The 116,043-nt window shown below is 40.8% G+C and overlaps 4 protein-coding genes and 1 long non-coding RNA gene across 9 annotated transcripts; 3 read left to right on the top strand and 2 right to left on the bottom strand.

Moving 5' to 3' along the window:
* Nucleotides 1–51,120: 51,120 nt before the first annotated feature.
* Nucleotides 51,121–56,689, top strand: NUBP1 (NUBP iron-sulfur cluster assembly factor 1, cytosolic). Its single transcript, XM_088174455.1, has 11 exons — nucleotides 51,121–51,179; nucleotides 51,259–51,360; nucleotides 51,518–51,654; nucleotides 51,859–51,927; nucleotides 52,437–52,469; nucleotides 53,353–53,443; nucleotides 53,605–53,759; nucleotides 54,835–54,945; nucleotides 55,068–55,170; nucleotides 55,844–55,927; nucleotides 56,494–56,689. Exons 1-11 carry the CDS (start codon nucleotides 51,152–51,154, stop codon nucleotides 56,544–56,546), a joined length of 966 nt encoding a protein of 321 aa, XP_088030581.1. The 5' UTR covers nucleotides 51,121–51,151; the 3' UTR covers nucleotides 56,547–56,689.
* A 562-nt stretch (nucleotides 56,690–57,251) lies between these two features.
* Nucleotides 57,252–67,004, bottom strand: TVP23A (trans-golgi network vesicle protein 23 homolog A). Of its 2 annotated transcripts, XM_088174457.1 has the most exons (6): nucleotides 66,756–66,927; nucleotides 66,604–66,683; nucleotides 62,594–62,738; nucleotides 61,546–61,635; nucleotides 59,785–59,910; nucleotides 57,252–58,190 (listed from the first exon to the last, which is right to left on the bottom strand). In XM_088174457.1, exons 1-6 carry the CDS (start codon nucleotides 66,762–66,764, stop codon nucleotides 58,050–58,052), a joined length of 591 nt encoding a protein of 196 aa, XP_088030583.1. In that variant the 5' UTR covers nucleotides 66,765–66,927; the 3' UTR covers nucleotides 57,252–58,049. The 2 variants fall into 2 exon arrangements, with proteins under 2 accessions (XP_088030583.1, XP_088030582.1); XM_088174456.1 differs by having other exon boundaries at nucleotides 66,604–67,004.
* A 618-nt stretch (nucleotides 67,005–67,622) lies between these two features.
* On the top strand, nucleotides 67,623–72,564 carry LOC148221918 (uncharacterized). The gene is made up of 3 exons (XR_015807225.1): nucleotides 67,623–68,074; nucleotides 71,294–71,394; nucleotides 72,384–72,564. It is a non-coding gene; the product is annotated as an uncharacterized LOC148221918 (long non-coding RNA).
* A 5,100-nt stretch (nucleotides 72,565–77,664) lies between these two features.
* Nucleotides 77,665–105,113, top strand: CIITA (class II major histocompatibility complex transactivator). Of its 4 annotated transcripts, XM_014894640.2 has the most exons (21): nucleotides 77,665–77,769; nucleotides 82,604–82,745; nucleotides 84,401–84,514; nucleotides 84,941–85,000; nucleotides 86,306–86,389; nucleotides 86,961–87,023; nucleotides 89,694–89,843; nucleotides 91,007–91,147; nucleotides 91,282–91,338; nucleotides 92,105–92,164; nucleotides 93,278–93,343; nucleotides 93,790–95,491; nucleotides 95,605–95,778; nucleotides 96,630–96,701; nucleotides 98,017–98,097; nucleotides 99,065–99,157; nucleotides 99,491–99,574; nucleotides 100,295–100,378; nucleotides 100,835–100,918; nucleotides 101,587–101,678; nucleotides 103,035–105,113. In XM_014894640.2, exons 2-20 carry the CDS (start codon nucleotides 82,619–82,621, stop codon nucleotides 101,657–101,659), a joined length of 3,369 nt encoding a protein of 1,122 aa, XP_014750126.2. In that variant the 5' UTR covers nucleotides 77,665–77,769; nucleotides 82,604–82,618; the 3' UTR covers nucleotides 101,660–101,678; nucleotides 103,035–105,113. The 4 variants fall into 4 exon arrangements, with proteins under 4 accessions (XP_014750126.2, XP_014750173.2, XP_088030580.1 ...); XM_014894687.2 differs by lacking the exon at nucleotides 92,105–92,164; XM_088174454.1 differs by lacking the exon at nucleotides 98,017–98,097.
* Nucleotides 105,114–106,907: 1,794 nt separating this feature from the next.
* Nucleotides 106,908–115,701, bottom strand: DEXI (Dexi homolog). The gene is made up of 2 exons (XM_088174453.1): nucleotides 114,467–115,701; nucleotides 106,908–107,541 (listed from the first exon to the last, which is right to left on the bottom strand). Exon 1 carries the CDS (start codon nucleotides 114,995–114,997, stop codon nucleotides 114,716–114,718), a length of 282 nt encoding a protein of 93 aa, XP_088030579.1. The 5' UTR covers nucleotides 114,998–115,701; the 3' UTR covers nucleotides 106,908–107,541; nucleotides 114,467–114,715.
* Nucleotides 115,702–116,043: the final 342 nt, after the last annotated feature.

Raw genomic sequence — 116,043 nt, 5'->3', positions numbered from 1 at the left:
TGCAACAAAAAAACAAAAAAAATGCAGGGCCTCTGAAGTACCGTGCAGTATGTCAAGGGCTTAATCATTACAAATAAACCTGTGTGTTGCTTACCATCCTGCCAAAACAATTGCAATAGCAACCCAACCCTCCAAACAGAGCTTTACAAATCAAATACCATAGAAAAGAACTTCTAATCCATCACTCTGCTAGAGATAGGAATACAGGAGACTAAATTGTACTATTACAGAGGGGTAATAAGGCCTTGGTCACAGAAAATTTGCTGTTGTTTGAAGTCTGCAGGAGTGTGCAGTTGGAGTGGCAGGACTAAGATTTCATTGTATAAATAAAATCCAAAAGAAGGTCAAAGTACCCTACAAGAAGGCACTATTTTGAAAAGCAGACACTTGAACTGCTTAGAGGAAGAATGTATTTTGTCACTTTGGCTGTTGACCTTGTGATCCAAAAAAAGCACAAATCTTTAAATCATTTTAAATTATTTAGAATTAATTAGAAAATATGGTGTTTGCTTCTCCAAGAGAACTACTCGCTCTCAATACACTCCAAACAACATCACATATTTAGAATTCAAGGACCTAATAGATTTTCATCTGATCTGTAAAGTAAAATAAGCTACTTAGCATTTTTATTTCCTAGAAGTGGCCAAACAAGAAGACTTACCCATTTGCAGCCAAAGCTGAATGACAAGCAGCTCTACCAGTGAGGACACTGTTTCTGTATGGGTCTGTTCTGCAGAGCACACAGGTAAATTAAATAAACAGAGACTCTGAGCCATGTGGGGGATGGATCTGCTTCCCTCCCCATGGAGCAAACCACAGCAGAATTCTCACTCAAATAGCAAGCCTGATGTGCACATGCACTTCTCTCCCTATAAATGTGTGCATGTGTACATTGTACACTATCAAATATGAACACATAGAAATTCAAATCCAGGAACTGGATAATCTGAAAAGAATTTTTGGGTTAGCATATTTTCTGAGGACTGGCCTACACTGCAAAGATTCTAATTCTATATATAATTTGGAAATCCATCTTTCTTTATTATTACTATGTCTCCATGCATGTGTTAGCTCCTTCTAAGTGTCTATTAGAAAAACACAATATTGTTACTCCTGCTGAATTCTTATGTAATTTTAAGTATTTGAATGGCCACTTAACTAAATCCCACAGGAAAGCAGTACAGAAAAGGGAGAAAACAGACTTGCTGAAGTCAGTGGAATATGCATTTAACTCTTCATGAGAGCATTGGGGTGCTGTATGAGACATGGACATGGCAGTGGACCAGATTCTGCCTGCAGCTATGCATTCTTTAATCTCATTTACTTAAGTGGATGTTGCCACAGGCAAAATTTGGACCTGTGTACTCTTAAGTGATTGCAAGTATTAATACTAAATGTGCACAGCATGAGCCCTATCATTACTAAGATCTAAGCTTTTAGTGCACTAAAATTTTAATAAAAACCATAAATTTGAAGTAGTAATGATTCTTACAAATTTTGCATTTTAAATCCTGGTAAGTAAACAGTGCATAAGGGTATCAGGAAGCAGCAGTGTGTTGTAACTCTTGCAACATTATTATGAGTCTCGGGCATTTACTGTTTTCTCAAAGCCAGTCATAGAAATATGAGAAAGCCTTTTACTCTCATATTAAAAAAAAATCTTTTAAAAAGGGAAGAAAATTTGTCATCTAAAGGAAGCTCAAAATTTATTTTTTGAAACCTATATTTTTTAATCTTATCATAAAATATATTGTAGCCTAACACAATATTTTTGAACGTAGGCACTTGCCAATACTAAGATATTATCATAAGAGTCTTCATAAAAAAGAATTAATTTCACAAAGCAGCTGAATCTGTATTATAATAACTGGGATTTGTGTATGTATTCTGGTTTGGGGACTTTGGGAAAGAAGCAAAGACTAGAGCACTGCAGCAGCCTGTAAAGATCTGGTTGATATAAAGGCAGTGAACAAGAGATACTGATTAGTGTGAACAAAGGGTGTTCCAGTCACTACTGGAAGATTTGAAGCTGAGGAGAGGACTCTGGAAAGTCAGATCAATCATCAATCTGTACTGGGCTTGTGGAGCTGGGTGTGTGCAGCCCTCCTCCCTTTTCCCTCTGGCCCAATTCCTGCTTCCACAGGAAGGAAACACACACAAGTCAGTCAAAAGGAAATCTGAGTGTGTTCCTCCAGGCTGGCCAGTTGTCCAGAATTGACATCTGCTCTTCATTACAGCAATGGATTAGCTGGGCAGTTTGAACAGTGTTGCTGGGAGTGATCTTGACAATGTTAGAATTTAGATCAAGGAGCAGGATTTTGTTAAAGGAAGGAGCAGCATTCTCAAGTAAAAATTATTAAAGTTGTATTTTTTTTTTTACTTTTAATTTATAAGAAAGTATCATTAGGATGTTCAGGAAGTGAGATGGGATCTGTCGAAATAAATTTTAGATAACTGAAGGTTCATCAAGTACTCTCCTACAAAAGCTGGGGGGAGCAATATTTATAAGGGCATAATCTCAACAGTTTCTTCATTTCTCAGATTGTAAGTTATAAAAAAAGTTAAATTATCATATTATCAATATATGGGGCATAATCTCCTGCTAATGGGAGTCGAATTCTCCTCTTGAAGCAAGTGTTTTTCTGGGAAAATTGTCCTGCAAATAGGACAAATCAGCTCCTCCCTCACTTCCACAATCTTGTGGGCATCCTTCAGTTTCACTGCAGTGCTGCTCTGCAGGAGGTGGTGGAAGGTAAAGGTCTTGTCCTTAGCAGCCTTTTATGTATGTGGACACTGTTGTAGTTACCAGATCAAACAGCCTTTAGCTGTTGGGAAAATACAGACCTGACAACACTTTGTAGGTGCAAATGGTTGTGGTTTTGGTGGGATTTAGCAACATTCTGTCATCAGCGCTGAATTGCTTGAGTTCAAAAGCTGTACAGGACTTCTGAATTGTTCCTGAAAGAATATGTGAGAGCTGTTGGAATGAGTCATTTATCCAGTGTGTGTTCTCATCTGAGCTTCCCATTAGTCTTATCCATTGATGTTTTTTATTTTGAGTTTCTTCATTCGGGTTGGGATGGTGTTGTCCTGTGATTGTTACCACATCATAGGAAGCATTGCATTGACTCTTCAGTTTGCAAGCTTCTGGTTTTAGGTATATTTTTTTATTTTAGCAAGCTTTGTCTGTTTGAACACCGTATGTATGCACTGGAGTTTTTCTGTGTCAGTTCCTCCCAGTGGAACTGCTCAGTACCTAATGCTGCAGTTCCTGTTCTGCCTGAGAGGCTGCTGTCACAGTGGGGCACCTCCAGTCATCATCCCAAAGAGGGTTGTTTCCTCTCCCTTTTCACCCACGTGTCCCGATTTCTTAGCCAGCCACCATTCAAGCTCTGTTAGTGGGGTTAGGAAGAAGCTAATGCTGCCCATTCAATTTAAAGAAGCTGTGCTGTTTTGATTTTTTTAAATAATTATCTATTTAGAATTAAGTGCAACTGGTATTCTGCCATCACTATGAGCAGGTTTGACTCAACCTGGTAAGTGAAGCTTTCCATTTAATCCCCAAAAGGGTACATATATGCAAGATCCTAGAGCAGCATTAAGTTTTTCCTCCTATGTTAGAAGATAGGCCATTTTCCTTACATGAGAAGAACAGAATTTTTTCTAATCATGCATTACAAAGACATTACCGAGGTTCAAAAAGATAAGGAGTATTTGAGAACTTTGAGCCTTCTTTGTAGCTGAATTCTTCTGAATGAACCATAGCAAGCTGTTTATTCTCCTTTAATCGAAAGCCTATTCCATAGGCTCTTAAATTCTAGTTGAAAAAAAATGTTTCTGTATCTTTTCTCAGATTCCTTTATTATGCACATGCTGCCACCATAGTGGTTTATTGCCCCAATTTATAATACTTTCCCAAAACAACATGTAACAATCCTCATTTCATTTCAAGAGTATATATTCATTTCTTCTTGTGTTAAATCTGGATCTCTGTCCAACTCTCCTTCCTCTCTGGCTGCTGACTGATTGTCACAGTAACAGGAGAGGAGCAAAGTGAGTTAAAGCTGCTGAGGCAGCTCAGATGAACATCCTGGCACTGGCTCTGGGGCTGCCCAACATCTCCCTGCCTTGCTGGCTCAACCAGGTGCTGAGTTGGTCCTCACAGCAGGATAAACAAGGGGTGAAAAGGAATTGTAGCCCTGGAACAGGAGACACTGAGGCCACTGAAGGCACACAACACTACTCATGTTCTCCAGTAAGGCTGTACTCTAAGCAAGGAGATTGTACTTATTAGGACAGCCATCAGCATTTTAAAAATCAGCTTCACCTTTGGAGTTAGCCACACTCAGTGTTTGCTTCAGGTGAAGACTTAATCCAAACATGCACAGCAAGAACTCCTATCCCTTTTTTGCAAACCACAATGCCCTGTACAGTGCCCAGTTAATGTCTTCAGCCCAAAGCAGGCTGCTTGTGTGCTAACAAACACCTGAGAACAAAAATTACTTCGGTTCCCCCACTAAGTTAAAAGTACAACACTGATATTAAAAATTAAAAAAAAAAAAATAAAAAGCTTTAAATTAAACACTTTTTTACCCATAAATAAGAGTCCAGCTTTGAGTGAGGGTGTTGTGCAGATCTGAACCCATATTCATGTGCATGTTGAATTCCATAAACTGCTCATTGCATTCTGTGCAGGATGATTCACTTTTTCCAGCTACTTCAGTGTTACACATATGGAATCTGTGGTATATTGTCAGCCAGTGCTGCACTATGCTTCATCCCCTTGTGTATATAAGCCATTCTGAGTAGTTCAGTCATCCCTGTAATATCTTTATTTCTTCACTGTGCCTCTCAGAAGAGAGAAGGCAAAGCTTTTTGATACATTATTTTGCAATCTAATTATGGGATCTAATATATTTAACTTTATCATAACAACTGCTCCAAGAACACGGGACATTATTTGATGCTATGTTAAATTGGACAGTTTGACTTCAAAGTACTTAGCTTGTGATCCTAAAATTGTTCCCTCTTGAGATTGTGTGTTCTGCTTTGGGTTTTCTTAGATATGACAAGATCATCTTTGAGCTCTTTAATCCCTGCAAGTTCTGACCATCACATTTGTAGAAGCATCTTCCTGTGGCATAAGGTATTCTCATCTGCCTTAACCTTTCAGTATTTGGCAAATGGGATGAAAGCTTTTATTTGCATCCAAACAAAAGTTTAAAGCAATCAACTGTCAATAAAGCTGCTGGCAGCTGTTCCAAAATCCTTGGGACAGTTTATAGGTAGCCAATGCTGATTGGCACGGCTGCTGAATTCCTGAGGAGGGTGGAATTGCAACCAGATCCAGTGGGTGTGTTGTGAGGAACGAGGGGGCCACGTAGATCTTCTCATTTCTTCTGACGTCTAACCCAGGGCTACAGCAAGGTCTCATTTTTTATTCAAACCTTTGGATGTTGCAGGTTTTAGGATTTTTTTTTTTTTTTTATTTTATTTACCTTTTTTTCGGTCTATACTGGAAGCAATAGCAGCATCACCTCTCAGATTAAGCCTAGTTTTAAAACTCTGTGTGAATAGGTTTTGCAACCTCCTTCCTTTGGTTATGTTTGTGACAGACAAAACACTCCCAACTTCTTGTAGCTGTGTCCAAACAGGGAATTCACAAATATTTGCCATAAATTAAGGCATAGCATAATGAAACAACTCTTAAAATGTTGAATCACTTGTGCTGAAAGCATTGAAGACCAGGGCTGGAGAGTCATTCCCTCACTCTCCTCCCTCACATGACCTAAAACCAGCCTGACAGGTGAGGAACAGGCTTTCTGGTGTGGTTTTTTTGCCTGCTTTGATAGTGCCTGCAGCTCTGCCAGGTGCAGGGTGTGGCTGCATGGGAGCTGAACTGCCTTGTGTTGAGTTGTTTATCTTTGCTGGGAAACCTGCCTTTACCAACCTGTGGTAAGGAACTTTGGGCTTAGACACTGCTCAAAGAAGACCACCTGTGGTGAAAGGAATCCCATCTTCTGCAGTGGAGGTGTATCAGTTGATAAAGAATAATTAAACCCCTAATGTCAAAATAAGGATCTGTCCCTTTGGAATATACCTTTTTTTTTGTTCTCTGCTAATGGCTAAGTGTAAGTATTATGGGTTCCAGTAGCATCTGAGTGAAAAATGATCTTCCAAAAGCAGAATTGTAACTTTGTGAACTTCCTATACTTCCTACTGTTTCCTGTGTTTTTAGAATAAGTAGTGATGTGGGGTTTGGAGGGTTTTTTGTATATATCTAAAAAATCCCACAGTGCTAAGACTAGCCTTGAAGGCCACATTTACCAGGCCCATGACCAGCAGTACAGCCAGCTGAAAAACATTGCCACTCTATTAAACCCTGTACTAAAGTACTGCAGGACCTTTATGTTAAACAGGATATTTGTGTGTCAGTAGATGTTGGGATGCAAAATTTTTATTTCATAAACAAAAGACGTTTTAATATAAACAGACTTCCAGGTTTTGTTGTGTTAATGGGATTAAGGATATTGATAGCAGCCCTGAGGAAGAAGATGTGGGGATGTTGGTGGAAGAGGAGCTCAACCTGACCCAGCAATGTGTGATCACGGCCCAGAAAGACAAACGTGTCCTGGGCTGCAGCAGGAGGAGGGGACTGTGCCCTCTGCTCCTCTCTCCTCAGACCCCACCTGCAGAGCTGCCTCCAGCTCTGGGCACTCAACACAAGCAGGATGTGGAGCTGTGGAAGCAGTTCCAGAGGAGGCCATGAAGATGCTCAGAGGGCTGGAGCACCTCTGCTCTGGAGACAGGCTGGAAGAGCTGGGGCTGTTCAGTCTGAAGCAGAGAAGATTCTGAGACCTTAGAACCCTTCCAGTGCCTAAAGGGGCTCCAAGAGGCTGGAGAGGGACTTTTGGCAACGGCATGCAGTGATAGGACAAAGGGTAATGGCTTTAAACTTTCAGAGGGAAGAGTTGGATTTAAATATAAGGAAAAAATTCTTCCCTGTGAAGGTGGTGAGGCACTGACTGGCACAGGTTGCCCAGAGAAGTTATGGCTGTCCCATCCCTGGAACTGTGCTTGTTGCAACCTGGTCTAATGGAAGGTGTTGTAACTCGATGATCTTTAAGGTGTCTCCCAACCCAAACCATCTTCTCTGTGTTATTTGTGTCCCATCTCCCTCTCAGTGTCTTATTTCATCTCTCATGGAAAGTTAGGAATATATTAGGATGAAATTTTTCATTTCAGAAAAGATAAATAATTCATTTTTCTTTTCAGAAACATGGGGAAAGCAGCCTTATAAGTTCATCCAAAGACATAAAATACTCTTGTAAATTGCTTTATATAGTGTGAAGAACTGCAGGAGCCTGTTTCTTTTGAAATCTTGCAAAATGCAGTATTGCCTTTCAGATCTTGATCTTGCAGTGGAATACTAATGTGAACTCTTCTGGGGAATTTTCCTAATGGCTTTACCTAAAATGACTGCTTTACATAGAATACATAAGGGAAAATACTGACTTGTCAAAATTCAAATCATTTTTTGGGAACAAATAATTTTCTTGAGGTTTTTGACAGGGAAGCAGCTTCTCAGTTGAATGAGAAATCCACTGCATGTGCCCCTGTCCACTGAATCTGGCTGTCTTTGAGTCTCTGCTTGCAGTCCTGCTGGCAGCCTTGGTAACTAATGTGTGTCAGGTTTTTATTCTCACCTACTGAGGTTGTTTCATTTCTTATCTGTGCTAGCAATGCTTCAGGACAGAACTGAGATGGAGTGTTTGTAGTCTGCTTAAGCAACTCCACTGCTTCAGACTGCTGCCCTGCTGTTCCCAGCCTCTGCCAGGTATCTGTCCTGGGAAGGGTTTGCCAATCATCTGGGAGTTGGATAGAGATGGGATGAGGTTAAGGCTCCTGCTCTGAACTGATCCACCCAATTCTCATTGCATCCCTCCTCTGAGCAGCCTGTCTCTGAGGATGTTTTTCCTCCAGGCTGGATCAGCATATACATGTTTTGTTTTCTTTCCTGTCTTCCATTAAAAAAAAAAAAAAAAGCAGAGGAAAAAAAAGCTTAGTGGCACCTGTTTCATCTGCATGGAGAACAGGGCAATCAAATCGTGTGTGTGAGACAGTTGTCCTCACTGCAAGGAGCCTGATGCCACCACCTCTCCAGTCTCAGGCAGTTTAGTAAGATGCTGTAGCAGGATGCTTTCAGGATGCTGTCAGTTTATTTCTGTCCTTTGCACTCCATCCCAGCATCAGAGGCTTGAATATTCAAACCTTTTCATACAGTGCTAGTTTTCAAGTTCACAAAGGTAGTAGCTAATACTGTTTTAATTGAAGTCCCATGGTAGAATATGTTCAATAATTTGGGACTGCCTGATACTTTCTGGCCTTTCAAGAAAGATTCAATCTCTTGGAACCATTTGCCTTGCTGTCAGGAAGACCTTGCCAGTAAGCTGGTTTATACATTTCAACATTTCCATTTTGCAGTTTTTCCAGAAGATGCTGATTTTTTCTCCCTTTCTTAGATGAATAGAAGTCAGACACTTGAAATGAAACCAAAGCAAAGGAATTTTAAAAGCTGACTGGAGCAGGAATGTTTGCTTTCAGTTTGTTGCTTCCTGTTCTGATCATGAAATGTGATTAAAACTTGGTTTAAAGATAACAGCAACCCCACAAATCAATGTATGGTGTAGTAATATCTGCTAACACTTCTTTTGAAGACAAGATGATTATGAACTCGGTCTTTCAGGGTTTTTTAGTACAGAGGAGACATTTCAGTTGCCAAGATCATAGTTCTTGTTCTACTTTTTCTCTTTTCCTGTTTTGGATCAAGCAAAGAATGAGTCTGTATCGTGTAGTTCTCACTAAAATTCACAGACTAGGGGTTCTTTTTTTTCTGGGGAAAAGATGGTGAAGGTATTAGACTGAAATAAAAAGAAAATATTCTTCTGTACTGAGACTGATTATACTGAAAAAATAGCTCTGAGTAAAAAGACCTATTTTATTATTATTTGAAATATAAAACTCCATTGATGATTTAGAAAGATTACCCTATGCACAACTTTGTAATCAGAGAAGACTTGTGAGGAGACTTTAAAGAAATCCCAATGTTTGTCACAGAAGAGTGAGAATTCTACAAAATGGTTGGTTTGGGTTGGGCTTTTCCCCCCGTAAGTCATAGGAATCTTTCTTGTAGGATTTTTTTTTTTTAATGTATTTTTGTTTTGTGATGCTCAGCAAGGCATTAATATAACCCCCCTAAAGGCATGTGAACAGGATTAAACCCAACACTTGCTGTTCTCTAGGTGTATGAGTCAATAGGGATCAATAATTCTTCTGTCTTAGTACTTTCTTTGGCAGTGGATTTTAAAATTCTGAAACTTACAATGAAAGATTAATTTGGCCATAACAGATTCCGCTTTCAGAAATTTTGTATTTTTGCAGGGTATGTTCACACTTCTGTCTAAAATTCAGTTGGCCTTGCTTGCTTTGGGAAAAATCCCCACAGCTTTGCCCATCTTTAATCACTGATTAGGAGAAGTTCAGTTCAGAGTCTTGAATTGTTGCATTTTAATACCTACTGGCTGCAAATCAAACGTTTTATAGTGATAACCACCAACAACTCTTTATCAAGCTTTATGCATGTAGTGAAACACTACTTTGTTGTTGTTGGTTGGTTGGTTGGGGGTTTTTAGGTGAAAGAGAACAGGGCTGGGCTCCTGTTTGTGTTGCAAAGGCAAAGTGTGGCTTTGTGTGTGTGACTGTTGAAGGACTGGCTTGGACAGCAGGTGTGCAGTTCTGCAGGCAGGAACAGCATTAGCATTAACACTCCTACTGGTCGGTTTCTAGATAATAATTACATAGCAAAAGTTGTCTGTGGTTGCAGGAGAACAAAGAATGCTTCCTTGCTCTTTGCCAAAGCTCCCCCAAAATACCTCCCTCAAACTTAATACAGATATTTGTTCAAAAATTAGAATTAATTTGAACCCACAGCAAAGAAACTTAAGCCATATGTAGCAGTGCCACCTAGTGTAGACTATTACTCCTTGGTTTTCCAGAATTGTACTGTTCTTGTATCCTGAGTCTATAATATTCATGAAAATAAACATTACCTCTGCCTTGTAGAAAATGTTTTAAACGTGAGTCTTTTGAAATGTGGGCCACAATATCTTCTTACATTAAACAGCTCTTACCTGATGGCTGTTTCACTTCTCTTTGCTGACTTAATGACAAAAATAATTTGAAGCTATCCATGCACAACAAATTATTTTCTTTATGTCATTTTTAGATTTTAAAATGAGATGGACAGGTATGATAGAGCAGCAACTGGAAACTCTTGCTCAGGAAATACCAGCTTGACATTGTGGATTTTTCACTGAGGATTGATAATACTGTAAAAATATTCATGGAATAAAGTAGCATTTATTATGACAAAAATTGGTAAAATATGTCTGTCAAACTACATGACAGACTTGATTTGGGAAGTGTAGGAGTAGAAATTCGGATTAGATTACAGATTCAAGCAGTAAATGGTTTATGCTGTGTGAGAATAATGAAAAGAAATGGGCTTAAACTTGCTGTGGGTCTTAGCAAATTGTTGTCATGTATAATTCACAGCCTAATGAGTGTTCTTCCTGTTGAGTTTTGCCTCCTGACTGGCAAAGAATAGTCCTCACAAGTCTGACCCTTGGTTATGACAAATAAACAAAGCCATGGAATGGATTTTTATTTTCATTATAATCCCTCTAAAGATAGACTAATGAAATCTAAAGAAGTTTTTCTGGATTTTCACTGGGATTAGAAAAACAGACATTTAGTTCTGTGCAACTCTAACCTAGAGGAAGTTCATCACTGCAGCTGGAGCTGCTGGGAATTGCATGTTTTTTCTAGATTCCCAAAGGAAACACTGTCAGCCAAAGTTAGAAATGGCAGGAGGACAGAAAGCAAAAGGCACAAGGGCTGGATTGATACTGACATAGTATTTGTTCTGCTTGGCCTTCCAAATCAACTGCTGAAGCTCTTTTCCAGTTAAGAATTGTTTATCTAGCACTGTCTAGCTTAATACACAGAGGCACTTCTGAGGCCATCCAGGGAATGTGAAAAGGCCTGTCTTGAGTTCAGGTGTGCACATGTGCCCTCTTTGACTGCTGATTCCAGACATGGGATGTGGAGAAGGCCAGCAGGATCTTTGAAGGAATGATTTCTATGAAAGGCTGTTACTGAGAGGATAATTTATAGTGTATTGATACTCAGTGTCTTGGGGTGTTGTGCTGTACAAACAGCACACTACACAAAGATCTCTTCAGATAATGCTGCCTTGGAGTCCTTTCTTTGAGAGGAAAATGAGATTGTGACTACTCCAGTGCCAAGGTCTGATATCACTGACAGGGTATGGTGCAAATTAAGTAAGCAGTTATAATCAATATGCCTGGGCACATCTCATGTTTCTCGAGAAAATCAGATTATGAGTTGAAAATTTGGGCACCCACTAGACTGTTTTTATTCCCAGTGGATATGAGGCAAATCTCTTCACAGTACTTCACTACCAACAAGGATTTTCTATTGTTTTAGTTAGTTGGATCAACGTGCTGTAGAAACAAAGCTCCAAATTATATCAAGAACATTCTGTCTCCAGAACTTTGAGCTGCATAACTCTCAAAGGGGATTAATGTTTTGGCTGATACCACTGAATGGCATGGACAGTGTTTCTGACTGAGATGAGCTTGGTATTTCACTCACAGCATTGTAGGGGGTTTATATTATTAGCTATAATTCAGTCTCTTACTCTATAATTTTGGAAGTCCTGGAGTGGAAGGGCATTCAGGTAGCTCTAAGTTTATGGTAGCCTAAGTTGTATTTAAAGTACATAAGATATATTAAGGCATCCATGGCTGGGGATTCTGAGAAAATGTTGTCAACATTTCAGAGTGTTTGCTGGCACTGATTGACAACTGATGGCTTTGAAAACCAAGGTTGAAAGCATTTTGGAAGAAGCAACACCTTTGCTCCTAATAACTGTGAGTTATTTCACTCTGATTTTATTTACTAATCTAGTGGGGAGTCATGGCTTGTACAGAAAAGCAGGTGATCTGATCTATTCCTCCCATTCTTCTCTGTTAATATGCTTCTGTCATCTGTGGTTTCTATCACCAAGTGGTAGAGGAACATTTCAGGGGACTCCTTGTTAAAATGTTAGCATTGCATCACAGATACCTTTTCTGTTTTTCTCCCTTGGTTTATGCAATATCAAGTTTTGGAAGTGCAGCAGAGGTGGAGATACTGATGGCAATGCCTTCCCAGCTCTATATTAGCCAACCTGGTTTGTTTTGGTGCTGCAGTCTGCATTAGGTCCTTCAGCAGAGCCCTCCAGGACAGGCTTCTGCCACAGCCAGCAAAGCCAGTGAGCTTTGGGAGGGGGTTGCTTGAAACCCCATCTCAGAGCTTTGCTTTAATGCTCAAGAAGCAATCTCTTCAAATGGCAAACATACATATTTGGTTTAGATCCAGGGCAGATCTGTGGATGCCACAATGACAAACACAATCAGAGGTAGGTGTTTTGGCCCAGGGAGAATCAAAACAAAACTAAACTGCAAGGACAAGGTAGGCAGCATTCCAAGGGAGTCCAGGATAATGACTGGTGTGTCCTGTATCTCACTAGCCTTGCATTAGCAGCAGCAGATCAGACAAGCTACTCTGAGATGGCCTTGTGCTGAGGGCTGCAGCAAGGATTTCACCTGATGGGGTATAACTGCAATGTGTATTTTATTATTTTGCAATATTAAAAACCTTCGTGGGAACTTAGCAGGAACCCTGTGATTTGAAAAGTCACCATTGTTGTCATGCATACTTGAAAGCTGGAAAAGAGGTTTTTCATTTTCATCCTTTCAGATGAAACCTCTGACCATTTAATTCCTGATGGTGTGCTGGGCTTTGTGGCCTTTTCCCTTTGGTTCTGCTGTTTTAAGTGAAAGCAAAACACTGATGTAATCTTAGCAGCAGTAGGACTGTTTTTAAGGATTTTAAAGGGAAAGTTCAGATAATGTGCAAACATGAAGGTGGTAGAGCTAAATTGGAGTGGAGCTGAATCTTTAAGGCATTAAACAAGGAACCTGTGCGGAGCTGGAACTTTGCCACAAGCAGTTTGAGCAGCAGTGTCTGAAAAGACAGACCATCCTTCCCAAGGAAGGGAACAGTTTAATTCTGACTGCAAATGAAATAAAGCCGTAGGAAAATTAATTGCCTATGTCTGTTAACAACTGTACTTGAATCATTGTTGTTCAGTCCCTGCCATGTCTTATTCTGTTGTAGTATAAAAATCCAAAGCTTCCCTAGTTGTTAATAAATTAGTATAGACACAAAACCCCTTGTATTTTACAAAGAATCTAAGGTATCATATCAAATAAGGCTGGAAAATATTTTAAGGTGAAAACTAGATTTCTGCTCTCCCACTTGTGAACAGAAGAAATACAATTGAAAAACTAGATTAACATGTTCAACAAAAGACAAATATTCCTTGCCTATCACAGCAGAATTGGGCATAAACAAAAGGAGGGAGTGCCAATACCTAGAATGCACCTCTTTCCTCTGACCACATTTGGTTTTTTCCTCTGGCTGATGCTCTGATAAAAACGGTTATAATAAGACCTCATGCTGACTTCAGAAGGAGCTGCCACAATCCATGTCCTTGGCTGATCTCCTGTTGCCCCAGCTGGGCTGTGACCTGAACAATTTGACAGTTTAATTTTTTCAAGTGAGCCCAGCTATGGCATTGATGTTAGAACTTAACTTTATTAGCTTTGTGTATTGGCTCGAGCATCAGTATTGCCTCAACATCAACATAAAAGAGCAGAATAAGGTGCAGTGGGTAATTCTTCCCTCTGAGTTGGCATTACTTGCTTTCTATGATATCACACTCAACTTTACACTGCCTAACTTGGGCACAACTGTGCTTTGATTTTTTTTTTTTTTTCTTTATGGCATTACCATATCCTTAGTCACAGCATCTTAATTTGAGATGCTGCTATGCATTCCAGTTGGGTGGAATTTAACATTTAGATTTTTAGCTAAACTTGACATCCCTAGAGGCTTTAGAGTTTGAAGGCTTCTTTTTTTTTTAGTTAAAGAATTGCAATGCCAGTCAAGCAATATTTTCCCAGGCTGTCTGCTGCTGATGCAAAGTGAAATACTCAGTTTGTTGATAGCATAGAGCAGAGCCCTGCTCAAGGAATTGCCCAATTCAATGGCAGAATCTGAAGAGCACCTTGATTATTAGTCAGCTATGTTATGGGAACTATTTGAAATCTTGGCTGCTACTCTAAGGAACTACTTAATAAAAATAAGTATGAATCAAACAACAACACCCCTGCCAAACGCCCACCACTCCCACCCAGAGAAACCCAGTTGTGATACTGAGAGTGTGGACAGGGTGAATGTGTTTTGACTGCTCTGTCCTGAATGGGTCACAGAACTGCACTTCCACTTCTTTTTAGTTAGACAAGCACAGTTGTGTTTATTATTCTGGGTACAGAAGTCAACACACTTCACATTTCTGGAAAACATTCAAGGATTTGTATTTCGTGCAAAAGAGTTTAAAACAGAATGTGCTGCTTGTTAAAAACAGCCTATCCCAGTTCCCTCTCCAGCCAGCACTCCAGAGCAGGGGAAGCCAAGCCAGAATTGCTGAGAAGGAAAAAAAGACGGGGAGAAATCTAAATAACAGAAATGCATCTGCACAATTGTCACATGATACCACTGAGAAACATCTGTGAATAAAGCAGAGTTCACCAGACAGTCTTAATGATTAGAAATCAAGCCATCTGTGAAGGAGGTTATTTTCCAGTGTGTCAGGTAACGATACAGAGTCCAGGCACTGAATAGTACAGCAGGGTGGGAAGTAACTCCCACTGTTTATTCTGATATTTTAGCCATAAGTGCAGCCTTCTGTCAGTTGAAGTTTTTCTGAAAAAGTACAACTTTGTCCAAACGATTATAAGTGGAGTAAAAAGAGACAAATGGCAAATAATGAGAGAAGTCACATCATCACATAATACCACACAAGAATTTGGTGTGTTTCACATGCCTTAACAGTATTTATGCTACTAGAGGTGGGTAAATGCAGCTGAGTTTTATGATACCCTCCATGGTTGGTGGGAAGCTGTGGCAGTTCTCCTCAGGCTTTAACCCAGCTGCTTGCTTGCCTCTCCTCTTACAGATAGAGAGTATTTCTGTGGGAAGTTAATTTTAATTTTGACAACTTTCTACCACAGTGCCAGTGAGTCATGAAATCAATGTCATTAGCATGTACAGGAAACATGAGCACGTACAGAGATAGAAGTATACTCGAGCATTGATGGAGCCAGCGCTTTTCATGCCGTTTGGGTTTTTATCTTGCATTGTCAAAAACACTGGCAAGATGTGCAGGGTGGGGGAGTTCTCTTTATAACATGTCAGAAATCTTACAACAAGTGAAACTAAGTTTGCAAAAGCAGGCAAACCTGTGTAGAAATGTGTGTTATAAATGAGATTTCCATAAATCTCAAATAAGACGTGTATGCTTGTTAATGATGAAAATTAATCAAGTAAAGGTGACTAATCTGGCAGCATGCTTTCCCAAGGTACTGAATGCTCTCATTTGCCTTTTTGAGTGTCTTGTGGAGAGCAGCAGGAAGATCTGAATGTTAGGTAAATCTAGAATGAACTTGAGCAGAAAAGTAACTTAAGGGGTTTCTAATTCTTTTACCATGCAATACATCTGGACAATGTGCCTAGGTAAGTTTGGGAATTTTCACATTTCTTACGTTCTGAATTTTTTAGTTAGTAAAGTTCCTATAACAAAAGTATCTTCAAGCTCTGTGGTTTAAAATGCAAGTAGCTTGTGGCTTTTAAGAACACATACGAAATACTGTATTAAAATCGGTCTGTCATCATGTGTACTTAAGGAAATAAGAGCAAAGTAACTGAGGTTTTGAACTTGGATTCCTGTTTCTGTTTATTGTTGTAAGTTGACCAGCCAGTGAATAGTTTAAGATCATTATGCTGATGTATGGGATGTGTTGAGAAACTCCTGATGTTGTATTTCAAACCACGGTCTGAGTAATGCTAAAATTTCATCATCCTTTTCAAGAGGGGATCAGTGGCAAAGAGCTATAAAAAATTATTGGTAACCTATTGTAGAACCTGAATGCATGTTCCAACAGCACTGCTAATGCTGGATCTCAAATCCATATTTCTGTTTTATGGCAATGCTGCAACCTGGGCTGGTTATTCAGAGTGCTCCAACTGGGCCAGTTGAGATTATTAACACATTTCAGTTATTTTACATGAAACCAATGAGCAGTGTTCAGTATGTTCTAAGAAATTGAGGGAAATAAAAGATAAATTAGCAGTAACTAGTCTCCATTGCAGAGCAGCCTTGAAAATCAAACTAGAATTTGGCTGAGGGGACTGGTTTGTTGTTGCTGTTTGTCACAGTGAGGTGGCTGTGACAAACCTCTAAGGTTCCCTGACTTCAGGGTGAGGGTGGCAAATATAAAGGAGCAGGAACATTGGAGTTGCCTGGAAAAGAAACACTTTAATTGAAAACAAAACAGGGACAGTGCCCAGAAACCAAGTGCAGTACAGGGACAAGCTCCAGAGAGCTGGAAATGGGGTAGGCACAACAATGTATAAGGTAGGTCTGGGGAGGGGCTGGGGGTAAGGACCCAGTCACAAACAGGGATTAGGAATATGCAAAATAATGTGGCAAATAACAAGCAATCAGAGGAGAGAACTGGGACTACTTAGCATAACAACCTCAAAGACTTCTGGGAGGAAATCTCCGGCTCACCCTGACTGATGTTTCCCAGGGCTTGAAGTAATGCCTGGTTTGGTACAGGTGAAGTCTGGCTGACTCTGAGTCCCAGCCAGGCCAACTCCCATGGTTGTTTGGTTGTTTGTTTAGTTTTGGTGGTTCTTTTAGGGGGTGGTTACATGGAAATACAGTGGATGTGCTGTGACCCAGCAGTTGTCTAACCAGGCATCCCCACTGTAGAGGTTTCAGACAGGTCTTTCTTGCTTTCCAACCTGATGGAAGACGTTTTGGCTTTTAGCATAATCTCCTGTTTGGACAGCCCCCACTTTCCCGCATAAGCAGAAATACGGAAGCTTATAATACTCCCCATGGGAAATGGCTCCAGAAGTGCCACGGTTGCTAACAAAACATTAACCTTTTTTATCTGACTTAAACAGGAAATTTAAATATAAATAATTTTATATTCTTCAGTAAAAAGAGATTGTGATGGAACTAAATGTTGTTTAAAATAAATGCAGCTGCACCCAAAAATTACACAGATATTGTATTGTCTGTGCAAATGCACAGTCCAGGTGCTGTGACAGCATCTTAGAATATATTGCTTCTGTCACACCTGCCATGCTTTCTTCTTATATTAAAAAAAGATTTCTAAATTTCCCAAACTGCTTCCATATGTTTTTTTTTTTTACTTTTAATCACTCAAATTAAAAATTTGATTTTAACACAACACTTAAATCTAGGAGCTGAAAGGAATGGGAGGGTTTGCTTTTATCAACATAGTAAATTACTTTTTAATTTCTGTATTTCTTATCTTGCAAATGTTATCATTCAAGTAGAATTTTATTATTTGATTAGTGGAATCAAGTAAACATATTTAATATACACTAACTTCTTCATATAATATGTGATTTAATGAACTACTTAATGGTGACTCATTTCTCTGTCATATTACTTTGCCACTGATTCTCTGTTGCTGAGAAATAAAAAAGAAGGCAGCAGTGGTTTGGATAGCAAAGCCGTTAGGGAATAGCGAGTGGAGGATGTGCAAGGGTATCCAAGTAGGAACTGAGAGTGGAGGCCAGAGAAAAAGCTCCAAAAGCAACTGAACTTGTAATTGAGAACATAATAAACCCTTAAATAAATCACTGTGGCCTTGGTACTTAAATAGGACTCTGAACTGTAATTATAAAAATCGTACTTTTTTAGACATAGATGTATCAATCTTTGTTATTGCATTGACAAAATAACTGAGACATTCATAAGCTGCATGTTGTAAAGGAAAAGTCAACCAATTGCCAATGAAAATAAATTGCAGTGCAATGAGATAAAACCCCTAAAGTCAGCACTCTCTCTCATGAAGATTACTTAGTTGCCATCAAAAAAATCAGAGAACAATGTGCATGGGCTCACTTAGGTCTTCAGGGCATGTGGGAGGATTAGTGGCATACATTAAGTGTAATCATTTTCATTGAGCAAGCAAGAATGTTCCTTTCCTTATCAGAACAGTGATCCAGCCCTTTCTTTACATGCTCTCCCCCCATGGACTCTTCAGCTGTTTCTTCCATTAGTCCTGTTCCACCTCCACTGAGGAAAGGATGAGTCTTGCTGCTGTCTGTCTCCTAGCATGGAGTTGGAGCAGACAATTCTCATATTACAGCTAGTAGCTAAATAGCTTCTCAAATATAACGTTAAAATCCACCCACTAGTGTGCATCCAGTGCATTTGGACTATTCAAGGTGGAAACTGCTATGTATCCACAAGAACCTGGTTAGATTTTTAGTATGTAACTAAAGATTTTTTTAATGGTTAAAAGATCAGTAGATCAAATTATTAATTAGTCTTTCTACCTCTTGACAGGTTCATTCAGTATAAAACTGCTCTATTGAACCTGTTCATGGAGATACTTAGGTAAGGAAATAGAAAAGATAAATACTTTAAAACTTCAGATTTATGTTATCCTTATGTTATTAACAAACTAATAAATAGCTTTAGATTTCTCTTCTGCCAAGTGATATGACTCCTACCAAAGATTTATGGTTTTTCTGCACTCTACATCTGTATGGATACAAAAACAAGTTTTCATCATCAAATGGAAGCACTGTGAACACTTAGGTAAAATTTGCCTTCCATGAACTCATGATTCCAAGGAAGACTTGGATGGTGGTTCATATTCTCTTTGTTGGCTCCCCTTGAACACAAATCCATCCCGAGCCAAAGGCCTACATGATAATCTGCCACAGGGCTGGTCTAAGTGCTTCAGTGTTCAAAGATCCAGTGGTGGCTGCATTCTGCTGGAATTAGGGAACTGCCAGCCATCGTGGGGAATGCTAACACAAGGAGGGAAGTGACTTTTCCAGGTAAAGAATTAACCTGTGAATAAGGAAAAAGCAACTGATTGTGTAGCTCTCAATGACAAATCAAAATTTATTTCTATCACTTTCAAATCAAAGATTTATTGTAGATGCTAATTTAAAACAAGCAGACCTATCTCCATATTCTAATAAAAGTTGAGAGTGTCAACTGTCTTAACTTCAGTTCATTTAATATAAGATGGACCTTGAAGAACAGAATAGAACAATACACTTCAAAATTATTTAGTGTTAGCAGGGAATAATAAATATTGTGGCTGTGTATACTGTGTTGTTGAATTCTAAATCGCTTCACTTCCTTTTGTAATTTTGATTTGTTCATGTTTTTCTTGATTTAGCTACTCTTATCTTTGTTCAGTAAAACAGTCCCTTATTATGAAAACATTAGTAATGGCTTTTAGATGAATGGGTGGAAAAAACAGATGTACATAATATTACCAAAGAGCTGTAAATATTTCATGAAAGGAAGACAAGGTTCAAGTGGAGTAGTTAATGAACCAAGCCACGATAGCATTAAAAATTCAGAGCTGTGAATGTTCCAGTGTGACAGCAGCCAAAACGTTGGGCTGGTGGCAGTGCCAGTAGAAGATGCAGAACTGCAAAGTGGGAGTGAAACCAATGGCATAAGGCACTCGACAGCAGTGATCTTTGACTTGCTGGATGGGGGGACTTTTTGATCAAGAGAAAAATAAAAATATTTCATTGAATGAAGTACACTCATAATTATGGGATTAGAGATATGGATGGAAAGTACTTCTGGCCGAACCTCTAATGTGAAGTAGGACTATTGCTGGCATTAGATCAGATCAGCCACAGCTGAGTCCTGAAATTTCCAGAGATGGAGATGTTTCTCCTTTCCCTCCAGAGGAGAAGAGATGGCCCTGCTGGAGCAGAGTTTGGACCAGATAAACCAGATCTCCCTCAGCCATTCTGTGTTAGGGGAAGTGGGACACACCTTATTTGAAGGCTCCTTCCCTTAAATGTTAGAGAGGGAGCACACATTCACATCCAAGTATATAATCTGTATGATTTATGTTGTATAGTGACCCTCTGAAGACAAAATTGCATGCTAAAGTATGTTCAGTTTAAAGAGCAGGTATAGAGATGCAACCTCAAGTGCTGTATGAGCCTGGAAGAGTATTATCCCTCTTGAAGATTGGTTAAGCTAAAAGAATGTATTAGAATACTCTATACAGTCACAAAATCACCCAGGCAGAGAAAATGTTAATGCCATTCAAGATGGGACCAAAAATGAGGGGAGGAAATGGATATTGTATGAAGTGAAGAGAGTGGTATCTTCAGCTCTCAGCCACCTCAGCCATCTCAAACTTGAGTTCCTGTTTCCACAATACTGGCAAGTTATTTCTAAAAGTCAAAATCTGTAATGTAGTTGTACTAATTCCCATCTTCTCCCATATCTGCTCCAGGGACATGACCCAGAGAAGTCTTGAGATAGCTTGGACAATTGAACTGTTTCAAATATGTTCTGAGTCTTGTTGTTTTGGTTTTGATAACTTTTAATTTCCTACTTTGTAATCAAGAATGTAACCCTCTGCCTTGCTAGACTAAACTCAATTGCCTTTTTGGATTTGTCTAGAACTAATGACAGCCTCATGCAATAGTGCCAAGTATAAAGCATCTTGTCTTTTTCCCAAAATAGCTCTATTTATTATCATGTTGTGGAGAATTTGAAATCCAGAAAATGTCCAGGAAGGTAATTCAGGGTGACTTTCCCACTGAGCTGAGAGTTTGATTTGGTAGTTAATAAAACCCAGGTTTGAATCTGAGGGAGAAATACCAACCAGTAATCATTCTCTAATGAGGCCAGGCAGAATACAATTCCTCTGGCTGCCACTTCATGGATCTCACACAGCCCAATTTGTCCTACACTGTAAACCCCAGGCAAGGATGTGCAGAAGGAGAGAAGTTGTTTCTATTTCCTGTTTCCAAAGACTTTCCAACACCTTTGCCTGATCTTTTACAACAATGTAGACATGTGAATTTCATACATTTAAGACTAAATTAAGCAGAATACTCAGGTAAAGCCTTGTTGGGAAGTCTAGAGGAGCAAGAGGTCCTGAATGATCCGATCACTGAGTGAAGCAGCCCGGGAAATATTCCTGCTTTTCCATCAGAGCTGTATGTGTGGGAACAAGTGTTTATACCCCTGTGTGTTTATATACGATGTTCTTCCATGTAACATCTACCTCAAGGCAAGATTAAACAGGAACAGTCTGGAGAGTGACAAAGAGGATGGTTCAAGAAAGTTGTTTTCATCTCCCTTCCTTTCCTTCCCTTCCCTCTTATTAAGTTTTTTGCTTACCCTTTAATTTCAAGCCATGTTTCAGTGGACAGAACCTGTTGTGGGAAATAAGCAAACATGCTTAGAGTTTGCCTGCAGTTGTACATTCAGTGGTGCTTATCAGATCAGTCTAGGCACCCAGGGGTTTTATCACCCATTAAAATGACAGCTTATGTCTAAAAATAAACATAGGCATTGAGCAGGAATGCAAATTTCTGCTACGGATGGGAGCTGAGGGAGGGATATCCCTATAGAGGGAACCAGCTAGATAAGACTGCACTGAGTTTTAAAGAATAGAGGAGCACATAAGAGTCTGGCGTGTTTAGATGCAATGAATCTTAATTTTTTTTTCTGGAACCTAACCCTTCTATAAAAGAGTACTGAGTAAAATACATCAACAGATACAGGAATCGATTCCTGGCTTTCTGGATAAGACTGTTGTTACTTTCTGTTGTCCCTTTAACCTGATGTTAAAGGTGACAGATTTACAGGGATCAAAGAAAAGCCTATGGGCTACAGATTAAAACCCTGAAAGACAACCAGTCAAAAAGGTTATGTAAAAAAAAAAACCCAGTGATTTTTTTTCTGTGTTGCACTTCTGTGGGGACGTTTACAGCTGGAAAAGAGCTCATACTTGTGGTATCCTGCAGCATCACAAAATATATTGAAATACTGTTCTCTGTAACATCTTGTGTGCATTAGTGCTGCTAATGCAAATTAAGGTTCCTGCTCTTTCCTTTTAAGAAGAAATTTAACCCATTGGATTGAACGAGAACCCCTGGATCAGGTTAGCCTTGCAGCTACAGGTAACAGTGCAGAAGTAGTCAGGTCAGAGGGTATTAAGGAGTTAACAATATAGGCCCCTGGACTGCAACACTGCTTTTCAAAACTATAAAACAAAGCCTACATCAATTTAAAAAAAATGGCAAAACTACAGACAGCACAAGAGGATGTCATTTCTCACAAGTTCTTGGACCATTGCAATAATTGTGAAATTTGCTAAATAAAAATTTGGAATCTTCCCAATTTCCTCTCCCAGAAAAGGCATCTGTATGTCTGTCTCAAATCTCATCCTTAACTTCCAGATTTGTAACTACAAAGCAACTTCAGGATTTTGTTGCAACTCCTGTGGCTTTTCTTTTAATTATTACATAGGTAATTTATTGACTTACAAGTGACCTGCTGTATGTCAGGGGTCTGTATATATTTTGACTGCTCTTTCTCTTTTCATCTGAGGAGAAGGAATTCAATCCATAATATTTCTCTCACAGCACCTCAGTTTGTGTCCTGGACTCTGCATGGATTTCCTGCCAACTCATGCAACTATAACATCACAGCAATCAGCAGCAATACTTCTGTTGTTTGAAGCATGAGGTTTTCAGACTGTTAGAAGTGCCAGTGGTGCTGCTTCTTTTATTTATTTAAGTTTTTCTAAAGTCAAGAAACAATTGATATCTAGAGTATACTAAAAAGGCAGCTGAATCGTGATCTTCCTCTCCAGTTTGAATATTGTCTTAGTTTGTGATTGTCTTTTGAGTTTACAAAGACAGTAGTGTCTCTCTGGAAAGAAAAAAAAATAAGTATTTTAAATTTGCTCTTCATTGGATCACTGAGTGACACGTGTGTGTCATTTCATAGTTTTTTCTCAAGTACTGCATTTGTGATTTGGTAAGTGCTTTTGTTTTGGGCGGGCAGAGCCTCTTTATGAGCAGGGAAATACAGGATATAGCAGGCAGCTGGAGTCAGGCCCTGCTTCTCTGGGTGCCTCTTTAGATGTCTTTGGAGGTCCTGGCTCAATATTTATGTGTTTGCTCTTTTCTATTAAAACCAGTTGTCCCTACACTTTGTCTACCAAATCCTGCTGTACAGGGAGCAGCAATCTGTAATTTAGTGGACCCAGAGGGAGAAGTTAAGATTCTAGAAACATTCGGTTATAGGATTTGTCAATCTAAGAAGTAGGCCAGTCATCACAGCCTGTCAGTACAGACTGCCCCAGGGCTTTTATTTGATTATCTAATGTGTGTATGCATAATTGTACCACTGACCGTGCTAATTTTGATGTAAGGTTCTTCCAGTTGAAAAATAAAAGATCTAAGAGGTTGCTTTGCTTGACAGACTATGGTTAAGTGATGTGCTGTTAGGATTTGCATAGGAATATATAGGTAATATGCCAATGGAGGTTGCTGTGCCTGAAACCATCCAGTCATCCAAACATACCAGTATGGTATGTACTGACTCACTGTGTCACCATGCTCTTAGCAAAACTGTGCAAGAATTGTAAGGATATGCCACATTTCTCACCTCATTATTTCATATCGAGCAGCTGGTAAGCAGTTCTATCAAAGGGAACATAGGTAGGAGTAAGGTTCTACTTACAGGAAGACAGGAAAGAGAAAACCCTTGCTTAGGAAAGGATAACTTCAGGTATGTTGAGATCTGTGAGGTGTCAGATCTGGAAGACACAAGTAGACCCCAAATAGTACAAGGGGTTGGATTCATTGTGGAGTTTGTGGGTAAAAATCAGATTTTTAGCCCAATAGATATCACTATAGATAGTGATGCTTTGAAACACTGGATGCCTCATTTTACAGTTAGCAAAAGCAAAAACCAATTTAGCTTAAAGCATATCCAGACTCAGTGTCATTGCTGTTCTGCAGAGTGATGATAGCCAAGAGGCACAGATACCCCCTGTCCCTTTGCATTCTCGGAGAGGTGGCAAAGCCCCGGCAGGTGCAGACAGCTCTGTCAGCAAGGGGCTGCTGTGGGAGCACAGAATGGCCGGGTCCTGAGCAGGCTCCTGTCGCCAGTGCTGTGGGCAGGGCTGCAGGGCAGGCACAGCAGCCTGGGGAGGGGTGGAACGATGCCAGGGTCTCACTGCTGCTCACTCAGCCCTGACCTCGGGCTGGCCACGCTGCGAGCTCTGCTTTGGTCTGAGGGCAGCCCCGAGCAAAGAATCACTTTAAGGGCAATGAGTACAGATTTTATTTTCTTTTCCTTTTTGTAAGATTTTAATGCCCTGCGTATTTCCTTTTTATTTTCAGTTCTAGTTTCCATGGTGTAAGTAAAATAGTTGTTCTTTCTGCTTTTCTTTTCATGTATTAAGCATCATATTAAACTAGATATTAATTTAACAAAATTAATATCTAGTTTCATTTAAGATGATATTTGGGTAACAGTTAACAGGAGGAGCTCTCTTAGAATCATAGGATCATACAATCATCAAGGTTGGAAGAGACCTTTTCTTTCAGAAATGAATAAAATTTCAGGAGGGTTTGGGGTTTTTTAGGTGTAGAACAAAATCCTAGTTAGTGGGATGTATAAAATACATAATTTGGTTAACTAATCTTCGTTATATTTTCTAGATATAAACAATTGTAATACTGGACAAAAAGGTAATGGTATACATGGTGTAATAGTCATGAACTTGAGTCTAACCTCAAGATCCTGTCTGGATAAGAATTATGAGATACTCTTCTTGTAACCTTTGCCATTAATACTTTGAGCTTTGTGGGTTAATATCAACAGAGCCCGATCAGGTTTAGGACCGACAAAAACATTCCAAAATAAATAGAATGTAGACAGTGTGAACCAGGAAGGGGAAGGACAAGCTTCAGTTCTGTATGAAATGCTGACTGTATTAACTGCCACAAGATATAAGGCACTATGATTTTTAATAAAATAGCACGAGTAGTAATCAGTTAGATGTGAAATGGTCTGGCTTGTATTTTGTCAGAGGAATGCAATTTTAAAAAGAACAATAAAAGGTGTTAAATAGCAAAGTCTAGGTTTAATTTTTACTTTTGCTGGAAAGGTTTTGCCTCAAGAGGCTGCAATCCAATCTTTGGACTAACAGTACTAGAGCTTGCTTGTTGTTTTCTGAATTAACCATATAAAATACCTTCTGTTTAGAAGATTCTCATACACTTTATAGATGAACCTTGGCCAGTGATTCTTTTGAACAGTGTATTTTGAATTATAATTATAGCATAGAGTCAGATCACCTTTTCTTTGGCTTAAAATTCTGGAAGACTGCTATAAAAATCCAGTGGGATAATATGATTTTACTGGTGTATATGTAGTGGGCTGACTTCTGTCTCCATAGTCTTAGACAGAATTAAGTGGCAGAAATAATAAAACCTTTAAAATCCTCAGTGAAATACACTTCATACAATATTTCCTGGGAGTATTGTAATTATTAAAAGTTATATAAGCTTAATAAAGAATGAGTGAGGATTGACAGGAATAATATTGCATTGTATGTTAGCTCAGTCTAAATCCTATAAATCTAATTTTTTTCTACTGAAAGAGATTTTTTTTTTAATGTGTCTGGTGGTTGTCTGTTCCGCTAGCCAACAGATGACAAACAGGTCTTGGAATTTCTCTGTGCAATGTTAGATATCTTTCTGTCACTAAAGTTTTTGTCCAGTTTACTTAACTTGAAAAAGGACCCGAATCCCACCATGCGAAAGTAATCTGGTAGCAATGCTGTTGTCCATTTGAAGCTAAGCTCTAATCAGAACAGAATGCAAAGATGGGGAGATAAAATAGGCAGTGAGCAGAAGGAAATCAAAGGAAGTGAAAGAACACGGCACCCTTCTGTGTCTAACTGTGATTGTTGGAGATACTTCTGCTGTGTGAGAGTCACTTGGAAATTCAGAAGCAATAGCCTGGCACTACAATGGCAACTCAGTCTCACCTAATTACTACTGCTAGCAAGAGATGAGTAGTCAGCCATTCAGGAAAAGGAGAACTGATTTCTATTTGTAATTTCTTTTGTTTATAACTGATGGGAGCTGCTAACATCTGTATCCTCAGGCTCTGATAGTCCATTAGAGAGCTCGGAGGAATGGCTAAAATGGAATTGCAGCTGGGAGGAGCATGTGGCAAGACAGGAGCACTGCCAGGCATCCTGTAATGTCATCAGCACAGCAGCCTCCGCAGATCTGCACTGCATTCCAAAATAGATCCTTCAAAACAAACGTTAGCCCTTATTATAGATCAGAAATAAAAATGTGAACAAATCAGCCCAGACATTCCGTGGCTCACAGAATTTCGAGGACTGTTTTGTTTTCTTCAGTAGTGTGACCTTTCCTCTCAGTGAATACACTGCTTGCTGCACAGCTGAGCCACCCAAGTTCCCAAGACATGAGGAGACAGCATGGCAGCCTATGGAATCCAGTTTGATAGTGCTAAAGACATGAAACTACCTGCAAAAAAGCCCCCTAATGCTTTCTCCCCCATCTCTTCTTAGTTCTGGATTGCAAGACAGCCAAGAAAGCATTCCCAAGAGCTCTGCTCAGTCTGAGTCATTTGCAAATCTGTTTTAACTTCTTTAACAGATTTAAAATAATGTTTGAGACTATTAATCTGCCAAAGACTATCGTGCAATGGTTCCTATAATATTTTCTAAGAAAGACTTTTTTTTTTTCGTATGTTGCATATACATCTTACATATTTGAGGAAGGAGTGAGAAAGCAATACTGTGGTCACTTTGGGGGAAATGGCATTGGAGCCCTTGTATTTTTCATTGCAGGAAGCTGCATGAATCCAAATACTAAAAAGAGTAAAAATAGAAAATTGGGATTTTGATATATACACCATAGTAATTAGTAATTTATACTGGTTTAGGTTAAGTTTTCATTCTGAGGGGAATTAAATTCCTGAGGATACCTGTAACACAGAAGGGAATTAGGTCCTCAGAAGTTCACTGAATGCTCAAATTCTAATAAACAGCCGGCTTCCAACTTTACAATGGTCAGCTATTTGAAAAATAATCTTTTCCTAGCAAGGGACTGTCCTAAATGCTTCCCGCTTAAACTGTTATATAAATATTTGCATTTCTTCGATGATGCATGTTCAAATTTGCATGCTGCTGGTTTGATTATTTAGTGTATTCATAGCATTTACATAAATATGCATGAAAGGCACCAGCATTTCCTCCCCTGTGTCTCACATGCTTTAGATTTATGTACCAGGGGAGAGATATACACTGTGCAATTTTGCTTAAGGAGGGTAAGTTGCCTGCTCTGGGATCACTTACAGTAGGGAGGCAGGATTTATATGTGCCCTTGGACAACTCACTGTTAACGTAGCTGGCCCTCCCTCCTGCAAGTTTTACTAACTTGAGCTTCTTGCAGCCTTACCAGAGAAGACTTTTTCTTTTCTTATGTGTTTTGTGTGCTGTATTCTCGTCTTTTCAAAGTGGCAATAGTACAAAGAGGATGTGCAATTAGTTCAGAATGTGTATGTTCTCCAGTTTCCTTTTAAGAGTGTGAGGACAGATAAAAGACTTTTCTAAACTATCAATGGATTTGTTTGCCAGATGCTTTCCAGATGAGTACAGTGAGGGTGGAGAAAGCATGACTTTTGGCTCAACACAATTCCTTTGGTTCCTTTCACATTTCTTTCAAAACAAGCTTTTGTTTGTTTTTTAAGAAACAGAAAAAAAATATTGGCAAGTACAAGGCATTTTAGAGGGAAGATTAGTTTGCATAGTATTGTATTGAAAAATTGAGCATCTTTAGTTCTAGAGAGATGGAGGAAATTGCTCAAGGCTTTTTCAGACTCTATGAAGGATTTTATTTTTTTAATAAATGGGTTATAGCTTTGCTAATGTTGCAAGAATGTTCTATATGTGAGAAGTCTGAAAACAATAGAAGTGTCCTTTCTATTACTTGTATCACTTTTTTCTCCTGTCCCCAGTATGTAAGAGGGCACTTATTCAGTGCACTCTGGGAAGCAAAAATGGAAACAAGCTACCACTTTGTTTTCTGTTTACACCCTGACATTTCTAAACAAGAGAAGAATGCAGAACACTTGTAGAAGAGATTATTTTCTTCTAATTTTGCAAGAAATAACAAATAGGAGTTTGATGATTTTGATTTGGTAATGATGTGTTATATGAGAAATATGCAGAGCAATTAGAAATGCCAAGAGAGTCAAGCATTTTAAACCTCCCTACCTGGTATAAATGGCTCACTGTGCTTTTTTCTGAAGAAAGAATTGTCACATTTTCTGCGTGTGACAAACTTCTTCAGCATTTGGATTACTGATAACTATAGCACATAAATCACAAAGACTGAAGGCTCCAGTGGGTAAAGGAGCAATTAGAGAAGGAATCGACTGATCATCACTGTCACTAGTGAAAGTGGAGGACAATTAAACAAACCAACCAAGCAAAAAACCCACCTCGTTCCTGTCTAGCTTGCTCACAGATTTGGTGCTGAAGGCCTGTAACAATACTAGAACAGTATTTTTCCATGACAAAAATGTGTCCCCATCATGGTATTCCAGCCTATTGCAGCCAGAATGAATATTCAGCAGCCAGGAAGAGGGGCTTCAATAAGCCTGTGTGTGATTCTTACTGATGAGCTATTAGTGCCATCTCCTTCTGCCCACAAAGGAAGGATATATGGACCTTTGTAAAATTTGTACTTCATATGCTTGATCCAGTATATTATTCAGATCTTCAGCTTCAGCATGCCTTGGAAGTGCTTTAAATTCAGACAAACTGAACATAAAGGTTTGGTACAGCTTGATTGCTTTGCTGTGAACAAGTTTGCAAAACCAAATCAAATGTTGGTTCCTCCCTCAACATATTTTTCATAAATCTTTCCAAAGGACAGATTAGTTCTTTTGTAGTGGCCTGGGAAAGAACTGTGCAGCACCTCAAGACAAAAATCATGGGCTAAGGCCATGGTCTGCTGTTCACTGTACAGGAGCAGGCAAGGGAGGTATCAGGGTGGACATAATAAAGCACATATGGGTTTGCAATGAGCATGGTTAACATGTCTCTATACCACAGAGTGAACTGCCAGTCTGGAATATTTCACTGTCAGTGCCTAAGACTGAAAAATCAGTATATTTATGCTTGACATAAATAATGCAGGCTAACTAATGCTGTTCACTGTCACTCTTTCACTTCATTACTGAGACAAGTTGAAAAGCAAAGGTCACAGTTTGCTTCAGCTGCCATTGCTGAGTTCATCAGGCAGGAAGGAAATGCCTTCTGCAAGAAAGTATTTGGATGGTAACTATTGCATGACAAGGTTGGAACAGATGATCCTTGATGTTCCCTTCCAAACTGGTATCCTATGATTCTCTGTTTCTCTCGTGTATATGATAAAATGATGCTGATTCCTGTATCTCCTCTGAGCTTCTTTCCCTGTCCCTGCTCTGCCACTGCTCTTCCCACCCCACCCCCATCTTGTGCAACTTGTTCCAAATTACTCTTCCCTCTTGGTGTGACTCTGTTTCTTTCCTACCACTTGTCCTTCAAAGGTAGCAGTGCACCCATTTCCTTCTCTCCTAAAAGCCTTCTCAACACTTCCTATATTCTGGCTGGCAGTCACTGCTGGCTTTGGCAGGTCCATGTGCCAGGGCACAGCAAAGTCAATGTATGGCTGCAAGTCAGTGATGGAGAAGAAGTGTGTTTTCATTGAGTGGTGAAACCATTTGATCCATGACTCCAAATATACTATCCCACTGTTAAATGAGTAGGTCCCAGTAGTCTGTCCTAGCACCAGAGGTAAAGGGAGTTTGCAGAAAGAAGCTGTGGAAAGCTGTGGATGGGCAGTTCAGCGTTTGAGTCCATTTTAATGTCAGTAAGAAAATTGCAATTACTGAAACTATGGGAGGCAGATACAAAGGCAGACTTGGCCCTCTCTCAGGCTACTCCAGACTCCATGCTACTTAATGAAAAACTTCCAGGTTCTGTTCTTCTAAATCAAAGAATCTGTCCCCAGAAAAAACAAAGCTGTAAGGAAAATGTTTACAGCAGTTTTAGGAAAGTTCCAGCATGTACTGAGGTGGCAGCTGGCGCTGTGGGAAAGAGGATAAAAGGGGGGAAGTTTCCTCTAAAGCCCTGTACATTGCACAGCTCACAAAAACAAGTCTGTCACTATCTTGTCAGTTGCTCTCCCTTCACTGCACCTTGAATGTTCCCTTGAATGAGAGAAAGAGTCCTGCCTCTGCTTTGCTCAAGGTATCAAATATCCTTGACATCATTGAGCAGGCTCAATGCCTCGTGCCAGAGGACTCAGCATGGCTGCAACAGCTTTAAATATAAAGAGAGGGCCTTAAGTAGGCAAATCTGGCAGCATAAACTCTCCTGTAAATGTTGTCATATTGAGAATAGTTCTTCTGCTCTTGAAATATGGAAATGAACATTAACATGCTGGAGCTATCTACAACTAATAAATCACAGTGCCTAAATGTTTATCTATGGAACTTGTGCTCACCAATGCACAGCTCTGATTTATCTGCCCCTGGGGAGAACCAGGTAGCAGTTCTTTTGCCTAAGTGTTTCCAGTTTGGGTACAGAAAAAAATATATCATTTAGGGCTGTCTGCTTAGCAAGACTGTCAACTTCCCTGTACAAACTGCAGATGAGTAATAAACTAATATTTTTCCACCTGTGTCTGGATGACCTGTTTAGCAGTAAAGCTTTGTACTTTACTTGCAGGTTAACAAACAAGCTGAACCGACTCAGCAGTCTCCCCCTGACACAACTTCTCTGCTAGGCCACATTATTCCCAGGTTTTTATTTTGTATAGAGTTGTGCCTTTAGTAAAGTGCCATTGTTTGCTTAGGCACTTCTTGTCTGTGCAGTGTTCAGAACACAGGAAACCTCAGCTATGCCAAAAATCTTTAATGAAGTATTCAGAGTACATTTTTAAAAGGCATTCCTCTATATAGCTGTAAACTGTAGTCTCTCTGCTCAGACTAACAGGCATGAGGACAAATACATATACTGGTAATTTTATTATGCAAATCAATTCATTTGCTCGCAGTCCAAGGCACAAAACTAATTCTGCAGTAAGTACTTGTACTTGAACTCTTCTCTCTTTTCCAGTAGACTCAAAGAATAAGCTCAGCTTTAAGGATCTGTAAGAGGGAGAAATATTTCATAATTTTGGTACAGAGCATCCATTAGTAGTTAGTTATAAACTCGCTTATTTTGAACATGAGTTTTGTTACAATTAACTTCTGTAGCATCCCTGAGCCCACATAGCTTGGGGTGACACTTTCTAGTTACAAATTTCAGCTGGAAAGGCAAACACTCCTTGGGACTTTTCACAGACGTAGGTCTGTGCAAGCCTTGAGAGACCGTGTTGTGCAGACAGTATTTGTGACACTGGCATGGAACAGCTTTCCCCCAAGTCTGTTTGGGGTGTGTCTTTTCCTACCTGAAACAGAGGCATGGGACTGCCCTTTCTTTTTCGTCTGGGATGTCAGGAGGGAGGGGCCTGGCAAGGGTTGTGCTCAGCCTTAAATGAGAAAGGTGAAGCGGGGACACAGAGCCTGAGCAAGCAGAAAGGAGGAACTGCGGGATGAGAAGCGTTCCCAAGGAGAGAGGGCAGAGCAGGGTGCATGGAGAGTGGCACGGAGCAGAGCTTGCCAGAGACGTGTCAGGACAAGCAATTGCCATTTCAACAGCCAGTTCAGCAACTGACGGAGGTAACGCAGCAACCACAGCAGCACGGAGCTCAGTTCTGGCTGTAAAACATGTACAGAATCCTTGGTTAACACTTAAGCCGCTCAGTCCAGGGGCTGAAGTCGCCGCAGCATCTGCAGTGCAGGAGCATCTCCAAGTGCCTGGCCAGAGGGCTGGCTCAGCTCCCAGGGCTGGGAGCAGCACGGTCCTTCCCGAGAGCCCGGGGGCACAGCGTGGTTGGATCCCTGCACCTCTGCAGTGCCCCCAAACGAGCACGGTGGATGCAAATCTCTCTCCCGAGCCCGTTTTCATGTTTACCTTGTTTTCCTGCATGGCGTGTTTGCAAATACTTGCGAGTTAAACACGGCTGGGACTGCGTAGGAACACGAGGGGATCACGTACACAGCCCTGGCAGCGTGTCAGGCTCCGGGAGAGCCAGGGCTGAGACAGTTCTAGGTGGAGCTGTCTGAGATAGCTGCAAGTACGAGTTTCACAGACTCCTCTCAGAACATTGCCCGCAGGGCACAGATGTGATAGGGGGGGATGAATACACTCCTGTCTTTGTTACATGTTTGTTTTTGAAGCTGAGCTTTTAAAACAACGTCACTATTCCTCCTACGGTGCTTTAACTACACGACAGAACACCAGAACCTGAGCCTTGCCACATCAACTGCCTGTTCAATCAATCTTTTCCTTCTTGCCTGCTAAAGCAAGGGACCAAAGCAGGATGCACAGGCCACGAGCAGCATGTGCAGAGGCTCTTGCGGGGTGCCTGTGCTCTTGGGGCCATAAGTGTGCTCCTTGTGTTGGACTGTGCTGCTCAGGGCCCCCCAGTAGCACTGCAGCTCCCTGCTCCTGCTGTCCCAACTCCTCTGCTTGTGAAAACTGTGATGGTCTTTTAGACCCTGCAGAGTAGGGACCAACTGACACTCATGGTCCCACCACCATCCTGACCACGCTTTGCCTGTTGTCCTCTGTGGAGATTATTTTTCACCACCATCTTTTGTTGGTGTAAAGCCTGGTTTTCTTGAGCTGAGTTCTCTAATGAATATTTGTTTCACAACACTAAGAAATTTCTCACAAGAAGACAACCTCTATCTTGTTTATTTAGACATATTTCCCTTCCATCTTTTCCACTTTAAAATTCCATTTGATTTTTGAGGGTTTGGTGATAGTCCTACACTAGCATATGCCTTTAAAAATTAAAAGTACCACTCAACAAAAACCCTACAAACAACTGATAGGAAGTCTCTCTTGTACACCATAGGTCTGCCTTATATTAAATACACCACATCAGCATGGGTATTTTGTATAAGTTTGAATTTCTTTGCATCGGCAGCCAATGATGGATTGCCTTGGTGTTTATAAATACTGAGAGAAAATCCAAACAACGGTTCAGATCACTGTATCATCTCCTTTAGTTATTTGTCCAATATAGCTATAGGAATGTTATCTGTGTTTTCAAAAATAAAAACCCCTAAGAGATCAAAGGACATCACAGGAAGACTGGATAAACATTTATGGATTCCAGCTGAAAAAAAACTAGAGCTATAAAGTCTAAATACTTAGGAGGGTCTTTCCTTCATCAAATAATACTTGGACCAGTCTGACTTGTATCTTACTCTCCTGAATAACTTTTAATAGAAGGTTTGGTTTACAGCATGGTTTCCAGCAGCCCTGAGGCCAGGGAACAGATCTGAACTAGTAGTGCCAGCAGTTATTTTATGGCTTGAGCAGGCATGTTCTTACACGATGTGGGATCATAATGCAGTGATACTGAAATTTCTCCTATTCTTTAATACTTCAAAGCAATTTGCATCAGAAAAAAAGATGTTCTGTTTTATATCCCCTATAAATTCAAATTCTTTATTGTATAGTAAAGCATTGGTTATTTGTTATTGGTTATTTGTTTTTCATTGTTGGAATTGGCTGTGCCTTTGCTTTAATCCCTTTGTTTGAAAAAGAAGCCTGTAATCCACTTGGGATGGGTCTCCTTCTTAAAAGAATTTGGAGGTGCAGAACTAAGCTGAAAATGTCATAGTAATTTTTAAACTACTGCTTTGGTGTCATAATCCAGGTCCAGAGTCATCTGATTTGCTGTGTTTGTCACTGATGCATCCACCTTTACTGTGTTGCAATTCTTCTGAGCCTCTTCTGCAGAATGGGTTGCCTGTGCACTTCCCCTTGCAATGAGGAACAAAAATGTGCCAAAACCCTTGTGTGCAGTGAGGAGAAGATATCAGAGCTGGTTTGGTAAAAAACTCAATCATCAGACACAGGTCTCCTGTTCCAGGGTACAGGGATTTGAAATCTCATCTCTGCTGAGTGTGGTTTAGATGCACTTTGTCATTGTTTCTAAGAGCTGCCAGGAGTTCTGTTGTATTAGGAAATGCATAATCATGATGCTTTGAATTCATGCATGTGATGTTATGGGTGGGTGGAAAAACACAGAAAATCCTTTTTGGATCAGTGGCTGTTGTATTAACCATCCTACCCCTGGGCTCACCCTGCGTGCAGTCACTGACTGCTCCAGGGGCTAGCTGATACTGTCCATTTTGAAGAGGGACAGTATGTTCTGATTCATGATAGTGACATTATGTCCATGTAGAGTGTGGATCTCATTGGGCTTTTTGTGTGTTTCTACTGCACAAAAATAAGCTTTGCTCATATTCTGAGACAAAGGTAGTGTCATGGATTGGGGATGTGTAAGAGTTCAGATTATCTCTAGATTCAGTTCAAATTTAAAACGCCCAAGAACATAGATTTGAAAAGGTTGGACTCAATTTGGTATCAGAAATGGGTCTTCTGAGAGATTATTATCTTTCCAGGTAGCTAATACTTAGGTTTTTATACTAGGGAATGGGCAATATTTCGGGTTAAAATCTTCCAAGCTGACACATGGGAGGAGGAAGGTCTTTGAAATGTCCTGTCAGACAAGCACCCTCACATATATTGATTGACTGGGCACACACCCTGTACAAATTCTGCTGCTTTGCTGCTATTTTAAATTTTTTAAATAAGTGCTGCTAGCAGAGTTGGGTAAAATAAATTGCCTCGCTGCAATCAGTCATGTTATTGCACCCAACTCCTGTTATCATTAATGAAGATACTGAGAGCCATTGTTTTCTTACTCTATTTGGAATTTGAGTCCATAAACTTTTATGAGCTATAGTTTAGATAATGTTAGGAAATGGCTTGTCTGGAACTAAAATTATCTCATTGTTTCAAACAGGCAGGGACAGGTTTCAGTCTTTTCTACATTACTTTATTTGCTATAAAACAGATCTTATCTTTCAAGTATTATGGAATTGCACATTAAATTTCTGGGTTAATACATGGAAATGCAGTAGATCTGGCTTCTTGATGTCTGTAGCTCCATATGAGTACAATAATTAATGATCTAGTTCCTAAGGAGAGATATCTATGGAAAAACAAGTGTTATATTCTCTTGGGGAGTTTTAAGAGATTCTCAGGTTTATCTGTGTGAGTATCTTTATGATTGCTAGAAACGTGTTTCCTTTGACATATTCCCATCACAGCTGGGATTAACTGCATTCTGGAGGCTGAGTGTAAATTTGTTTACTCAGTAAATCAGTGGCAGAACAAGATTTTTCTGTATTATCCATCTATCTTGGCTTCTAAGGAGCAAATAGTAAATTATTTGTAATCTTTTGGGATTTATATAGCTTTATAACCAAAGTCCATGAAAGTTTCCTTTTTTTGATAGCCTAAAGAGAGCCATTTACTTTTTAAAAAAGGATTTATGCTATCAACAAACTGAAATGTGCTGCATGTGTGGATACCACTTAAAAAAGACAAGAGCACTTTTTCCACTGAAGGTTTGTTTTCACTGGGATAATGCACTTCATATCTTCTGCTCAGTTATATTTAGGGAAAAAGATGATTTGTAGAATGTTGTTTTTGCAGATCTCATTGAAGTTCTTGCTGTTCTTGCTGCTGGTAGATGAATCTCAGGGAATTGCTGTATCCAAGTGATGCTCTCCAAGAACAGCACAAGCTGTCGTGGCTCCCTGGGTTTAGGCAGCCACTCTGAGTAGGAATTCACACTGTGAGCAAACACTTCAGTGTTTGCACTGAACAATGTACCAAGTGAGGTCTCCACCCAAGAGCAGTCAAGATCTTGGAGAGAACATTGTTGAACAAAGGCACAGTCAGGAAGGAGCTGGAATTTTTAATGTTCAGAATTATTGTTCAGCCTTACAATCTCCATCCCAAAGTCCCCAGATTTTTAAATTCAGGCTGGCTCTTCACTGATGTTGATTGCTTTCAGAGAAAGATTTTTTTCTCTTCTTTTTTCTTCTGTTAAGAATGGAAAAAAAACAGTGAGGTCCCTTAGAAGTGCCTCCCTTCTGCTATATATTTCTTAATTGAGTTCTTGGCATGAGGAAGGGAGAAAATATGTCTAGCTATTAGAGTAGCTGTGTGAACTGGGAAAGCCTCCAACTTCCAGAAATATATTTAAAGGCTTCAAGAAGATCCAAATTTCCAAATAATTTTTACTCCTTTGCTTGGTCAGCTGTCAGTATTTGATAAATAAGGTGGGACTATTGTCAATATTTAACAGCTCAACACAAATATTATTCTTCATACACTGTAAAAATAGTATATGAAATGCAAATAAAGTACTTTATTCCACAGTTTGGTAGTAACATAAGCAAGTGATAAAATCTCCCTTGCCTCCATACAAAGGCATAGAGAGGGAGAAAAATGTTACTAGTGGAAACAATCTTCTCACTGGGAAACAAAACAGTGAGATTCCTCACTCCTCCCTAAGTCACATCCCAAGGGGTGTTCTGTGATAGAAGTTTGTTGTGAAGTGTTTCTGAGCAAGAAACAACAAGGTAGGACTGGTAATTCAAACCAGATTTCTGTGAAGTCTGCAGAAACAGAGCTCCTCCTGGATCCAGCAACATATCACCAGGACCCCTTGAATTGCTCTGCAGTCAAATATTGCAATACAAAACTCAGTTACTTCTGGAACTTTCCCTACATTCAGAAAACTTCCTCCCAGAAAGCCACCACTTATCATTACATTGCTGGATGGAGCAGCCTGCCCTCTCCATAGCCACCTGCAACCTGACTGTGGCATCATCCTGGGCAAAATCAACATGCAGCATGGTCTGTGGGACATGGGTTTAATGAGTACCAGAAGGAAGCCTGGATGTCACTTTCCAATTTTGTGTTCCAAAATGGTTTCCTGTTATTTAAAATCTTTAGAAACTTTGTTGCTGCGTGGATGGTTTGACACAATAGCCTGGAGATGCTGATTTTTTAGCTGCGTGTCAGGCACGCTGTGACAAGCTGGGCTGGCCGCAGGGACATTCCACACGGTGCAGCCCAGCTGCCCCTGCAAGGGCACTTGTGTTGGTAGCCTGATTAAGCCACCACCCACAGAAAACAAAGGATAAGGAACAGAGCCAGTTTATTCGAGAGACTTTCAAATCTGTCATTGTTTTGGATTTGGCTTCTGTCCAATGCAAAATGCATGTTGGTCTTTCTACAGCTGCCACATAGACTGGACCCTGAGATAGTAGGAAACTGCTCAATTACTAGAACTGTAGTGTGCCACTTATTTTGTAGATGAGTGAGTAAATCCAGGAAGAAATACAAATAAAAGTAAAACTTTATTATTCTATTTTGTCCAAAACAGCCAGGATGCTTTACCAACTAGTTCTTCCTCTAATCCTTTACTATGATTACTGCACTGTTAATGTTTCAGCTGCCATCCAGAAAAGCCACATCCCAAAGCCAATTCCGTCCTTCTCCTGTCCCTTCCACAAGGTAGAGCTCCACTGAAAACCGGAATGCTGGGCAGTCTTGACTGACCAATGGAAGGACAATTTCAGGGCACTTTAAGACCATCTCTTCCTGTATTTTGTCATGGTCTTAAAATAAAGAGAATAAGCGGCCTTCCTGAGCCCTGCATCCGAGCCCGCCCAGCCTGGCTCGGCTCAGCCCAGCCCAGCCCGGTTCAGCCCAGCCCAGCCCAGCCCAGCCCAGCCCAGCCCAGCCCAGCTAGGCCCGGCCTAGCTAGGCCCAGCGCCACTAAGCCCGCAGGCTGTGTGAGGCCTGGCCCAGGAGACTAGGCCTGGTTATATTCTGAGAGGCCAGGAATAAAAGAGAGCTTCCAGGGGTTTGTTCGTTTTAAAATGTGAATTTCTCAGTGGTGCTCCATCTCTTTCAGTGGTTTAACCAGTTGTCAGTTTTCAAAACAAATCACTGATTGTTTTTATGTCAGACATGGAGGAAGCTCTAGCTGCTCCTCTCAGAAAAAAATCACTTCCATGGGTTGTCTTTAGCGCCAAATCAGCACATAGGTCACACTTTTAGGCAGGGTTTGTACAGCTGGCTTGGGCTGAGTCAATATGAAACCCTGGCCAAGTTTTCAGAGCACCTGTGAGATGTGAGGACTTCTCGCTGTGCTGCCTTCAAGAGTGGATTAAGTGGATCTGCTGTGACAGATCTCCTTGCTGTTTGCACTTGCAGCCTCTCACTTGTGCAGCTCTGTAGGAGCATCTTTGGCTGGTTTGAACACCTGTAGAATGCATTTGGTATGGATGGTACCAGCCAGTGTTGGTGTGGTTAATGATGGCTCACACTTGTGGGGCAGGATGTGCTGAAGAGTGTAGATTTAGCACTGAAACATGGTAATGAGGACTTGTCAGAAAAGCCCCTGAATATGGAACTCTAAAATCGAGAGCAGATATTGGCCACTGTGCTCCAGCAGTTTATCAGTGGAGATGTGGCAGATCCTCTTGCATAGTCCCTGAGCTGGTAAACTCTTCATACTGACAGGACTGTGCTTCTGTTAATTTCCTCATGCACTGTGGACTGTAAGAAAGATTGATTTTTCCAGAAACCACTTTTAACTGATTTTGGGACAGTCACAGTTGTTTAACTACAGAAAAGTAGACTTTATTAATTTGTTTTCTGTCTAAGCCCTTCTACTATAAAGCTGGCAGCACACCCAGGGAACGAGTGCCAACATCAGCACTTCCTTTAAAATAAACAGCAACTCAGATAACATTTACATGTTACAAAGAAATGGTTCATTTGGTATTTTCTTTCTCTGTTGCAGCCACGCTATAAGGCTGAATTCTTCTTCCTTTAAACCACGAGAGAAATAAATTATTTAAAAGTAAAAAATCTCTAGAAAGTGACATAGCAAATGCTGTTACTTTCTCAGAATTTTGTCTTTAAGAAAATGCATTTTAAACTGTGAGCTCAACCAAAAATTCTGATAGGAAAAAAGTGTCCAAATTTCAAATACCCTGTCAGGATTACAATTTCCAATTTGAGATCTGATGAATATAGCATGCAAGGATTTGGATCAGCTAAAGCATCCAACAGAACCTGGTGTGGATCAGGGACCTGTAGTAGAGTAAAATTCATATGCATTTCAGGAAAGACAGGATATGCTATTATCTCTCAATATAACTACTTCTAGTAAACACTGTACTTACATAAACATTTGGGTTAGAATATCAGAAATCATATTAAACTCATAGAAAACTTGCATATATGTTAAGCCTAAAATACTTCTAAGTATCTGGGGGACATTTTATGAAGCTTACATAACCTAGGAGCTGGCAGGAGTTAGACTGACTCAGAACCCCCAGGTACTTCTGGGTTTTAAGTATGTCATACTAATATTCTTTCACTCCACTTGAAGGAAAAATTCAGAAACATTCTAATGTTCCAGTGACTTCAAATGAAGTTTCTTTTTTTTTTTTCTAGACAGGACCCTTTAGAACATCAACAACATGACTGGCAGATGTGGGAAGAAGGGATAAGTAACACTCTGCCTTTTTATCTCAATTAAAACATGGTTGGTATTTTGGATATATGAAATCCTGATGACCAGACTCATATCAATCCTAATGCTGCTGACAGTTTTGTGGAGGAGATCTTCAGGGAGGACATGGAAAACAAAACTCAGAGTATAAAACTGGAGTTGTGTATTCATATTTAAGGCCATCTTGTTTTGTTCAGTTTGTTGGAGGTTTTTAATAAAACTATTATACTGGCTAACTTGCCTATCTAATTGATTGTGTGGTGGTACCAGAATTGACAAATGATCTGCTTCCACAGTAAATGTAGCTGCTAAGTGAATGCTCCAGAAGAAGGGGAAACGTTTATTTCCCAGCCTGTAGATTATTATGTTACCCTCACTGATCAGGATGCATTACAGCCAGTGTGGTGAACCCATTCAAGCTTTCCTGTAGGTAGCTTTAGAGTGGAAGAGGTCAAATGGAACTAATGTAGTTTCTAAGCCAGTCTACTAAAATCAATGCAACTTGAATTTCAACAACTACTAAAAGTGGCATAACGTGATTTAAATTAGGCTGCTATTTAGATCTTGTCTACACACTAAGTTGTACCAAATTTGCTAATGATGTGTATGGTTTGAAAATTGAATTAGTTCCTGCTGCTGAAAGATTATTTATAGACAAAACCCAAAGAGTTAAGAATGCCAGGAGCCTGCATCCCAGTCAAAATTTTTATGGGCTTGTTGACACTGTATATTGGAGCAGGGAAAGATCTCCTGGCTGGGACTGTCCAAGCCCACTCAGCCCTTAGAGCAAAGCAGTTTTGCAGTACATGAATCACCTTGGACCCTGGAGTGGCAGTCTGTGAACATGACTGAACATCTGAGGCCACATTTCCACATTGTACTGAGCCCTTTATGTCCAGGGTAGGTTCTCACAGAGATGCTTGAGAGAGCCTTCACCCAAAAAGAAACCTTTACTTATTATAGACTGCAAGGAAATAAATCTGGTTTTGTATAGAGAAAACACAGAATGGAAGAAAGTGAGTATAATGGCATATAATTTAATTTAATTTAATTCTGCAGTGGTTCATTCTTAATCAGATAATCACTGTAAGCTAGCTGTGATTTAGAGGAAATATTTATGTTGGTAATTCAGTGCAGTTTGGTAGCTACTTGCTTTGCAGAGGAACTGCTTATGATAAAAGACTATTGTTGGAAACATTGTTTTATTTTTTTGTCTACAATTTTACTTCTTACAGAAAGAGACTTAATGACATTAAATATTAATTATATACCAAGCCCACATCCTTCCTTTTCCCTGAGAACACCAAGGATTTGGGTCTTCTGCGGCTCAGAAGCAGAGTTTGAGTAACCTGTGCTGTTATCAGGACTTGATTATTTTATGTGTTCACCTGTCCATTGCAAAGGTGAGGTCCAGCTCCCAGACAGCACCGGTGAGTGGAAGTGTGTCAGGGAGAGGTTTACAAGCCTGTCCGTCCTGCCCATTGCTCCCACTGTCCCCCTTCATTGCTGAGCAGAGCCAGCAGCCTGTGGGGATGTACCAAGGCTGGGAGGCAAAGAATCTCCAGTGCTCTCAGAGGTCACACACGGCTCAGCAGGCTCCTCCTTTCCTGTGTTTATGTTACACCCCCTGGCAGCACAGCCGTGTTTCCCATGCTACGCCTTGGTGCCTGCAAAGGAGCCAAAGTCTGCTCTGCTGTGGATCTGCTGTGGGGACTTGTGAGGATGTTGGCCTCTTACATTAATGCTACTTAAAACTAGGAGCACATTGTAAATACATTTATTTCTTTTCAACAAAAAAGTATAATTCAAAGTAAAAACAATGAAACAAAACAGCACATTTGTCAGCCAAGTAAGAACTGGGCACAGTTATGTCTCAGTTTCAGAAAGTATTGAATGGGTTATTTATTTTCTACTTCTAAAGGAACAGAAGACCTCTCGTGGTTCAGATTCTGGGTAGGACCTTTGTGGTTGAGCCTTTGGTCTATATTGGTAGTAACACTTTCTTTCTTGGGCAACAGCTGGAAATGGTGACTCATCTTCACGAAGCAAATCTAACAATTAAACAGTATAATTAAAACAGTCCAGAGCACGTGGTTAGCAATGAACCAGGACACTGAAACCAACCCCCAGAGCGATGCCACAAGTCACACACATGCTCGTGTTATGGTGTGTAATGCAGTCACCATGCTGATACTGCCTGGCCTGTGATCATGAATCTATGAATTCAATTGATTTGGTGAATGGGGATAGGTTACAGGCTCTCATTCACTGAATTATTTCTAATGAAATTAGAGAAGAGGATGAAATTAATGTTTTCTGTAAGAAAATGTCTGCAAGCATATTATACACAACCAAGGAAACTGGTTAGTGCTACAGAGCAAACTCCTTGTTCATTCATTCACTCATTCACTAAAAAAATATTGTTTAAGCCAGGCTGTGAACTCAAAATTGAAACATGTAAAGATGCACCCATCTTTAAGCCTTGCCTGGCTGCAGGAAAGTGGATGTGGGTTAGGTTCATTGTGCATTCTTGAATTTTTTTATTTTTTTTTAAGCACTGACATTTAAGACATACAAAGAAAAATGGCCTCAGGGGAACCACCTCCAATGCATCACAGAAGCTTTGTTCAAACAATTTTCGATTACTCACTCTGACCACACATTGGCTGAAGTGGTTTAGATAATCTGCTGTACAGGAGCGGATTGGTGGGGAGGATCACCAGACAGCATTGCCCCAGCCCACGTCATTCCTGGATGACCTCCAAAGGCAGGATGCAAACACAACAACTGCCGAGCAGCGTGCTCCTGCGAGAACGTGGGGAGGCACTGGCCCAGCAGCTGCCCCGCAGGAAACTTTCCCTTCCAAGACACGAGGAAAGTTTTGTGCTGCAGCATTCTTGGGAGCATGGACAAAACTGCTCCTGCTGCTCTCGCTCCACCAGGCTGTGTGAGTTAGACTGAGAGCAGTCACTCAGGTCCCATCATGTACTCGGGGTAGGCTTACCTACAACATAAGCACTTCTAAAATGCTGCAGCCTGGCTTTGCTTCTGTGTTGGTTCTGAGGTCAGCTCACTGTTTATTATCTGAATGCAAAAAGCAGCAGAGAGGTAATGTGGTGGGAGGACCATACTTGTGCCTTCACATTTTTAAATGCCTTTAATATTTTGCTTCTCAGTCAGATTTACTAAATAATTCCCACCCACGTTTCCATTTTTTGCCTAAATTGTTTTGTAAAACTTAACATTTGTTGATATTATACTTGACTGAATAAATAGTGTATTCATGACTGATTTCACAATTAATTTTAGGATATATGCCACATTATTTCAAAGTACTATGATAACTGCAAGCTTAATCCAGATCTGGAATCTGAAATTCATTTTAACCTGACTAGTTTTATTGTCATGTCATAGACACATTCTGAGGAGTAAGCTACTAAAACAAAACCCTGTAGGCTCTTCTGGTAGAGAGTAAAAATATAGGCAAAAAAGAAAGTGAGAGTCAAATTCCCTCATATATTGATACAATAAATTGCCTTTTCACACCCCAGGGATAAACAATCCCCAACACAATGAAGCTGTTTCTAAAAGCATTCTCAGTGAGCTGAGTGGAAATACTCAGAATCCTGATGACTTGTTTATTGGAGTGGGTGGTTATTTTTTCATTATTTTATTTAATAGGCACATGTTTTTCTAGCATCTTTCTGATCCCTGTGCTCTCAGCCTTGGAACAGCAGAGCCTGCAGGAAGGGTGGTGCTGGGCGTGGGAACACCCCTGAGCACTGGACAGGTGTTGGAGCTGGAGGGGATAATCTTCTGCTTAGACATGGCACCAGTACTGGACTAGGTAAACATGTCACTTGCTGCCTGCTCTGACTGATTCCCAGAGCTCCTGTCCATAAACATCGTGGCCTATTGCTACTTCCAGGAGACTGAAGCCAAGATAACTATTTATCCTAATATTAACTTTGTGGAAAGCAGATGCAAACATATCAATGAGGGCTGACATAATGATGAAAGGTTTTCCTTCTTTTCCTAAAGATCTGTGTACTTTTACACCAAATCTAAGAAACATTTACCACAACATCTTTTGGCATAAACTGAGATTTTCTTGGGACATGTTGATGGCCATGTACCACCACTTTAATCACTTTCCAGTGGAAGAAGAGAACTGTAGTAGAATTTAAGAACTAAGCCAATGGCTGTCCTATTGAAGCAATCCTAGCAATGCTTTTTTCCTCCAATTATTATAGACTGGAGAAAGAAGAAAGGATACTCCATGATGCTTGCTGATGGATACCTGTTAAATGGGCATTCATCCACACTCACTTCTGCCCTCACTTGCCTTCTGCTTCATCTTGTTCCTCTGATATATAGTCAGGAGCAAGAGAATTACCAGGATTTCTACCGTGTAACCACCCAGAGCTTAACTAGCAAAGTTTTTGCTCAGTGTACCTATTGTATTTTCCTTTTTTTTTTGACAACGCTGACCAGCTTGAATTCCTCCTCACCAGCATAAGCTGTTTGCTTCCACTGTAGCCTTTGGTAATTCTGGTGTAATTCTCCACTACTGTGGAGTTTCTGATGAGTAAAGTGTCTTTGCTACGTATGTGCTAACCAATAACTCAGTAGAAACTGCAATAGATTTCATTCTTCTCTGGTGTTTTTGATCCACATATCCTATACAAACAAATTATTCTTTACACAAATACAAATACTCAAGTTTCTCCAGGTAGTTTATTATTGCTGTTTAATGGTGTAACACTATAGGGATATAGATACTGGTTTTTCCAATACAATCCAGTTATCAGCAGTTATGACATAGTGTCAGCTGGACTCCATGACAAAATTCCTGCTTGTGTGTCAGTATCTCACAATGCACTTGTGCTCTCTCCTGCCAGAAATTATTTTATAAAGCGGCAATTAGAAACAATAGAAAACACCAATTGAAAATGTGATGCAAATGTTCATACATTTAAATCCATGAGAAACTTAGATGGATAGATAAATGCTGCAGCTGGCCAGACCATGTACAAGCTAAAGTACACAAAAAACTACATCTTTTGTGCTTTGTAGACTGAGGAGGGAAAGAAAAAGAAAATGTATTTATTTGCTGTGAGCTTACACATACTTAGCTGGTTAGTCTGAACTTTCCTAAGAGTTCCTAAAAATAAACTGACAACATCTTAAACTACTTATGGCAAACAGAATTGCAGGAAAATTCTATTGTTTCCAAATGTGCATTAAAAAGATTGAGTGAACATGAGGCTGCTCTGTAAGAGAAAGAATCTTAATGGAAAAACTTCTAGAACGCTGAGTGGAGATGTATGAAAGTAGTAGATGAGTCTTGCTGCTTAACAAAATTTTATCTGTTGGTAACATCAGGTTAACTTCAAAATATATGTTTCAAAATTCAATTAATATACTTCCAACACATGACTTATTTTAGTAAAAACTGCAGAGGCAATGCAAACAGAGATTAATACAGGTCTGTCTTCTTCTGTGCCATTTTTGCTTTGTATAATAGGAAGACAAGGGCAGAACAAATGTTTGAAAAGTTCACTGTGACCCACTTTGAAATATCAGACTGTTTCTGACCAGAACCAGGCCAACATTCAGGCTAAAGATATGGAAATGTATTTATCAAAAGGCAGGGAAAACTTGGAACTTATGAGTCAGGATAGACTAATGACATTCTGTATATAAATACTTCTAAATTTTAGGTGATTTAGGGCTCTTCCCCAGCTGCTGCAAAATAAAAGTGCAAAAGCTTAGTCATCTTCTTCCTCTAAAACAGATAAATGTGCTGTTTGTGGGCCTTCTTATTTGCACACTTTTCGAAGTTTGTTCACTGTTTAAGAAAAAAAAATTACTATTTCTAAATCAGGAAATGGCCAGGGAGTATCATCAATTAATGTAAAATAGAATAAAATACCTTCTAAGATATCTTCCCCCACTTTAAACATGTAAGTTGCAAATGAGCAATCAGTGTGTGATTCTGGGCAGATGCTGTGAGGTTCCTTGTAAAACCCTGACATCTGTGTGTGAGCAAGCTCCTCTCAGGCTGGGTGTGAGGCACACGCAGTTCCAGGGAAGGGAATACAGATGTATCTTGTGAGGAGGTGCTTTGTCAGGAAGATGTAAGTGCTACAGGACATTTCTATGCCTTTTGGGTGTAAATTTCAGTGAATCTTACCTCAGTTGTCTTTGGAGTTAGTCCTTTGTATCTGCTACTTCGGAAACGTGATTATTAAAGCTCAAGTTAATACAGATTAAATGATTCCACCTCTCCTAAGCTGTGCATTCCAGTCCAAGTCTGCATGCTTTCAAAACGTGCCAGAGTTGGCCCCTGCATGTTGAGAGCACCTGATATTGTCTCCACTGAATTTAGTCTGTGATGCAGGAGCTGAAGCACTCATCAGGGATTTCAAATAACTTGCAGCCTGAGACCCTGGCTTCAAAACTGCTGGTGTGGTGTAAGCTACTGTCTTTGGACTTAAATTCACCATTTCTTTAATGGCCTGCTTTGCCTGCTAGATCACTCCTTTCTTCACTCAAGTGTTTAATGTATTCTATGAAAAGTACATGTATTTTACTCACCGAATTGAAAGGCTGAGACAAATATCATTTAGTCTTCATTTAGTCTGCATTTAGTCTTCTTTCTCCACACAAAATTTCATGCTAAGAATTAAGCCTGCACATTAAACTTTGCAGGGATAAGTCACTATTTTTGAGTTTCACATTTATTCTAGATTTTAATTGAATACTGAGAGTAAATATTAAAGGATGCAAAAAGAAAATGTTTATTTTGGTTTTGTCAAAGATGTTTCCTCAGTAGCCTTTTTTTTCAGTTATCTACAGGGTATTTCTGTCTCCAAACTGAAGAACTGACCTTCCTAAATGATTTGGAATTCCTTAGTTCTGCACACTTATTTAGGCAGCTGCCCTGAAAAGCTTCAGGTAACCAGCCTGATACAATGGTAAAGTGTATAAATCAGTGTACTGAACCCGAGCTAGCACTGCTCACAGCTATTGAGCCAGACATTTTCTGCAGGATATTTGGGGTTGGGGTTATTTCCCCTTCTCTATGATCTAATGGATTATATTCATTTTCTCATCAGAAAATTAAATTTCTAAGTAGGTTTCCATCTCGACAATCTGAAATACTTAGTACTTAATCTGTTCTTTAACATTGCTTTTTCAGACTGTAATTTATCTGTCTGGGTCTGTTGAAGCAGAAAGCACTTGCTCTGCTCCTGAATGCTGCAGGTATGTCTCAGACTGCCAAATAGTTTCAGGGAAACTTTAATGAAAAATGTCTTTTTTTGGATAATGGATGGTGAAAAAGGAAAAGGTCTGCAAAACGTATCCACATGAATCTGCTTTTTACTAGAGCTGACAAGAATAATTTTATTCATTGCTAACCCTAAAAGTAGGTAGTGGTACTAGAGTCAGCAGAATGCTTGCCAAGTTTCCTTTGGATATGCCCTCATTTCAGTAGTGAATGAGGTGATCTTTTAATGAAAAACAGAACATAAATAAACAAATAATACCGATTATTTTTTCCTCCTTCCAACAAGACAGAGTCGTTATCATTTGAGATTATGAGGTACATTCAGCACTGGAGTCCTGCTGTGTTAGTGATAAGGGAACTGACAAGGCATTCGCACAGAGATACTGCCCTCTATTGCAAACTGCTCTGCTGCTGCTACTGCTCTTGCATTGAGACCAATGCTAATCTGCAGTTTTAAAACTGCTTACAAATGGGGCTTTTTAGTTCAGTCATTTTCTGCCAGTCTGTAACATTAAGGCTGTGCCAAATGCATTAAGATCCCAACAACCCAAGCTCTTTTACAGACAGCACATGAAGTCTCTGGCAGACACTGGTGTGCTGTTTGCTTCATTGCCCTTATCCGCACCTCAGCTGGGTTTTGATTTGATTTCATGTGGGTTTGTAACCTGAAAGGCACAGAACAGAGTAAATGAAAACCAGAGGGGACACTGGCAGTGGAGCTGGAGGGTGAGGAGCTGCTCAGCACAACTAACTCTGAGAAACCCAGCTCAGTGCACAGCCCGGCTCAGGCGCCACTGCTGCTCTCCACCCACAGCCACTGGGAGCAGGCAGGGAATAACTGATGGGGGAGGATCTCACACCGAGACAGGCCCCTGGGATAGAGAAGCCACTTCTCCCTACATCATTCTGAGATGTAAGGGGAGGGCCTGTGCTCAGGCAGGCTCCTACTACGGCAGGGAGGACGCAAAGGGAAGGCTACAGTCATACTACTCATACTCAGTCTCAGCTGCTTTTTCCACTCCATTGATGCTGTCCAGTGTGTTCCTCAGGTTAAAGCACTTCTCATTAATAAAATGGGCCTTAGTTTTCTCAGAAAGACCCTGGTCTAGGTCATCTCTGCATCTCTTTTGATGCTGAGAAGGGGAAAGACCTTAATCTAAACCACATTTAATGCTATTGTGCTAAATAACAAATTGTTTTTGTTAGCTTCCTATAATGCTTCATGTTAGAGTTTGCTTGCATTTACAGTGGCTTGAGAATGCTCAGTGCTATAATTTTGGCTAGAGGGAGCTGCTCTACCATCCTTCTCCACTGGCCTCTAGTGTGAGTTCACTGAAGAAAAGTATTTAACATAAAGCTTCTAATAATGTTTGTCATTTTAATGATAGACAACCACAAGGGTGAAAAACCCCCGGTAGTTGTGTGGCATGAGGGAAAGCCTCAATGCAAAAAGGAGGAGGCGTTCAGGGGGAACCTTCGTGCAAGCACTGCTGTAAGTGAGAAAGAAAAGAGCAGACCAGAGTTGTGGTTTCCCATCTCTCCTGTTTTGGGGGACAGATTCACTTAGCATAATTCAAATTGTACATCACTGCAAAATATGTTGAAGCATTTCTGCTCACCTTGATCATAAGGCAGGAAATATGTTGCTGCATCTCTGCTTTCTTACTCTCAAGGAATCTTGATGTAATTTTATCTCCTTTGGCTCTTCCAAAAGCAGGGAAGGCCTGGAAGGCCTTGGGCTAGAATCAGAATAATAGGAATTAAGAAAGACAAAGCCTTGCTTTCCAAAGCTTCAGGAAGACAGCAGACTTATTGACATTTTTGGTAAATATTGCCATATAGAGTTGTCAATTGGTATTACCTCAGTCTGCCTGATGTGGAGATAGAACTGGGTCAAAGGTGACCAGAAATGCCACCCTGAAACACTAAAGCCTGTTGTTCACCCAGAGAGCCCTGCACAAGGAGTCCTCACTGGCTCAGAGGAAGAGGGGTGCTGAAAAAGGAATTCACTTTTCCTTTTTGGTGCTTTTTGTGGGGAACATCCTATATAACCTTGGGAACAGAGAATGATCTGTTGGACCCGAAAGAAAAATATTTGGACGTGTACCTCAGTTTAAAATGTGGAAAGTCTTGCTGACATCAGTGAATCTAATTCATATGTTGGACAGGAAGCACAGACCCAGAGTGCTGTACTGGGCTGTGGTCTCACACCAAGACACTTTTTTCAAGGCCAAGCTACAGTATAAACTTCTCAGATATGTCTTACTGGCCAGTTCCTCCTGCCACAAACATTTGAATTTGCTTAAACATTTGACTCCAGTTCCAAACAGCATTTTGTTCATTAGTTTCCCATGGAAGGTAATTACAGGGCAGTAAGTGCAGGAGCTGTACAATATCCAGTGGTGTTGTATGGCTGCTGCAGGTGGTCACAACAGAACAGAGCCAGCCGGGGAATCGTTGGCATAATGTATAGAGAGACAGGAATAATGGAGTTACTGAAAAACAAAGAACTTTTAATGTAAAAATAACAAATGTAGAAACCACATGGTACAAGGGACAACTTCCAAAGACCCCAAAACCCAGAAAGCATAGAGGTGTAGAGATGGGATAGAGGGAACAGGATCAATCAATAACGGGGATAAGGAACAGAACCATAGATGTAGCTGGCAATTAGACAACCAAATATCCAAACCTCATTTGTAACAAACTGGTTAACATGTTAGTTCCCATGAGACAACTCCTCTCTATTCTCTCACCACGATGTAAAGGATGTCCTTTCTCCTAGCTGGGTATCTCCCAGGGTTTGAAGCTGAAGCTCTCTGCATCTGCAAGTGAAGCCTGTTCTCTGTACACCTCGATTTCTACCATCTTGGGCTTTTATTGAGATAAATATGCTTGGAAGCTCCTGAAAGACCTTAACTAAAAGTATTTTCATACTTTTTCTAAGTTTGTTTGGTTGTTTGGAGGGATTTGTTTGGTTTTTGCTTTGTTTTGGGGGTTTAGTTTGGGTTTTTTTGGTAGGTGGACAGCTACTGTTTTTATGTTTGGTTTGGTTTTTTGGTTTTTTGGTTTTTTTTAATTACTAGAGTGTTCTTTTTAAAAAGCTTGCAGTTGTTGAAGTGCTGTGTCACAAACAAGATAACTTTGCAGTATAATTCTCTCAAAAATACAGATTAAACACCAAATATTACCAGATACTCTTTTCTATTTCCAGGGTGACATCACCTCAAATAATAACTTACACACTTGAATGTTAAAACAAGCAAGTTTGGAGACTAATCGGTCAGAAATGGGAGTACTTGAGCCTCTGAACTGTGCTCAGATCAGGAAAATATCCTTTTTACAGCACCTAGGCTGTGATGTTAGAGCGGAAGAGAGGATAAGGCTGTGCTCAGGCGGCTATGGGAGAGAGGGAGGGAGCAGTGACTGGGATGAGGCAGCCAGGAATAGGGTCCAGATCGCATCACCAGCATTAATATACTCAGAATTACCATGAGATACCGCAACAGCACGATTGTACTGGAATGATACATAATCTGGGCATGAAACTTGTGAAGCACAACAGTGAAGCGTATTCCTGTGTGATGCCTGCTACGGCAGCGGGACAGCGCCGTGCCCGGAGCTGCCGCGTCTCCTTCCAGAGGCCGAGCTGGGTACGGGGCACAGCCCCGGGCCGGGCCGGCTCCGAACACACAGCCTGCGGTACCGGCACGGCTCCGCGCCGTTCCTTGTCAATCGCTTCTGCCTAAAGCAGTTCCAGTGGAGAATGTCCATCCTGGCTTTAAAATCACATCGCTGCCATAAGAAAAAGCATCTGCCGGAGCTCACGGACAGGCCGGGCCCCGGGGGGGGTGCGCGGGCTGTCCGCAGGGCCGGGTGACCCGGAGCAGAGCCCGCCGGGGGATCAGCAGAGCTCCCCGCGACAGAGTTCCAGGGACTGTCACGGGGGCTTTCGCTGGTGTCACCGCGTCCCTCGTTGGTGCCACCAGGGCTCTCATGGCATCACCGCATCCCTCGTTGGTGCCCCCGGTCACCCGAGTCCTCAGCGGCAGCGCCCCCTGGCGGCAGCGGTTGGGCACCGCGGGCCCGAGGTCCCGACCCTGGCTGCGGCGGAAGTGACGAACACTATGGCGGAAGTGACGCAGCGCTATGGCGGAGGCGCCGGGTGCACCGGAGGGTGAGCGGTGGGGCCGGACGGGGCGGGACGGGCCCCCCGCCCGCGGCACTCGCGGCCCATTTCTCGCTGTCCCTTGCAGAGTGCCCCGGGACCGGCAGCGCCCAGGCGGGCAGAGCGGCCGCCTGCCAGGGATGTCCCAACCAGGGGCTGTGCGCGGCCGGCGCGGCCGGGCCGGACCCGGGTGAGTGCCGCAGCCGTGAGGGGAGCGGCTCGGGAGGCGCGGTGCTGGCTCGAGGAGTGGGGTGCGGGCTCGGTGCCGGCTCGGGGGGCGCGGTGTGGGCTCGGTGCGGGCTCGGGGGGCGCGGTGCCGGTTCACTGAGGGCGCGGTGTCTCCGCAGCGGAGGCGGCGGAGCTGCGGGAGCGGCTGCGGGCGGTGCGGCACAAGGTGCTGGTGCTGTCCGGCAAGGGCGGCGTGGGCAAGAGCACCTTCAGTGCCCTCCTGGCGCACGGGCTGGCGGCGGACGAGAACAAGCAGGTGGGCAGAGGGCAGGGACAGGACGGGCGGCCGGGTCCAGCGCCGGGCACCTGCGGGCAGGTACCGATTCTGTGCCCGTGCTCGTTAAAGTTTGACTTTGTTGGATGAACCTTGCTGGAGTGATTTCATTGCATGAGGTCACCTTTAGAGACAGCTCTGTGCTGCCTTGTTTCCAGTGGGGCAGTCGGCTGGTTTGTTTTCCAGGTTGCTCTGTTGGACATAGATATCTGCGGGCCATCGATTCCTAAAATAATGGGTCTAGAAGGAGAACAGGTAAGTGAATACTCAAACATCTTGTTTAAGGGGTTTTTCATTAGCATATTCAGGCTTTTTGGATGTAGAGCTTCTAAAGGGAGTGCATAATGGGAAATGTGGGACAGTGGGTAGGGAAATGAGGTGAGATGAAGAAGTTCAGCATAATATATCTTTCAAAAGAGTCATCTGCTTTCAGGATGAGCAGCTCTGCAAACCAACTTTCATTGTATATCAGCCACATAATGCTGATAACTTGAAACTTGAGTAGTATTAGCATGATGCACTTTATCAGCCCTTGAATATTTCTTACAAATACATAAAGTAATGAGTAGACTCACATAAGGTTTGAGCAGTTATAATTCACTTTTTAATGGAGATCTGCTGCTCCTGCATTTTTACCTCAGCTGCCCCACTAAAGCATGATTGTACCTGCAGGCAGGAGAGCTCTTTGCCCAGGTTTGATTTATGTTCATGTTTTATGTAATGCCTAATCTATTGCAACTTTCGTGTGTCGCTTCAATTTTCAGGTTCACCAGAGTGGATCTGGGTGGTCTCCAGTGGTGAGTTGGTGCAGCTGTTTCAAAAAGTTCATTGGGTGTGTTTGGGTCGGGCACCGTCTTCTACAGTGAAACATAAATGAGGGAGGAGCAGGGGGTATTCTTGTTAATTCTTCTATTGACTTAAATATGCAGATTGTATAGAATCTACAGATACAGTATGTAGATTCTACAGTCTTTATGTCTGGATTCTGTAGATTTATATAACCTATATCCGTGTTCTATAGAATATCTAGAGAATGCTATATAAAATATATATCCAGATTTTATAAACTATAGAATAGATCTATAAAATCAAGATGCATATCATATAGGGTCAGGATATAGACTATGTAGATCAGAGTGTTAAATTTTTTAGTAGTCGTAATACTGTATTTCTAGAATTGTTTTATTATCTTACATTTACTGACTTTGCAATATGGGCAATACATATAAGTTACTCAGGTTTGTTATTTTGGGGTATCATGCAGCTATAGTGTGTCATCTTTTCTGTGACAGCCAAGAAGTATCTTGCACCCAAGAAAAACCTTACTAATTTTTAGAATATGCAGAGAAGATTTTGCAGTAGTGTTGGTTGTCTAAAAGATCCCCTGTAGTGTGCATGCTGTTAGAAAGGCAGCTGGTGCTGAGAGGGAAAGCTGCTTTTGCCCTTACATTGTCTCCAGCGATTCCATAAACTGCTGCAGCAGTTTCATTTTTTCAGTCTTAGTGTAGTTGGTGAATGTTGCACAAGATGCAGTTTTTAATGCCCTATGGTAAAAGATAAAGTTCTCTGCCTTCATTTGATTAATGACTTCTCCCTCATCTGCTTTTTCTGTAAAATAGGGGTTCAGAGTTGGTTTCTCTACTCTTTCTTCACTGTTATGTTTCTCTACTTCTCTTTCAGTATGTTGAAGAAAACTTAGGTGTTATGTCAGTGGGGTTCTTGCTTAGTAGTCCTGATGATGCTGTCATCTGGAGAGGACCAAAAAAGAATGGTATGTATTGAGTGTTTCCAACAGTAATTTACATACTCGAAAGATTTCAAGTGTGGAAATATCATATTTAGTAATGTAGATAAGGCAGTTAGCTAAGACCCTGAAATTTGAGATACAGGAAGTTACTGCTTTCTCTCCCACATTCTTATCCTTTCCTCTAGGGCTGATCAAGCAGTTTCTGCGTGATGTGGACTGGGGTGAAGTGGATTACCTGATCGTGGACACGCCCCCAGGAACATCAGATGAGCACCTGTCCATCGTGCAGTACCTCAGTGCCACCCACATCGACGGTGCTGTCATCATCACCACCCCCCAGGTGTGAGCCAAAATTCCACCAGAGAAGCGTCATTGCACTTAAAGACAGTCCTTGGGTTACAGGCTATTGATTTCACAGAAATCTAAGGATACAGAATCTCAGGGAAATGACTTTGCTGCGTTGCCTCTGCAGCTGGCTGGTCTGTGGGTTAGATGGGTGTCTCAGTGGAGCTGGATGGGGATCCACATGGGGTCACTAAACCACAGCAGTTCCCACTCAAAAGCTGTTGTGACCTGTGTGGTGAAAGGAAATGCAGTATTTCACTTCCTCCTTCAGAATCAGAGTTCACATCATTGTGGATCTTTCATTTACTCACCAATGGCTTAACGTTCAGAAGGATGTTCTTAAGAAGCTTCATTTTTAAGTGATGAGCTGTGTGCTCTTTGACACCTGTCAAGTAGCCTGTCACCTCCAGGTGACCCACCAAAGTAGGCAGCTTTGTCATATGCATTTTTAAAAGAGAAATCAGCTCCTGGAAGGGTGAAAATAAAACCACACCCAGTTCAAACAGAGGTTTTCATGTCCGGTTTGGAACAGAACAGATCAAACTAGCACATGACATGAAGTCCTTCGACAACAGCTGAAAGGATAACACATAAAGGAAGCAAAATATTGAGGACAATACCAGAGAGGTGGTGAAGGAGGAAGGGAACAGAATGAATGAGGTCAGTCATATACATGAAAACTCTGAGGAGAGGATAAGATATTTTAAATGTAATTTGAAAAGAGGTAACTAGTGTAAACCCGGTGGTTCTTTTCCTCACTCTGTGGAGAATACCAAGGGTTCTCCTGTAAGATGAAAATGTGAAAAAGTTGCATTTAAAAAAGATATGAGATGAACATGGGAGATAAACATAAATACGGGTGAATCTTTTCTAGAGTCAGATTTCAAAACAGAACCACATCCAGTAGGCTTGAAGTGTTGTACCTGCTCTGTTGATAGAGCTTGTAGCACAGGTTTGTGTTCCTAAAGACAGCAGTTATAATTCATTATAAAGTAGCTCTAAGGAGGTAACTGAATGGATTTGGCATGAAACATAACAGTTGGAATACCAGTGTTCGCTAATATGTGTAGGAAGTGTCACTTCAGGACGTTCGGAAGGAGATCAATTTCTGCCGCAAGGTGAAGCTGCCCATCATCGGTGTTGTGGAGAACATGAGTGGCTTTGTGTGTCCCAAGTGTAAGGTAAGGCTGGCTGTGTATTACAGTGTTCTTTCCTTGGCATTGCTTGGATATCAAACATCACTCCAAAAATGCCTTATTCTCAGAATTGCAGTATTTTAACTCTGATTTTCATGTTGTCCCAGAATGAATCTCAGATCTTTCCCCCAACTACTGGTGGTGCAGAGAAGATGTGCCAGAACTTAAGTGTTGCTCTCCTGGGTAAAGTGCCTCTGGATCCACAGATAGGTAAAGTCACTTACTGCACTGCACTTAAAGCAAGCTGTTCCTCCTGTACTGATGTTACTGCTGGAAAACCCTGATGTAGGCACTGGTGTCAATTAGCACTTTTAGATAGAATGTTTTTTTGAATCAAAAGTCACTGGAACTATGACATAGCTTGATGTGGAATAAGGGAAGGGCTGGGGTAATCTTAACCTTTCCTTAATCAATTAAGATTATATACTGCGTCTTTTCAGCTCTGTTATCATATTTGAAATACATATCTTTCTCTTCGGTGTAGTCACCTGGAAATGCAGACTGAATGACATCATAACTGCTTCAAAGAATAATATTTTGTAGATGTTAAGCATTAGAACCAGTGTTACTAGCATTGCCCAAATTCTCTTGTGGGTCATGAGGAGTTGTGGTTCTTTGCCCACTAGCTGTTACCAATTAATACCTGAATTAATGATATCAAGGAATAGCTCAGTACTCCCAAAGGAAGGTTTCTTGTAGTATTATTCCTCTGTCAAACTATACACTGTATTTCTAGTCCTTTTACTGACTTCAGGGCTTTCTTAAAGGAATAGATGCAGGTGGCTGCTTGAAAAGGTGTAACTGGAATAGGATAAAAGCTAAAAAAAGGAAAGCTCATCTTTTCCTATTGCTTTGTTTCTGTGTTTTTTCTCTGTCCTTCAAGGAAAGAGCTGTGACAGAGGCCAGTCTTTCTTGGCTGAAGCACCCGAGTCTCCAGCTACATTGTCTTACAGGAATATCATTCAAAGTGAGTCTGAGAATCACGGTGCAAATGAATCCCTGTGGTTGCGAGCACTGCTGCAATACACAAAGGTGTTAAACAGGCTTGTGTTCCTGTGCCACACATAATAAAATCAGGAGAGGTGCACAGCAGTTCTGAAAGTAACAGGTGCAAAGACCGTTTGCTTCTGGTCATCACTTCTGACTGGCTGCTAAAGTGATAACGAAATTGTATTTGATAACTGGTTTCAGTGTTTGACTTCAGAGAAGTCAGACTTTCATTTTCAGAGATGGGGTGTCCTTGTGCTCAGAGAAACCTTCTGAGGCTCTCGAGCAGGTGTGTGGAGGGGTGCTCACCATGACCCAATGGGAGGCAGCTGACTGACCAGTGTCTCAACTTCTAACTGTAATTACACAAAAAACCCTGGCAAAAACTCCCCAAACAGCTGGTGCTGTGCTGTTTAAAAATAATCCTAAAGCCACTTTCAGTGTAAGGAAGGCCCAACTTCAATTTGTACCCTCAGGACAGATGCAGCAACAACAAACTGATGTAAAACAGATAGTACTTATAATTCTTTTTCTCCATCTTTACAGGAATTCAGGAATACTGTGAACAACACCATTTGCAAGAAGAAAAGATAATGTAATCTGTAAATGGAAAAAAAATTCTTCATTTTTGTTAATTCATAATTATAGAAAAGTAACTTATGCCTTGATTTATTAAAGGAATGCATTCTTTTTGTATATTGCAAATAAATTCGTAATATAAAGGCCTTTGTTTATTCCAAAAGTTCAAGATTCTTACAGTTCTTCCTTCACTAGAAAGCTGTGAAAATGAGTCTGCATCTGAATTATCAAGTGCATTCTGCCTCCAGTGTCATGGTACCAATAACCTGACTGTGAAGGTAGCAGTTGAAGAGGTGAGAATACAACACACATTTTATTTAGGAGGTTGAATATAAAATATGGTTGACACTGAGGCATGCCTTTGTTCTGCCTGCTGCACAAGGGTGAGCTGTAATGCCCATTGTCTTTCCCTAAACAACATAATTTAAGTGTCTCCTTTCAGTGGAAAAGACCTGTATCTAGAATGAAAGCTGGGGTTGTATTATAGTACAAGTGCATTGATTTCTTTATTTTTTACAGTTATCAAGATGAATTTTTTAACTGTACATACTGCCAGTTTCACACAAGTAGTGGGTGAACATGGTTCATGACTTTTGTTTTCTTCTATTTGACCCTAAGCCTGAACATTAAAAAAAAAATAAACATTCAGTATTTTTAATAACTAAGAGGCTCTTTGGGATTGTAGTTGAAAGCTCTGAAAAGTCAGTATTGTGTACAAGAGGAAAGGCAGTTTGATTTTGTTTATTGTAGTTCCAAAGTTAAACAAATTAGCATTGTCTTTTTATTACATGTTATTCCTGGTTAAGACAATCCAACAGTTTGAGGTTAGTTGACAACTTTTCTGAAAGCACAGTGCTTCTTCATGAGCACTGTCTGTGCTCACACAAACAACTTTTTGGTGAAGCTTTTAAGTAACAAAGATGTGAAACCTTCCAGGATCTAAAGACTCAAACACAAATGACTTTATTTCATGCAGGCGTAATTCTAGAAGAGCTTTATATAAATACTTTCCCATGAAGAACAACTCTAATGAATTACTTGTTTTACTGCTCATCCTTCAGCTCTTCCTTGTTTAGTTACCTAGTGCCTGTCTTCCCATGTTCTTCAGTGCCATCTTCTGAAATTCTCCTGCTCTGTCCTGTTGAGGGAACAGAGCACACATGGCTGGAAGCATAACCTGGGACACCGGGATCTCTTAGAGAAGCAGGGAGCTGCCCGCTGGAAGCCTGAGGGTTGAAGATGGCTCTTTAGCCCTGCTTCAGCAGAGGCATTAGAATTCTAGTAACTCCAAGGATTTAACTGAAGGACATTCTTCTGGAGCTTTGAAGCAACTCAGTTGTGGAGCTCAGCAGGCTTCCAAACATGGAGCAAGTGACCTGGGGTTATAGCTCTTCCATGTGACACTGCCAGAGAGGCTTGCTGGAGGATCAGGATCACCCTGGACCCACTGCAGGAACAGACGTGGGAAGGGCCAGCACCAGCCCTGAGAGGCAGGTGGGCTGTGCCACCCCATGGACTGAAGCTCAGAATTCACTCTTGGGAACATCTGCGGTGCCAAACAACCGTGAGGTTACTCTGCTGATGGTTTTTTGTCCCCCTAACTTGCAGTGGATGTAGCCATATAAATTAGCAGTCTGGAGGGAGATCCCAGCAATTACGAGAGCCTGTGGACAAACAAGAGTTCAGCAGGAACAAATCCATGGCTATGCATTGACTGTAGGATATACACGTGCATGTGTGTACACACTATCCTGATAAACGTGCTGCAAGAGGAAAACATTCCTTCCAATAATAAATGGCCTTCCACGACATCCAATCATGTCAAACACAGTAGTTGCTTTCTACAAAATACCTCTTTTTATCGAAACACCAATACCAGTTTTGTCATTCTGTATGTTGAAAGATTTCATTACTTTCCTAAAAGCACTTATTCAAAAAAGGACCTACTCAACAGATGCCAGAACCACTTCACCTTTTTTAAGCCCCATTCCTATCTAAAAGTTTTGCATCCAGATACATGGCACACCTGCAGGCCTGTTCAGCTGACAAGCAACTTACTGTAAACAAATAAGATCTGTACTTCACAGATTTACAAAGAGCATCCATAGATAGATTCTCTGTCTAGCATTGACAGGCAATGAAAATAATTGGCTCCTATTGTGGTACTTCAGGTTTGGCAGCACATGGAACCAATCTGACTAATGCAGTAACTTCTGAAAATGTTTCTCTTAGCCTTCAGAAATAGTTTCCCAGAAGTGATTTTATTTTTGTGTAATTGGCCTTTAACAAGCATCCAGGCAACCTGCCTCCTGCACCAGTTAAGAGTTCTGTCTCCAAGCAGCTCTTAGCTTAGCAAACAATCTCTGCTTTTCAAAAATAAAGGTGGAGCCATGAACAAAGAGTGCTGGTTTAATTTTAACTATTGCTTGTTTAGGGGCACCAGAAAACAGTTAATGATTTGCAATTGTTTCATGCCCATAGCTGAATTTCTTGTTTAATTTAATAATAATATGTAATCTTGGCTGTTACTGGTCATGTAGCCACAGATGTTGGAGGTGTTTTTTATCTTTTCAAACTGAAGTAAGAAATGGCATTGAGTATGGCTGGGAACTTGACAGAATGAATAGTGTGGCAATTAGCCAAGAACTTAATGTTTACAGGGGAAAAAGTGAAGATTTTATAGACAAAAATATCTTAATATAACGCAATATATGGGTAAATTTCCTCTCGTGCTTAGAAAAAAGTGTTGGGGTTTTTTTAAGTAGGTGACTTATATGTAGAGTAATTATAAAATACTTACTTATAACTCAATTTATCAAAGTTTTAAGAGCTAATGATGCTGGTTCTTTCAATAGGGAGAGATCTAAAATCTTTTCTTTTTAGAGTAAGTACATTTAAATTCCCAGGAGACCTAAAAACTTGAAAACCAACATCACTGGTTCATTTTTGTCCTCTCCTGTTAGCTTCATTTGACTGAAATAAGTTGGGGCAGAGTAAGTTGCTACAGTTAAACAGAAGTCCATAATCTTGCCCATCACTTGAGGTTCTCTAGAGGAAGGAGTTGATATCTGATAACCCAATAGAAGTGCAGCTAAAAATTACCAATCCATTCCAGAGTGCAAGCCTTGACTGCAGAAAACTCCTCAGGATTCTTTGAAGCTGCTAGTGGAATTTTTGTACTGTTGGAAGATTTAGTTCAAAACTAACAGATCTGGGTTTTCCTTCTACCAGTATTGTCTTCAGTACCCCTTGACTCACCAGCCATTTCAGCTTCAAGGAGAACAAGGTGCTAAAGAAAAACGTTGTCCAAATCACTGGGCAGATGATGAGACCGAGCCAGAAGATTCGGGCTTCAGCTTCAGTTGAGGCAGCTACTGCAGGCACCTGGAAGAAAAAATTCATTGAGAGTGCTAGTCACAAAGTCAAAACCCACAGTAAATGACAAATGAACAGAGGAGGAAGATTTCACTTATCATATGCATAGAAGATTAACTAAGAAGAGAAGTAGCTCATGCCCAGTTTCCATCCTGATGCCCTCTGTAAATGACAGCATTTTCATCCATAGGATTTATCAGTTGGTTCTAGTTCAGACTGGAATTCTCATAAAAGTTCACATTTCTATACATTTTCCTAAAAAGATGCAGTATCTTAGTTTAATTTAAATCTTGCATGAATCTTACTTTCCTATTATATAAACTATTATGTATTCCTATTATATAAATACTTGGGTTTTGCTTCTGAACTTTGCTGACATTCCATTAATTAAAAATCATGGCTTTGAAAATCCCTCTTGTATCGTGCTGGAGTTGGGCACACTGTAACACAGCAGGAGGCCTTATGCCCCGTGCTCTATCTGCTGTGAGAGAGCAGAAACTGCAGAGCAGGCTGCAAAGCCCTGCTTACAGATTTCTGTAGGTCAGCACAACTCACATGTCTTTGTCTACACTGAAGGGCTCATCACTCACCACACTTTGAAAAGAACAAAAAAACCCCTGAAGTAGGATAATTGTCCAGAAGGTTCTGATCTTTCCAAAATTCAAAATATCACTCCAGCCCTCAGACCACTCGTGTCAACTTCTGAAACAAAAGCATCACAGTCGGAAAAGAAAACCTCTGGACTCTTCCACCTGAAAAGCTATTTAGTTAATTTTCAGTATACTGAATTTTCCATGTATTCTTTCCTGCAGCGTTTCCTCTATTTTGTCTTCGGACCCCCCCCCTTAGACTCACAGGAAGCACATGAATTTGTGTTCGGTGCTCGGGGCACCCGGAGCCGCAGCCGAGGCTGCAGAGGGCACTGCGGCCCCGCACAGCGGGACAGCCCCGGGACAGCCCGGCCGGCCTGCAGGCACGGCTGGAGCGCTCCAAAGAACGTCCTGGTCAGCAGCGCCCGGGTGCTGCTCTGCCAGGCTCCGTGGGGCTGCAGAGAGAATGTCAGCAAGCTAAAGCAAAACCCTGAGTCTCGACTCTGGCAGTGATGCCAAATGCAATGCCATAGTGCAGTTTTTTTCCCCCCTCAGTGTGTTTGGGGGACACTGGCAGTATCAGAATGCTCTGTGATCCAAGTTCTCTTTCCCACCATGTTCCATGAGCGTGAATAAAATATTAACTTCAAAGTACTGAATCTGAACTATTCAGCATGGCTTTCCACATAGATCTTTCCTGAAGAAGATTCTGAGTTGGGATTATCTATGTGAGGATGTGTTTATTATAAGATATTCTCCCTAGAAAATAAAATAGAACTACCAGAAACATTTCATACTTATAGCACCATGCTATGAATATTTATTCTGCTGATCCATATGCTGACAATGTTGTGAGACCTGTTTTGCCCTGAATACTTCCAGGATGTGACAAAGCAGTGCTTGCACCTGAATAGTGACATTGTTTTCTATGGAAGCTGGATAAAAAGTAACTGTTACAAAGGTGCTCTATTTGTTACTTTATTTGACTTGGTATCAGCTTTACACATTTCCTATGGATTGTTTGCCCTGTGTCTACTTCTAGTAATATATTTACCCTTTTTGCTTCAAACACCCAGTGACTTTTTCCATCTTCATCAATCTGATTCCACCAACGCAAACCAACCAAGAGTCTTCCTGTCACATTCTAGTGATGAAACCATTATTTACATTAATCAGGAGCACAAGTCACTTGTCAGTATAGCAATAGAAAAAATTTAAAAGACAAGCATGTTCAAAAATCATCTTCTATTATCAAATACTAAAATTACTTCTAAAAGCTGTACCAGCTTGAGTACAACAGCCATTAACAATGGGTGAAGTTACAAATTTAGAGGCCTGTTCTCTTTCAATATGATAATTTGCACAATAGCACTTATTTATATAAGCAATTATAGGCTGTATATTTTTCAAGTCAGTTAGTTGGACAAGCACCAAATAAACAAATAAATTTCCTCAGTAAAAAGGAATACTGAGAACAAAAACACACTGGAAAATGAGACATTAATGGCAAGCAAGTAAGCTGTGTAGGATGGGGGAAACAAACCAAGAGAATATTTCTGCACCTGCATGAATACCAGAAGCTTTTAGAATACTGGAGGTGCATCAAAGCTTCACTTCTACAAAACATAAGCCTTGCTCCACATATGGAACCCCTGGATCCTGGGCTGGCCTGACCCACCTACCTGCATGGGATTAGAGCACCAGAGCTATAGCTGGGCTTTCAGGAGTCTTCTGCAGCCCCTGCTGTGGAGTCTGAGCACAGGGTTGCAGATCTGGACATCCTTGGGTATCCATTACTGAAAGCCAATATTACTTTAATTTTTTACTTTATTTTTTTAAGGGGGAAAGAATACAAACCTGCCTATGGCAAAGCAATTTTCTCATCGTATTAGTAGACCTTAGTAGTCAGGCATAGAAACCATGTTGCTAAATAACTAACATATCTGAACAGCTTCATTAAAAAGGGCTAGACATTTAATAAATTTTTAAAATGCAATGGTTTTGTCACTTCTGTCATTATACATATTTCATTTTTTTTTTCTGTTTTAATTAATGACAAACAAAATACTTTCCAAGGTAATTACTATTCAGGGTTATCTTACCTTGACGGACCAAAAGTCAAAGGACAGAAGGAGGAGGATGGTGACAAAACAGGCAACAAAGCTGTTGCTGAACCAGTCACAGAACAAATAGGTTACAATGGCACTCACTCGGAAAAACAGGTGGAAAAAGGTGGCCAGTGGGTGCCTAGGAAAGAGAAAACACAGAGCATACATGAGGTAATGAGACTGGAGGGAAAGTTACAGTATTTGCTGACAATGTAGCACAACGGAGCTGTTTCAAGTTTATAAAGCTACTACTTCAATGTTGGTGTATATCTTCATTATCAAAATAATTTGATAACGGTATTTTCAATAGCCAAGCTTCAGTCTAAAGCAAAAAGACAAAAGTGGTGTTCCTGTCAAAACTTTCTCAAAGATCAAACAAAATATGGAGCCTTTCACCAGATTCTTTGGTACTGTGTGAAGGAATTTAGTGGTTGTGTGCAACCCAGTACCACAAAATCCTCTTTGTTTCATGAAATGGATCAACATTGCAAAACACAAAAAAATTGAGAGAGCTCTTATGCCTCTCAGAACAGTTTTGAAAGCAAAATAAGAGCTCTAAAACAAACAAAAAAAAATCGTAGCTGCTTGCTCTAAAACAAAATGAACTTTCTTAGACATATTTAATGTCTAAATCCAGACACTTCCTTTTAGACAGGCAGAATGATTTAGGAATATAACAGTTCTTCTGAATTACTGCTTATTAATTTCACTAGTATTTACACTTGAACAAAATTTTGTCTGTAACAAAGAGAAATTTCAGTGAAAGAAGTAACTAAGTACCATGGAATATTGGCCTGCACAGTAGGATGGGGAGGCTGGAGAATGCTGTAATGAGCACAGTACAATGCTCAGGGTAATATGCCAGTAAAAATCTTACTTTGTACAATTGTTTGTGTGAATTAGTTGAAAGTGAGAATTAACTACAGGCTCTTGCAGTTAAGTAACTTCTTCCTTGAAGCTTAGAGAATAAAATATCTGAATAAGATATTTAAATGAACAAATGTCTCATTAAGCTCCTATGCCTCTGTGAACAATTAACAGTAGTATGGCCAATTAATGAAAGTATGGCCTAGGGCATAATCAACTATTTAACTATTAAATGTTATTCTGTTATTGTGTTCAATAAAATGAGACATATAAAACGAATACAATTATTTTAATTTTCTTATAAACTTAAATTATAGCAATATAAGTATAATAAATATTATAACTTAAATATCCTTGTTGTTATATTATTATTCTATAGCTGTTTAACTGTTCTGGTGCTTATCTTTCTCTAACAGTAATACTGTGTTTCTAGTACTACACACATGACTGGAGAGGGAAGCATGATGCACAGGTGAAGTTTATATTTACTCCTGGTCATGCCCATGTGAGCTTCAAACTTTCCAAAAACTTCTTCTGACTTAGAACTGAACATGTGACATTTTAAGCAAAGGGGCTTTTTCTGCCATAGGCAGGCAGGTGGGTGGAGTGGGTGCTGTGAACTGGCTAAAACAGGCAGTGCCTTGCTGCTTTGAGCCTTGATCTTGGTCAAGGAGATCTGAGTCAATTATGGAAGTGGTACCCTTGTGTCCAGAGCAGCTTTCATAGATCACAACCCCAAAGCACAGCAGGGTTGCCTGAGCTTTTCTAATGGATCAGTGCTTCAAATGTGGCATTAATGTTGAAGAAGCAATGTTTCATTTTGGAAGGCAGATTCAGCAGTATTACTGGATTACAACAGGATTACTGTTTGGATGCTGAATTTTTTCCAATATCAAACACTGAAGGATAGTCACTAAAAAAAACTCAACCAAACAAAAAAACCCAAACCAAACACATGAGCAAGAAGTTCTCATTTATTAGAGTGCTGAGCACTTACTGAGACTCTGGAAAGGATAAAGGAAACTGCAACTCTGCCCTGGCTCAGCTTGGCATACATTTCCTCCTGAAAGCACAGAAACCCGCTTGCTTGGACTTCTAGTTTTCCTGCTGCATCTAAACATCCATTTGATGTAGATCTGGAGCCTCAAGGCTCAATGATTGCCATTCACCTTGTTACAGTAACCTCTGTTCAGTTTGTGAGCATGATGCCTGTTAGGATAGGAATGAGCTGTAATCAATTTAGTTGCATCTCATGTTAAAGAATCAAATTTGGGTCAGGCCTAATCTATGCCAGTGAACTACATGAGAATCATTCCAGGTACCTGCTCAGAAATGTCACAGTAGCACTCTACATGCTACTTTTTTTTTTTTTTCCTTCTGATACTTCAAAATGTATTGAGGCAAATTTTGAATAAATGGGCTCTCTTTTCTGGCTTGATCATCATGCTTCCTGGCTGATTTGTAAAAGAAGCAATCATATGCTCCTGACTTCCAGATCCAAAGTTCTGGTACTGCAATGAACTTATATTTTTCCAATTTCTTAGGAAAGTAGCCACTAACCCTTTGCTTTTAAGGAGCCCTGTTGCACATACCTCAGAAAATCACAAAAGCATAATTTGTCATAGCCTATGCAAATTCTAACTAAGTTCAAGATATTGGAATAAATTTAAAGACAAGTGATTGGAACATCTTGTTATGCCCTCTAACAAGATAAAAAATTTTTGCAGCACTTAGGTGAGTTCCAGGCTCATTTGCACAAGATTCTGCAGAAATATAAAAACAAGCGCATGTGACCAGTGTAAGCAGTTTCATTTCTGCAGACAAATTTTCAATACTACATCATTTTTTAATACTGTCTTAAGGGCCAGAAAGAAGAGCTGTCTCTAATATAACCACTGTCTACACAAAGTGGATCCCAGAACTGTTTGCTGATACTTTACTTGTGCTGTGTTACTGAGTAATATGGATCAGGAGGAATCTCTAAGATCTCTAGAGAAAAGTGCCTGGTGCTGTGACCTCCTACAAACATTCCAGGGTGGTTTCACTTCATGCTACGTCTAGTCTGGTCCCACAGACTTAATCTGTGGCTCATGTGATCAGAGTACTTCTAACCTGTGTTTCTCAGCTTAGTTGAATCCTTTAGGCTATGTTCTCCAAGACTGCACCAAAATATAAACTTTCATTTAAAATACATGCTGCTGCTAAGGTGTGAAACCAAGGCAATTCTGGGAAGGTTAATCTTATGTCGGGGCTGACTCAAGTAGTGAAAAAGTCCAAAGCAATGCAAGGGCAGAAATGCTTCACCAGACACTAGTAAAACAGAGTAATTGTATTGTAAAGCAATATGATTGCTTTTTATCTCAGATAATGCTGTTTCAGATTTAATATCTATTTTATAATATTAATATCTATTGTTTACACTACAAGAAATATTATCATTGTAATGGACCAGACCAAACTGGGGCAAGGCAAAAGAAAGCAACTAAATCAAAGCTGATTATATACATCATTGATTAGTGCATGCCTAATTCCTTTTGACATAAAGCTTGTCCTTTCACAATCTTTGATTGGAGATTCTTCAAAAGCCATTGATTGAACAGCTCTGCCACCTGGAACCTCTGTGTGGCCAGATGCAGTGACACCTCTGGTGAGGGTAGACTGCTTAGCCTGACACATGAGATGGGTTAACGGGCTGGGTTTTCTCAGGTAATGCCTACAAGCATAAGATATTTTATATTCCACACAGCATCCCTGTAGGAAATCATGACAGCTTTATTGCAGCTATCTGGCTGTTCACTGAAGTGTCTGAGCACTGCTGCACAGCGGGCTTTGCTGGAGCTGAGAGTTGCCTCCACTGCTCCAGCTCCAACTAAAGCACTGTTTGCTCGGGGTTTGGGATGCTGGGTGTGCCAGGTTTTCATTTCCAGTGACCGAGTGATGCCGTGCAGCGGGGCCCGGCCTCGCTTGCTCCAGCCCGGGTATCTCCCCCCAGCCCCCCGGGCAGCCTGTTCCAGCGCTTGACCACTGTCTCTGTTAAAAAACGGCAATGAAGTGTTTAAACGGAGTTTTCTGTGCAGCGGAACAGCCAGGGCTGCCCGGTCCCGGGCGCCGCGATGCTGCGGCCTCCGCGCCGTTACCTGATCCTTGCTTTGCGCAGCGCCAGCTCCTCCTCGCTCCCGAAATCCAGGGACACATCCTCGGTGTCGTCCACCAGCGCCTGCGGCGGGAGCCCATCAGCGCGCAGGGCCCGGGGCAGCCGCGCCCCGCCCGCAGCGCCCGCCGCCCCTACCTGCTTCATAGCGGCCGCGGCTGCAGGCCCGCAGCTGGCCCCGGGAAAAGCGGCCGAGCTGCGGCCCGGCCCTGCGCAGCTGCAGCGGCTCTGCCCTTCACACAGCCCGCGGCGGCTGCGCCTCGCCGGGCAGCTCGGGAGAGCCCGGGGACACCCGCTCGACCCAGCGGCCCTGGAGCGGGGCTGCCTGCGGCCGCCTCCCGCACGGCCCGGGCCCGGAGCGGCCGGACGGGCTTTAGCAGCGTGAGGGGCCGCGGCAGCCCCGGCCCTCAGCGCGGTCAGCTGCCCGCCCGCGGGCTGGCCACACGCACCCTCCGGTCAGGGCCGCTGGGGTCTCATGCTGAACACAAACCTTGAAAGGAAGAAGGAGTGCAGGGAAAGGTGAACGTGGGTGTACAAATATGGGAGCACACCTCGGCGCACACCCACAGCCCGGCCAGCGCTCCCCGCGGCCCTGTCCCTGTGAGGGGACAGCTCTGAGGGCAGGCGGTGGCACCACAACACCAGAGCACTGTGGATGTGCCACTGGCCCGGGGGAGATAACACGGCCCCTTAGACAGGCTGAGGTCACTCGGCTTGTTCAGCCTGAAGGAGACTGAGGGAACACCACAGGGTGGCCTTCAACATCCGCACTAGGGGAAGCAGATGAGCAGACATTGATCTCTGTGGTGATCAGTGACAAGACCCAAGCGAGTAGCCTGAAGTTGTGTCAGGGAGGTTTAAGTTGGATATTTGGGAAAGGTTCTTCCCTCAGAGGGTGATTGGGCACTGAACAGGCTCCTCAGGACAGTGGTCACCACTCCAAGCCTGACAGAGCTCAATAAGTGTTTGGGCAAAACTCCAGGGTGTGATTTGGGCTGTCCTGTGCAGGGCCAAGAGTTGGACTCAGTGATCCTTGTTGGTCCCTTCTAACTAAGGATATTCTATGATTCCATGATAAAATTTTTTCGTGCCTTAGTTTAAAATGCAGGTGGATTATGCGGCAGAGTTAAATAAGTGAAACAAGACAACCAAACTTCAGGATAGGGGTAAGGGTTTCACAATAATGGGGAAAAATAGTCTGGACAGCTATGTGGAAGGTCAAGCTTACTATATGGAAGTGGAGTCAAGGAAGATTTGATTAATCACAGCCATGTGTAGATATGACTAGCTACTAGCATTAAATAAGCCTGCAAAAAAAAATTCCTAGTCTTTTCTAAAATATGTAACTAAACCAGATCATTGAGTAAGTGCAGAAGCTACTGAAGTGAACTTTTCAAAAATATCAACTGGAAAGCAGCTTTGTGCAAGACTTACTGGAACAAAGCAATACTTAATAGGTAAGAAAAACTAATAAACTGTTCTTAGTAGGATTATAATTGTAAGGGAGAAAAGGTGTGCTTAATGACTAATGATGTTAATATTTTGATATTAATATCTGATGTTAGTATTTTGTCCTTGGTAGTGTTAAAACAACTCGTACAGTGTGGTAGTAAGTACAATAGACTGCCACTAAAAACTGAATAGGCACCTGTTATTTGATGGAATGGCTCATGGTAGCCTACAGTATGAAAATACTGAAGTGGGCTTTCACTCTCCAAGGAGATACAAAGAGATAGCTCTATTTGAGAGCTCTCACGAGAAACAATTATTAAATAATGATGTGCATACCTGAAGCTGACCTCGACTTCATCTCCTGTATCAACATGCACTTCTGCTTACAAGCCACAAATTAACAGTAACTCAAACAGAGCCGGCTTCTGAGTCGGAAGCAGCTCCTGGAACTCAGAGACAGAAGCCTTCAGCAGTGCAGGGAGCTCTCGTATCCTCCTGGCTGCCAGATCAGGCACCTCAGCCCCTGCAGCAGCTCCTCCTGCACCTCTCAGGGCAGTTCTGCCAGCAAATCTGATCGACTGAATTTAGTCATTCTGTAATGTTGCTCTATTGTCCTAGCCATTGCATCTTCATTCTAAGGCACCGGAAAATAGCTGTGTCCTGTGTCCCTTATCACATAAAACAGCACCTCTCTGGGAGAGAGGACTGGAAAAGAAGCAGAACCTGTCTTTTGTGTTTTAGTTTTAAAACAGAGAAATGTTTCCTTAGTTTTCCCTCCTTCCAGTGCTTATCTTCACTGGCTCACTGTAGGGATTACCTATTTTCCTAACAAACTATATTGGATAATCCCACAGGAGATTGTCACATGCAAGTGATTTTGGTCAATTCTCTAAGAAGCTATATGAAATTATGCTGTGTGATTATTCAAGGTATTATATGGCTCATATATTACAGGAGCCATATATATAAAATGCTCCTTCTTTTAGAGCAAATTGAGAGCTAGAAAGAATCCTTGGTCTCTAGAGGAATCATTGGTCAAACAAATTTCTTTGTCTGGGGTTTGCTAGAAAAGAATTCTTCCTTGTTTTAAAACTAATGCATCCAAATGCAACCTCGTTAGGAGCTTCCAGTGTTTTTTGGGATTTTACAGAACAAACTGCCCTATTTTCAACACTTCTTCTGAGTTGTAATTTAACTACAAATTATGTGAACATTGGAAAGAGAACAACACCCTAAAGGTGATATAAGTCCTCAAATACTGTTTCAACAGCCCCAGATGAAGAGGTCATTACACTGAATTTATGAATTGTGCTTTGGTTTTCAGGTTTTTGCACGGGAAAACCTAGACCATTTATAGAATATGTTAAGATTTCACTTAATTGATGACTGAAGTATATAGCATAAAATAGTTTAAAAATACATCACATGCTGCTGTTTCCTTGCATTACCTTACAGGGAATTCCCTCCCCACAAAAAATAGTGGCATTTCTATTGTAGAGCACTATCTGAGGCTTGATATAAATATCTGAAAAATCTCTCCCATTTTCTGTTTCAACAATAAATAAAGCCTACTGTGAGATTAATATGGTGTTTTATGCACATGGTTACCAAGAAGTCAGGTGATTTCTCTTTCTCCTTGGAACACTTCCCAGAATCTTGCAGAGGCTTATCAGAGACTTCCCCTGTGAACTTCCTAAGGATGTTGTGAATAACTTGTCTGGGTTTGCTCTGCTTTAAGCATTTCAGTGGGGTTTACAGTTGAGTATTCTATTCCTCTGAATATTGGAAAATATTGTTAATCCAGTAATAACTCTTACCTCACTTTCATTCATCAGAGATACATGTAAAAGGTTTGTTGGTACTTCAATAAAACATTTACATTTTAGTGTGATGGGGCAAATCAGAGAAGGTACTAAATAGATAAATTTCTAATAGCTCTGCTTTATAATTCATTTGTCAAAGATTATTTCCTGCTTTGGCCCAGAAATGATTTCTATAGATTTTTTTGGTTGTGCATACATGAATTGTTGTAATTGGCAGCTAAGTATTAGGAGGGGAGAAGCCACAGGATTTACTTGGGGGATCAGGACAGTTTCTTTTAGCTGGATGATATATAACAACACACTGTCAGTTAGATATCAGGTTCTGCCATCAGTAAGAAATGGGTAACAGAAAGATGTGTCAGAGCTGAGGAAGTTTAGGCCCTAAATATAAATGGGGATTTAAAAAAAAAGTATTGATCCTTCATTTAGTTGTGCCTAAAAAGGTGAAAATGATTTTTGAGTATGTGAAGAAAGGAGTATAGATCCCCATTATTGCACAGTAAGCAGTTTTGATTCTAAGAAGTGCAATAGCAGCTGTATTCCTTTCAGTTAGGGAAAAACCAAGGAAACATTATATATTTTATTAAATACCTTATTTTACCATCTGTAATCCCTGTGTGGCTTTAAGACCTTATTTAACTTGTGCTGTAGGAATGTCTGGTGCAGTCACCTGGGAAATGAAAGGCATTGAAATTATTAATGAGTTTACTTCAGTATCATTTTCCTGCTTAGACTGTACAGTGGTCACTTAGAAACATTCAAAACAAGGGCACACAAAGCAAAGTCATTGTCTCTCTTCCAGCCTGGGGTGCATTCCCAGCACTTGGATGCAGATTTTTCAGTGTGTTTAGCTTTATATATCTCTTGATAGTGTTCAACACTTCACTCTCAGCTGCAGTTCTTGGTAGTTGTTAATTTTGAAAATCATCTCTCAATTCTCAAATTGGGAACTCCAAAAATAAGGAACTTGGGCTGTCAAAAGTTTGGTTTAAGCAACTTCATAGCAGAGCTTACCCCTGAGTCCTGGGATCCATTTCCCAGAGTGGAAGTGATTTCATCAGAACAGGTGCTTAGAGTCCCATCCTTTGCTACATGAATTTAAAATGCCTCTACACTCTCACACAAGTATCCAATAGCTCTCCTGCCTTAAGCCTCTATAGTCTTACTGAGAAAAACAAAAAATAATAATCTGAACCTATTGAATAGAAGACCCTAACAGCTATCAAACAATTGAGAAGCTTAGTACAGTAGGAGGTTGATAAGAAATATTGAGCATTGTTTCTTCTACTGGTTTATCTGCAGAAATAAAACTTAAATTTGCTTATGAATGCTGTAAGTTGCTTATTCATTAGTTTTTTTTACATGTTTCCTTTTTCTTTTGTTCCCCCTGGCTGTTAGTAGTACCTGCACAACCTCATTGAGCTCCCTGAGAAGCTTGCTGGACAGTTCTTCAACCACTTTGACTGGCAATTTCCACTTCATCTTTTGTTCTAGAGCTGTGGGTAAGCAGCTCTTGCCATAATTGCTTGCACTTGTTTTTCTTATTTATTCTAAATTGGTGTCAGGGAGATGGTCAAGGCAATTAATTTATCAGAAAATATATGAAGAGAATATAGACAAAACACGAAGTAAGAAAGGGTTCCTAATCTGGTGATGCAATGAATTGAAAAACCTGTACCTACCATTCTTAATTCTGTGAATTTTTCTGTGAACCTGTGAATTTTTTTGAAGCAGCCTGTGGTCCCTACTTCTATAGTATTATTGTTCAATGGTATCTTTCCTAATTTATTAATACTTCTTTTTCTAGTTCACTAAATAGCTTCAGCTTCCTAGTCTTCCTTGTACTGAGGCATGGAGAACTTGAGGGTAAATCTGAGGTATTAAAATTCCCCAAACCCGTACTTTTTGTGTAGGTTTGAATGGTACAAAGAGGAGGAGGTGCTCCGGATTGGTCTGAAGGTCCCTAGATCCCCCAGATAAGTTGTAGGGACATTAAGTGCTTTGGATGGGGTCTGACACATTGACTGATTATTCTTTACAAGATGCACCAGGTGCTGCTGAACACAATTCACTCTCTCTGGAGCTCTGAACTTCTCCTAGAGTCAGGGGCCCAATCTTTTGGCAAAACTGAAAGTGAGCTTCATGTCTGTGGCCTATGAGCCCATTTTACAAACAAGGCCATGATTTAAGAGACCACAGTTTCCTCTATGGCCTGAAAGATGACAAGCCTCAACCTCCCAGCCTAGAAGAGGAGGAAGTTCCAGGCTGTGCTGGACATCTCCACAGCTGTTCCCAAGAGAGCTGTTATGCCTGACTTCCCAATGGAGGGTGTTTCTCCTGTGACTGGGCCTGAATTCATGAGGCACACACCTTTAAAATCTATAAATAATCACCAATTAAAAATACTGAAATAAAGCTTGGATGAAGGGAAATAACCCAAACCTGTTGGTTTCTTAGGGAATGCACTGACTGTTTTTTATCTTTCATGCAGAGCAGAGCAGCTTCAGCAGAAGGGTGTGAGAGCTCTCCTTCTCCACGGCAGAGCAGCCCAGAGACCACACTACAAATCTGTGGCAACATGAACCCGAAACTCGTGAAAAAAAAAGATGGTGTGACCTTTCTGTGATACAACAATCCCTGTGTGCAGTTACAGTAACACACAGCACAACTACTGGAATGGGGGTCATGGTAAGTGCTCCTTCCTTCAACTGATGGCAGAGCTGCTGTGTCTGGTGTGGATTCTGAAAGCTTTTGTGTCTGATCTGTGTTTTAGCTGACAAAGATCAGAAATGCTCTAGGGAAGCCCCTAAAATATGTGGTTTCTTCAACTGTCAGTTTGTTATTTTTGCCCAGCTTTTTGCTTCAATATGAAATTGGACACAGGCTGTGGTTTTTTGCGTGCATCCTTTTCCTTGTTCGCTGGAGTTTGCATTTGTGTGCTGTTTCCCATTCTTGCTCTATTTTATTTCAGTGTAAGGGAAATTACAGGGGGTTTATGTCACATGCTCCAGTGTATCCTTGTACTAGACTACTTATATGAATTCCAGTGGTGGTGAAAGGAAAGATACAAATTTCTTTTATTTTCTTTTTTTTTTTTTTTTATTGCTCTTAGCTACAGGTAAATGAGAAATCCTTCTGTGAAGAGGATGAATACTGTTGTGCACTGCCTGTCCCAATACTAATGCTAAGGGATCTGTGCATTTGTGAAGTTCACAGACTACTTGAAAACCAAGGGAAGCATAAGAGGTTTTCTCAATGTCTTCTCCTCCATCTACAGTCCAGGCAGGTGGCAGCTGCTGGTGGAAATGCTTGCTCAGGGTTCCATGTGTGACTGGCTGCTAGGGGATACACTAATGGGAGAGTGGAGAAAGAGCTCCACTCCGTAGGATAGTTCCCTTCAGAAGCAGACAAGCATCTGAGCAAACAGCTTGTGGTACATCATCATGATTGCCACTTAAACATGAGAAAAGCAGATTTTCTGCACAAGTTTCACCCCTTAAGCAATTTCCACCTGCAAATGTGTCCAGGCAGTGTTCATCATGACCAGGAGATTACAGGCTTTTCAACCCAAACAATGGATTGTTTCTTCTGTTATATCTAGATTGGAGACAGATCAAAAGCAAGATGGACTTTGAATGGATGATAAGATATAAACATGTATTTCTGTTTTACTCTTCCCATGTGTTCTAAGTATTCCTGAAGAATTTTCCAGCAAGATCTGCAAGATCAAAACTTGGGAGGAAGCCTAGTTTCCATAGAGCTGTCCTCTGTAGAAACTTTTGCTGGGCTATGGGCAAACATATCAAGCAATAATGAGCTCGAAGTACTCTGCCTTTGATCCCAAAGCTGATTGTCTTGTAACTGACACAAGATAAGGGAAAGGGGACCACAGAAGCTTAAGCTTTGAAGACTTGGTTGAAGTTCTTCTCCTGCTGCAGCCCTAATTTGCAATAATCAAATGTGATTTCTATTTCTGGTTTTGTTTTTGCATTTGTAGAAACAAAAAAGTTTTCTTACTATCTTGACACCAGATAAAATCTACCAAGGTTCATGACATACCCAAATGCCGTGCGCTGGAGACCATAATGTGACCTACATTGGTGCACTTTAATCTACCTCACTGCCCCTTGGAAAAATAGTGACATTAATGACAGACATTTTACTAATATTATTTGGGTTCCAAAATTAGTAATAGACTTTACACAGCACTGTATTTACTTAGAAGTGACACTTCCCCTCAATGCAGAGAAATCAAAAGCACAAGTTCTCCTTTTCAACTCACTTTCCTCTTTATAATGTGTCACAGCACAAACAATGTGTGTGAAAAAGAGAACTAAGCCAGGTCATGCATTTTTACTGTTTGGTGCTTCTTATGTAGCTATTGCTTAGCACTTTCCATAGCTAAGGCATGCATTTTCTTTTGGATCTTGAGAACACTACCATGACAATCCCTAAGAGAGGTACAGCTGCAATGAAACATCTGTCTTATCTACAAAAGCTGCATGTGAGTTAAAGAGAATCCATAGAACAGGAAGGGAAGTCATGCAGTAAAGCAAAGTAGTGAACTGCTGATGTCCATATATTGCACAGCTCGAATCATTATAATCAGAAAATAGGGAAATTTGTTAAATAAACTTTCCAGTCTATGAGAAATTGTTCAACCAGCAGTACCTCAAAGCTATTCATCCTAGACAGTATGAATCCGAACAAAAATTCTGCTGTGGAAATCAATTTTTGGGCAGAGAGGCCAGAGATGGGAGCTGACTGGAAAACCAGAGCTCAGATACAGAGTCAACATGAAAGGAATTTTTAAGTTCCTTGTTCATAATATAGTATCGAAATCCATAGGGACTTTGCAGCAATGTCCATGAGCATTAGAGAACATGGCCCTCAGTGAATAAGCACCAGCCCATTCCTGAACCATGCAAAGCAGAACTGCAGGAACATACTTTGGGTAAGTCTCAGGAGCCTTTGGTTATCAATGTTGTGCCTTCCATCATGCATACACACTCACACAGGATTTCCTCAGCAACTCCACCAAGGCTTGCAGCTCTTAATGCAAACCTTTTAATGTCTATTTTGAAACTGACTTCCATTAGGAAAGTAAAGCTGTGATATTTTTGAATGTTTTGAACATAAAAGCTCAGTCTTTTAGATTGCAGGGATAGGAGTTTTTCTCTAGAGCTTGTTGTAAAAGCTGTCTGATCAAACCTTTTCCTCACTTGCTTACCTCAGAAACTAGCTGTGCTTCAAAGTCCTCCAGCATCCTTCCATGCCTACATTTCTAGTATCACCTACTGTTTTTCTTCCCAAATGCTATGACGAGCCTCAGTAAGGCAGCATGAAACACTGCAGGTGAGACACACCAAGATAACACTGCAATGCTGCTGGTCACACCTGCAGCTTCCTCAGAAGGTTATTTTCTTAAGTGAAGTTAGGAATTCGAAAGGTTCACAATTTCCAATCTAGTCGATTCAAAAGCAGATTATGGCCTCAAATACTTGTGGTCATTCAGAATCTCACCAGACTTTGGACAAACATTCTCAGAAATCTGATGGAGTAAGACTCTAAAGGAGAGAAAGACTGAGCATACAGACTAATTAGCATGACAAGTGAGGGAATCTTTTAACTAATAAAAGATAGAATATAAATTAATAAAAACCTATGTAACTTGTAGCCAATGAACATTCACACCTTTGTTTGCCAAAATGTATTAATAATGAAAAGTTCTAATAGCTGTGGTGCTGGTTTTATGAATTTGCCACCCAGCCTCCCGTTCTGTGCAGAACTGTAAATAAATCACATATCTTGACTCTGTGTGGGAATTGGCCTCTCTCACACCAGGTGAAAAAAACATTTTGGGCAACAAAGGCATGGATGAAAATACAGGAGGAAATCCTCAGGATACATATTAAGATAGTTCATATGAAGGCAAAATACTGACCTCTATCATTATATGCATTCAAATTAAGGTGAAGAATTCATATTTTAAATGTAGAAAACCATGAAAAGTGGCCTAGTATCACTTATGCTGGTGGTTCCAATACTACTAATCATGTTCTGTCTCCTCCTTTGACAGTAGCATAGTGTCCCAGTCAACATCAAAGCAAAGAAGCTGATGGTCACCTGAAAAGCTTAGGCAGTTCTCAGCTGTCTCTTCTTTTCCAGTCTGCTTTTCCCTCGAAGACCACCTTTATGGACTGCTCCACTTAGATGCACTATGATTTGCTCCTTTCTGCTCTTTCCAAGCAGCTATGAGTGTTGTACAAAAAGTGGACAGCCAGTCTTTGCTGCAGTCGTGAACTGGAATCACAGTAATAAGCTGAACTCTGTTTCCCCAAACGTTAGTTCTTGATGTGTATAGGGATTGCCTTATGCATTTCAGCCTCAGAAACTGGACAGGTGCCTGCAGGGCTGCTGAAAGAGTTTATCACTTGAGGGATTGTGCTGCACATTAGAATAGAGCTGACAAAATAGCCATGTGAAATTTTGTTCAGATTTCTTATGCAGTGATTGTTTTATTGTCTCCCATCAAAACAGAGCACTAAAATACAGAATCTGTATTTGTGTAACCTTTCATTATTTTCTGCTCTGAGTGCTGTTATTCTGAGATGTTGGGGTTTTTTTGAAAGTGTGCAGAGGAGTTCCAACACAGCCTGGGTGTGAGAGAGCCTGAAGAGACTGATTTTCTGCAGCAGAGATCAGGCCCCATGTCTGTAAGTACTGGGAAGAGATCAGCTGCTCCCAGGAGGAAACAGCTTTGTCTCTTGTTAGTGAGCATATTCCCATATGCTGGAACCTGATAGAAGAGGATCTCCTCTGCAAACAGAAAATTCTTACACAGGTCAGCATCATAGGAGCTGCTGTCTTGTGCAGAAGCATTTCTTACTGACAGCTGATTAAAGTCTTGCTGTCTGAAGCAGGGAGTCTGCATGTCATCGTGTTCATCAAATCCTGTTGCCTTTCCCTGGTGGAACTTTTCTTAAAAGCTATAGCCAATGGAATAATACTACAAAGAGTATCTTTTCACTCTGGAGTACATCTCTTTTATAATTAATTTCTAATTGTGTAGGTCTGTGCACGATTAAAAATAGAAAAATAAGCAAGTAAGCTTGCAGTTCACCACAAAAGCAGCTATAGGCATCATGAGAGGAAGCTCGTGAATGAACTTGGTTTGCAAAAGATTGTTTGTCTTAACACCAGGTAGGCATGGCAAGGTAAGTGATGATTAGAGGAACAAACATTCTGTCGGATACTGCTACAAGCAAACTCTGAACACCATGTGCAAGCCAGACAAGCTCCTGTTTCATAGAACATCCTACTTGTCATTTTGGGCCAATGGCAAGAGACTTTGAATGAGATGCAAAACTGATTTTGTGTTGGTAGAGTCTGTGAACATGTGAAAGACATACTTTCACTTCTGTTACACCAAGTGGAGCTGCAAGGTAAGTGCCCACATGTTGTTGGCTTTATTCATACTGATGGACTGTTTAACAGCATGCCTTCGGGACAGATTTGAACTGGAATGAAAAAGGAGAGGAAGAATTTGGGGAGCAATGGAAACTGTTACTGTCAGGTCTCATCCAGCTCTGGTTTCCAACCAAATAAATTCATCTTTTCCTAATTAGTGACAAGATCCAGCTTTTCTTAGCAGGGACAACTGTAAAGTAAAGGTAACACTGCTTGTTATACTGGGGCTGCCAAAAGGGAGGTTCCTCTTAATTTTCCTGTTTGGAATTCCCCCTGAGTGTTTCTGATCTTAGTTATTTCCTCCTTTCTGCTGTCACTTTCTGTTAGCCCTGAACGGGCTGACAGTTCTCATCATTTTTTGGTACTGACTCCAGAGTGAAAGAGCAGGAACTATCCAGTTTCTTAAGGTCAGTTTTTCCTCAAACCTTGAATGCATGCTTTTCTTCGTGGTAAATTCCTCTTATCTTGCTTTTGGTACATATTTGTAATTGCAGTGTGTCAGTATCTGCACTTGTGTTGCCTTAAATATTAGTAGGATGATGTCTGAATGTGGATCAAATTTTAGAGACTCTTGTGATTTTGTTTTGTGGCTAGCCCTGCTACTTGCTCAAAGAGTGGCTGTAGTTTGTTTCAGATTTGTTAAGAATATTCTTTTTTTGTATAAATGTTGTGCCTATGGAAAGCAAAACTGAGAATCACTTAAAGAAACGGGCTTTTTTTTTTTTTTTTTTTTTTTTTTTTTTTTTTTTTTTTTCACAACTCTGGCAAAACAACCTAGAGCTTTACTTTCCCATTGAGGTGAATTGAAATTCTGTCTAGGAGAAAGCCATTGAATTAAAATATAGACAAGTGTCTGCTGTGATGCTTTACTTTATCTCACAGCTAGGATGGGAGGGCTAGGCACACAGCTGGGCACAGCTGTGGCACAGGAGGTGATACTGGACATGAAAGGCAAATTCTGCTCTAAATCACAACTCAAACACCTGCAGTGCCCTTGTTACAGCTCTGCCTGCACTTGTCCATCTCCAGCACCAGACAAGTAACATTGTTGGTTTTAAGCTAAGCTCATTGAAACTCCTTTTACCTGATATTTATGTTTTTTTAAGGTCGTTTAAACTCATCTCTGAGACAAAGAATAACGTTGCATGATATAGATCAGGTTATTTTTCAGCTCCATCTCTCTTTTTCTTTCATTTTCGACAATGAAATCTATAGAAAGTAACGCCATTGTATCAGAAAGATAAAGACTCAGCAAAAGTAGTATCTCGTCTGTGCTAGGTTGCCCACCTCCCAGAGAAGCTTATCCCAAAACATTGCCTGCAGGAAAAGCCAGGAAGCAGCTCTGCCTTTGGAGGGGTGCCTTGTGCACCTTGACACGACCTTTAGAGGGGCACAGAAGGTGAAAGATAACCTTCTAAAGTTGGTGAAAGAAAACAAGGCTGTAAAATTGTAGACAATTGTAGCAATATTGAACTTTTCAATCAAAGTGGTTTTAAATCAAAGTACTGGTGTTTCACTGGACTCCTTATTTACAGCTCGATATAACCTTTTTGTCAGATTGTTTCGCTCAGACTCATGTGTAGCACATAATGGGTCTGGGGTGTTGCAGGAAAATAGCATTTATTCAGCAATCTTTGTATTTCATTTTTCAACTTCCTGTCTTCACACCAGTCCCACTCTTCAATTTTTCTGTATTCTAGGACTTCGAATGTTATGAAAGACTTGGATATTATGTCATCCTCTGGTTAAAAAGTGTGTGATTTGCATGCCAGTACTACTCTTTTCTTTGAATTATCCTCACCTTCCTAAACTGGTCCAAAAGTTAAATTGGAGGGGAATTTCCTCTGTTCCTAAAATGACTTTACAAATTTTCATTTTCTTAACCTCTATACTCCTGTGGGAGATTTATTGCCTGTTAGTTCATATGTCAACAGAGGTTTGGGAAGGAAATCCCCTAATAGCTCTCAAATCTTCTCTCCTTTATGTTATTATTGAGTAAATGTTGCATTTTGGCCTTTACAATCTTTGTTCTCTTAGATAACATTTAATTTTAATTAGCAGCAGTCCCCATTGCCTGAAATCTTTAACATATTTACCCTTTAAAATATAAGGGTCAATTTATATGTAATATAAATTGTTTGGGGAAAATGATAAATCAAAATTACCTCCATTACCTTTAGAAATCTAAAATGCCCCATCTAGGTCTTATGAATAATATGTGATTTAAGTGAACATCTACTCCTTCTTTTTCCTTGTACAGTGGTGGTCACTGTTTCTTTCACTATTTTTCCAGCATTTTTAATTGATATGTCACTTGAACTCTAAAAGAGCCCTGGAAGAAAAGCATTGTGAGGCTTGGAGGTGTCATGCCATGTATGCAGGATGCAGAGATGAGCCAAATGCATCCTGAGTAGAGACCTGGCAGTGGCACGTGTGCCCAGAGTCACTGCAGAGGGCAGAGGTGGCACAAAGGGCACACAGGACGCTGGGTGCACAGGCTGTGCAGCTGGAGCTTATTGGCTGCTGGGGAAAGGAGGTGTTACTTAAGGATTTAAAGAACAATATTTGTCTTAACCAATGTCCAAACCACAAAGGATTGAATCTCTGAATGGCATGGAAATACTTTTGGAAGTACGTCCTGTCTTGCCCCCACCCAGCATGTGCCCTTTGTGTGTGGAAGCCTCACAGGTGGCCCTGGGGGCTCCCGTCCTGCAGGTCCTTGCTTGTGATGAGAGCTGGCACTGGCCTTCACAGCCCTAACACAGAAATCATTGCAAGATTTGTTATTCCTCTCGCATGAAACTGCCAAATACTCGTTTCGGCAGCATCGGGTCCCATGAGACCCCAAAAAGAATGTAATATCAGTAAACTAAGTTAAAATAGTGTATGAAACAACAGAGGAAATGCTGAGCAGTACAGAGCTTATTCACCCTTTACCTCAGACCAGACGCTGGGATGCTGTGACAGAAAAAAAGAGGAAGCTCTGGGAAAGGAGTTGCTGCTGTAAACAAGCTTGGTAAAGGTCTGGTTTCATTTTGTGTTCTTCAGTTACAATATGCAACAAAACACTTGCTGTCGCTGATGTGTCATTTTCCTTGCCTCTGACTCCTCTCCATGTAGAAATTTCCATCTTTCAAAAACTTGCTTCTTTATTCACAGTATATTTTCCATGGTGGGACTATGTCTTTAATGCAGCAAAATACAGCTGCTATTAAAAATTTTTTGGCTCAGGTTAGAAAGAAATCCCAGGATCCTAAATCCAGTGTAGTCAATAGAGAGACAGCTATATAAGGATTTGTGTCAAAATCAAAACAATGAAGAAAAAATACCAGAGTAAGCTGAGGGCTTCAGACCGGTAAAGCAAAAAAAAAAGCAAGCAACCAAGTATTTCATTTTTGACAGAGTGGCAATCTTCATCTTGTTACAGTAGAAGAGTATGTTTCACTGTACACCTGAGCTACATCATCTTTTACATTCTAGTTTTAAGCTCTGTAGCCAGACTTGGCACTGCCAAGACTTTCCCTTGGTTGCTTCCTGACTTCTTGCCCATTGTAGCCTCAAATATTTTTGCATTACTTATGTATTTATCCACAGAAAAATGCTATTGAAAGAAAAGTTTAAACATAGAAAAGCTCTTATGACTATAAATTAATTAAAGCTTTGTATTTCTATGAAGATTAAGTAGGCCTGCTCAGTCTCTTTCCCTAGGACATGCCCTTTCCTTTGTGCTGTAATCAAGCAGTTTGCCAGTCACTGAACTTGGAGTGGTAGGTTTGTCTGCCTTGCATTCCCCTTAAGCCTTCTGCCCAATTTCTTTGATTCTAACCTCAAAATTATATTGACTCAGAGGTAATTTTTCAACAGCTTTATTTACACAGTCTGGCAACTTGGCCTTCTGAAAGGCCCAGAAGGGGCAAAACAAAGTGTAACAAACTAAAAATTTAATCTGGTGTGTTTATAACCTCATTCTTGGTTTTCAGGCAGGTTTCTCAACTTCTGCTTTCCATTTACAGCTGCCAGGCAATAATACCAAATTTTTGTAATCTTGCTAATATAGTGAGGCCGTAAAATATGAAAAAGGAGAGCTATCTTAATGCAGGCTATTCCTACTCATGGACCCACACCATGTTCACCTACTTTTCTAACTACTGGCTCTAGATTTTGACATTTTCTGCAGCAAATGCAGAAATATCAATTTCCAAGCTGTTCAGAGGGACAACCCCATGGAGGGGTAAGAGGAATGAAAATGAGTTTATAACAAGGCAGCACATGGTAGTGTGTGACAAAGTCTGCTCTGCCTTCTTTCATTACAGCTGCAGTGTTTACTATATTTCTCTTTTTCCATGTTGCAGGTAGGTTTCATGGTGCAGCAGTTGCTCCATGTTTGCACACCTCTGGAACAGAGATAGATGCAAACAAGGACATCAGTGGCCTTCTGCTAAGGGCAGAGTACTTGAGAGTTGTTTATTAGATATTCTTCATTGCAAAATATGGTGATTGATGCCAAGCTGAAACTTCCCACAGCTGTGAAGTGTGGACATGTATTTTAACAGGATAGAGTCTGAAAATTTTGCTGGTTATTCTTTTCATCCTAGTATCTCAGTATGATGCTAGAGTAAGTAATTTGGATCATCAGCTCAGATGGCATTTACACCAGTGAACTGTAAACACAAAAAGCCAACATTTGGGTTTGAAATAATTTGATAAAGATTGTGAATAAATAACACATAGTGTTATTATATACTTGTGGAATATCCAGGAGGAATGTTTGAACTGATTCTAGTGTCTGCTGTAGTAACTGGAAAGAAATAGAAGAGAATTTACAATGATGTGGAGGAACAGATAAACTTTATGAAGAAATGTAGCTTCTGGATACTCCCATCATATTCACTGCAGTCTTCTAATTTCCCTGATACCTGCTGGATTTGTGAATCATTTATATCCTGATAAGATACCAGGGTTGCCACTTACTCAATACTTGGCACTTTTGGTCCAGGTAGTCAGACTGCAGTATCCCACTCCTCTCACTGGAGTAAAAGATAGGTGAGTCTCACTGCAGGCTGTCTCTGGATCTCTAAGTAACTCAGGGTTATAATTCAATGCAGGTCTTGGTAAGAAATGCCAGCTCTCCATCCTCAAGATCTGTGTCTGCTAACAGAAAGCCACAGTGCTGAATTTGTGGATTTGACTGACAAAAGCTGTGGCTGTGTCATAGCTGACTGCTGTACAATTTGATTTCAGACAAAGAGAAAAACCATGGATTCAGTATTTGTGCCTGAAAATGGCTACCTTGATTTACTACATAGTGATCTTGATCCATTGCATCTGTGTACTTTCTTTGATCCTAAGTCATCTGGAGATGAAGAAGATGACTTCTCTACAGGTAAGTAAAACAGTAACTGGTTTATTTCTCATGCTGTAAGTTATTGCCATTTCCTCTCAACTACAAAGCCACCTCACGGCAGTTTATCATGGTGCCTGAGTTAAAGTCTACAAACACGGTGTAGGATGTGGTAAGTTTGTTTGTGCCTGTAGATACAGTGACTGCTTCCAGGAACTGTCATGTTTTTTAATTGTACGTATTTATTGCATCCTGCTCAGTAAGTCTAACACACTGTACTGCCACTCATCAGGGCATGACAGTGTCTTTCATTTGGATATCATTCCTGCGAGTGGTCTATTTGCAAATGTTCCTGTCATAAGCTGGCCAAGTGTAATTGCCAATACTTCTGTGGCTTAAAGCCAAAAGTTTTGCAAAATTTTAGATGAGTTTGTGAAGAAGACAGTCCACAAGCAAACAGCATTACATTGCTTTCTGAGATCCTAAGTCACTCAAACAATGGAGTTGCATTACCGGATGCCATTTTCCAGCTTTTTTGGGACACAGTGATTTTATAATTCTATTACAAATGAGAAAGCAGAAGGGCAAGAGTATAAAGTTGATAATTTCTTGCACTTCAGTTCCTACAGGTAATCAGATCAGGAGATTGCCCTGGATCTCAAACTTTGTCCTCCTGACTTTGTGTGGAAGTTGTGGACTGTTCTGCTCTCCATTCCCTGAGTGTCCTATTATGAAAGTATGAAAGTGTATCTATGGTATGGAGCGTTAGTTGAGCTTATTTTAAACAAATGAGCTGGGCCATGGATTGAGAATGGCAATGAGAGGAGAAGAGCTGGAGTATGCCAGATAGGAAGTCTCACAGTTCTGTGCCAAATAGGTGGAAAATGTTACCAAATTGAAGCATCGTGGCTTTCATGAGTGGCCAATGCCAGTAGGCACATGGATAAATCATTGGAGAACTGAACACCCGAATCTGGAATCATCTTTGTGATTGATCATTTTCCCAGGCTGGGCTTTTCCCTTTCAATTTCTGACTGTTAAAAACAGCTGCAGGAGTGTTTTTTACCCCATGGGCTCACTTGCCCAGTGACTGAAAGTAGGATGAATTAGGGGTCAAGCACTGACTTTTGCTATCACAGATGTTTGACTGATTGGAATACTTTTGAGTCTTAGCAATGTCTGAGATGATGTAGGTAAATCAAATATCATCAGGACATGGCACTAGTTACTGGAAGTTGAGCATCTCTGCTGTGAAGGTGTTGGCATGGTCCCTGGCAAGGTTTTAGCCTTGGCCAACTGGCACTTCACAGGCAATTTGCAGCGCAATTCAGGGATTAGCATGGACACAGCATTGCTCTGAACAGGACGTCTGGGTGATACTAGCATTTCCTGAAGGATAAGAAGGTTTCTTAGGCTGTATGAGTCTGGGCTTGATTGTCATAGAATGGATTCAGGAAGTATTTTATTTACTAGGAGAGATAAGGTCTCAGAGTTTAGCAAAAGAAAAGTGCTGATTTCCAGGTGACTGTGAATTACTGAGAGTTCAGGTCTGTTCCTTCTTAGCCAACACACAATGAAAAGCCAAAACCTTCTGCTGAAGTAACAAGTCTGCCTGTTCTGCATGTCCTGCTGTATGGCTTTTTTACTGCTTGGTTGTGGCATTCATTGAGCCAATGCATATTCCTTATTAACTCTAGATCTTGAAGTTGATGCTAACAACTATGAACAGGTAAATAATGTGGATTTCCCATATGAAAGTGGAGATGGGTTCTACCCCTGTTCCAACACCACGGATGCTTATGCTAAAATAGGTATGAAAGCAATTTTTGTTTTTTAAAACATTATTTTACAATCATTTGCTATAACTAATTCTTATAAATTCTATTTTCAATCTGAAGCCATGGCATTTACCCAAGTAGCCTTTCCCTCATGTGTGGTAGATGCAAATTAGTGTACCTGAACCTGTGCATTGTGGGGAAACAGATTAACAGTAGCTCGTGGTAGTTATTCATGTCTCCTTCTGCTTAATACTTCCTTTCTCAACTTCTCTTTTCTTATGATCTTTATTTCCTGAACAGCAAGTTACAAGAAAAACTTAATTTAACTCTTCCATTTTACTTACACTGCAGAGTTCTGTTAATGAGGATAAGCTTACAAGACTTTTGGTGTGACATTTACTGTATCATTATTTTGTTCCTCTTTTTTTGGTTTTTTTTTTTTTTTTTCTTTGATGTTAGCTGAATTAGTCGAATATGTGCTCAAGGATCAGCAGGAGAAGCATGTCGAAGACATTTTTGGTAAGATTGATATGGCAAAGACTAACTTTCTCCATGACAGTGTTCTCTCTAATATGTGTATCATACTCCCAGTTTGAACACTAGTAAAGTTCCTATACCTCTGGTATCTTCTTCTTTCCCCCTGGCTACAGTGTTTCAAGATTTTCTTGGAAAACTTGAGGATTTTATGCATTTTTGCAGGCCTTTCTCAAAGATGGCAGTTTTGTCTCTGACCAAGCTGCTGATCATATCACCATGGCCATAGAATATGCACAGCTTCACTGTCCATTGCATTAATAGCCTCAAGTAGTATCACACTTACTCTGGGCACAGCAAGGATGATACACATAAGTCCCCAGAGCACTTTGCATGTGTATAAAGACAATTCACACACACTGATTTCTGTCCAGGAGGCACAGAGCTGTCTGAGGAAGCATGCCAAGCTTTACTTCTCACCCGGATTAGTGCAGCAATGGTGTTATGTATATAGTAAATAATTCTTTCATCCATCCTCGACTGGGACAAGCTTGGCTTGTGGTACCAAATCATTGTTTTGGTAGCAGCACAAATACAGCTATTCACTATTCCAAAACAGATATGTCAATAGGTGGCTGTTGAGAAATCCATAGAACATGAAGGTTCACAGAATATCTGTATATCCTGTTTTATGTCTGAGCAAAATAATTTGGACTAATTTATCAAAAGCTAGTCCCTCCCTAGAATAATTCTGGCTGTGGGAAGCTCACATGGCTTTTCAAATTATTTATGCTGCTCCCTGGTGTGTTTAGAATTCGGGGGTTTTGCACCTAATGGCAATATTTTTATTGGTTTTAGAAAAAAACAGGATACAATATTAGTACTTACGTGTTTTCCAGTGAAAGTATGGTGGATAACTTCACAGTTCTTGCAACACAGAATATAAAATCTTTTTAGAACCCTTTATGCTGTCTCTAAAAGAATCTAATCCCTTTAGTACAAAAATTGAGTAGTACTGAGATCACTGTGACACAGCTGCAATGTTTTATCCTTTGCTCATCATTAGAGCATTGATAAGTACTTATGCTTTATTAACCTCTGCCAGTAGATTAATAGTTTGCAGTTCAGAAATTAACACAAGGTGACAAATTCTGCATTTAGAGCTCTGTGGGCTTTCTAAATCATCGGGATCTGGATACATCTTTTATCACATGATTTGGTTTTTATCTTTTATTTGGAGCATATTTCATCTTTACTCTCTGATGGTGTGTTTCTCTTGCTTTTACTCCTCTTAGTAATTTTTTTAGGAGAACAGAGTTTGACATTGGACTATATATATCATGTTTTTAGCAGGGAACCTTATTTTGGATGACATTGCTGCTGAAAACACTGAGAAATTTCCTGACATAAAGGTGCAGACATGTCTTAAACGAAGTAAGTGTAAAACAGTGAAAGGCTTTGTGCCTGAGTTCTAAACTTTCATTACAGCCCCTTGGCTTTAGCATAGCCCCAATGCATTTGTCAGGCAGTTCTTCACTCACACCAGATGTGTTTCCTCTGCCTTTGTTCACACTCATGAGCCGGAACTGAAAGCAGCTCTTCCAAGCGTAGAATTTACAGTTCGCAGAATTTGTTGTCCTGTAACACAACATTAAACATGTTATATTTCTTTGCATTTTTGTCATCCTCATGGCAGTGTTGACTTCGTTTTCAGTGTAGCTATATCTTAGCAAACATTGGCTGAACAATTGCCTCTTTAATATTAAGAACAACAGCAAAAATCTTTGGCACAAAAATTTGCACTCTAATTAAAACTTCACAGTCAGAGTGAAATAACGTGAGGCTTTTCACATTCATTTTTATACAGCGGAACTGTACAGTTCTGAAATAGCTGAATTGAAACTAATAACACCCCCTGCTACTTCAAACAGTTAAAATAAGTTTCATGGCATAAATTTAAAATTACCAGAATTTTTCCCCTTACTATGACTTTGCTTTCATTCAGCTTTCCTAGGTTCTGCAGCAGAGAGTTACTGTGATGCTTCAGAACCCAAATATAAGAAAATCGGTAAGTCATCAGCTGAATAGGAAAAGTTATTGAACATATATTGTCTCATATTCCAAAATCTGTTAGGTACTCCGTTAGGTATTGTAACTCTACCTTCCAGAAAAGTTTGCTCTTATAGATTTGGTGATTTTGATCATCATGCATTTTCATGTTTCTGCAAAAATCACACTTTTAGATTCCTCTGACTAATTTATGATGTAATAAATCCACATCCTCTTATCTGCAGCTATTAAATTGTGCAACTTAGGATCAGCTACATGGTAGCCTAAGAATAGTTGGATCCTTATGCTTCAAACGTACATGTTCCTGCCAGGTGACAGGAAAATTACTTGCTTAACATCAGCAGAGGCACAGTTGACCTTTTCTAAATCCACATGAGAGAAGAAAGGAAAATAATGGAGACCTGGGTTAGTGCCAAATTCTGTAAATTTTATCATGTACACCTTTTTTTTCACTGGATTTTTGGAAGATGCCTCACTTGGAACAAGAAGGATCAAACCAAGGAAATGCAGAGCTATGACCTGAGTCATATTAACCATCAGATCATAGCTCCACATGTCCTGGGTTTGGTCCTCTTTCTTCCAAGTGTGACATCTTCCAAAAGTCCAGTGAAACATCCTAGTGAAAATAATTACTGTCAAGAGATGATTTCTTGGCCCAGTCCATGCTATAAAGTTCTTTAAACCAAAGAAAGAAAGGGAGAAAGGGAAATTTCTAAATTTGCACATTGTTAGACAAGACAACACCTGGAGCCAGGAGGCAGGCTGGAACTTGTTCCCTAGGTGTAAACTGGTGCTGATGTTCTTACCCAACTGTAGCCTAAAGGGATATGTCAGGCAGAGCTAAACCACCAAAATACTCTTCCAATATCCAGGTGAGAGCAACCAGTTTTGACTATTTTATATTGTGTTCCAAAGGGACATCTGACTGATTGTATGTCAGCACACCTCACAAGCCTCCTAAAGGGACTGTGACCGTACCAAGCCCTAGGGGCCATGCACATGTTAGGGAGGGCAGTGTGTAACCTCGAGATCCATCCAGAGTGCTGGGATCTGGCACTGCCCCTCAGCACAGTCAGGAACAGGTCAGGAACTGGCACAGACTGCAAGAAATACAGAGACAACATACATGTGCACCATGACTGTGACCCAAGCTGGTTTTCCAGTGTTCTTGTGGAGTTCTGAGGGAGTGGGGAGGGAGAAGTGAGCAGAATTAGCTGTGAAAAAAACACGTTTGCTAGCTCTGGGAAGGTTATCAGTTTCTATTGAACTGGTACCTACTGATAGTAGTTATTTAGACTCGGGTAAAGTTCCTGGCAGCTAGTACCTGTTAAAGGTGGATTACTTTCTATTTGCTTAAGTTCCTTTATAGATTTGGCACTTCTTAAAGCCTATGTTTATGCCACATTAACAATAATAGTTCTCCATAAGGAAATGGCACATCAGTTCCAAATGCCTCACTCTACAGAACCTGCCTTCCAGTTGATAGGATCATCCCAGAGCTAACAGGTCCTTTGTGAAGCTGCACCCATCCTTTTCCTGGAAGTCTTCAGAATATTATCAGTTTCTCTACTGTCTTTCACACAATGAAGGTGCTGAGGAAGGACGTATACATAAGATATGTACATAGGTACTGCATATACATATGCATAAGTGTAGAAAAATCTAATTGACAAAAGATGAGCTACTTGACAAAATCAGTTTATGTAACATGTCACGGGTGTCACAGTATGATTCTGCAAAGGCAAATGCATCAGCTCTTCAGAAGTGCAAGACTACCTACAGCAAAGAGAATAATGTACTAAAGTTCAAAGTAGTAAGCCAAGGATGAGATTCTTCCAAAGGAATTGAATGAAACAGTAGCACAAACCACTCTTGATAAAAACATCAGACCACAGAAAGTGATGAAGTGTAGACTTACTTGTTACAGCTAGACATAAGAGGGAAGGAAAGAGCAAAATCAACTCTGAGAATAGGGGTGTTGTAAAACCAATGAAACTAACGGACTAATTCAAATAAGGAAGTGTGTCTTACTTGATTTGTAGGAATCTTTTGATAAACAGATGAAATTGTACAATGCACAAACCTTTCTCCTCATTTGTTCTGTTCTTGGAGGAAAAGATGTGCTGCAGAGGAAATGCATCTTTAAAAGCACTGGTGTTTGTGACTGTTCTTTGAGAGACACTTAACACACACTATTTGTCCTTACAAGCACTATAGTGTCTAACTAGAGAGTCCCAGTTTATTGCTTGTGGGCCTCTCTGTTCATGTGCAATACTGAGACAACAAACTGCTTGGAAAATCGGCACAGCCAATGTAAGTCATTGTTATCTCTTACCTGTCAATCATCCATGTGTAGGGTCATTTACATCTAGATACATCTGGAAATAAGACAGGCCAGGAAAGATGAAGAAAAAGAAAATTTAAAGAGAGCTACTGAGAAGAAAAAGTGGATGTAATACTACTACAGAATTTAATAAATACTTTTTAGATTTTGAGAGCTAAATTGTTTTCAGAAAGCTATTGTGAATTGTTCTTGCTTTTGAAAAATCAAAACACGACTGATCAGAATCAAGTGGTTTATCATGTCTACTGAGACTTCTTCTTTGGTTCCTTTAACTTCTGTCAATGAGATAACTTTCTCCTTTTGTTTTGCCATTTTATTTTAAAGTGGAAGACCCTGCAGCGGCTGCAGGGAATGGAAGTTTCTTTCCTATGCATCTCAACAGCCACCCAGTGGGCTGCACCTCCCTAACTAACCAGCACTTGTCCTTTTCTGTTCCTGCTGCCCATGGGCTGGAAAGAAGCCTCATAATTCCTGGTACGTAGAGTACAGCTGTAGGTGTGCACCTGTACACAGGCTGATTTACACATGGGGAGCACTCTCCTGTAAATCTTGTCATTGAGCAATGGCAGGAAAATGCAGGTATGGCATCTGTCTTGGTCAAGCCCTTCAAAGTGTAGCACTCATTAAAAGAATGAAAAATATTCAAGGGAAATTAAAAGGGCATTGCTCCTAATTGTGTAGAATGAATCTTCCATTTAATTGGTGCAGGTTATAAGAGAACAGTTATTTACTATATGCTAATCTAAGTAATTACTTACTGGTCTTAAGAATAGGAAGTCACGAAATTTTTATTATTAAACTTTAATTTAGTTCCAATTTCTTTTGCACCCAGAGGTTTGTAAAGGACTGAGAGATAATTACATTTGCAACAGTAGAGCAAAATCTAGGCTGTGATTTAGCTCATGAAAACTGAGCAGTAATCCCACTGGTGGGCTCTGTAGGCACCTGGCCTGGGCTGTGCTGGGTAGCAGAGGGTGCTCGTGGTACACTGAGAAATGCCAATGACAAAGGCCCAGTTCAACACCTTTCACTGTTAAGTCTGTGCTGGAAAGGAACCAAAATCAGTGTGCAAGTTGGAAGTCTTGAAGTACCTCATGTGAGCTGAAGCAGCATAAAGGAGCAGAAAGAAATCTGTCCCACCTACAGAAACTCAGAGCTATGGCTGATTAAATTGCAAGCACTGAATCATCAAAAAACTTTCCCAGTGTGGGTTGAGAGGGAGGATGCTTATTCAACCTGCATGATGTGCAGTTATGTGTGATGTAGTACAAGGAAGATAAATTTAAGCAGATACATACTATTTACACATTTTATCTTCTCTTGATCTCTGACTATACATTTACAGACTTTGTCTTAAGCAGTTTTCCTTATGATAATAGAATTTCTCTAGACTGTTGAAAACAGTGGCTGCTAAAACTGGGTAATCCCTTGTATTTCATGCTCACTGTACTTTGTAAGACTTCTTTTTTATTGGTTCTTTGGATATCATGTGATCCTGTGAATTCTCCACAGGAAAGATTTGTCTAAAAGCTGCCAGAAAGGATAACTAGCTGTTAGAAAGCTTTTTCTCTGACATAAAGCTTTAGAAAGCAGAACCTTATGGAAATAGAAGAGTAATTATTCTGCACTTATTTCAGGATTGTCAGAACCTTTGCCCTCAGAGTGCCTACCAGTCAGTGTGAGAGGATACCAAGAGAATCCAGAGTTTGCAGAACCTCCTCAGCAGATACTTAACTTTGTTCTTGAAAATGGCACATCTGATGTTATAGTATATCCAGGTGAGAGCAATAGCCTTTTGTCCCCATAAAGAGGCATAAAGTGCTAAAAAAATCAATGCTGCCAACAGCAGAATTGATTAAATTCAGTTTTACTGATAGCTATGATATGAAAACTATGCTTTGTTTCTTGCCAGTGCTGGCATCTTCCATGGAAACATTCATGTCTCCAAGTTTTCCAGTTAATTTATGTGGTAAGTAGAAAATTGAGGTTTCTATATGTACAACACTTTGAACTGGGTGAGAAACCACATTGTTTCTACTCAAAGCCAATTCTCCCTGCCAGGCTTTACTCATATTGACCTTGAAAAACAAAAATGGATGGTATTTCCTTCTTTGTATAGGTCACTGGCTGCTTAGTCTGATCCAAAATGTACACATAAGAGTTGTAGAACTTCAGGTTCAGCAGCCAATCCCCTGTGTTTGCTATGACACCCACTTCCCAGAATAAGTCAGGTTTAGTTAAAACAATGCAAAGCCCAGGGTGCTGGAGCACCCTCAGAATGTGGGGGATGATCTGATGCTGGCATGGTTTGAGCATCTTAAACACTCAGTGCTGGCAGCCAGACTGCAGCCAGCTCCTGTGGAAGCCCCAAAACCAACATGATGATACTTATTTAACTAAGCAATATGGAAACCTAGTGCACAGAAAGGATTATAATGAAATCAGAGCCTTGGTCAGGTTTTCAGAGTCTCACTTCACATAACAAACTTCCCTGAGACATTTCTTCCAGCCCTCAGAGAGCTGTTGGAACCCAGAGTTTGAAATCAGTGCTGTTTCTGGTCCCTGTGCCCAGTGCGGGAGTTTGTTGCCCTCTGGTGGCTTCCACTGCCCCAAAAGCAAAAGTATAATGTAAAGATTAAGAGGCAAATATCCCTAAGTGTGGGGAAGTCCTTGTAAATTGTATTTACTGTTTATGTGAATAAACAATGCTAATAATTCCAACTGATTTACTGCAGCACAACATATGTATGCCACAAGCCCCGGAATTCCAGATGCAGCAGCAGACAAATTAGCATGTAAGATTCCAAGGCAGTTTATTTTCCTTTTTTAAAAGTTCTTCATTCCTGCCTGCTTTGACCAGTTTCCCATCTAAATGTCTCATTATGGATTTTCCTCCTTTTCTTCCATTCTGTTTTCTTAATTAATTAAATAAATAGTAAATCAAAACCCTTCTTTATTTAGTATCTTTCTTACTGGAAGCCTGCAGTGCTTCCCTTTTACAAGCAATTCTGAACTCAAACCATTCTGAAAGTTGCTGGCACGCAGGGTAGGAATTAATTTCCAGATCTCTGAAACTCTAAGATTTGTATTTCTTTTAGATTACATTCTACATCAAGATGATAAAGATTGATATTATGGTATGAAACACATCTGTACATGTTTAGGGAGATTAATCAGTTTTGGCCTGTGTAATTTTTTGCACATCTCTGCTGTGTGTGGTTATGAGACTCTGAGTTTGAGTTTGTTACAGCCTCTGTCCATTTAAATTCTGTCTTGTGTCTGAAAAGCTCTTCCTACCAAAGGTTTTGTCAAAACTGATACTCTGCAATTACCAATCTGTAGAAAATGCCTTCTCTCTGAAAAATTCCCAATTTATTTGGGTAAAGGAGACACTGTTCACCTGACCCAACTGCAAAAGTCTGCAGTAGTTTGAAAGCAAACAGGTGAAAAGGAAGAAAACTGGACAGCAAGAGGACTTTGTCAGGGAGAGTAATGGGTAAATACTGTCACCAAGAGTCACTTCTCAGTGACTTTCATCCTCAGTGCTTGGTTACAAGGTGTAGAATGACAAAAGGAAGCTCTTGCTTTTGAAGACATAAAAAAGCACTGTGTATGAACATAAATTCATGCAAAACACTGACATTTGGAAAGAACAGTGGATGTCACCTGGTAATGGTACATCTTCTTCTTGTTTGATGCCATTCTGCCTCCAAAAGTGCACGTCAGCAGAATTCTACTTGTGGGAGAATTTTATTCATTTTCCTTGTAAAATTAACAAAATATTTCTTACTCTGAATAGATGCTGCAATGAACTTGGAAATTTGCATTAATCTTACTGTTAAAATTAGTAAAGCTGAATCAGTGATTATCTAGGTGTCTTCATCAAATATATTGTTTTATTTCTCCAGATTTAGAGACATTTCAAGAAGTTCAAGATTCCATAATTCCTTCTGAAGAACCTTTCAAAAGACCAGGTGAGTTTAGAACTCTTGAAATTAAACCTTTCAGTATTTTTTGGAAAAAGACTCTGTGTTTCTTTCCATACAGAAAAGCTCCTTGTAGGAATCATTCAATAATTTGTGAAGCTGTTCTGAGGGTCTGAGCACAGTTCCTGGTGTCAAGATGTTAGGCTTGTTTTCCTTTAGATATCTAGCTGTAGTTCCTACTTAGCAGCTCAGTGTACTCAGGTGGTTTTATCATTTGTACAGACAGCTCCACAATTACTCAGTTCATAGATCTGAAAGTGTCTATGTGCCTGCACTCCTCAGCTGCAGTTGCATGGGGTAAATCCAGCCCTATGGGCTTTGTGGGAATGCCTGTGCTTTCACCATACTGCAATCAGGCACCTAAGCCACCATGAAATGATATTGTAGTTTGTGGACTGGTTCCTTCAGTTTGTGTGTGCTCTTTATTTCTCTAGAGCAAGTGGAAACTTTCTGTTCATCACTTAAGGATTATTTCCGAGACACATGCAAATCTGTGACCATGGAGCAGGAAGTAAATCTGGATCACCTGTTCATTGATGGGACACTTGTTCAAAGTCAAACTGAAACCAAGACTGGAAAGAATAGTGCAAAAGCAATGGAAAAGGAGCTGGTAACCTGCAGCCTGCAAGAGAAGGAAAAGATAGCCATTGATAGAAGCCAAATATTTCAAATCCCACAACGTAAAGACTTAGAGACTAAAGTGATTGTAGTCCTGGGAAAAGCAGGAATGGGCAAAAGCATTCTCATCCAGAAGATCTGCCAGGACTGGTCCAACGGAGAGTTTCCTCAGTTTGAATTTGTATTTTGGTTTGACTGCAAACAAATAAGCTTGCCTGAGAAGCAATACAGCCTGAAGGAACTGCTGCTTGAATTTTTTGTAAAACCTCAAGAGGGAAGCAAAGAGATCTTTGAGTATATATTGCAAAATCCTGATAAAGTCCTTCTGATTTTTGATGGTTTTAAAGAATTGCATGATCACGAGAATTTTCCTCGTTGCTCAGCCAGCCAGTCTGAAAAGGATTTGTGCAGTATAAAGGAGCTGCTTTCAGGACTCATCCAAAAAAAGATACTCAGTGGCTGTACTTTATTATTTACAGCAAGACCAAAAGACAAACTGTACCAGTACATGTCCAAAGTGGATAAGATTATTGAAATGGTAGGATTTTCCCCTCAGCAGAGAGAATTGTACATAACCAAATACTTCGAAGAATCATCCTACTGTGATAGAGCACTGAAATTAATCAGAGAGTGTGAGTACTTGTTCAGTCATTGTTACAGCCCTGTTATGTGTAGATTTGTTTGTTTTCTCTGTGAGAGAGTGCTTGAAATGGGAGAGAAAAGTCTTCCTTCAACTCTTACTAAAGTCTTCCTGAAATATTTTCAGCAGAAGATATTACAAACAGATGTTACAACCACAAAAAATCAAGAGAGTCTTGCTACCCTAGCCCGTCTAGCCTGGTGTCTTGGAGAAAAGCACCAAAGTGCCATGAAAAGTGATCTTATTCCTTCTGAGGAAGTTAAAGAGTTTGCTCTGAAGTATGGGTTTTTCCTGCCATTTGCGTTCCCCAGACATTCAGATAGTGAAGAAGAGGAATTTGGGAGCACATTCTCTGATTTTGTCATTCAGAATTTCTTGTGTGCAGTTCACCTTTTGTTAGCAGAAGAGCTCAAGGATAGAAATCTAACAAAGTACCTGTCTTTTCTATCCAAGAAGAAAAAACCTTTTAACTGGTTAGATTTAATGCCTCGATTTTTGGCTGGTTTGGTGTTTCTCCAGGATGACACCTACTTATGGTCTCTTTCAAATGAGGATGAAAAACAATCAACTAAGAAGCAGAAGACACTCTTGAAATACATTAGAAGGCTGCAGATTAATACTCTCTGTCCAGAGAGGTTGCTGGAGCTTTTACATTGTGTTTATGAAACACAGAACAATTATCTTCTGCAGCATGTGGCCTTAAGAATCGAGCCAAACTTGTCTTTTCTGGGCATAGCTCTTACACCACCTGATGTCCATGTACTGCACTCTATTTTAAAAAGGTCAAGAAAAGAGTTTTCCTTGGATTTACGAAACAGCAGCATTGACATGCAGGGGCTGCAAGCCTTGGTCAGCCTAAAGAATGTGACATCATTCAGGTGGGTCACTCTCTGTACCCCATAGCATCATCCATAGCACTGTGTGTAGATGACACCTTCATGCAACAGCAACAATCACATCTGTTGGTTTTGCATGTTTTGTCACTTCACAGGGCCTCCCTCAGTGACACAGTCGAGCTCTGGAAATCTTTAGAACAGACAAAAGACTACGAACTGCTGAGAGCATCCACAGAGAAATTTGTTCTTGATCCCTTTAAGGCAATGACAATGAAGGACATCAGTGACCTCTCCAACCTTGTAGAGATGCAGGAGAAGATGAGGAATTGGTAGGATTATTTATGATCAACACTCCTCTTACACCAGGAATTTATGAAAACAGGGTTTTACCACTAGTGCTGGACAATGCCATTGTCTGCTTGTCCAGAGCAGAAGTAACCAAGGCAGTGCAAGCTCCTGGCCCATCTCAGGGGCTCTCCTACCTGGATGTGAGGTGACTGTCATGGCAGGGAGGAGCAATGACAGCACCATGCAGAGCAGGCATCAGAACTGCCAATGAAAGAGCCAGCTGTCATTTCTCTTTAACCTCTGAGTATGCCATCTTCAATTGCTTTCAGTTACATAACTTGGGGTGATTCTTTCTCCCTGTAGCACCTGGGCATAAATGAAAGCCTGTTTGGCACTGGTCCCACATGGCCTGAGTCAGTCCTTTAGCCCAGGAGGTAAAATCTTGTGTTACATGGTATAGAAACCCTGTGTTCCATCTCTACTGCTACTGTAGCTGGGGGATTGGCTGCAATTAAAACCATGCAGAAATAAAGTTTTGGGGTTTGTTTTTGTTGGGTTTTTTTAAGTATGACTTCTTCTTCTATGGGTGGAGTATTTTGATTAAAATACAGACAAAATAATTTTAGTTTGACAAAAGAGTTGATTTAGGAAAATGTATTTTTAAGTTTTATTGGAAAAAGAGCAAACAATTGCACTATGAAAGGCAATTATTGGATTGCAATTACTCAGTTGAAGAAAGGTTGGAGCAGAAGTTACTCTGAAGTTTCCTGGTTCTTCAGTTAATGCAACAGTGGTTTATTTTCTGTAAAAGTTTGCTAACAAATTATTTTTAAAACAGAGTTTTGGGTGCTAAAATATTTATCATACTCTGGTTCTACTGTGATTTATTTAGTGTGCAAGAAGCATCTGGTTGCACCAGCTATGAAATTCCTGCCATCAGGAACCTCAGAAAACTGGAATTTGCGTAAGTGCTGAACTTCCACTGACTGAGATGGTCATGTTTGAGCAGGAGCAGTCATGGGTGTTGGCTACACTGATGTATAATCAGCTTAAAGCATTAACTAAACCCCATTAATTGCTATCTTGCTTTTCTCTGAACTAGATTTATTAACTTATGGCCAAAACTCAAAAAACATAATTTCTGGCTCCTGCAGCAATACAGATCAACAGGGCTTTACCAATTTTGTACCAGGTTTTAGTGCAAGTTACCTCCTGACCACAAGGTACTGATCTTGTGCCACAGGGCATAAATTATTTTGACTGTGATCCAATTCCCTGGAAAATATTTCCCCCAGCAGAAATGCTGAACTTTTCTTTCTGAGTCTTCTGATATAATTTTCTACCCTATCAGAGCAAAGGCCATGAGAGGATTACATCAGAAAATGCCTCCCAAATAAATTATTTAGCACACTTTTCCTGGAAGATGGAGGGTTGACTTGGTAACACTACTTTAAAAGTGAGGTTTTAGTAACACTTCTTTTTTTCCCCCGAACTGTAAGCAGCCTCCAAGGCTATTCTATTGCTCAAAACGTCCTGCCATAGCATGTGAATTAGTCTGGGCAGAAACTGCAGCAGTACAATGGAGAATTCTCATCAGGTCTTTACCTGTTTCCTGCTCTGCAGATCTAACCCAACCTGGGGCAGCAATGCGTGGCCTCAATTCTGATTTAATGCTGATTTTATTTTTTCTTCTTTCCTTTTCCTATTTCCCTTTGTTTAAATTTTGTTTACAATTTATCCTTTTAAGTAGCTGAACTTGTTCTGATACCAAAGATCCAAATAGGATCTGAGAGACAAATGCTTGGAGCATGAATATCAAAGTGCAATTTATGCTTTAAGCTGCAGTAAAATGTTGATCTTAAGTTAGACTGAATTGTTATTAGTTGGGGGGGGAAATAATTTTGGTTTCCTTTCAGTTATACTGAGATAGATATATATTGCATATTAAAATTATACTTACAGTGAAACATCTGGAAAAGAGAACAGAAATACAAGAATCTAAAACAAGTGAGTTGAGTCTCACAAAGACGAGCAAACAAGTGGCAAATGCCTTTCCCAATGCTGCTGTGCAAGCTCTGTCCTGCCTGACCTTAGCCTTGTTGGTTCTCATGTGGAGGCTTCCCAGCAGAATTCCTTGGTGCAGGTGGTAGGGAATGGCTGCTTCTGAGGACGGTAAACTAGCTTGCATTGGGGGTTGCAGGGAAAGAATTTTAAAATTCATAATGTTTGCTGCTTGTGAGCATGTAAAAAACCTGCTGCATGTCTGTATTTTCTTCCAGGCTGGGTCCAGCATGTGGCCTTCAAGGATTGCTAAAACTCGTGAAAATTCTTGCAGCATTTCCATCACTTCAGCATTTAGAGTGAGTTTTGCTAAAGATTAACTTTGCTAACATTTCTCCTCAGCAACCCTTGATGATGGAGGAGCTCTTGTACCCAAGAAACATTTTATTTGCCAACAAGAGCCCTTGTTTGATTCCCAAACTGTACCAGCAGCCTAAAAGCTGACACTCCCTATCCTCCCTCGAGACACCTGGTGCTGCTTTGTCCAGAAGCCTCAGTCCCTTCCTGGGGTGTTCCTGGGTGGGTAAAGGTTCAGTACAGACCCCCTGGGTGCTCCCCCCTTCCTGCCACACCCTGATTAACTGCCTGCAGTGACTTCTGTCTTCACTGGAGCTCCAGAATGTCCATGACAAACCAACTCTCTCTTAGTTTTAAGCTTTAGAAACTAGAATTTTGTGCCATGGCATGTGTGAGAAGGTTACTGGGTTCTGAGAGGGCCTCTGGCCTTATGCAGCCCATTGGCCACTTGTCTGTATTGTAGCTGGCCTTTTCATGATATTTCAGGAAAACAATAAAGCTTTAAAATATGTCCAGTAAATTCCAGCATTTTATGTCAGATTAGAAGGGGATCCAGTATCTGAAATTGTGACTAGATCTGAGGAAAACTTCATTTTTAATCCTCCCTCTCTGGAGAAGGAGTGGTTCAGGCAGGGATTTACAGACTGCTGGATTTTGTCAGTTCTGTATTTTTGTGTGCACAGGAAATCTCATTTCAGCTTAGCTGGAACACAGCTATTTCATAACCATTTTAATAATCTTGCATATCAAAGGAAATGGGTCAAGATTAGTAAAAAAAATTCTTAGGCTGTAAATTTGGGCAGCAGAAAGCTGCTTATTAGAGAAGCTGTAATTTGTGTGATGCTTCATGCTGATTGAGGCTGTTGCAGAGAAGAAGCTTTTCAAGATAGATAGAGTGGTCTCTGAGGTGAATAAACCACAAAAATTTAGATTAAAAGGGAAGTTAATTCTCTCTTTGTTGTCACACAGCCTTGATGCTCTGAGTGAAAATGGCATAGGGGATGAAGGAGCAAAGAGCCTATCTGAAGTCTTTCCAACCCTGACATCACTGGAAACATTAAAGTAAGTGCAAGGTTAACAGTTCAGGGAAATTTTGAGAAGAAATAGATGAAACCTAGAGGCTTAAGGAACTGTGTGTTAACAATTATGGGCAAAGGTATCCTATGGGCATGGAAGACCAATGAGCCTATGGGGATACTTAATGGGTAAATTCATTAGACAAATAGATTAATCCTTCCTGACTTGCCTTCAAGGGCTCTATTTTGTCTTTTTCTCTGCATTTGGTCTAAACAGACTGTCCCGATTATATTTTTTAAAAACTGAAAATTAATTTCACCCATATTGTAATAAATCAAAATAAATGTGCTCAACTAACAAAGATCTCATTTACTGTAGTTTATCGCAGAATAAAATAACAGATCTGGGTGCAGAGAACCTCGCTACAGCTCTCCCTTCCTTGTCTTCCTTAAAAACACTAAGGTAAGTGGTTGTATCCTGTTGTTTTGAAAACAAACCTTGCTGTCTCTGTCAAAAACTACTGAATAGAGAACAAAGAGGTAACACTGTGCAGCAGCCAAGCTTTTGACTTCATTCTTGCATAAAGTCTTCAGAAAGGAGAAGTATGACATACAGAGGGAAATCCAGGAATATAGCAAGGACTGGACTGATGCTTAAATCCAGTCCATAATACCCATTTGTTAATCATGCCCTGCACAGATGTGCACCCAGGGCCACCATCTGCTGCAAACCCAAAGCTGTCTGTGTTTGCTGATATAGGAACAAGGGTCCATCCCACTGCACTGGGATATCTGGCACAGGCTGAGCAAAGCAGGGAATGCAAGAAACCCTGGTGTGCAATTCTGGAGTAGTTTGGTGATGTGGAAATCTTTTGAATGCTGTACTCCAAATCTTTGAGCTTAATTTTTGGGAAGATTTTTAATTTGATCTATGTAGACAGAAATGTTCTTATTATCCATAGAATAATAGAATCTAGACCTATTTTTGCTGTACCTGTGCTAGATGAAGAAGGATGTGGCCATTTGCCATACTTGATGCAGGAAATATGAATGTGTATCTTAAATTTTAACTGCAAATAAGGATAAAATGAAAGTTAAGATGTACTAATCATGTTTAAAAACTCTTGCTCTAATATCTGTGTACATTATTCCATTGTGACTATTCTGGTTTGGTTTTCTGCAGCTTGTACAACAACAACATTTGTGATTTTGGAGCAGAAAATCTGGCAAAGGTTCTTCCTGCACTGAGATCTTTAAGAGTGCTAGAGTGAGTATGAAATCTTTTGAGGTGGCCCAGGAAAGCTTACTTCCTTGGAGACTGAAAATAGAAATTTTCCATGTTTGGTTTGAGTGGAGACAGAAACTAAGGAAGAAGATTTCAGGGAAATTTCACTGGGAAAATGTGCTTCTGCAGAGTCCAGATAGTCAGTGATTAGAAAGGATTAAGGAACAGTTCACCATAAACCCAAAAATATTGGTGTTAAGGTGGGAGAATGGGCTTATGGGGGAGCTCAGAAAAAGACCCCAGGAAGATGGAGAAAGGAATCCTTCAGATGAATTAACTGACCTTCTGAGTATATTATTGCAGGTTTTTTGAATCTACAATCTGTTTTGGGTTTTTTCCTTTTTCTTTCCTATCCCATCTGCAGAATAACCTATATAGTATTTTTTATTTTTAATTAAATGTTTGATTTGGATTAACAAAGTTGTTTTTATTCCTTAGTGTTCAATATAACAAAATAACTGCTGTTGGAGCCCAGCAGCTGACTGACAGCCTACGAAAATGTCCTCATATAAAGAACTTGCTGTAAGTCTCTTGACAGGCTCTTTGCTGCACCTTCATCCTGTAAAACTGGGTTAGTGATCATGCTAAAGCTGCCTTCTGTATTTGTCAGACTTATAAGAGGCACAAAAGAAGACATCACCAAAATACAAAAGCGGAGATGTTAAAAAATGTTGTCTCTGGTTTCAGCTGCATTAGTTCCCAAAGGTCCCAGTCAATCCAGCTTGTTTTGCCTGAAACAGTTTCCACTGAGCCTCCCCTTTGTTAATCTTCTACCCTCCCAGAGAACCAGACCTACTCTGTGCTGCACCACTTGTGTTTGAGGGATAAACAATGAGCAGCCATCATTAGGGATTAAATAGACTGAAGCTACCAGTACACATTCAGAGGAAGGGAGTTTGATGGAAGATTAAAAAACAGAGACAGGAGTGAAGTTGTGTCCTGTAACCAGAGTCAACGAGATTAAGGAGGACTGAACTGTTTTTTTCTAAATCAAAATGCATTTTCCTTTGCCCCATAGCTTATGTATTTTTATAGTATGATAGTCAAAGGGAAAGACAACTTTAAAAAAAAGTAAGAAAATAACAGCAATTACAAGCAAAAAAATCCACAAACATATCAAACACACCAAAAGAAGGTGAAACAAATTACACTTTTAAAAATCTCTTTCCTTTCTGAATCTGCCCTTACAGGATGTGGACTCCCACCATTCCCTATGGAGTTTTTGAACACCTTCAGCAGCTGGACTCCAGGATCAGTGTGTAGAATTGGAGGATTCCTACAGGTAACAAACCTTGGCTCCCTGAGACCATGAGATTTGTTTCTGTGGGAGCTGTTGATTCCAGGCTCACTGGCAGCAGCCACAGTAACAGCATCCATGTGTCCATGGGCAAGATGGGAGATGGTGCCCTAGAGTGGCACAGATCAATGCCACATTGAAAGGCTCCCTTTCCCTGCACTCACCTTGCATCCCCCACCTCCCTGGCACCTGAACTAGCAGACTGCAAGTGCTTTATTAAGAAAAATGGACTTCTAGAACTCCCAGTTCAGCCCAGTTCAGTGATTGGCAGCTTCCCTGCTTACTTTCTCTTTTCTGTTGCAGAAAACCAAAGCTCTGTGTACTTCTCATGTTTAATAGATGAGTTCTCCTCAGAGGTTGTTTTGTGTTAATTTTTACTAAGTCCTTTCACTTTTCCTTTCCTTGCTTGTCTGACTATGCAGCTGTACCCATACTGTACTCAGAGCAAAACACTCCCTCCTACATTCCTTGTTCTCAGTGTCATTGTGTGGTTTAGCCACTGACAGCCACTTTCACTTCATTGATCCTGCCTGCACAGTTTCAAGGATGCTTGATGTAATTGCATTGTGAAGAATTTAATGCTTGTCGATGATTACCAGGATCTGACTGCCTTGATGGTCCTGGATTGAAGGAGTTGCAGCCAGGATGGGAAGTTGGGGGAGTTTGTGAAGGATTTCTGTTCCCAGTTTTCTGCCATGTGCTTCCTCTTGCTCTTAAAAAAAAAAAAAATGCACATTGCATCAGTTAAATGATCCCAGTGAAGAATGAGATGCCAGAGTCAAGTCAGATATCAGAAGTGCTCCAGCCTCCTTTAGATGGCCAGGAAACAAATTGCAGTGTGATCCCCAGCTGCATGAGGCATGCTTTGCATGGGCCTGCCATGGAATGGCTGCAGCTGCCAGTGGCTGCCTGGACCATGCAGCAAGCCAAGCTTTTGCATGACTCCTGCTCTCAGTGCAGTAATCACCAGATGTGGACTGGGCTGGTTGTATGACACTGACCTGGCTACAGGGTGTGGAAGGTTCTGGTGCCATGGCTGCTTCACAGACCATCAGTGAAAAATTGTGATGCTTCTTACTAACCTACAGTCAACTAAATCTTTGTCCTGTTGAACAACCCTATGAGACACAAGGGATACAAACGCTGGGAGGAAAGCTGCATTAGCTCTGAGGATAAATAGCAGCAGGAAGTCTGGATCCTGTCTCCCAACCTTGAAACATTCAGCATCCACCAATCACTGTTGTCTGTTTACAGAGCTCATCAAATCTATGATTTTGGTAATTTTAATGGTGGTTAATCTGATGGGTGTACATCTAATGCTCTGTTTTCATTATTTCACAGGTGTCATAAAGAAGAGGGGAGGGTGTCCTCTCTGCTTTCCTGTCTTCTTGCTGCTTTATGAATCGGTGTTTTCATGTTTGTTGCAAAAGAGTCACATTTAAGTTTCTAAGCAATGCTTAAACTGGGTGAATGATAGAGTTTTAAAATGCTATTTAAAGACCCAACTGTATTTCTACTTAAGTAGTAAAAGAGTTAAGCAACATCAAGTTTCAAAGATGAAAAGAGCATCTGGATACTGTGACCACCATTAAAGGAGACCAGGAACCACCAAGATCTTGTGAGTATAAAATTCCATCATCGAGTCATCGAAGAGCAAACTGAAAGCTGCTCAACCTGCAACATCTGAAGCACTGACAGATCAAATCTGATTGCTTGTTTCATGGTGCCAGTGGTAACTGCCACCAAATTTGGTCTGATGATTTTGGACTTTCAAAGCTCAAAGTTACAGGTTTCACCTGTTTGTATGGACTGATTGGAAGCACTAGGGTGAGTAGCATAAAAAAGAATCATCAGTCCTAGAAAATGTTCTGATATTATAAGATTTTCCACAAGAATCTAGAAGTTGCTCTTTTCTTCACTAATAATCAGTACTGCCTTAAGGGATAGAAACATATCTTCTATGATTTTTTTACAGAATCCTTCAAAAAGATTGGGGGAAAAAAAAGGAAGTAATGACAAGAAAGGAATTGAAAGTTAAAAACTATGAAGGATTTTTCCAACATTGTTGCAAAAATCCAAATGGACAAAAATATTGAGTTTATTGCACAGAAATCCTCAAGCAATCTTTGAAGGTTTTTGCTTTGTCTCAAATGAGAACTTTAAATTCATATACCTGGATTGGTATTTAATTTCTTAAATGCAGCTGGCAGCATAAATGTTTACAAGCACCAATTTTATACTTGACAGTGATATCACTGCTGTGTGTAGTTTATGTGGCCTTCTGGTACGGAGTTATGAGTAACCAGGCAATCAGACAAAAGCACATTTCAAAGCACTATCATGTCTATGCTGCTGGTCTCAGTCATATGTGGGCCAAATATTCATCCTGCTGACTGCAACAGCAAACCAATTGTCTCTGTTATTCTTTTCTTTCTGCTCTGTGAACATGAAGAGAACTTAAAATTGTGCATAGGCAATTGTCAGATCAGAAGCACTGGCTTCCTATCCAAATACAGACTGAGACAGAACAACAAAAAGGGATGAAAAAAGCTAGGAATGCTCAAAATGCTACAAACTGGAAAATCTTTACCTCACAGTTAGCTCAGGGTTAGTTCAGCAACCTCTTTGAAATCTCTTCTGCTAGGAAGCACTGACAATACTGACCCAAGGATCTATGCAAACTAAAATCTCTAAACTAACCTCTCAAATACTCTGTTTCTTCAAAACCACAACATTCATTTTCTTTCCAGCGAGTTCTACTCCTCTGCTGAAATTTCAGTGCCTGCACAATCTTTACAGTAGGGATGTGGACAAATTCAAGAGCGTGGACAAATTAAAGAAAGGAGGGATGAAGGAAGGGCTGTTTGTTGATTCTGAGAGCAGGGAATCAGATATAACATGTGAAGGAATAGAGAGCAAGGTGGAAAAACTGTGGAGAATATGGTTGTAATTAGAATGTGGTATTTTTCTTAACTATCTGCATGGTTCTCTCTAGCCAAGCTCTAGCCAGAGCCATGGATAAAAAAATCTTATTTATCCTCTCCTCTTTGAGCTGCTTGAATGGGAGGTAGTTTGAGCCAAATCTGCTGTGATATTCCCATCAGCCTGTGGCACTCCAGCCATGCACATCCATGATGAGCCCTTGTCTTGCCTTCTCCTAACTAAGCTTTGCATGTCAAATGCCCCCTTTAGGGATATATTCTGTAGCTGCACTTTACCATGACTGAGTCTAGGAATTTGCTAAATATTCCAGAGGCAGCTGAATGTTACAGGATGCTGTCTGGACTGCTAAAATCATGTTGGATGTACTGCTGTTCTCTGAGTGGAAGATGTATGTTTATAATGTACAGATTGTAAATTTTGATACAGTATTTTGGTTGTCTTTACACATCTTTTTTTAAAGTGTTAATAAAAGTAAGTATTCTGTTTAACAGTACTTTGTAGTACCCATTGAAAATTATTTTGATTTTTCTCTTGGAAACACTATGAAACCACACAGCAACTGCTGGCTTCTGCCACAGTAACAGGCTTGGGGCTTCATATTGCAGGTTAATGGAAACCACTGTGTGTGAGGGAGACAGGAGGGTCCTGCTGGCACTGAACAGTTCAGTGGGCTGGAAATGGAGAAATAATTTTTTCTTAACAGGAACAAGTTCTTGCAATGCCAACTGACAGACTGTAAGTTCAGGATCAGAAGATACAAATGTGCTGACTGAGGCTGCCTGCTAATCAAAGCAAAAAGGGCTTTTCATCCTTTCTACATCTTTGCAGTTAAAAGTCCTAAAATTAATCTGGGTACAAAGTGCTTTTGTCGAATGAGTGCCTTGTGTATAGAAACTGAATTCACTGGCTACCCTCTAAGAAGCTGTTGTGATCAAATGTTTTCTAAAAAAATCTTTTAGAATGAGAAAAATGTGGCTCTCTTTATATCCATCTCTTTTTGTTGTCAAAGAAGCCTTGCTAAAACGCCAAGGATTGTGTTATCATGGTAGTCAGAGCCTGTAACACTCTCCCATCCTTTGAATGCATGAAGCTGAGCTGTTCTGAGAAATCAGAAATCTTGATCTAAGATTCCGAATCTCCAAAGTGACCGACTCTAGGGAATTAGTACTGTTTTATTGTGCACTGTGTGGCACAAACCCAGTGCAGAGAATTTATTATAAACTCCTAGATACTGCAGAAAGTACCAATAGTGACAAACTGAACCATGTTCTTAAAAAGTTATATGTGGGACCCCGAAAATCTACTGAAGCCATACTGAATTAATAATTATAGAGGCAGCAGGAATGCCCCCTGCAGTAGCAAAATTTAGCCTTTACTGTATTAGTACCAAATGGGCACTTGAACACAGGCTTGACAAGTTTTTAAACTTGGTTATTCTTTCTATAGGTACCTGAGTGGGGACTTGTCTTCCCTAAATTTATCTTTATGTGTTAGAATATTGTGCTCTAAGTGACTTCACTCCTGAATTGCTGTCCAGGGATTGTGTGGAACAAAACACTTGTCAGTGTTCAAAGGTCCTGAACCACACCTGATGAAAGCTCTCTTGGAGAAACACTACTTGGTTCGGAGTCAGTGCTTCCCCTCTTGCAGGAGCACCTGAAAATTGCATTTAGAGCACAGAATTTTGGGAGCTGGGAGCTAATTTCTACTGCCTAGGAGCTAAAATATGCTATTTGAATACAACACACTGGGAGTATCAGGATACAGAAGTTTGTAATTGTTCCATGGGGGAGCTAAACCATCACCCTCTTGTTCCCTCATCCTGGCTGAAAAGAGACTCCTGACACCATCTGTCTGCAGCAGGGAGCCCACACTGGGAGCAGATGGCAGACACACACTGCAGAGGACAGGCATCATGCAGAGAGTGTCAGCAGAATTGTTTCCACTTCTGCTTTATCCAAAATGTTCTCCATACATCAACTTGGTTTAAAAATTGTACAGTTACAAAAATCAGACTTTTCTAAAAAGCATAATGACAATAAAACAAAACCAGTCCATTGCCTGCCCTAATAACATGTGGGTTACTCCCCCTCCCCACACAGAGTGCCTGATGTTTCAGTTCAGGTCTGATTTTTTAAGTAGCTGTTCATGAGAAGGATTTCCTACCTGCTGGCCATGTCAGCAATCTGGAACTACTTGCAGGAGAACTGGAATTTCTTTGAAAGCATATTTCAATTATTTTCTGAAGAAGAACAACTCCGACACAACTGCTTAATTTTTCATGGAAAAGGTAGTCTTTATTGTATTGCTTTCACATCTGTACATAGGAGCGTGAGCTTAAACAATCTGTGAAGGATCCTGTGTTAAATAATGCATCCATCTGACATACAAAATTCACTCTCTGATCGATTTCAAAACTCTAATTTTAAATAAAATATCTTGCTAGCACGGTTCTTGCCATTATACTCCCTGAACAGAACCTCCTCCAGTCACTCCTGCATATTTTCCCCTGAGAAAAGCACTGCCTTTGAACTACTGGCTGGTAGAATTTTCAACGTGTGATTGTAAAACTGGCTTAAGCTATATTTGGGTGACATGGTATTCATCCAAAAGTTTATCAAATCTGGGTAATATCTTGATTTTCTGTTATAATGTTATCTTATTTTTTCATATAGTCCATTCCCAGAATTACCCATGGAAGCCCAGCATGGTGCATGAATCACTGCAGTAAGTGCACACACAAGAGGCAAAGACCATGAAGAGAAGTCACAACTGACAAGGTCTGATGACAACTCTTCTTCTTGTTCTCTTGTCCTTATTTTCATCTCTACATTTCAGAGTATAGTTTCTTTCCAGGACTTGATCCATTAGCCTGGTCATAATCCATTTCAGGTGTTTAATGAATCTGTTTAAAAGAAAATATAAATACAGAGTAATCCTCCATACCTAAAATGAACAGAAGAGTCATTGAGTATGTGACATACAGCACCATGTTGTTGACTTATTAGAAAAAAAACAATTAAAATCAAACTCTTTTGTGACTATGAGTAATAATTCTTTGAGAAGTAAAGACCTGCACAACCTTTCAGAGAAATCAATGTCACAGTTTCTGTTCATGTCAGAGCACAGCAGTCCTTAGGAATTTTAACAGAGCCATGAAATTACCAGTGTGAGGGATGTAAGAGTGAACTGTAAACCACAGAGCATAACATCAATTACTAGGGGATGTTCTTAAGAGTAAAAACAGCTGTGGCATATAATAGGATAACCTAGTTTATCCAGACTTGATATAATTAGACCTACTAATTAAAACTGATGTTTGAACTGGCTACATTATCTTGACTAGATACCATTCATTAGAGTGTTTTTATTTTTTGGATCGTTGTGTTAATTAAGTATTGCCTACATTTGATGTAGTCTCTGATTTTGGTCACTTTCTCTTCTACTTTAGAGTTGCATTGTTCCAACTATTTTGGGTCCACTGCTAAGTAGTTACAGAGCTAAGTAACATCTTGGGGTAACTTCTTGGTCTTACTACCAAGAATAAATTACTGTTATATTGCTTTATCCCAGTTTATCTCATTTGCCTTGACTGAGTCAAAGTATCCCACTGCTATTAGGAGGTGATTTTTTACAATCATCAGGGGTAAATACAAGGCTGAGAAGATTCCTTATAAAACCAGAGCTGTGCATTACGAAGGTGCTGGGCACTAGTGACAGTATTCATCTCGTCCTGTGATTTTACAGATGACTAATTAGTCTAGTGTAGAACGGTGCAGCTCTTAGAGAGGATGATTTGGGATGAGTCTGTGTTGAGGAGGAGTTGAGGTCCAGAAGACCACGAGCAGGTGCCCTGGCTGCCTGCAGCCCAGGACATTTCAGTGTTGTGTGCAGCAAACCTGAATGGACAGCTCCTCCCTCCCCTCCTTCCCCTTTGTGGGTCTGAATGAAGAATGAAATCTGATGGTTACACCCTCTACATGAGCTTGGACACACAGAGCAATAGTGTCATTAACAAAGGAGTTACAGGAAGCCAAAAGCAAACACGTTGATACAGGATTGGGGGAAAGGCTCTTTTAAGGATTGAAATCAGATTAAAAGATTGAAAGCAAAGAATAAAGCTTGGTAGGAAAGAACTCAGCAGCAGGGTGTACCAGGGACCAATTTTTATTCATCACCATTACTGACTCAAAGAGGATGAATAGAGAAATCTTCAAGATTTCAAAAACTAAGCTCTTTCAAGTATTCAGATCATGTACTGATGGGAAGGAAATCCAGAGGGATTTCATAACACAGAGTGGGCAAAGAGTGGCAGGTCTGGAAAACGTTTGCTAAAGGACTGGGCAGCAATGTACCTTCTAACATCCTGCATTCTGCCTTGTGGATTTGGGAAAGCACAGAGAGCAGCCTGCAGATTTTGGTCAGGGACATGAGCTCTCCCAGAGGTGGAACACAGGGCTGTGAGATCGTGATCTGACTCATCACAACACTTCCCATGTTCCTGTGTGCCACTTACTGCAGATTCTAGGTCAGAAACAAGAAGCACTTTGTGTCCAGTGAGGCATTTCTGTCAAACGTCTGTCAGCTACAGGACCTGCTAACAGAACACATCTGCTCAAAATCCTTTCTCTTAAAATGAGAACATGAAAAGGGGGAACAGCAGCTCTACCAGGTTGCTCATTTCATGTTTATCTGATTGCTTTCCAAGTGGAACTAAAAACATCTACAGCAGACAGTTCAGTGCAGTTGTCACTATTCTGCACTGTTAGATCAGATTCTAGGCTGACTTCAAAATAGCACAGCAAAATGTACTGGGCCTCCAAAGCAAAGTGTAAAGCTATCTAATGGTTCCAAACACTGCTGTAGGGCTGCTAGTCCAAGACTGTAATTTGTTGTGGCAGATAATAAATGGAGTGTAAATTATACAATTGGCCAGGATATTCAATCCTGCCTTTCTAATTTTCAGATTAGAAATCTGTCCCTCAAATTTAATGAGAAACTATTTTTTAACAGAAAACTTCAAAAATTTCAGAAAACTGGAAAATTAGGAGGTAGAAAATATTTTGAAACATTTTTTAAATCTCAGAACTAGAACTTTCAATAGCCTAGAACACACCAGCAAGCACTGAGCAGTATGGCTGCAGTATGACTCTAGCATTAACAGCTCAGTCACGATATCTTTGTTAAACCTTCCTTTGAAGTTACTGTTCTTCACAATGTAGGCTGGAGCAAAGGACACATGGTGTGACTCTGTTTCACACCCTGACACTGTCTGCTTGCTGTTTCCTCACTTGTGTTTCAGCTCTTGTGGCCTATTTGGCTCTACTGCCTGAGCCCCCATTGGGTCTTTCTTTCTGCCCCTGCAAAGAGTATTTAGCCTTAAGTCTATGAACTGACCCGGAGTTTCCCCAGCAATTATTTTCCATTGTAACATTATTTCCCATATATGGCTCCTATTTGTCTTTGCCCGTTTTACCACTTATATTAGACACATGCTTGTATCTTCAGAGAGCACCATTCAAATTATTCAGCTATTTTTTCTTTCCAAATTTGTAGCCAAAGTAATAAAACTCGACTGCAAAAAGAAAGACAGTCTGACAGTTTCCCTGAACGACTGGAAAGATTCAGTTACTTGTGCATATTTAATCCTTTGGGATAGTTGTATTCCTTATAAGCTAGGACCATTATGAGGGGACAAAGTGTTAGAGACTAAATGTCTCTAAACAAATTATTCTTTTCTTCTATTTTAGGATTGATAGTTATTAGCTGAACTATAGTGTCACTTTGTCCCTCCTCCAGAGGAAACAAACATGAAGAATTAAACTGGATTAGTTTCTTAATTCCTTTGACAACTTAAAAGTGGTAATTGGCAATTGATGCCTATTAAAGCAAGTTTGTTACAGGAAGCTTGATTTTTATAGGAAAGAACCACAGACTTTTAAAAAAATTATTCTTTAAAGTTACTTGTGGCTGAGGCTTTTAACACTTGCCATACTCTGGCCTAAACTATATCTATCAAACATCTTGAACATCTCTCTAATTTCTGTGCCTCACTTTAATTCACATTATTAACAGCACCATTTGGAGAACTTTCTGAAAAATCTGCTTACTCTCTTGACAAGATATATATACATAAATGCATTTGGCAGAAAATCACTTAGAACTGTCCATGGCTATGGTTAATGAGTCTGTATGGACAACTGAACAGTTAACCATGATTTTGTCTTCCATCTTAATGGAACTCCTGTTAAATACAAGTTTCTTTAAAGCAGATCTGTCAGGTGAATTTGAACACTAGACTTCTATTAACTTTAATAACATCTAAAAATTCAAAACACACTTCTAAAAATCATAGCAATTGCTCAGTCCTGTTGCTACTACAACTCATAAAACAGCCAACTGATCTGTATCTGTATCAACAAATCACCTTGGTGGTCTCTACAAAAAGAGGAAAAATAGTGAAAAATGACAAGGTAAATTAAGTAAGAAACTACTCTGCTCGTTATTTTTAATATTTAAAGTCTGAAAAGAAAGAAGTCAGGAAGTGGATTCTGATACATTTAAATGTATCCTGGCAGTGCTAGTGACATCATTCTTCTGATCTGTCCTCTGCAGGACATCTCTGCTTCAGAACAGAGGCACAGGCGGTGGCTGTCTCAGACACTGAGCCTGCAGTTCTAATTGGCACTATATTGATGAGCTGGGGAGTTAAGCTATTTTTTTTTTTAATTCAGAATTTAGATGCTGGCACTCGTTAGAAGTGTTGAGTCACAGGTTTTTGAGTGCTGGATTCTGATCACTGAAGATACTCATCATAATTCATCTTATGAAAAAATACAGGTAAAGCATGTACTGCAAGATTACATAAATTCAGTCTTTTGTATTCAGTTTTCATTATTGATTACTTTTGCCCATTTTCTTTCTGACAGGAGTACTTTCTGATGAGTCACATCTAATTTTATGAAAGTATGAGAACAGTCATAGGACCTTATTCCAGGGGGCTTCAAATATAGTAAATAACCTGGCACACTCACACAAAAACACTAGATGACATGAATGAGCTCAGTTCTGTTCAGTTTACACAGATGAATTTCTTCATTTGAATAGGCCAGGAAATATTTCTCAGCTGCTTACTTATCTGTTTGCCTTCGATCTCTGCCACCAATTATGCTCAGAAACTTGGTCATAATTTTGCTTCTATTGAGTCTATTCAAGTGAGGGGTTTGCTGCCAGAGAGCACAGAGCTGTTCTGATCCACGTGTTCTTTTATTTTTTACATCTAAATTAGCCTTTCCACATACTGCAGAATGGCTCCTGGGATTTGCCCCCTCTGTTTTCCTGTCACCCATCACTCACCCAGGATGTGAGGCACTACTCTCCCAGGCACGGAGGACGCTGCAAGGTTTCAGCTCAGGCTAATCATAGCTCTTTGGTTGTTCTCAGAAATCACTGGTGAGTCACATGAAGAACTCTGCTCTTTAATGCAAAGAGTAGGCCTACATATTTTTCATCACTGCTGGCAAAACAGACCCATTCTTCTTGCAGTGCCTTGTGAATCCTTAGCACTTCTGGGTGCAAGGGAACAGGGCAGGTGGGAAACCTTCCCAGGCCAGGAGAGCAGGGGTTAACACTCACAGGGAACTCGGGTCACTGCAGGCAAGGCACCACAAGAATTTAAATCTTCCCTTTCAGGGCCTTACTGTTGCTCCCAAAGCAGAAAACACAGCTCCAAATTAGGGCCCTCTTCTGCCTGCTTTGCTACTACAGAACTGGTGAAGAGGAATGGAACAAAACAGTGAAGAAACCTGTAACCAGGACATTAACTCAAATCCCTCATCACGGGGATAATGCTGTGTCTGCCTGGTAGCTAAATAATTCTGTGCAATTTGTGGCCTGGCTGCTACGTCTATAAGTATAATTTAATATATAAATAGATGAAACACAGTAAACTTTTTGCTGCCTAAGGACTGACCTAACTTTTGAGATTTGTGATTTGATTCTCAATGGAAACCACCATCTACCATGACAGCTTCCAAAAAAGAGGTCAAGGCCGGAACTGGTACCTGTGCAGAACTCCATCAGCTCTTGGTGGATATAAACTGAGCCTTACTCCTGAGCTTCGAGAAAACATCTGCATTTTGATTTCTCCATATGAAGCGTTCTATATCAAGAACTTCCCAGAGCTGCTTATCTTATTAATACAAAGGAAAATTTTAAGAATCCCATTCATCTACACCGAACAGAATTGTGATCATATCAAATTATGTATTTGTATAGTAGGGAAGACCCACTGAGGAAAATTGTGTCTGGTGCTCTCCTTAGGTCTTCCTGAAAACTAGAAACAACTCATTAAGACACATTCTAGACAGAAAAAAAAGTGATTTTAAAAAAGTATTTTTAATCCCCCTACTAAATTGCATTGGAGCACTAAGATTTCGAGTTTGGGGAAAGGTATTTTGGAGAAGAAAATGGATATGGGTTTTAGCACCAAAGATTTCGCTTAAATTACCATTAATTTTTAGGAATTTCTTTCCTGGAATACAGAGCATGTGTATTATTTGTCCAACTGAAAAAGAAGGAGACAACCACAAAAGTAGTCAATGGTGTTTTGTGGGGAGGATTGTTCTGCTCCACACTTTCTATTCTAGCAGAATTGATTCTAATCCAGTTGCTTGGGATGGGCCACCAAATGTTGGCATAGACACTTCCATTTGCAGTGACTATATGCAGTGAGATTTCTTCAGTAGCAACAAAATCTGTTCACTCCCTTGTTAGGCTCCCACATGCCTTTGGCCAAGCCTTGTTCAGCTGTGTTTGTGCAATCAATGTTACTCCAACACCAAAAATGTCCAATTCTTCCTTCTAAACTATTGGCCAAAACCAGGTAATACTGCTTAACACAGAATCTGACTAGAAATATTCAGGACATAATTTTAACCTATATGAAGGACAGAACTACAGGAAAGGTTTGTTTGCATTTGTTAAATTAGAAGACTCCTTAAAATAGTTTGATATTAACTGGTATTTGTATAGTGTGGTCACCGAGTTTATACTTGAAACCTTTTAACTGAATTTCCTATTTCCATCATTTCAAACAGAAAAATAAAGATATCTTGAACCGGTTTTCAGATTTACAGACAATATTTTGCTAAAAAATCTGCTGGCAGATTTGCTAACACATTTTAATTTAAACTGTGAATGTTTTCATTAACATACATTTGGCACAGAATGTCCTAGCCAGAAATAGTGATTTTTCTTCCCAAATGCATTTCAGTGTTTTAAAATGCTAAATCCTTACATTTCTAGAGTTTTAGAATCACTCAAAACCACAAAAAAAAAAAAAAAAACACAACCAGAAAACCTGATCAAGCAAACGCTCGTGCTACAATTAAAATGGGAAGAACGGTGAGCTGGGTAGTTTGTCATTATCCAAGAGAGTGGTTTTAAAGGGCAGCAAACTAAGATGTATTTTTGGCTCGAAGAAGGTCTCTGAACTGTAATCAAGATTAACCGGGATGCTCGTTTCGATTTAGGGCTGCTTTCGGGACTGGATCAGCAAAGTTGCTGCTTGGCTATACAGGCAGCCCCCAGCAGCACAGCTGCTCGGAGTGTGAATCCCGGGGGCGAGGGTCGCTGTCCCCGCCGCGGAGGGGACACGGAGCGCGGCCCCGCCGGCTCCAGGGCGCTGCCGGGCGGGGGAAGCGCCGGGGGCGGCCCCGGCCCTTTGGGCTCAGCGCTCGCCCGTGCCGGGAGCTGCGGCGGAGCGTTGTCCCCGGCGCTGTGCCCGCTGCCCCGGCAGCGCTGTGCCCGGCCGGACACAAATGACTTACTTCCTTTGCGAGCCCGCTGCGTCTCCGCCGGCCTGCCCGGCGGCAGCGGGTCCCGACTGCCCCTCCGGCCCCCGCCCCGGCGAGATGGGTGTCATTGGGAAGTGAAGATGGTGCGCACAAGGAGCCGCGACGCAGCGAGGGCACCGTGGGGTCGCGGCGGTCCCCGAGCTGCGGCCATGAGGGCACGCCGGGCCCCTGCCCCGGGCCAGGGAGCAGCAGAGCTCAGTCGCTTCGGAGCGCCCTGGGGGGTCACTCCAAATACCCGTCAAAGACATCCAGCTCGCTGTCCGTCTCGTAGAGCACGGAGCCAGGGTCGGAGAGCATCCCCAGATCCACCAGAGCCTGGTCCATATCCTCGGGCAGGAAAACGATGCCCACATTGAGGACGATGTACTCCATCAGGAAGGCATAGTAAAGGATCAGCACGTTGACAAAGAATAAGCCCACGTAAAACATATAGGGCAGCACCAGCAGCGCATGGAAGGCCCAGGACTCCACCGAATCCAGACGTGCGGAGACCGCGGCGGTCATGCAGCCGTGGGGGCTGCGGGGGCAGCGGGCACCGACCCGCCCGGCCGGCGCGGGGGACGGACGGCAGCGGCGGAGCTGAGAGCGGGGCAGGACTGCACGCTGCAGCCCCGGTGGCACCAAAGGGCAGAATCCCTGAGGAGTCGGATTCGGACCTCGGGAAGAGGCGAGCCCCGCAGGAGCGCGGAGCGGCCGGCTCGGTCCCTTCAGTCTCCGAAGAGGAAGAGGCGCCCCGGCGAGCGGCCAGCGCGGGTTCAGCGGCGCTGCCGCAGCCCCGCCGCTGGCAGGAGGCTGCTCAGCGGCATCTCCCGGCCCGACTACTGCAGTCCCGCCGCGGCTCCCTCCTCCTCCTCCCGCCCGCAAACTTTGCGGAAGGAGCCCGCAGGCGCGTTGGAAGGTCGGCGCGGAGCACCTGCCAGCGAGCCCGGCCTGCGCGGCAGGAGCGTGCTGCCCGCCCGCCCCTCGCTCCCCGCCCCGCGCCTGACCCGCCGCACGCCGCTGTTGTTTACCAGCGCCGCGCTGCCACTGGCGCGGGGCGGCCGTGACGGGAGCCGGCGCCTCCGCCGCGTTGCCGGCGTTCGGGTCCCGCTGCGGCTGCACGGGGGCTGCAGGGTACAGGGGGCGGCTTCCGCTGCGCGACTCTCGCCTGCGCGCCCCGGCCTGCCCGAGCTCTGCCGCAGCCGCAGCCTGCGGAGCGGGGCAGCTCTGGGCTGTGCCTTCGCCCCTCAAAGTTGTTTGACGACCTCGGCTGTGACCGAGGCCCTTTTGAAGCAGCACTGCGGGCCCTGGCCCCTCCCGGCTGCGGTGCGGGTGTTCCTTTGCTGACCAAGGCTTTACCCATACTAAAGTATAACCGAGGGCGGGATTTTAAACTCGCTTATTTCTGATACTGGTGACAAACTCTTTAACTTTTACACAGATTTAGTTTACTTCTCTAGCTAAAGCACAAAAAAAATTAAAAAGCCCAGACTAGGTCAAGACAGTCAAGGGTCCCCTTCTCTTTGTTATTCCATAATTTTTAAGCCGATGCAAAATCGTTACTGGAAAAA

This window comes from Sturnus vulgaris, chromosome 16, assembly GCF_052056855.1.
Source record: "Sturnus vulgaris isolate bStuVul1 chromosome 16, bStuVul1.hap1, whole genome shotgun sequence".
NCBI classification, from domain to species: Eukaryota; Metazoa; Chordata; class Aves; order Passeriformes; family Sturnidae; genus Sturnus; species Sturnus vulgaris.
The sequence above is the reverse complement of the archived record's forward strand: the minus strand, read 5'-3'. Positions and strand labels throughout refer to the sequence as shown.

What these genes read in the sequence shown, in the direction of transcription:
- NUBP1 (XM_088174455.1), top strand. Translation starts at nt 51,152, where the DNA reads ATGGCGGAGGCGCCGGGTGCACCGGAGG. An exon ending in TGGGTCTAGAAGGAGAACAG is followed by an intron (nt 51,928 to 52,436) that starts GTAAGTGAATAC and finishes TTCAATTTTCAG; the next exon opens with GTTCACCAGAGTGGATCTGG. An exon ending in GATCTGGGTGGTCTCCAGTG is followed by an intron (nt 52,470 to 53,352) that starts GTGAGTTGGTGC and finishes CTTCTCTTTCAG; the next exon opens with TATGTTGAAGAAAACTTAGG.
- TVP23A (XM_088174456.1), bottom strand. Translation starts at nt 66,764, where the DNA reads ATGAAGCAGGTAGGGGCGGCGGGCGCTGCGGGCGGGGCGCGGCTGCCC. An exon ending in CTGCGCAAAGCAAGGATCAG is followed by an intron (nt 62,739 to 66,603) that starts GTAACGGCGCGG and finishes TCTCTTTCCTAG; the next exon opens with GCACCCACTGGCCACCTTTT. An exon ending in GGGTGTTTGAAGCAAAAAGG is followed by an intron (nt 59,911 to 61,545) that starts GTAAATATATTA and finishes TTTTTCTTCCAG; the next exon opens with GTGCCTGCAGTAGCTGCCTC.
- DEXI (XM_088174453.1), bottom strand. Translation starts at nt 114,997, where the DNA reads ATGACCGCCGCGGTCTCCGCACGTCTGGATTCGGTGGAGTCCTGGGCC.
- CIITA (XM_014894640.2), top strand. Translation starts at nt 82,619, where the DNA reads ATGGATTCAGTATTTGTGCCTGAAAATGGCTACCTTGATTTACTACAT. An exon ending in GGATGCTTATGCTAAAATAG is followed by an intron (nt 84,515 to 84,940) that starts GTATGAAAGCAA and finishes CTTTGATGTTAG; the next exon opens with CTGAATTAGTCGAATATGTG. An exon ending in TGATGTTATAGTATATCCAG is followed by an intron (nt 91,148 to 91,281) that starts GTGAGAGCAATA and finishes GTTTCTTGCCAG; the next exon opens with TGCTGGCATCTTCCATGGAA.